The 144,179-nt window shown below is 42.3% G+C and overlaps 1 protein-coding gene across 1 annotated transcript; it reads right to left on the bottom strand.

Annotated features, from left to right (window-relative positions):
- Positions 1 to 39,728: 39,728 nt before the first annotated feature.
- Positions 39,729 to 143,725, bottom strand: ZAP70 (zeta chain of T cell receptor associated protein kinase 70). The gene is made up of 13 exons (XM_082243473.1): positions 143,579 to 143,725; positions 98,747 to 99,183; positions 92,886 to 93,046; positions 81,340 to 81,478; positions 74,537 to 74,618; positions 72,723 to 72,757; positions 69,982 to 70,030; positions 65,807 to 65,987; positions 64,052 to 64,264; positions 54,303 to 54,495; positions 43,507 to 43,647; positions 43,279 to 43,391; positions 39,729 to 40,024 (listed from the first exon to the last, which is right to left on the bottom strand). The coding sequence occupies exons 2-13, from the start codon at positions 99,146 to 99,148 to the stop codon at positions 39,907 to 39,909; spliced, it is 1,827 nt and encodes a 608-aa protein (XP_082099599.1). The 5' UTR covers positions 99,149 to 99,183; positions 143,579 to 143,725; the 3' UTR covers positions 39,729 to 39,906.
- Positions 143,726 to 144,179: the final 454 nt, after the last annotated feature.

Here is a 144,179-nt window from a genome sequence, read left to right as displayed (position 1 = left end):
AAATAAAAAAAAGTAAAAAAAAAAACAATAATGATATTATAATCATGCTGTCATCACTCAGTATCTTTGATCACCACCACACTAGTCACATGATGATGCTGTACTGCCCCTGTGACAGTATGTTAAAAAAACATAAAAAAAAGAAAAAAATTATAAAATGTTTTCATTTTCCCAAAAGTTGTAGCAAAAAATTGCAACTTAAAAAAAAACTTGCAATGCCTCTTACTAAATGCCTCAGACTGTCTACTTTCCAAAAAAAAAAAAGATCATGGGGGGGGGGGGGGTATTTGTGCTGTCCTGGCATTTTAAGGGCCTCAAAAAATTAGATAAGCCATCAGTACATTAGGATTGATACATTTTCAAATATTTATAGAATAGTTTGCAGACGCTATAACTTTAATGCGAACCAATTATTGTACACTTATTTGGATATTTGTTTTACCAAAGACATGTATCAAAATACATTTTGGCCTACATTTCTGAACCAAAATTAGATGTTATTGGATATGTTTTCCAACAGAAAATAATGTTTTTTTTCCATTACTTTCAGTCTTTTATTATTTATATAATAAAAATGTTTAAATCCAGTAGTGATCTAATATCCCCCCCCCCCCCAAAAAAAAAAGCTCTATCTGTGCAAAAAAAGTAAACATACATTTCTTTTGGGTATAGTTTTACATGACAAGGCCATTGCCAGTTAAAGCAGCGCTGAATAGTAACAATGCCCTGGTCATGAAGGGGTAAAATCTTCCAGAGCTGAGGTGGTTAAAGAACCCTCCTTAAAAAACATGTTTATTGATATTTTAAAATAAAACAGAATTTAAGCAAATCAAAATCAAAGTCAGGATCTCCATACCACATGTGAACTATGTCAAACATCCCTATATAAAGAAAGTAATACTAAATTGTTCAGAAGTAAGTCAAAACCAGATTACATGGAATAATAAATAAGATATCATAGAAAAAAAAGGCAAAAGGGATGTCGGGGAGACCTACATCTTTCGGGATACTAACCCCCATAGGGATCAGATCAAGCTTTTTTATTGATGCATTGATTATTTAATTTGTATTGCTGATCATTATTTTTATATTGAGAATTTTTGGGGATTTTTTTTTACCATGAGCACTCATCATTTAAAATGTACTGGTGAAGATCAGCTAGAGCTAATACATTATTTGGATTTAACTCTAGAAGGGAGCAACATAGATTACAAGTAATTAATAAAATGTAAGTTCCGGACTAGCCTAACTCTCCCTGGGCTGACAGCAGCTGTCACCCTTCACATGTGAGAAGGAGTTCACCTATGGACAGTCCCTATAGGTGAACTCCTTGTGCCTGGTGATTGATCCGGTGAGCGGCGGTGTCTCACCGGAGAGTCCTGGACCCGAACGCTGGTACATCACGTGTCCGGAGTCAGTGAGCACCCTGATCCCCACTCTTGATTATGATGTGCTTTGCATATTTATATCCCATGTACGTGCATATTAGTGGATTTTAAAAGGAATAAACTAGTTCATATGCTATTGCACTAGTTGGCTCTCCTCTTTCTTTTATGGTTTATGTGGAGCGGCATCTTGAGAATCACCAATGATCCATTATTCCATATATCCTGTGCAGTGGTGCATATTCCAAAGCGTTTTTAGCCCTATCCATGAGAGTGGAGGGCAAAAAGTGGGGTGAGTGTTCTAGCTGAGGGGAGTGGAGCACAAAGGGGGCGGACACTTTGTTGGTGTGTTTCTGTTCAGCTTACACTGGAATCTCACTGGATCATCACATATCACTATTCTCCTACTATTGGACTTTTAGTTTTCCTACTATTGGACTTTTAGTTATACATTGATTTATCCATGTGTTTTTCACTGGAATTTTTCCACTGATTTTTTTTCACTTGATTTATTGTCCACTAATTAATTTTGGGATTGGATTTTCAGCGATTATTTGAACACATGTATATATATCTATTTATTGATTGAATTGTTTGTTTATTTTGTTCACATATATTGTGTGCACTTTTCTGAGTTGAGCACTGCTAGGTGGGATTATTTTTATTTTTCACTTTTTTGGTATATTGTTTGTTTTTAAGCAGCAGCACAATCATTTAAATATTTTTTTCTGATGCAGGATCAGCTCATTAGCGAAGGAGCCTGCTAAATATAAATATAGTAAACATATTATACGGAGATGCTTCCTCATTATGCAAAGCATTTCGGACTTCCGCAAAGTTCTTATCAAAGAAGGATACTTTGTAGCTAAAAAAGCCCCTACTTTAGGGAAAGTTGTCCTCTAGTTTATTTCAATCAAGAACAAGTAAGAAACCTTGGCTGAGTAAAACAGGTTTATGCAAGTGTGGCGCTCTGTGCTGCTTTAGGTTGCATCTTCTTGGGAGATTCACACATTGCCACACTATGGGGTTGATTTACTAAAACTGAAAAGTGCAAAATCTGATGCAGCTGTGCATGGTATCTAATCAGCTTCGAACTTCAACTTGTTCAATTAAGCTTTGACAATAAAACCTGAAAGCTGATTGGCTTCAATGCATACCTGCACCAGATTTTGCACTCTCCAGTTTTGGTAAATCAACCCCTATGTTCGACAGGAGATACTTTTTTTAACCACTTAACGCTCACGCTTTAGCCGAAAGATGGCTACAGTGCGGGCCTAAAATGCCGGGAGGACGCACCTGGATGTCCTCCCATTCTTGCGCTTCCCGCGTGCCTCAGGGGATTCGGCTGATCACAAATCAGAGTAAAGGGCTGATCAGGGCCCTTTACCATGTGATCAGCTGTCAGCCAATGACAGCTGATCACATGATGTAAACAGAAGCTGGTCATTGTTTTTTTTTTTACTGACATAGTTACATAGTTTGTGAGGTTGAAAAAAGACACCAGTTCATCCAGTTCAACCTGTGATGTGTGTATACCCCTTTATGTTGTGGTCTTTAAGGTGCCCATCTTATAGTTTTTTGAAACTATCGATGCTCCCTGCTGATAACACTGCTTGTGGAAGAGAATTCCACATCCTTACTGCTCTGACAGTAAAGAACTCCTTACGTATTTTAAGGTTAAACCGTTTTTCCTCTAGTTTTAGTGAGTGGCCACGCGTCTTATTGTATTCCCTTTCTCTGAAAAGTTTGTTCCTTATGCTAGGGTAATCACCAGTACAGTATTTGTACATTGATATCATATCCCCTCTCAAGCGTCTTTTCTCCACAGAGAATAAGTTCAGTTCTTGTAGTCTTTCCTCATAGCCGATGCCCTCCATTGACATAAATATTTTTGTTGCCCTTCTCTGGACTCTCTCCAGTTCCAGCATATCCTTTCTGAGGACCGGTGCCCAGAACTGGACGGAATACTCCAGATGTGGCCGGACCAGAGTCTTGTAGAGTGGGAGAATAATCTCTTTATTTCTGGAGTGAATCCCCTTTTTTTATACATGCCAGTATTTTGTTGGCTTTGCTTGCAGCAGCTTGGCATTGCATGCCACTGCCAAGCCTGTTGTCCACTAGGACCCCCAGGTCCTTTTCCATCTTAGATTCACCCAGAGGTCCCCCCCCCCCCCTAGTGAGTAGCTTGCTTTCGTGTTTCTGATGCCCAAGTGCATTACTTTACATTTTTCAACATTAAACCCCACCCCATGTAGTTGCCCAGCCCATTATTTTGTTCAGGTCTGCTTGTAAGGTTTCCACATCCTGCATAGAAGATATTGGCATGCTTAGTTTAGTATCATCCACAAATACCGAGATTGTGCTGGATATCCCCTCCTCTAGATAGTTTATGAAAAAATTAAACAGGATTGGCCCCAGGACCGAACCTTGGGGGACCCCACTTTCCACACCCACCCAATCCGAGTACTCCCCATTTATCACCACCCTCTGGACTCTCCCCTGGAGCCAGTTCTCTATCCAGGTACTCACCCTATGGTCCATACCTACGTACCTTAGTTTGTACAGTAAGCGTTTGTGGGGGACTGTGTCAAATGCCTTTGCAAAGTCCAGATACACCACATCCACAGGCCTTCCTTTGTCTAGATGGCAACTCACTTCATCGTAGAAGGTTAATAGATTGGTCTGGCAAGAACAATTTTTCATGAAACCATGCTGATTAGTATTAATAATACAGTTTTTTTTATTACTAAAGTCTTGTATATAGTCCCTTAACATTCCCTCCAAAATCTTGCAGACTACTGATGTTAGGCTGACCGCCCTATAGTTACCCGGAATATATCTCAGCCCTTTTTTAAATATTGGTACCACATCGGCTTTTTTCCAATCAGATGGCACCATACCCGCCTGTAGACTATCCTTAGAGATCAAGAATAATGGTCTGGCTATCACCTGGCTGAGTTCCTTAAGTACCCTCGGGTGCAAGCCATCCGGTCCTGGTGATTTATGTATGTTAAGTTTCTCTAGTTTAGTTCTAAGTATATCTTCTGTTAGCCATGGGGGTACTTCCTGAGGTGTATTATTTAATTTATAATTACAAGCTGGGTTAGTGTAGCCCCCCAATTCTTTTGTGAAGACTGAAGAGAAGAAATTATTTAACACTTTCGCCTTCTCTCTGTCCTCTATGGCCAGCTTCCCTTCGTCATCTTTTATGGGGCCAATGTGTTCTGGCCTCGCTTTCTTACTGTTTATATACTTAAAGAATTTCTTGGGGTTTTTTTTTATTCTCTTCCGCTATATGTCTCTCATGTTCTATTTTAGCCTCCTTCATTTCGCCTTTACATTTCTTATTGCACTCTTTGTACTGCTGGAATGCTGCCAATGACCCCTCAGCCCTGTATTTTTTGAAGGCTTTTTCTTTTGTATTAATATGTCTTTTTATGTTGGAGTTTAGCCACCCAGGGTTTAGTTGTGCTCTTTTAAATGTATTCCCCTTTGGAATGCACTGGCCAATCCCTTTAGTATGCTTTTGAAGCACTCCCATTTTTCCTTTGTGTTCTTTGTTCCCAGAATTCTACCCCATTTGATATTGTTTAGCAAAGAGCGCAGTTTAGGGAAGTTGGCTCTTTTGAAATTCAGTGTCCTTATATTACCCTTGTGTTTCCTATTACTATGATTTATACTGAAACTAATTGACCTATGGTCACTGTTTCCAAAGTTGCCCCGTATTTCTATATCCGCGATCAGGTCCGAATTGTTGGTAATCAGTAGGTCTAGTACCGCATTGTTTCTTGTCGGTGCATTCACCATCTGACCCATGAAATTGTCCTGCAAAACATTTAGGAACTGCCGAGCCTTGGATGAATGCCCAGTCTATATCTGGATAATTAAAGTCCCCCACCATAATTACATTTCCCATTCTTGCTGCCATTCCAATCTGTGATAGGAGGTCCACCTCCCCCTCCTCCCTCTGGTTGGGGGGCCTATAGCATACGCCCAATATTATTTTTCCCATAGTGCCTTCCCTTTGAAGTTCTACCCACAGGGATTCTATCTCATCCTTAGCTCCACTATTAATATCGTCCCTCATATTTACCTGTACACTGTTCTTAATATACAGACATACCCCTCCCCCTTTTTTAACTTCTCTATCTCTGTGATAAAGGAAATACCCCTGAATGGTCACCAGCCAATCATGAGAGCTGTCAAACCAAGTCTCTGAAATCCCCACAAAATCGAAGTCCTCCTCATACATCCACAGCTCCAGCTCTCCCATCTTGTTGACCAGGCTTCTAGCATTGGTATACAAACCTTGTAATTGTGTCCGGATGCATACTATATCCTCGTTTGATGTTGTTTTTAGGCTGCTCTTGCAATTTTTCCCCATACCCACCTTGGGTTTAGGAACTCTGAACACCTTACCGCTAATGTCCCCAAATATGCCCGGTGAACCTTGCTCCCCGCTGGCTAATTCTACGTTTGTAGCCTCCCCCCCCCCCCCCATCGCCTAGTTTAAAAGCCTCTCTAACTTGTTGGCCATCTTCTCACCCAGTACGGCTGCACCCTCCCCATTTAGGTGCAAATCGTGCCTACTAAAGAGCCGGCAGCCGACTGAGAAGTCGGCCCAGTTCTCCAGCAAACCAAAAGCTTCCTTACTACACCAGCTCCTCAGCTACTTGTTTACTTCCCTAATCTCCCACTGCCTCTCTGCCGTGGCTCGAGGTACAGGTAGTATTTCTGAAAATACTACCTTGGAGGTCCTACTCCTTAACTTAGCTCCCAAGTCCCTGAAATCGTTTTTAAGGACTCTCCATCTCCCTCTGACTTTGTCATTCATCAGTGCCCCCTTATCAGTGCCTATCAGTGGCCATCAGTGCAGCCTATCAGTGGCCATCAGCACACATCAATGATGGAGATAAATTACCTGTTTGGAAAATTTTATAACAAACTATAAAAGCTGTTTTTTTCCAAAATTTTCCATAATTTGTGTTTGTCTAGCAAAAAATAAAAAAATACAGTGGTGATTAAAGGTCAATTTGTGTGAAAAAAATGTTTCTTTCAAAAGTGTGACAGTGCTGAAAGCTTAAAATTGGTCTGGGTCAGAAGGGGGTATATGTGCCCAGTAAGCAAGTGGTCAATCAAACAAATAAATAATTGTCAAACTAAGTTTGTGATATATGTTTATCCTGCTTAATCTGCAGAAAACAGTATGTTGGGAGGGCTACTAGAAGGTTATGTGACCACATGATCGTCTATCTAACATAAAAATACATAAGAATACCAAGGTAGCAAAGCATTTTTCAGATCACCATGGATCAAATATAGAATTCTTTAGGGTGCAAATTATTGAAAAAATAGATAGATCAATCCTAGGGGCTGACAGCTTCTCCCTGTTGAGCAGGAGAGAAGTGTATTGGATATTTAAGCTTGACATTGGTATACACAAAGGGATAAATATTGAATGGGACTAAACAAACTATTATGTTATTATACTATTAAACTAAGAATGTTTTAGTTTAGCTGTTTTTGGGGGGTTTTGGAACTGATTCTTCCTTATTTATTTATTTATTTGTTCCATTTTTTTCCTTTTGTACGTTTTTATTTTTTATTATGGATTAAGGATTAACTAATTTTTTTTATGTTTCTTGGTAAAAAAAAAATTTCCCGTAGCGATTTGGGTATTTTCCGTGTATAAGAGTAGATTTATTTTTTCTTTTTCCAAACTATTTTTTTTTTTTATTCTTCTTTATTTTGTTTGTTTTTATACACGATCTTCTGTTTTATTTATTTTATCTGATTTTGTCTTGCTTTATTCCATTTATTGTTCATCTTTGATATATCATTTATATTCTATGTGATCTGATGTTTACTCACTCCTGAACGATTTAGTACTCCTTTCTTACTATATTGGGATCCTGACTTTTATTCAGTTCAGCTTCATTCCAAAATATCAATAAACATGTTTTTAGGGAGGGTTGCATTGAGTAAATAGATACCAAACAAGTTAAATCTTTAAATTGCGCAGCAGCTCTTTTAAAGCCTTTTATAGCCAGTTTAGAGTTAACTGTGAATTATAGCCTTAAAGCTGAGTTCCAGCCTAACCGCACACCCACCTGTCCCACGGTCCAGCGATGTGCTGTCTTCTCCCTCTCTGCTCTGCGGCGCCGACATCACTGATGTGGGCACCCGGCTGTGACAGTTTGCGGCTTCACAGCCGGGTACGCACTGCGCATGCGCGAGTTGCGCTATGCGTCGATTGGCCGGCAATCTTCTGGGACCTCTGACATGTCCCAGAAGATTGCAGGGAGGGAGAGAGAGAGGAGAAGTTCCGCTCAGGGCGCCGCGGCACTCCGAGCAGAAGTGGGAACGGGTACCTGGCAAAACTAGGTACCCCCTCCCCCCCCAAAAAAAAATGACATGCCAAATGTGGCATGTCAGGAGGTTAGGACTATTTAAAGCGGAAGTTCCACTTTTGACTGCTAACGCTGACATTCCTGACAATACTTCACATGGTTGGCACAATTACACTGCACTTCCTACATAGGTGTATGTGGGGTTGACAGGGGTGCTTTAAAAACAAGTTATTTATTCTATGTATTTTTTTCTACACTTTTTTTAAACTTTTATTTTTTTACTTTATTTCTATCACAGGGGGCTAACAAGACCCTATTGTGATAGCATAAGCAGGTAACAGGTGCCCTTTTTGGTACCTAACAGAGGTTTTATTTTTCCCATTTGTAAAAAAAAAAAAAAAAGTCTTAGCTGGTGTTTCACTTTAGGTGTGAGCATCCTGGGGTACTCTTATAACAAGAAATTAAAAACTATGTAGGTCATTACCAACAAGGGAAACGCTTCAGTTTCAAGGTGATCTTAAGTTCCATACACATCCAAGCAATTAACAGTTCTGGCCCCTTACTTCCAGCCCCTTGCTCACTAGATGTTTCAAAATGTAAACAAGCTGGTAGGTGTCCTGGGTGTTGTAATTGACTGAATATGGTCCTGTCCATATTTGGTCAATGACATTAGCCAGGATCAACAGCCGGTTTGATAGGGAGCTGTAAATTAGCAATAGGAGTGTGGTTGGAGAGGATCATAGTGGCAGGGGCCATCATGTTAGCAGGTCATGAGCATTGTTTATATAAACTGACATTGGGTTTACAATGCTGAACAGTGTGATTAGTTCCAAAGAAGGTTTCCAGATTCTGATAATTATACCCCAGTAGATCGTCATATCCACTGGGTCAGGGATGTGGGAATGAGGCCCTTGTCCTCATCAAGGTCTGACAAGATACATGTTGAGAACATGTGGCCTGGTATAGTTCAGAATGAAGGGGGTGTACACTGGCATGCCTGGAAGACAGTCTAGTGTGGATTTTGGGTGAACCTCACACCACCGTTTTTTTTTTTTTTTTTTTTTCTTTTTTGTGTGGGTTTCTCTATATAGATCTATACCTGACCTTATGTAGGATAGGATTTTGAGGGAGCATGCTCTTTTTTGTTGTTTTTAGCATGGTGCCCCGTTTAAAAATCCATACCAGACTTCTGTCTGGGATAGGAGTTTGATCTGGACTATAAGTTAGGAGGGGATTTTCTGTATTAAGATTTCCCAGGAGGCAGTGGTGAGGCTCAGTGTTGTCTCTGCTAATTTTCTTTTCATTCTGTTGTTATTTCGCTTTCAATTTGTTTTTGTTTTTGTTTTTTTAGGTTATTAAATTTAAAAGGAAAGTGCAAAATGACACAAATAAAAAGGCCTTTTGAATGATCAAAGTAATTTATGGGTTTAGGAAGTTAAAGAATTCAATGTTAACTGGTCATGCTGTGTTATTTTTTGGAATGGTTGCAAAAACAAATACACAGTTTATGTGAAAGTTTTGGTAAGGCCCCTTTCACACTTATGCGATGCAATTTTACCGCGATTTTGCAATGCGATTTTGACGCAACGTTGCCGCGATTTTGACGCAATTTTGAAAGCAATGGCTATGGCTATATACCTCAAAACGCATTAAAATCGTGCCAAAGTAGTGCAGGAACTACTTTGAAGTCAGTGCGACTTCAAAACACACAGATATGAATGGGGATCATTGAAAATAATGGAAAACTACTTGTCATGCGATTTTGTGGTCCAAAATCGCGGGACAAGTCGCACTAGTGTGAAAGGGGCCTAAATTAAATCCTGTAAGATATAGTTGCTAGTACTTTCTATAAGCGTTAGTGCTCTAATACTAACACATTATTACAGTAACTATTCTATGCATCTCTGAAATATTGATTATGCATATAAACAGTGAACTGTATTTATGCTGCACCTAGATTTTTATAATAGAACACAGTAATAATTATTTTTTTTTCACAACAGTAATAATTCTATATCGTAGGAATGATATACATAATTAATAGCAATAATACTGCTAAGGGATTAAAATTATAAACCTAACAGCTCTTTTGAAGTGGGAATGCTGTTCTAAGGATTTAAAGAGAAACTTCAGACTACCTAGCTAAAATTATATTTCTAATCTCTGATAATTGTCCCTGCATGTAAATAAACACAAACTTACTTACTAGTAGTGATGTCGCGAACCTAAAATTCGCGGTTCGCGAACGGCGAACGCGAACATCGGCAAATGTTCGCGAACCGGCGAACCGGGCGAACCGCCATAGACTTCAATAGGCAGGCGAATTTTAAAACACACAGGGACTCTTTCTGGCCACAATAGTGATGGAAAAGTTGTTTCAAGGGGACTAACACCTGGACTGTGGCATGCCGGAGAGGGATCACGCAAAAAAAAGTTCTTAAAAATTATAATTTTTTGATAGAGAGCCAATTATTGGAAAAATTAAAAAAAAATAAAAATAAAAAATTTCTTTGGATTTAGCATCTGGGGGGTCTAAAAAGTGTACCTGTGAAGTTTCAGCTCTGTAGCATGTCCAGAACCCCTAAAAAACAGCATTTTTCTTATATTTTCAGGAATATGGCTTCTCTGCGGCTGGCTTTTTCTCTTGCAGGCATTTATCGGGCATTTTTTTAGGCAGGCATGTCATTTTTTGTATTTAGTGTCTGGGGGGTCACAAAAGTGTACCTGTCAAGTTTCAGCTCTGTAGCATGTCCAGAACCCCTAAAAAACAGCATTTTTCTTATATTTTCAGGAATACGGCTTCTCTGCGGCTGGCTTTTTCTCTTGCAGGCATTTATCGGGCATTTTTTTAGGCAGGCATGTCATTTTTTGTATTTAGTGTCTGGGGGGTCACAAAAGTGTACCTGTCAAGTTTCAGCTCTGTAGCATGTCCAGAACCCCTAAAAAACAGCATTTTTCTTATATTTTCAGGAATACGGCTTCTCTGCGGCTGGCTTTTTCTCTTGCAGGCATTTATCGGGCATTTTTTTAGGCAGGCATGTCATTTTTTGTATTTAGTGTCTGGGGGGTCACAAAAGTGTACCTGTCAAGTTTCAGATCTGTAGCATGTCCAGAACCCCTAAAAAACAGCATTTTTCTTATATTTTCAGGAATACGGCTTCTCTGCGGCTGTCTTTTTCTCTTGCAGGCATTTATCGGGCATTTTTTTAGGCAGGCATGTCATTTTTTGTATTTAGTGTCTGGGGGGTCACAAAAGTGTACCTGTCAAGTTTCAGCTCTGTAGCATGTCCAGAACCCCTAAAAAACAGCATTTTTCTTATATTTTCAGGAATACGGCTTCTCTGCGGCTGGCTTTTTCTCTTGCAGGCATTTATCGGGCATTTTTTTAGGCAGGCATGTCATTTTTTGTATTTAGTGTCTGGGGGGTCACAAAAGTGTACCTGTCAAGTTTCAGATCTGTAGCATGTCCAGAACCCCTAAAAAACAGCATTTTTCTTATATTTTCAGGAATACGGCTTCTCTGCGGCTGTCTTTTTCTCTTGCAGGCATTTATCGGGCATTTTTTTAGGCAGGCATGTCATTTTTTGTATTTAGTGTCTGGGGGGTCACAAAAGTGTACCTGTCAAGTTTCAGATCTGTAGCATGTCCAGAACCCCTAAAAAACAGCATTTTTCTTATATTTTCAGGAATACGGCTTCTCTGCGGCTGTCTTTTTCTCTTGCAGGCATTTATCGGGCATTTTTTTAGGCAGGCATGTCATTTTTTGTATTTAGTGTCTGGGGGGTCTAAAAAGTGTACCTGTCAAGTTTCAGCTCTGTAGTATGTCCACAACCCAAAAAAAACAGCATTTTTCTTATGATTTTTAGTAGAAAACTAATGCAGTGTCTTTCCAGCTGTCTTTTTTTCTTTCTGGCAAGCTGAAATATGATATGCCAAGGCAAACATGCCTATCAGTTGAGCTATGACACAGACAACACTGCACACATGGGGAAATATGTAAAACAAAAAACAGGAAAAGGAAATTAGGTGACGGTAACAAAACATGATATTGTGATTGGCGAAATAAAAAGTCACCTCGCGATGAGGTCGCGCCAAAGTCGCGCTAAGTCGCGCCAAAGTCGCACTGGAAGCGACGCTACTTTAGTGGTAGCGGCAGTGTAAACCAGCACTAAAACATCCAGTGTGTGAATACGATCAGGTATGATGTTTTATCGGTCAAGTAGTGTAAGGGTTACGCCCGTCGCCCGCTTCACAGTGACAGACCAAACTCTGACAGACCAAACTCCCCGTTTAACAGTCAGTCAGTCCATTTGCACAACCGCAAACTCCCAATTTGCACAAGGTTGGATACCAAGCTAGCCATGTCCCGTTCCTTGTCCTCACTGACATCATTGAAGGTCTCTTCCTCCACCCAGCCACATACAACACCAAGGGTCCCCGAAAGGTGAGAACAAGCCCCCTGGGACGCCTGCTGTGGCTGGTATTCCACCTCCTCAAAGCCACCTTCCTCCTCTGACTTCTCTTCTTCAGACTCCTCTCTCTGCGTTGCCACAGGTCCAGCAATTGACAACGACAAGGCTGCTTCTGGTGGTGATGAGGACCACAACTCTTCCTCTTCATGCTCATCTACAGCCTGATCCAGTACTCTTCGCAGGGCACGCTCCAGAAAAAACGCATATGGGATGAGGTCGATGATGTTGCCTTGGGTTCGACTGACCACCAGGGTTGTCATCTCCGCAAAAGGACGCATGAGCCTACAGCCATTGTTCATGAGCATTCAGTAACGCGGCCAAAAAATACCCAGCTCCGCAGAAAGAATGAAAGAAAATGAATGTTTTTTTTTATGAAAAATTATCCTGCGGATCGCTTTTGGTCTGTACACAATGAAGCAACGACCTTATCATCTGGGGTGTGCCAACACAATCCTAGAGGTGATCGCTTCATTGTGATACGCAAGCCCCTTCACCACGACAAGGTAACGATCACGAAGGGGAATTGACACATGTATGTGCCTTTTTTTTTGTTTTTTGTTTTTTTGCAGCCACAGTGTAGCACCAGAGGCCAGAAAAATTAGGCATGTACACATGCATGAAAAAGTAGGTATTGTTGCAGCCGCTGCTGTAGCAGCGGCCTGAAAAATTGAGGTTTTAAGGCAGAAAGTGCACTAAAACATTGCTGCTTGAACCGTAGTTGGTGGCGGAGACGTCACGTAAGTCATCCGGCATGCAGAGAATGATTATATACAGCAGCGTGTGGACCATTTTTAGGCCAAGGCATCTCAGTCATCACCAGGCCTTTTTTAGTCAAATGCATCCCCCACTGTCAGTCCCTTCGGGATCCATGCCTCATTCATCTTAATAAACGTGAGGTAATCAAGACTTTTTTGACCTAGGCGACTTCTCTTCTCAGTGACAATACCTCCTGCTGCGCTGAAGGTCCTTTCTGACAGCACACTTGAAGCGGGGCAGGCCAGAAGTTCAATGGCAAACTGGGATAGCTCAGGCCACAGGTCAAGCCTGCACACCCAGTAGTCAAGGGGTTCATCGCTCCTCAGAGTGTCGATATCTGCAGTTAAGGCAAGGTAGTCTGCTACCTGTCGGTCGAGTCGTTCTCTGAGGGTGGACCCCGAAGGGCTGTGGCGATGCATAGGACTAAAAAAGCTCCGCATGTCCTCCATCAACAAGACGTCTGTAAAGCGTCCTGTCCTTGCCGGCGTGGTTGTGGTGGTAGGAGGAGGATTACTTTCACCTCTTCCCCTGTTGGATTCCCGTTGTGCTGTGACATCACCCTTATACGCTGTGTAGAGCATAGTTTTTAACTTATTTTGTAGCTGCTGCATCCTTTGCGACTGCCGGTAATTGGGTAACATGTCACAGACTTTCTGCTTATACCGGGGGTCTAGTAGCGTGGCCACCCAGTACAGGTCGTTCTCCTTCAGCCTTTTTATACGAGGGTCTCTCAACAGGCATGACAGCATGAAAGACCCCATTTGGACAAGGTTGGATGCCGAGCTACTCATGTCCAATTCCTCGTCCTCACTGATGTCATTGAAGGTGTGTTCTTCCCCCCAGCCACGTACAACACCACGGGTACCAGATAGGTGACAACGAGCACCCTGGGATGCCTGCTGTGGTTGGTGTTCCTCCTCCTCAAAGCCACATTCCTCCTCTGACTCCTCTTCCTCACACTCCTCTTCCAGTGTTGCCGCAGGTCCAGCAATCGATGGTAAGGCTGTTTCTGGTGGTGGTGATGGTGACCACAACTCTTCCTCTTCCTCTTCACGCTCATCTACGGCCTGATCCAGCACTCTTCGCAGGGCACGCTCCAGGAAAAAAACATATGGGATGATGTCGCTGATGGTGCCTTCAGTGCGACTCACTAGGTTTGTCACCTCCTCAAAAGGACGCATGAGCCTACAGGCATTGCGCATGAGCGTCCAGTAGCGTGGCAAAAAAATACCCAGCTCCGCAGAGGCTGTCCTAGCACCCCGGTCATACAAATACTCGTTGACCGCTTTTTCTTGTTGGAGCAGGCGGTCGAACATTAGCAGTGTTGAATTCCAACGTGTCGGGCTGTCGCAAATCAAGCGCCTCACTGGCATGTTGTTTCGCCGCTGAATATCTGCAAAGTGCGCCATGGCCGTGTAGGAACGCCTGAAATGGCCACACACCTTCCTGGCCTGCTTGAGGACGTCCTGTAAGCCTGGGTACTTCTGCACAAAACGTTGCACAATCAGATTCAACACATGTGCCATGCACGGCACATGTGTCAACTTGCCCAAATTCAATGCCGCCAACAAATTGCTCCCGTTGTCACACACCACTTTGCCGATCTCCAGTTGGTGCGGGGTCAGCCACTGATCCACCTGTGCATTCAGGGCGGACAGTAGTGCTGGTCCGGTGTGACTCTCTGCTTTCAGGCAAGTCAACCCCAAGACAGCGTGACACTGTCGTATCCGGCATGTGGAATAGCCCCTGGGGAGCTGGGGGGGTGCAGTTGGTGTGGAGCAAGACGCAACAGCAGAAGAGGACTCAGCCGAGGAGGTTAGCAAAGAGGATGGAGTAGGAGGAGTAGAGGAGGTGGCAGCAGGCCTGCCTGCAAGTCGTGGCGGTGTCACCAACTCCTCTGCAGCAGAGCCACGCATTCCATGCTTGGCAGCCGCCAGCAGGTTTACCCAATGCGCAGTGTACGTTATATACCTGCCCTGACCGTGCTTTGCAGACCAGCTATCAGTGGTCAGATGGACCCTTGCCCCAACACTGTGTGCCAGACGTGACATGATTTCTTTTTCCACAATAGAGTACAGGTTGGGGATTGCCTTTTGGGAAAAATAATTTCGGCCGGGTACCTTCCACTGCGGTGTCCCAATAGTGACAAATTTTTTGAAGGCCTCAGACTCCACCAGCTTGTATGGTAAAAGCTGGCGGGCTAAGAGTTCCGACAAGCCAGCTGTCAGACGCCGGGCAAGGGGGTGACTCTGCGAGATTGGCTTTTTGCGCTCAAACATTTCCTTCACAGACACCTGACTGTGGGCAGGTGACGAGCAGGAACTGCTGAAGGTGAGAGGCGGAGGGGCGGGTTGTTGATAGGGGGCATGGAGGACAGCAGTGGTTGACGTGGCTGAAGATGCTGGACCAGGAGGAGGATGGTGGCTTTCAGTTTGTGTGCTGCTTTTACTCATGTGTTGATCCCATAGGCGTTTGTGATGTGAGATCATGTGCCTTCGCAAAGCAGTTGTACCTAGGTGGGTGTTGGACTTCCCACGACTCAGTTTCTTTTGGCACAGGTTACAAATGGCATCGCTGATATCAGAGGCAGACACACAAAAAAAATGCCACACTGCTGAGCTTTGCAAGGACGGCATTCTGGTGGTGGCAACAGCTTGCGTTGATTGGCGTGCTGTCTGGCTGACCCCGGGTGCCGAATCTACATGCTGTCTGACTGCGCCACTAGCTCCTTGCGATGACCTCCTCCCCCTGCTTCCAACTCGTCTCCTCCTCCTCTCTGTCTCCCCATCTGAACTTTCCCCCTCTTCTTCTGCTCTTCGAGCAGGCACCCAGGTGACATCCACAGACACATCGTCATCATCAGCCGCTTCACTTGACAACTCAGCAAAGGCAGCAGCAGCAGGTACAACATCATCATCATCACAATGTACGTCCATGTGTATAATGCTGCCTGACTGAGACATATCCCCGTTATCTACATCCTCTGGCACTAATAGTTGCGCATCACTTATTTCTTCAAACTGATGTGAAAATAACTCCTCTGACGGATCAAGTGAAGCGGCTGTGGTGCTAGTGTTGGTGGTGGTGCCGGCGGGCTGGCGAGTGGTAAATTGAGAGGTGCCCGAAGCTGAGCTGGAGGAGGATGGTGCATTAGGGTTCCGAGCGGAAGCTGTAGACGATTGGGTGTCCTGTGTAAGCCAGTCAACTATGGCCTCAGAATTTTTTGAGTTCAGGGGCTGTGGTGGCCTCTGAACACTGGGCATTATTCTAGAGCCTAAGGAAATCACAGCACCACGACCACGACGGCCCTTGCGGGGTGGCCTGCCTCTGCCTGTCATTTTTTTTTTAATGTGTTGTTACTGTTGTACTATGAGTGCAAGCTGCTGTGCCACCTTATATATCAGTGGTGGGTGGGCAGTGGCACAGTACACTCTCTGTGGACCTGACAGCAGTCACTGGCACCCAGGCAACTGCAATTTAAAAAATATATATATTTTTTTTTACTTTGCAAGCTGCTGTGCCACCTTATATATCAGTGGTGGGTGGGCAGTGGCACAGTACACTCTCTGTGGACCTGACAGCAGTCACTGGCACCCAGACAACTGCAATTTAAAAAATATATATATATTTTTTTACTTTGCAAGCTGCTGTGCCACCTTATATATCAGTGGTGGGTGGGCAGTGGCACAGTACACTCTCTGTGGACCTGACAGCAGTCACTGGCACCCAGGCAACTGCAATTTAAAAAAATATATATATATTTTTTACTTTGCAAGCTGCTGTGCCACCTTATATATCAGTGGTGGGTGGGTGGGCAGTGGCACAGTACACTCTCTGTGGACCTGACAGCAGTCACTGGCACCCAGGCAACTGCAATTTAAAAAAATATATATATTTTTTTTACTTTGCAAGCTGCTGTGCCACCTTATATATCAGTGGTGGGTGGGCAGTGGCACAGTACACTCTCTGTGGACCTGACAGCAGTCACTGGCACCCAGGCAACTGCATTTTAAAAAAATATATATATTTTTTTTACTTTGCAAGCTGCTGTGCCACCTTATATATCAGTGGTGGGTGGGCACACAGTGGCACTGCAGTGGGCACAGTACACTCTGTGGACCTGACAGTCACTGGCAGCCCAGGCAACTGCAATAATAAAAAATATTTTTTTTTTCAATTTATTGCAACAAGATGCTGTGCCAACGTATATATATCAGTGGTGGGCAGTGCACTGCAGTGGGTACAGTGCACTCTGTGGACCTGACACAGCACTCACTGCAATTATGACAGAGAAAAAAAAATATTTTTTAAAATGCCAGGTACTGTGCCTGTGCCACCCGAAATGAGTGTGGTGTGCACACAGTACAGTCTGTGGTAGGTCTGTGGCCTCTCACACACAGCGGGCAGGCAACTGCAGTGTACAATAGATATATATATATATAAAGAAAAAAATCTATTACCTTACCAGCCCTTGAAAGGGCTTTTGGGGACACTATATATATATATATATGTATATATATAAAAATAAAAAAATCCTCAATTACCAGCCCTTAAAAGGGCTTTTGGGGACACTAGATAGATATAGATATATATATATATGAAGAAACAACTCAATTACCAGCCCTTAAAAGGGCTTTTGGGGACGCTAGGTATATATATATATATATATATATATAAAAAAAAAAAAAACCACAAATACCAGCCCTTAGAAGGGCTTTTTGGGGTGCTGATATTACAGCAGTAGTGGACCAAGAACACTGCAAGACCAGGAACACTGACTAACTGTCCCTAGCTTAACAGCAGCAGCAGCAGCTCTCTCCCTATTCTCACTACACACACTGCTTCAGAATGATCTAAGATGGATGCTGCCCTTGCTTATTTATAGGAGGTGGGAGGGTGTGGGAGGGAGGTACGCTGATTGGCTGGAAATGTGTCTGCTGACTGTAAAGTTCAGGGTCAAAGTTTGCCTCAATGATGTCTTATGGGGGGCGGACCGAACATCGCATATGTTCGCCGGCAGCGGCGAACGCGAACATGCTAAGTTCGCCGGGAACTGTTCGCCGGCGAACAGTTCTATACATCTCTACTTACTAGTCCATGGAGTCCAGCATTGTCTTCCTTCCAGCCCATAGTTCAACTTATTCACCCTCATCTTGGAACAAAATCCCGTGCATGCACAGACATGTGGGTCAGAACCACTACATGCCTGCACGGGACTTTGTTTCAAGATGGGACTATTGGTCCATGGAGTCCAGTGTTGTCTTCCTTCCAGCCCAAAGTTCACCATAGACTGAGCAAAGAACTGCAGCAGTCTGCACATGCACTGGGATCTTGTGCTTAAACACTGAAATACTTCCTTTTGGGATGTGGTGTAGACATCCCAGAAGGCAATGGATGATCACGTCATCCTAGAATAAGCTAGGATTCAGGGAGTTAATTCATGAAAAAAAAAAAAAAGGTATTTCATGATTTAAAAAAATATTATATTAAAAAAAAAAAAAAAATCATGCTGTAAAGAAAAGTATGGAAGCATTTGGCCATAACAAAAAATAATATTGGACATATTTCTGAATTGTTTTCATCTGTGCCTTGTTGGATGATATCTGATTCTACACAAATTTTATGGCTTGTCAAGAAAGCATACAACTTTCCTAGACAATGAAGTGAAACAATGTTCTTTCATGTATATTCAATTATATTTGCAATAAGCATATGGATAGATAAAAGCTAGTGTGGAATCATTAGCATGTTGTCATACTGTAAGTCACACATAATTCGCAGTCTCTTAAGTTTAAAGCGTAATATTTATGCAATTTCTACTCACCCAGTCCTTTCCCCAAGCTACTTCCAGCTTACTTAATAAGCGTTCAGAGATGCTTTAACTCAAGTTACTATTTCAGTACTGCAGAAAAGGGAAGGAAGGCCTGGGATTATTTGAAGAAGGTGTGCAGAATGACACACTATTTATTTAACCACTGCATTGCTGGAGTGTGTCCTATACCAAAATGATTTGTTGTTCAAATCAAACCTGAATAAATGGCGAAAATAAATAAATAAATTAATAATAATTGCTGCCGCTTGTCTCATAGGATTTAGTCTAGGCCAGTGATGGCAAACCTTGTCACCCCAGATGTTTTGGCACGACAATTCCCATGATGCTCAACTACACTGCAGAGTGCATGAGCATCATGGGAAACGTAGTTCCAAAACATCTGGGGTGCCAAGGTTTGCCATCACTGGTCTAGGCTATCAAATACTTACATATGCGAGTATGGGAACGTGGGTATACCAAAAGGAACCCGCAGTCAATACGCTCTGCCCTTTAGCAGGCGCGCACATGTGCTATTAATTATAATATTATTTGAATAATAATAATATTTGAAAACGCAGCAGGTTTTTGGGTGTGCGAAACTGCATGCCGCCGCAGCAACATGAGGTTGCTCTGCAGGTGAGTTTTAAAAATAGGGTCGGAGACTTTTTCGCCATATTTCCCATAGGTACAGCAGCTTATTCAAATGAATGGCCTGCTCTGCCAGCGTAAACACACCCACACGGAGGCGCAAATATGTGAACATTAAAAATCCTTAAAACCCTTTTAAAAAAAAAAATAATAAAAAAATAAAATCATTTAATGTGGTAATAAACCCAAAACCAAAAATGCATTATGTTGTAGCTTACCAATAATTAGATGTGATGACTGCATCCGTTTTCTTTCCTTTGGCTTTTCCCCTCTGTTTTACCTGGTGATCTGGCCAAAAACACCTCCTGTATTACTGAGATACACATCTGGATGACTGAGCACATAAGGCACAGCAGACAGCAGCAGTGTCAGTCTTGGGGGAGGGTAGTGTTACATGTATTAGCAGATTTAAATACACTAAACAAACTGAGGCCAAACTCCAGCTTACACTTTATAATCAGTCAGCAAACTGTTTTTTTCCCCTTTTGGCATAAAGGTTGCACATAAATAAATAAATACTGGTCATTTTAATCACCCCTGCCAGTGTTAAGTGATTTGTCTCATCCATATTAAGCTGGAGATACTCCTGCATGCAGTTTGAAACATGTTGTGCTATTTTTCTAAAGGGGACTAAGAGTTCCTAGTCCTCAAGGGACTTTTGCCACTGATCTATAAGGACTGAGGGTGTCTAGGAAGAAGAACGATTCAGGTCCCTTACTTTGTACAGAGGAAGGAAGTTGTCCTCATTCATTGTTTTCAGTCAAGCTGGGCATCCCACAACCCCTCTATCCCATTCAAGTCGTTATCCCTAATAAAAACAACAAAAACAAGCCCAGAGACTGATTTCTTATATACGGATGCAAGTTGAAAATATGTGTTGCCTGGCTGTACAGGAATAGGGGGAGCCAGTTACCAGCAGCCCTTGCTGGGGTAGTGCTACATATAAATACATCTGCACTGTATGTTCTGCCAGTATTTGTTTTTTTATTCCCAACTATGAATTTGAATGAAATGGTGACGGTATTTTAAAAGATTTTTTAAAGCCCATGAATAGAGTATCTTTAACCATTTTATTCTCAGTGCCTTCCTAACCCAGATATACAACATGAAATGTGTGAAAAATCCCCACAGGAACAGTTGTTTCAAGAACAAGAGTCTTAAATGTAGGAATTATTCTTACCTCCTATTTTGGTGACAGCTCTAGTAAAATGGTCACCAGCAGGCTCAGACTGACCTGCTGGAGTACCAGAGGACCATCCAGTGTGGCCCAAGTATATAGCTTAAAAATTACATTAAACAGTATTTAGTTGGTGCCAGTGCCGGGAAAGGTCATCTAGTGCCCAGGGTGCCCCCAACCCCAAAATATATTAGCATTTTCTGTCAGCAAAAATCCCCTCCTTCCTCCAAAAAGAAAGCACTAAACTGCACTCTTCACAAAATGAGGTTGAAGGATTGTAAGAGGTGCATGAAAGTCAGCCAGCCCCCAGTCTGATGTACTCACCCTCCAGTCTGTCACCAACCAAATAAGACCTGTCTCTTGGTACAAAGAACAGGGGTTTAGTTGACACACATTTGCAAACGCATGTGAAAGCTGCAGAGCCACCTTACGGCACCCTGTTTAAATCTGCAGAAGGACTGCAGATTTAAACAGGGTGCCGTGAAGTGGCTCTGCAACTTTCACATGCGTTTGCAAATGCGTGTCAACTAAACCCCTGTTCTTTGTACCAAGAGACAGGTTTTATTTGGTTGGTGACAGACTGGAGGGTGAGTACATCAGACTGGGGGCTGGCTGACTTTCATGCACCTCTTACAATCCTTCAACCTCATTTTGTGTTATGTTATAGGGATGGAGACGCCGGGCAACACCAGCTTGGGTCTCATATAAAGCCCCACCTAGTCCAATATGTCTTAACTGCACTCTTAGCCCCTAAGCATAAATTCCCTTTATAAGCCAAAATTCTCCCAAACCAGCCTTCCAAGCAACTGTGTTGGGCCCCTGGTATAAACAGGAACATAGAAGACTAGCTCAGGTCCTCCACTCAGACTTGTCATTAATGGTAGCCACTTCATACACGATGTCCCCCTGTAACATTACACAGTGGTTGCAGAGGCAACAAGCCTTGTCTTATGTACAGTCTATTTCATCGCTCCCAGATATCTCTGCCAAACCAACTACCTTTGGATCTTTGCCACTACAGGAGGATCCACCAACACACACGATCTCCCTACTGTATTCTATTCATCTGGCGTCGGCTCACCCAGACCTTCGTATATGCGGAAGAGGGAAAAAGACCTCCAACGGATTTTTACCCCTTCGGACTGCTTTATTCTCACCTACAAATTGTGTATCCACAAAAACCCAAGAAAAGAGGTTTAAATTGGTAACCAGATGGTATAGGTGTCCTTCCACCATCCAGCAATTTAACCATGATATAGCCAATATCTGCTTGCGATGCCATGCTTAAAAGGGAAAGAGGATTCACATATGGTGGGACTGCCCCCCTGTGCAGATGTTTTGGAAACACATTGTTGATTTATACTGTAAACTTATGGACACATCTATCCATTCATCACCCAGACTGGCCCTCCTGACCATGATTCCTGGATCTCTAAAGTCAAGAAAAAAGGAAGTGCACTTTCTCGCTGCAGCCAGAGCGGTCATTCCCTGCCATTGGAAATGAACGTCTGTACCCTCCCTCAGGGAGGGGGCAAATTAATTAGACTCCACTGGAGGCCTGGAATGGCTGTTGGTGCAGGAAATGGGAAAAGAAGAACAATTTTTTTTACACTTGGACTGCCTGGTCCTAGTTTCGACACGTATCTGATTTTCTGACTTGGGTTAAAGGAAGTCCTATCCCTGTCTACACTTAACTATGATAGAGTGTTTCTGATACCTTCTGCTTTCCCACCCTGGCCACTACTCCCCTCTCCCCCCTTTTGTTACCCCCCTTTTTTTTTTCTATATATACTCTCCACTTTTTCTTTTTCTTTAAGTTTAAGCAAGTGTAATGTGAACAACACACACATAGATGTGCTCCAAAATACAACTATTGAATAAATGATTATTTAGATTTTAACTACAATATTTAAATTCGACTAAACACTGATGTAGATAATGTAATTGTAAGAGACGCTCAGTGCGCGTGCCCAGGCACACGGGAAGCAATGTGCGAATGCGCATGCGCCAATGCGCGAACACGCCAATGCGCCAATGCGCGAACGCGCCAATGCGCGGACGCGCGAACGTGCGTACGCAACGTGCGCACGCAATTGGCGCCAAACGGCCTATTTATACCAGGCGGTGACAGGAGCACATTGCTGAGTGGTCTTTCAGCTTGTGTTCCTGTTTACCTGTGCCCTGACCTGCTTGTGGATTTCCCGTTACACCGACCCGGCTTGCCTTTTGACTCTCCTTGGATTCCTGCCTGCCTTGTGACCTCAGCCTGTCTTTGACCCTGCCTTGCCTTATGCCTTTGTACCTTGCTGCCAGACTGTGTACCGACTTCGGCTTGTATCCTGACTCCGCTTCTGCCTCACGTTCCTGTACCCGTGCTGTCCGGCTGTTGACAACCCCTTGGCTTGTGTTCCGATTACGCTCCTGCCTTCTCATCCAGCATCACCGAGTTCCAGTTTCAGGTGTTCATCCGGTGATCCACAGCCATCAGTCTTCTGCCAAGACATCACCTGCTATACCGGCCCTCGTGCCACTCTGTGTCTTACACCGCCTGTCATCTCTATCAGGTGTGTTGGACAGGAGGTGCAAGAGAAGCCCCCTCTACAGCTTGGTCTCCACCAGGTACGTGATAGTACCACTCAGCCAGATGTCGGAGACCGAGAGAGGGGCTTCACCTCTAGAGGCAGTATGCCAGCAACTTGCTTCGCTTACCCAAGCAGTCAAATCCTTGCAAGAGGGTTACTTCCAATTAGAGGGTCGCATCCAACCCATGGCTTCTACCCCGGCAACCCCGGCACCTGGGACCTCCATGCCCGAACGGGCTCTATCCACACCTTCAGTGGTTTTGCCACCACCGGAACCTCGGGTACCTGCTCCAGAACGATTTTCGGGTGACCGACACAAATTCCGGGCTTTCAGGAATTCTTGTGAGCTATACTTTGCCCTGCAGCCACGGACTTTCTCACTTGAATCCACCAAGGTGGGGTTCGTAATCTCTCTACTTCTCGGAGAGCCGCAATCCTGGGCCCACCGTCTCCTGGAACAAAATGATATAGCCTTGAACACCATCTCATCTTTTTTCGAAGCGATGGCGCAGCTTTATGACGACCCCCAGCGATCTGTTACAGCCGAAGCAACCCTACATACATTACAACAAGGCCGCCGCCCTGCTGAGGACTATGTCGCCGAATTCCGCAGATGGGCTTCCGATACAGGCTGGAATGATGCAGCCCTACGGCATCAATTCCGTCTCGGCCTATCAGAGGGCCTTAAGGATGAACTTGCCAGAGTGGGTACGCCTGATTCTCTTGATGACCTTATTAGTCTTACTATCCAGCTTGACCGCAGGCTCAGGGAGCGGAGAGTGGAAAGAGCTGGAAGTTCCAGACCTACCTGGATGTTGCCTCAAGTGCCGTCACCTCCGGCTTTTCGTCCACCTGTCGCTTTCCCCACAACCTCCAGTGTGGAGCCCATGCAACTCGGACTTTTACGTTCTCCACTAACCACTGAGGAGAGATTGCGAAGACGCCGAAACAACTTATGCCTCTATTGTGGGGAAGCCGGACATTACCTTCAGACCTGCCCGGTGCGGCCTAGTAAGTCTCAGTTTGCTTTTCCTTCTTACCTTGCAAACAGTTCTGGGAAGGATCTGTCCACTCACATTACTCTACCTCTCTCACTACAGATTCTCGGAAAGACCATCCAAGTCCCAGTCATTATTGACTCCGGCGCTTGCAGCTGCTTCATGGACAGTGACTTTGCTCAGCGTCATCAGATCCCTCTGCAAGCGAAAACCCGTCAGTTATCTATCCATCTAGCTGACGGATCCCATCTCAAGTCCGGGCCTATAACCCAAGAAACCTGCCCATTACTGGCTATCTCTAATAAAGGCCACCGAGAATACTTGTGCTTGGATATTATCCCATCTCCTCTGTTCCCTATCATTCTCGGTATCCCATGGCTACAAGCACACAATCCTCAGATAAACTGGAAGTCAGGAGAAGTGGCATTTCCATCCACCTATTGTCAACAAAACTGCTTCCAGCCCAGTCCAGGGAAACCTGCATCACTTTTGGGCCTGCAACCTGATCCCTCTGCATCCCAACTTGTGCCTGCAGCTTACCATGAGTTCTTGGAAGTCTTTGATAAACAGAAAGCAGACATCCTACCACCTCACCGGTCGTATGACTGCCCAATTGAACTTTTACCAGGTGCTGAGATACCGTTTGGGCGTATCTTCCCCCTCTCTGAACTAGAACTTGAGGCATTACGCCTTTACATCGACGAAAACCTGAAAAAAGGCTTCATCCGGCCCTCTACGTCCCCCGCAGGGGCTGGTATTTTCTTCGTTGAAAAGAAGGATCATTCTCTACGCCCCTGTGTTGATTATCGGGAGTTGAACAAGGTTACTGTCAAAAACAGATACCCCCTGCCCTTAGTTCCTGAACTTTTCCAACGTTTCAGGGCAGCCACGGTATTCACAAAACTTGACCTACGTGGAGCATACAACCTAGTACGGATCCATGAGGGCGACGAGTGGAAGACCGCCTTTCGCACAAGATTCGGCCACTTCGAGTACCTTGTCATGCCCTTTGGATTGTGCAATGCTCCAGCTACTTTTCAGCATTTCGTGAACAATATTTTCAGAGACTTCCTTGATTTGTTTATGATTGTCTACCTTGACGATATTCTTATCTTTTCAGGTTCCATTGAAATGCACCGTGAACATGTCTAGAAGGTTCTCGGCCGCCTAAGAGACCATGGATTATACGCAAAGGCTGAGAAATGCGAGTTCGAAAAGGAATCAATCCAATTCTTGGGACTCGTCATTTCCACTTCTGGGATCTCCATGGACCCCCAAAAGGTCAAATCGATCCTCGAATGGCCCACTCCCACAGACAGGAAGAGCACACAAAGGTTCATTGGCTTCGCTAATTTTTACCGCAAGTTTATCAAGAACTTCTCCGCCATTATGCTTCCAGTCACCCAGCTAACAAGGCAAGGCACCCGTTTCCAATGGACACCGGCAGCACAAGCTGCGTTTGACCAGTTGAAGATTCTATTCACTACTGCACCTATCTTACGACACCCAAATCCCGCTCTGCCCTATGTTCTCGAGGTGGATGCTTCAGAAAATGCCATAGGTGCCATCCTGTCACAGCGTTCAGGTACGAAATCTCTTCTTCATCCTGTTGCCTTCTTTTCCAGGAAACTCAGCCCAGCAGAAAGGAACTACGATGTTGGAGACCGGGAATTACTGGCCATCAAGGCGGCCTTGGAGGAATGGCGCTACCTATTAGAAGGAGCATCTCACCCTATCCTGATCTTTACTGACCACAAAAATCTGGAGTACCTCCGAACAGCTAAGAGACTGAAACCACGTCAAGCCAGGTGGGCACTGTTCTTTTCTCGTTTTACCTTCCATATCACCTACAGGCCAGGCTCCAAGAATGGCAAACCTGATGCACTTTCCCGCATGTACCCAGAGGACGAAGAGTGTCACCCAGTAGACACAATCCTGCCATCCCAAAGTTTTCTACTTTTGCAAGCGGATCTGTTAACGCAGCTGAAGCAGGCGTCCACAAGGGATGTTTTACCATCAGGTATGTGCCTTCAGGAAGAAGAAGGTCTGTTTTTCTATACCCAAAAGTGTTTGTACCTCCAGGTCTACGTGCCAAGATCCTCGGCCTGTGCCATGATCACCCCTTGGCAGGGCACTTTGGGATATCTAAAACGGTTGACCTGGTACAACGGTCCTTTTGGTGGCCTGGTCTGAGGTCCGACTGCCGTAATTATGTTAGCACCTGTACAATCTGCATCCGGAACAAGAATGACAAGGCCAAAGCCTGGGGTTTGCTAAGACCTTTGCCCATTCCCAAGAGGCCTTGGGAAATGATAAACATGGACTTTATCGTTGAGCTCCCTCCTTCTGAAGGATTCACGACCATCTTTGTGGTGGTCGACAGACTAACAAAGATGGCCCACTTTATCCCTATGTTGGGAACTCCCTCAGCAATGGAAACTGCCCAAACCTTCATCAAGGAAGTGGTTCGGCTCCACGGGGTTCCTAGTAATATCACTTCAGACCGAGGGGTGCAATTTACTTCGAGGTTCTGGAGAGGCCTTTGCAAAACATTAAAAATTGACACATACTTTTCCTCAGCTTATCACCCGCAAACAAACGGGCAAACGGAGCGTACAAACCAGACCCTGGAGCAGTACCTCCGGTGTTTTTCATCTTTCTCACAAGACGACTGGGCATCACTTTTACCCCTAGCAGAGTTTGCATATAATAACGCAGTGCATTCAGCCACGGGTCAAGCCCCGTTTTTTGCAAACTATGGGTACTTCCCGGCCTTTATGCCTGACGTAATACCTGATTCCTTGGTTCCCGCAGTCCAGGAAAAAGCTACATTTTTGCAAACCAACAACAAATTATTGCAAGATGCCATTGTCAGAGCACAGCAAGACAACAAAAAATTTTTTGATAGGAAGAGGAGGGGAGATCTAAACCTCAGACCGGGAGACAAGGTTTGGTTATCCTCTATCAATCTAAAACTGTCATGTCCGTCTAAGAAACTGGGGCCTAGATATATCGGTCCATTCTCTATTAAGAGACAAATCAATCCTGCTGCCTATGAACTTTCACTCCCGGAAACATACAGAATTCATCCTGTTTTCCATGTGTCCCTACTGAAGCCTACCAGACCCAATCCATTTCCTGACCGAGAGTCGGATCCACCTCCGCCTGAAACTATTGATGGCAACGAGGAATACGAGGTTGAAGCAATATTAGACTGTAGGAAAAGAGGAGGTACTGTCCAGTACCTGATTAAATGGAAGGGCTATGGCCCGGAAGAAAATTCTTGGGAACCAGAAGCCAACCTCCATGCTACGGATCTAATTCAAACCTTTTTTCAGCTTCATCCTGAGAAGATGTTGCAGATGGGCATCCGGAGGCCGCCCATTGGGGGGGGGGCAATGTAAGAGACGCTCAGTGCGCGTGCCCAGGCACACGGGAAGCAATGTGCGAATGCGCATGCGCCAATGCGCGAACACGCCAATGCGCGGACGCGCGAACGTGCGTACGCAACGTGCGCACGCAATTGGCGCCAAACGGCCTATTTATACCAGGCGGTGACAGGAGCACATTGCTGAGTGGTCTTTCAGCTTGTGTTCCTGTTTACCTGTGCCCTGACCTGCTTGTGGATTTCCCGTTACACCGACCCGGCTTGCCTTTTGACTCTCCTTGGATTCCTGCCTGCCTTGTGACCTCAGCCTGTCTTTGACCCTGCCTTGCCTTATGCCTTTGTACCTTGCTGCCAGACTGTGTACCGACTTCGGCTTGTATCCTGACTCCGCTTCTGCCTCACGTTCCTGTACCCGTGCTGTCCGGCTGTTGACAACCCCTTGGCTTGTGTTCCGATTACGCTCCTGCCTTCTCATCCAGCATCACCGAGTTCCAGTTTCAGGTGTTCATCCGGTGATCCACAGCCATCAGTCTTCTGCCAAGACATCACCTGCTATACCGGCCCTCGTGCCACTCTGTGTCTTACACCGCCTGTCATCTCTATCAGGGGTGTTGGACAGGAGGTGCAAGAGAAGCCCCCTCTACAGCTTGGTCTCCACCAGGTACGTGATAGTAATGTGTTTTTGAGAATGTATACCCTTGGACAATAGGTGTGTATTGAACTCCTATTACTCCTACTGTACTATACTGTAAATGTATATGCAGATGTTCTTTACACTTTTGCCTACTGTGAATTTAACTTGCGTTCCACATATTTAAAACGCTTTAATAAAATAAGATCAAAATGAAATTCTCCCAAAAACTAAAAATTACCCCTTTTTCAGTTCAGATCCACGAATCCCACCCCAAACCCCCTCCACCCACTAAAATCCCCAACCGAGCACAAATCTTTGCCCCTCCTCCCAGCTCAAATTCTCTGCCTCTCCAAATTCCCCTCCTAGCACAAGCCCTTTACCCCCCAATTTTACCATCTGAGCATGAATCCCCTCCCCCTCCAAATCCTTCTCTCCCAGCACAAAGGCTTCCTAGCACAAATCCCCCTCCTAGCATATCCCCACAAAATCACCCCCCAGGCCCTCAAATCATCCCCCCCCCCCATCATGTCCCCAGTGCAGCTCTCCCCTACCTCAAACACACAGACCTGAGATGCAGCATGACAGAGATGTCCTCCCCCTCCAAGCTCCTCTTCATCTTTACACATCAGAGTTGAAGAGGAGCCTAGGGGAAGCTGACTTAACAGTTTTGACAGGCAGCTGGTGGAGACAGATGTCAGCTGCTGCAAAGCTATGGGATCCCAGTGTCGGGCCCCGCACTAGAAATGTCACTGGCTGTCAGATCACCACTATGCAGTGTTTGCTTACCCGCTCCCTACCCACATTCTTTGCTGGGAGAAGATTGGGGTGGGTAAACAAACACTGCACAGTTTTGATCTGACAGTCCTGATCCAGGAAAGCTGCAGTGGCAGGAGAAAGGAGCTGGATGGGAGAGTGAGCACAATTTGCACGTCCTCCTGGCTCGCTCCTCCTTTCCAGATCTGGCTTGTCTCCTCCAACACTGCTACTGAAGCTGCCATCTCTTCTCCTGACAACTTGTAGGTAGGAACTCTCCACGCAGTGCCTCACAGGATACCACTGTATCCAGGGCAGCCACGCCTCCTGCCCACCCAATGTCCCAGCCCTTGGTCGGGCTTTTACTTCTACCTGTCTCCTTGCCATACTTCTCATCCACAGGGCCTCCAGTCATGTCATATCTGTCAGTAACAGCACAGGAAGAATGATATAATTTATTTGGGGGTCAAATACTAATTCCTGGGTTGCTTTTATTGGGATTTGTGGGATTTTTGTGGCCATCTTCTTTAGTATATGAACCAGAAAAACCTGAACTAACCTCAATTATTGATTGACTACAAATCAACAAACTATATCCTGGGGTAAAGTAAGAATGGTATCATTTATTTGGTAATTTAAGTCTAAGTTTACCTAAAAAAAAAAAAAGAAAAGAAAAATCAGCACAAAGGACATTGATTATCTTTAGCAAGATGTGTCTCTTGTGTTGATGTGTCCTCCTTTCACCGTAAAATTTTTCCTCCACTGCCCCCCACCCCATCACTGTCATCTTCTGGTGTCTGACTATGCTCACCCTTTTCACCCACCTACTTTATTCATAGAAGTCATACTACAGCTTCCATGAATAAAGCATGATCTATGAATGAAGGCGGACCTATCAATCATATGCCAGTCCTCCATTCATAGATCGTGTTTCATTGAAAGAAGCTATAGTACAGCTTCTATGAATGGAACAGCTGGGAGGAATTGGCAGGCATAGTCAGGCACTCTTGATGAGAGCCTGTCACAGCTTCATAGTTCTTTAAACCCCCGCCGCACCAGAGGAATATGGAGACAGGGGTGAAGAGATGGGGGCATAACGTTTTTGGCAACAGGAGGAGACAGCAGCACAAGGAACACATGTCACTGACGGTAAGTAATGTCCCTTGTGCTGATTTTTTTTTTTTGGTATTAGGTAAACTTAGGCTTTAACTCACTTCTGAACTGGTAATGTTGGGATTTTTAGAATTTGGATGGCCAACTTTTATAGTAAGTGAAAAAAGCCTAAACTAATCTCACTAATTTACTTACTAAAACTGAACAAATTATATTTATTAAGAATTGTCTAAATTTTTTGGGGGTCATGCATTTCTGGTAATGGTGGGATAAGGTCGCTAATTTGCTGATTGAATATTAACAAATCATATTGTGTGAGAATTGTAGCATTTATTTAGGGATCAATCACTGCTGGAAAAGGCTGTATTGGGGCATCCAGGAGGAGACACTTGGCACTGACAGTGTTCTTAATTTTTGGGAAGTGAGTAAGTCTCAATCAAATGGGGCTCAACCCCATACTATGTGAATAGAGCATTTATTCACACTTCTGGAGCTCTGTGCAGGCATCCTATGGTATTGAATGTGGATGCAGAGGCTGTGCAGACACAGATTGACATTGGCTGGTTGTGCAGTTCTTAACGCACACTCTCTTCCTTCAGGACAGCGCACTTGCATGCTGATGCATCCAAATTCCCTAACACACCTGCATCCAGGCAGCACTAGACATAAAAACAAATGTCTAATTCATGCTGTATAAGCCTCTGTATTTGTGTGAAAAAGGCCTAAGCCTTACCTAACTTATCTGATAATTGGCTCAATAATTTGGGGGCACTTATTTGCAGGGAAGTCTGTACAGCTTGTGACAATGAACAGAAAGTTCCACCCATTGGCTGTAGATGATTTAAACTACCATTTATGATGTTGCATGTTTAAATGACTAAAATCGAATTTTTGGAAATATTGTAGTGAGGCCAAAGTTTACCAGTGTACTATGCAATCCATGTAACAAGTCAGCTGCATAAAGAGATAAAGAGTTGTGGTAATTCCTTTCTGCACTGTTCTATAGCTACTGTTTCATCTTCATTATTTTACCTTATGCTTTTTTTGTCCTTCAGCCAGCCCAGCAGCACTACCTCATTCATGAAGCCATCCCCAAGTCAATGCTCCCCCAGCAAGATGTAACAGAGGGATTGCCACTAATAGCAGTGCCCTTTTCCTGAGGCCATCATTATGTTAATACAAATGAGCAGAAAACTGGTCACATACCGCAGTTGTAATCCAATAAAACATCCTTTATTTTTCAAGCATGGGACAATAGGGCAGGATAGGGCAGGATAGGTTACAGTTGACATGTTTCACACATAGGAGTGCTTAGTCATATCCACCGTGGTACAAGACTGCATGCTCAGATAAGGGTCTGGTATGGATTTTGGGGGGACCCCAAGCTGTTTTTTTTTTAATTTTGCGTAGAGTTCCCCTTAAAATCTATACCATACCCAAAGGGTCTAGTATGGCTCTTGGGAGGGACCCCACGCCATTTTTATTCTTAATTCTGTCATGGGGTTCCCCTTAAAAGCCATACCAGACCCAAAGGGTCCCCCTAAGCTGTTTTTAACAAAAAAATTTTAATTTAAATTTTTTTTACAATGATTTTTTTAATTCAGCTCCCAGCAGAGAAGCCTTAACAGCCTATTTACTGGGTGCTCGGCAGGGGAACATCCCGCTAAGTGCTGAGAAAATTCAGGTGTTAGGCGAGTACCTGAATGTGTGAATTTCAGGCCAAACTTATGGTCGTCCCTCGACGTTCGCCCATCCCTAGTGGTGCCTGAACCCTGTAATTCCTCACAGTTACTCTTGCTGGGCCCAGGAATGGGCCCTACTGTTAGAAAAATTAGGGAAAAATTTGAAATGACATGCACCTGTCAAGTAGGTGCAGAAAAATTGGGCCTTGGGTGTTGGTGGTGCCCTAAACCAAAAACATTGTTGGAAGCTAATGAAGATGGAAAATTCCGCGCTTATGGACAAGAAATTGGCTGCAGCCAACCTCAAAATATAGTCCAAAAGGGCTATATCAGTAAATCTGGGGTAAAGTGAGGTATATATAGGTGATGACGTCAATGGTGACGAAACGCGTCGTGCGTAGCTACGTCATTTCCACCCCACTGGAACGCAGATCTGGCAGCTGATACGCATAGCGTCCCGGAAGCAGCCGCTAACATGGGTTTTGCGGCCCCTACTGCTCTGAATGCCCATTTACCAGTCCTTTTAATGTGAGTACATTGATTTATTTTAATAATAAAGAGTATTTCAAACGGTACATCACTATATGAGGCCTTCTTCTTACATATCACCTCGGACATATACTTGCCATATGACGAATGGGAATATGAGGCTTTACCAACCATATTGAATACATATTGCCTATGCGATTGAGATGATCCAGGGATCCCCTTCTCCACGAGTCCAGTGTACCGGAACCGCCTGATAGAGGATACTTACCAATACCCTAAGGCTTATTACCCCTGTAGGGGTCCCTAATTCTGGTGAGTGCAGGGTACATTGGAGGGGTGCACCGTTCCTTCACCTGGCACCTAGCACTCGGACCACCCCGAATATCACCCATCAGAATTATTGAAGCACTGTCCTCAATTTTCCAGCACTTTATGGACTTTTTACCATATATATATTGCATCACTATTTATTTCATATCAGGTTCACTGTATCACCTATAGTTAACTACGAATATTTTTAATATTTGATTTTCATATTTGTCACTATTCAGTGATCACTTTAAATCATCACACTTTGGCACCTTTTATGTGTATACATTCACTGGAACACTGTTTATTGATATTTATAATATTTTAGTTTATTTTTATTTATTTATTGATTTTTTTATCTTGGCTTACTTAGCCTTATTCAATCCTGTTTTTTTTCCCATAAACCCGGGAATCACTTTCACTTCTGCACTTCATATTTATTCATATTTTTTTCTTCTATATCCCCTATATTGGTTTCCGTTGCATTTATACATTTTTTGTACTGTTATTTGACATTTGGATACGCACACCAGCACTTTAGGATTTTAAATCATACTTAGTTCAGTGCGAAGACACATTCCTTTCCATATATATTTATTTATCACCTATAGGCAGTGCCACCTACCTCACTTTACCCCAGATTGTTGGAAGCTAGCAGAATCAAGATTCAGGAATAGGATAGGCAGCATAGGCAGTCTTCCAGGGATCCCTAGCAAATTCAATCAGTTACATCAGCATCAGGGGCTTGATAGCTGCTATTGACCCAGGACTGATTCATTTTGATAAATGTCAGCCGGTAAACGGAGTATGTGGACAGATGCACTTTCTTATCCGTCACAAAACCTCCAGCAGCACTAAATGTCTGTTCGGTAAGCACGCTGGAAGCAGGACAGGCCAGTAGCTCGATTGCATATTAGGTAAGTTCTGATTAGTGGTCCATCCTCAACACCCAGTAATCCAGTGGATGCTCAGATGGAAAGGTCTCCAAGTCTGCTCTTGCCCCTAGATAATCCTGCACCATATGATGCAGACACTGCCAATGGTTGCTTAAACCTAACAGCCCTGGCATGCCTTAAGAATTGATTAAAGGCATCAGTCAGCCAGCTGCCTTCTCCACTGCTCTTCCTTTGACCAAATAAAGCCTCAGAAACACACAGTCCAGGAAATGGTAATCTCCCATTGTCTGGGAAGGTGTTCCACACATTTTTCTTCAAGGTGTCCTCAAGATGTTTCATCCTCCGCTCCCTCTGCGAAGGCAGGATGAGCTCTGCAACTTTCCCTTGTAACGTGGATCAAAAGGCTTGCCAACCAGTAATGATCCTTCCCCCTGGGTCCTTTCACAGGCTTTGGAGGATCAGGGAGCTCATGCAGTGTAAGTTTGAGGTGGCATGAAATTATGAGTCCTATGGGTCACTAAGGATGACATTGTCAGGAACTACCTCTCCCCAGCCACGTACAACTCCTGGGGTTTCTGGGAAATGAAAACCATCCCTTGAAGTCTGCTGAATGTTATCATCTACAACCATGCTGCCACAATCCTCCTCCTTCTCCTCTTCCTCCTGTGTGTTTCGCTGCCCCGCAGGAATGGTATCTGCATAAAGGGGGCCTTGAGAGGAACTCTTATAATCCAGACACTTCATCTGTTGCAGGAATTCACAGCCCACAGCCCAAAGATGTGGTCTTAGTCCAGAAACCATTGCAAAAGAATTTGGAAAAACAAATCTATCAGGTGCTAATCTGGGCCAGCACTCCAGTCAAGTTTGAAGGGAAGTCCACCTGGGTCCATGCTAGTCATAGCACAAAGCTTGTAAAATGATTATTGTGAATCCTATAGATGGGTCTTGGAATACATGGGGAAGTCTTTTGTTGTTCTCTGCTATAGTCTATCTAGTTGAATACATTATCAGTGTGTGTCTATGAGAGGTGCAGGTGCAGGACAGTGGTCAAGACATTAAAAATACCAACCTGACACAAAGGAACTTCATAGGTCAAAGCAGTACCAGTAAATATCACATCTTATCTTAATGGCATCCCATTTGTTAGTTTAAAATATGTGCCAGACAGTGCAGTAAATCAATTAGTTCCCTTTCCTTTAATGACTCAAGCCTATTTGCTAGACTGCTGTTTTAGGCTGGGAAATGACACATGCAAGAAGGGGATGGGTGTCAGAAAGCAAAGTTTAACATATCTTATGATAAAGAATTATGCTCTATGTTCTCTGTTTCTAAAAGTGCTTTAAAGGTCACAGTCGAGTCTATGATGAATGAAACACACTCACTATATAATTCCATTGGCAATGTTTTGGCAATGCTTACTTTATCTGGTGCTTTTAGTGAAACAAACACTGAGCTGAGTTTGCACCCCTTTCCCCTAAGTGACTGTCTTTGCCTTTGTTGCGATGAGACTTGTTATCCTTGGGTGCCTGGGTCAGAAACTGCCTGTTGGTTATTTAGCTACACTAGTTCCAGTATCGGATGTAATTGGAGAAGAAAGGAAACATCTCCTTCACGCCAGCCATTACCCTAAGTATCTTTTAAGACATATGCAAAAAAAGCGCTATTTAATAAAAATGATTTGGCATGGTCTTGGCTTCCCTTTTGAAAAGGATAGGGTTTGAAGTTAACAAATACTATCTAAATAACTATACTAAATAACTACTACACCATTAGGGATCAGGTTATCAATGACACCCAAGAGGATATAGGATTACTGAACAGTGAATTGAGAGCAATCAGGAAGCAGTTAAAGAATATGTAGACCCAAAATGTAATATTCCTGAAATGTGCCAGTCCCGCTGCTCTCCTATGAAAAACTGACCAAACTAACCAGGAGAACACATCGTGGTCAGTTCTACAGCCTGGTCTCCTTCATTGATCATTGTTCTGACACACCTCCCCCCTGCACAGCCATTCACTGTGAAGCTCAGTGTACTGCTGCTTCTCCTCCCCTAGCTTTTATTTAGCTGAAAACAGAGGGAATGTGATCACATTTAAAGAAGGGAAAAAAGGGTATTTGTAATGTTTTTCGATATCTATACACAAATGTTTTGCCTTTCATTTCTATTGTAAACAGAATGGATTGTTCTACAAGGTGATTGCTTACAATCACTTTAATGTTACATTAGTTAGCTATTGATTCTTTGGGAGCAGCGTCATTGGTCTTTGTGAAATTACAGAGAATTATTAGTGGTGCATTTGGATACACAATTCACAAGTCCAAAAACCCCTTATTATTATGAGTTAAATGAACAGCACAGTAAAGAGGTATCTGGTCTTCTAGCCAAGGCTGAAAGTATTGCTGATGATAGGTGTGTAGGGGTTGCAGATGACTTGGTTCCCCACTCTTACACAGCCAGGCATGTAGCGTTTCCAGCTTTCATCCAGACATAAGGAAGGTCTTTGAGCTTGGTTTTTATGTTTTAGGGGTAATAAATTGGAAGGGGAAAAGGAATTATGAGATGCCCAACTTGATAGCAACAAAACCAGGGACAACCTACTCCCTTTGTACAACTCTGATTGATTTCCCTCCTTTACTATGTACAACCCAGTTAAATTCCTCCTCCTCTCTTTGAGCAACTCTGATTTGTCTCTTCACTTCACATCTTTAAGTGAAAAGATGTAAAAGCCACTTAAGGACTAGGAACTCTCATTGCCAGAAAGTAGCAAAAAGCATTGTAAGCTGCATTATGGAGTACCTACAACTCCTTTGTAGACACTGATCCCAGTTCTACCTACTACAGGAAATGCCAGCCCACCTGGCTGCTTCTCCACCAGTCTACCCGACTGACTCTTCACCAGTCTACCCGTCTGACTCTGGAGATCTCCCAGGGCAAGGTTAAGGAAGATTTGGGCACACCAAAGAGAACTGCTATGTTTTTGCAGTCTCTCCCCTTGTAAGTCCTAGTATGTGCTGTAGTACTCACACTTTACTTTTAAGAAAACTTATGTTTCTGTAGATGGTGGGAACAAGACCAAAGTATTCTATGCAGGTCAAATCTGCACCATTTTCCATCAATTCGTATGCATATATTTTGTGATCAAGGCCAAGCTGGTCCAGTAGTCTGTTGCCTTATTTATGAATCACAATATTTGGGAGTTTTGTTCAAGTTTAGCAAGGCCTCGTTCACAGTCCATGTTCAAAAAAACTGATGGAAAATATGTGCAGATTTCACTTGCATAGAATGTTTTGGGCTTCTAACGTAGGTCTTTGCAAGGATATAAAGAAAACAATTGATTTCTATGTGCACTGTTCACACCGCAATGTTGGTGCTGGGTGAGTTTTATTATTTATTTACATTTTTAGTGCTATGTCTACAATAACTGTTATATCTACATTTTACTGATCAGATCCAATGTTCCGTGAGCCGTAGATCCGAACATTTTTTTTTTGGGGTACCCCGAAATTTCAAACTTTTTGCCAAGGGTTCCTCCAGGGTAAAAAGGTTGAGAAACACTGTTCTAAAGCATAGAACTGTATTATTTCAGCTTGCGGTGATGTGATCTAGTCTTGTGTGTTAGTTTCATGAAAATTCTTTGTTCTTAGAATAAACTGATAATCTTTCTGACACCGTTGAATGTGTACGTGTGTGACTCTACCTCTGTGTACACATCTTTTGGGCCTATTTTGTATATATATTTTCTGGTATACAAAAAATAACTTTAGCGTTAACATACGTGTAGTTCATCAATAACATCTTACATGCCCTAATCTGTCAGTGATTCCCCTTCTTTATTTCTCCTTGATCTCCTCATGCACTTAGTAACTCCCAAATTGTCCAATCACCTTTTCTGTTGGACCTCATATATCAAAAAGGCGTAGTCACACTTTTATCCACTTCAGGGGTTAAATTCCCAGTTCAGACTCTCTAGGATGTTATTACAAAGATCTCCAGGAATCATGCTTGAAATAAATCACACAGTAGTTCCATAGTGCTTTCCATATAAAAATATTTTAATTAAAAACAAACAATTAAAACACTTACATGATTCAGTGCACCCTAACTCGGGCACTTTAATGTATTCACATCTGTTGTTCCTGTCACTGGCTTTGAGTTCAGGTACAGCTGCTGCTGTGTAACTAAGCGCATGTCCTAATATCCTAACTCCTCCCAACAACATGATGAGTAAGGTGATGTCATATTGAATATTGAAGCCTTCTAGCTATTCGGGTCCCCTCCTTTCCTGCGCTACCCTCCTAGACACACCTTTCCTCCAAGTATCAGTGGGGGAAAGGAAAAAAGTATTGACAAATAGAATCACCCCTCATCCCCCTTTTCTTTTTCTTTCTTTAACCCCCCCCCCCTCATTCTTTTTTACTTTTGTCCTCTTCTGGGGGGGAGGTGAAACCCAGAACTGGCATGTCAACTCTTTTTCTATGAGTGGCTGGAACCACTTAGTCTAGCTACTTCAGACCATTGCACATCAATAATTGATTCACCATAAAACCTATTTTCTAGAAGAAAAAGTTCCTCATTCTATTGTTGAAGATACTATGCACTTATTTTTCACATTTACATTCTCTTTTGGAAACAAAACACCTGTAAAAAAACAATATAAAATCATTGAAAAAAATATATAACAGTGATTTCAGATTTTATTTTTGTTAAAAATCAAATAGCATTTCTTCAGCAAATTAAACGCAGGTTTACCTTAATAGTAAGTTCCAAATTGAGGTCAAATGCAGCCTTTTCAAAATCCAGTCAAATTTATTAAACAGAAACCATTCATATGTAGATGTAAAATTGACAGAAATTTTGAAGCCATTAAAAAAAATTGTTTTTTGGAAAATTAAACAAAAAAAATAGTGTGGAGTAGTTTTACAAATTAAAAGTCGTTTTGTTACACTGGAAATGTAAAATGCAGTGTATATAAAAGTATTATGCTTGAAATAAAAGCACAACTTATTCAGTAAATAAAGTAAACTTGCTTTTTAAATGTTATATGTTAAGAACATTTCAACTATACACGAGAACAGGTAACCACGCTCTTTGTCTCAGGATAATTTAAAAGCTTCTTGCCAATATGCATTTTCAGTCTTGGACAATACATATTGCTCTTGCAAGAGCTTCATTAATGTTCTCCTGATTTTCTCATCATTTAAAGCAGAACTCTGGGGAAAAAACCTTTCCCCATGCAGTGGGGCTATGTCTGCCCTGCATGGGTTGACTGCTCATTTTTGCCTATGAAACAGGAGAGCCCAGATACTGTATACTCACCTAATCTGCCAATCCTTCCAGCGCAAGATCGATCCCTGCCCCCCGCAGTCTAGCATTCTTGTGTGGTGAACTGTTCCTGACATCATCAAGCCCAAAGAACAGAGGATTGAAGGATAGGGCGGGCATAAGCTCTGTGTTTACCCATGAACAAAACGAGTAGTTAACTCATGGAGCGTGTCTCACTGCATGGGGATTACCCCCCGGAGTTCTGCTTTCATTCCAAAAAGTATATTTTAATGTCTTAAGGGCACCCCTGGTTTGCCAGGATGTGTTTTGTCATCCTTGTAGCATTTGGAAAAGAATATTTCTTCTCACAATATTTGCAAATTGCAGCTTTGCTCTCAGCACATTGCACTGTTTATAGGTTTCCAAACTCTAGATGTCTCGACATTTTACTGAGAGGAGGAAAATAAAAAAAAACATTTACTAGGATAAATTAATTTGTTAGACATTTTTACCCTCTTACCTGTCAATTAAGGTCTGAGAGGACAGAAACTATCATCTAATATATCCCAACAATCCCTCAATTATAGGAGGTACAGTTTGCCCAACTGTAGGAAAACTAAACTGGAACATTTCCCCTGCAGTCCCCCTACTGTCTGAAATGCATATTTCTTTTGTTTGAGAACTACGTTGAGAAGTACAGTTACTTGAATGGTATTCCAGGATTTGCTTGTCTTTAGCTGAGCCTGAGAGAACTTGCAATAATTTAGGACATTACATAAAGTCTCATTATGGTCTTCACTTTATATTGCTTGAATACCATGTCATAGATACATTATCATCATTGTAAAAGAACATATTCCACACTACTTTCTTTTTCAACTTTACCAGGAAAAAACAAAAAAAACGTCTTTGAAAAAAATGGGGGGGGGGGGGGGTTTTACAAATTTTTCAGTTTTTTTTCCCTAGGCTTTCCCATCTTTATTCATATGACCTTTTACACATATTCCTGAATCACATTGCTTGAGTGTAGAAAGTACAGCAAAAAATGAATTAACTGTATATCTTCACATATGGAAATTAGTATATTTACAGTATGATGTTTGAGTTGCTTGTCAATGAAGTGTCCACTAAAAGTATTTTTTATTTTGCTGTAAAGGGCTTTTTTTTCATTGCCCTCCAAACAGGTATTTGAGGAATTTCAGCCTGTCTTTTCTGTAGGTAATGGAGAAGTTGGATCTTCGGTCTTGTTAGCAACGCTGTAGTAATATTTTCTCATTTGGTTTTCCACAGTCACGAAATTTGGGCGATCCTCCATCCTATGTGGAAAAATTTATGGTTTATTAACCTGATTTAGGACCATGCAATTTTAGTAACCTTGTAGCCGAGGTTTGTAGCAGTTACCAATCTCTGCTTATTTTTTATGGCGATCTGCAACAATGCTATAGTTTTGTTTCTGTAGCTTACTAAAATACTTATCTAAGCAGTTACAAATCTTTGATGTGCCATGGTCATCATCAGCTGGGTTGGATCACAAGTTTAGCTGCTAAAGCTGCCGATTCAGTAACTAACTTTAAACACCACAAAAAAGTTAGTCACTTAGTTTTGCCAGGAGCTTGTGTGCCACAGTATTGTATTGCCTGCATTTTTTTCCTAGCAACACAAAAAGAGATTCTGTAGCTGCTAAAAATTATAAAATAATAAAAAAATAAATAAAAGAATGTCTTATATACGTACAATACATATCAGCTTTAAAGGAAAGCTGAGACTAAAAGCTCCCTTGAAATGTTATTGGCCATAAACCTAAAAAATTATATGGATCTTGGATGATTTAAACCCAAACTGATGTTTCATAGATACTGAAAATGTTGCTTATTGGTCATTTCGGTGGTGAGATTCTTAACTTGAAAAACTGATGATAAAGGATGAAAAACTGATGAAAAACTAATGACAAAGGATAAAAAACAGATGATAAAGGATAAAAAAAACTGATGACAAAGGATGAAAAACAAATACAAAACTGATGACAAAGGATGAAAAACAAATACAAAACTGATGACAAAGGATGAAAAACTGATGACAAAGGATGAAAAACAGATGAAAAACTGATGACAAAGGATGAAAAACTGATTCTGAATGAAAAAAAACTGATGACAAAAAAATGTGACTGAACAGATGAAATAAACGGTCTGTATGTGTGAAAGGGGCCTAAGGTCCCCGCTGTTCTCTATGGGGGAATCGGATGATAACGGACAGTCTGTCCGTTCTCATCTGATCCCATCTGATCTGATCCGCTGGACTGATGGAAAATAGGGTTTCCATCCGTCCAGATTTGACGGATCGGATGGGATCGGATGTCAGCGGACATGTCTCCGCTGACATCCGATGCCCCATAGAGTGCATGGGGCACCTGTTCAGATCCACCTGAAAAACTGACAGGCGGATCTGAACGGTCCACCTGTGTGAAAGGGGCCTAACTGTCAACTCATTTGGTAGCCTACAGACAATGACAGCCAATACTGTTTGTCTAAGACATAGCCTGAACACATTACTGCAGAATATTCCCTCTCCTCCTTCTCTTTTCTTCTCCCCTGTTTTTACATTTGAGGCTATTTTGAGCGAGACCCGATGGGGTTTAAACTTTCATATTAATCAATTCTACAGTTGCTCAATAGAGTTTGTAATATACTGTTTCTTGTTCCTGTGGCCTCCTATATGTAAGCCACACCATTCAGACAGTAAGGGCCCGATTCGGGGAACATAGGAGACTTATTAAAGAGGGATCAGATGAGCAAAGCATCCCCTAGGGACTTCCTTCATGTCCACAATGAATCCACTGAAGGACTAAAAGCTTGGGTGTTTGAGTCTGTCCCTCCTTGTGACTCCCGGTCTGAAAGATTCCAGAAGTTATGCCATAGGGAAACCTATTGGATTTTTACCTTGAATTCTCTGGCACCTGGGGGTTTGAACAAGGAGCTGGGGAGGTCAACACAATTCTTTGATACCGAGAATGATTCATTTGATGGTAACATTATTTCCCCTCTTTCTGTCCCTCCCCTCCCCCCTCCTCCCTGTCTTTTTCTTCCTTTTCTTCACATTTGTCACTATTTTCAGTTATTCAATTTATATTTGTTCCTAACTATAAATTTAGTCTGGGCATATATCATCACCCTTCATATATGCTGAGAGGAATTATCACCTGTGTATCTCGATAAATTTATAATCTTTGTATATGTATGTATATATATATATATATATATATATATACATACAGTATATACTGTTTATTTAGTGTCATTTCTTTTAATTTGTTGATTATTTTTGTAGTGATCATAATAGGTTATTTTACTTTTTATATAGTTAATAATTGAGAGTTTATCATTTATTACAAAATACTATTATATGTGTATTATGCAGCCGATCACCCGGATTAGATGTATTTTTAATCATTTTTATGGATCTTTTGTAATCATGCCCCTTTTCATTTATTTTTAAATATCTATTTTTACACATTTTTTTTTTACTTGGCTGCTGGTATATTTGTGCCAGGCTATGGTAGATTGGATCATAGCTCAATGACTAGTATTGCCTTGTTGTCCGTGCTGATTGGCTGCTTTGGGTTCCGTCCTGACAGTAGAAATGTTCCTCTCTAGAGAAGGTGAATTAGCCTGAAGAAGGAGACGGGGCCTCGGAAACACTTTGCGCCCTGTCCTGTTCTCGTCTCTTGCTAGCCTTGTCAGAGCTGGAGATGCCGCCGGTTATATACATCCATACGGCAGGTCCAAGCTTATCCCCACAGCGGTCTTCTTATTCCTTGTGACGGCTGGCTGCTTCATTGGTGATCCACATCCACCCTGTTCGCAGCTTTCAAGATACTTATATGTAAGTGTATCTGAATAAAGTGTTACTTGTTTTAACAATCACACTGACCCAGGCGCACTCTTTCTCCCGTTTTTGTTTGTGCCTGAGAGATATCCCGTTTCCTGCTGAGGAGCTTCCGGTGACTGTGTGTGCGATCCCCATCCACCTGGACTGTGTGGTTTAATTTTTTATTTTTGAGCACAATCTTGTGTTCTTTCCTCCCCCTTATGGTCCACCCCATAGCTGCCAGTGAGCACTGACTCACCCACTATCTGTCAGTTTTGTGTGATATATTGCTTGCCTTCTTCAGTTTACCCTACTGAACTTTGAATCATCTGCTGTAAATGTTTAGGTAGGGACTATCCACCTTTAATTTCTATGATTTTATTCGACTGCCATTGGGATTCTTCTATGTTAGTCTCACACTTATTTTTGTCCCCCTGAATCTTTTTATTGCAACCTTGTTCATACTACCATTGTGTTATTCACTTGTTTTCGGCCATTGTCTGTTTGTACCACTTATGCTCCTTGATAAAATTTTTGAACAAAAAGACGCCACTGGCTGACTCTACTACTAGACTCCACCTGTAACTAAAATATAACTCAGTACATCAATGAATCCTGAGAATACGAAATTTGCAGTTTAGGACATCAGAGATGATATAATGTTTAGGATCACAATAAATTTACTAGGTTATAAAAATTTTCTCACTTGTAGGTCCAGCATTCCAACATGACCTCATACATTTCTTTAGGACATTGCGCGGGGCTTGGAAGGCGCTCACCCTTATCAACAAAATTAATTACTTCATTGCCTTTTAATTTCTGCAATACAAACATAAGCAAAGTGAGTGTCTAGAAAGAGCTATTTCTGATTGTTCTTTCTGAAGGTTCACATATATTCAGACTGTGAAGTTAACGTGCATTGCAAAATCCATACCTTGTAAGGTTTCTGTCCATAGCTGAATGCTTCCCACATGGTTACACCAAAGCTCCATACATCACTACGACTGGAAAATTTATGGTAATGTATACACTCTGGAGCATACCATTTCAAAGGCCATTTGCCACCTGACTTAGCCTACAAATATAAAAAAAAAATAACAGTTATCGCATATGAGGATCCAATTGCTCTTTTCAAAATGTATAATTACATTGGAAAGGACGGCAAGTAGAAGCAATGTATTTAAAGTGAACCTGTGACAAAAAAAAGTTATCCTCTAACACCAAACACTATACATTAGCCCTCTCTAGCTCATCTGCTCTTTCTGGTCACTAATATGATACTAACAGATCTTACATGCAGACTTATATTTATCATACAGTTGTGGCTTACTTGTTTACATCTGTTTACATGCGATTTATACAGACATAGGTGGAACAACCATTCCCTGCTGAGTGACAGTCCTATCCAGGCTGTGGCCATGCCACTTAACAACTGGGTGCCCTCTCCTGGTTCTCCCACCACAGCAGGGCATGAGATGCTGTACATCTGACCAAAGTGGGTAATCACCCACTTGTTAACATAAAAGGAAGGACAGCTTAAGCCCTTTTCCCAGACCTGCCCCACCTCCTGCCCCTTGCCCTGCGGTGGTGATGATAGCAGATGCTGGGCAGGAGAACTGGGAAAGGATACCCACGCTGATAAGCTGATAAATGCTTCTACCCTGCTGTGTTACAGTAGGACTGTGCCTGGGAGGCTGCAATTGAAAGGGGGATTGTGATGTAAGGGAGGAAAGGGAGGCTAAAACATGCGTAAAAAACTTTTTTACTTGGGATGAACTCAGATACTTGGAACTCATCCCAAGTAAAAACGTTTTTTACGCATGTTCTTGCCTATGTTCTATGGTCAGTCTGAATTTGGTAATCATATCCATACATATGTTGCTATTACCCACATATAGACATGCTTGCGTTTTGTATGCAGCTGTTTTATTATGTTTTCTATTTTATTTCTCTAGAGTTGAAATCTATCTTTCCCTGATGAAGAACAGAACTGTTAGTTCTAAAAAAGTTTGAATCGCGTTGGATCAGGATTTATACTCTGCTAAAGGGTTTTTTACTCAATGTAACACTACTGATTCATGTGTGGTAGCATTTCTATAGTGTTCCACGACATGTATTTTTATGCTGTGATTTATATTGATTTTTTTTATACCTTTTTGTGTCTGTTTGCCCACAAAATCCCAAACTGAGGAGACCAATCCTTTTATTCTTACCCTTAGCAACTGATAGCAGACAAAAAGCATTTAAAGTCCTTGGCTCAGTCAATAATCAATCCAGGGGATGTTGTTTTTTTTTTTTTTATATTTTATTTAGAACTGGGATAGGAGAAGGGATGAGTGGGATACTCCAACTATGAACTATGCACAATTCTGAGGACAATTAGCTGCAGTGTGCGGCAAGGCCACTGCTTCACCTTGCCACTGAAGTGAAGATAGAAAGTATGATCCTGTTTAAGTTACTCTTCAGGGTCCTAGCTTGGCACCCCCTTTCTTACTTGCTGTGTGTGCTAACCCCTGTCCACTGACTCTCCACTGGAGCGGTCCCCTTCCTGGGTAGATCCCTGGCAAGATTCCCGGTACTCACAGACACTGTTTTTCCCAAGGTTGCTTCTGCCTCAAACTCCACTTGTCAGCTTCCTGGGCCTCCTGGCTCAGCACCACACTTTTGGCTCACTAGGCCGACCACCTGTGACCACCTTCCACATCAGACAGGAGGAGAGACAGCCGTCAACCTCCTCCTGGGACCTGGCTTCCCGCCCAAAGACACCCTGTCACATGTGCCCTTGGCTTTTTTAACACATCCCAGGAGGCACCACTGTTTGTGCCAACCCATTGAGATAGTTACAAAAGCCTGTGTGTCACTGGCTGGGTTTCCTCCACTGTCCAACAGGTTCCCCTATTGGAAACAGTGGGGACACTCCCTCAGCCTAGATGAATCACGCCCTGGACACATGTAACAGGCCTAACTACTAATCAGGCTCCCCTGATAAGCAGATGGAGCAGACTATGCTTTACCTGCTACTCCCCTGCCTAGCACCTATCTAGGAGGGTGCTACATGTCTAATCAGGAACAGTGTTCCCCAAGTTTTTCCCTGGTTCCCCCCTCAGGTGTTAAGTAGATGGTAATTTAGGAGGCTACCTCAGCCCAATATATATCATCTGGTGTTCAAGCTATTTTGAATAGGACTTATTTAACACATCCAAGTGCACAAGCACACACAGGGGCCAGTTTTGTGTAGTCCATGAACTCTACAAGTAGCAAGTACAGGTGGAGCTTAGATAGCATCTAAAACAGATTTCAACCCAAGCCCTATCTTCCCATGAATCTAAAAACCTAAAGCTGCCCATAGAACTCAGAGGGTGTTCAGCTGTGCAGCAGACATAAAGCAGTCCTCAGGACATACACTATATTGTCAAAAGTATTGGGACACCTGCCTTTAAATGCACATGAACTTTAATGCCATCCCAGTCTTAGTCTGTAGGGTTTAATATTGAGTTGGCCCACCCTTTGCAGCTATAACAGCCTCAAGTCTTCTGGGGAGGCTGTTCATAAGGTTTAGGGGTGTATCTATGGAAATTTTTGACCATTCTTCCAGGAAGATCAGGCCCAAAGATGTTTGTCCCAAAGATGTTCTATTGGGTTGAGGTCAGGACTCTGTGCATGCCAGTCAAGTTCCTCCACCCCAAACTCGCTCATCCACGTCTTTATGGTTAAAGCTGTTATAGCTGCAAAGGGTAGGCCATAGGTGGACCAACTCAATATTAAACCATACAGACTAGGACTGGGATGCCATTAAAGTTCATGTGCGTGTAAAGGCAGGCGTGCCAATACGTTTGATATTATAGGGTACTTTAGACAGCCTGCTACAGAGCACTCTATTTCCTTCTGATCTTGGCTGAGGACAAGTACATTCACCTGCTAATCTTCCAAGTAACACACTTCCTGTCCTAGGGTAATAACGCTAACTCATTGTACTGTATTTATGGAGGAGCAGCATTTTCATCCTAGGACAGGAAGTGTTTGGGGCTACAGAACATCTACCCCTCTCCACTGTCCATAACCTGGGGGAGGTTCTGTTCACAGAAAGAACTATGCGTACTTATAACAGTGCAACACTCTCATAAGGCAGAGTATATTAAAATGTATCAGCTCACAAGATTTTTGGCAGGATTTGCAGTTTTTTTTTTTTTGCTTATTAAAAACTTTCAATTGTATATTTAACAGACCAAAAAAAAGCAAATAGGAGAAGTTCCCCCCATTAGTAGCCAATTGGCAGACCCAGGGTCTTCCACATTCATGAGACAATAGCTGGTTTGAGTGATTGCCATCTCAAATGGAGATCCTTACATTGGGTCAGCGCTCAAGTCCCCAGAAGAAATTGTACTAATCACCATTTGTGATAACACTTTACCATGTGACATATTACAAAGATTGGTGCTTTCAGTCTTTATCAATTTGAAGCAAGAATGGTTAAAAGACAGTCTAGAAAAGTCAAAAACTGTATTTTGTTCTAATTAAGCACACTCTATACTTTCCCTTTAGCAAAGATGTAATACTTTTTTATTCTACTGTCGTGGTTAAGTTTTTCACCCTCCCACTCCTTCCGCCTCTCCAAAGCAATGTAATCTTTTTTTCCATCAATATTTTACATACACACGCCATTCAGCTCATCAGCATAGTCTAATTTACAGATGTGTGGTATCAACTTCCTCAAGAGAGCTTAGCTTTAAAGGCATGTTAAACCTTCAGATTTTTAACCACTTGCCGACCACTCTAAAGCCAAATGGCGGCTACAGTGCGGCCGGCTAGTTCTGGGACGCCGTCAAATGACAGCACCCCGTGATTGAACTCGCCACACACCTGTCCCAGATTGATTTAAAGAGCCAATCAGTGGCTCTTTATCACGTGATCAGCCATGTCCAATCACAGCTAATCACTAATGTGAACAAAAGCCAGTTATCTGCACTTTTTTCCTCATGCTGACAGCTGACTATGTGTGGGAAAAAAAAGGAAATCAATTTTATTTCGGTACAGCGTCGCACGACCGTGCAATTGTCAGTCAAAGTAAATTAGTGCCGTATTGCAAAATTGGCCTGGTCATTAAGGGGGTCAAACCTTCCTGCCCAGAAGTGTTTAAAGGCAACAATGCACATGTGTACACATTTTCAGGTTATGATGATCTTAGAGAAGTGTATGGGTAACCTCTGACTATAGCTGTCACATGCAGAAAACTAATCTAGGGGGAGGCAGAGCAGCTAATGACTTTGTTGCTAATGACTTAAGTTTCAGCATCATACTTTTTCCCAAAAAGCTGTGCTGAAGGGGTTTTTTTTCCTCATCATTTGTAAAGAAACGTATTTCATAAGGGCCCATCACATTTCATTTTATGTTTTCTGGAAAATTATGATTTCTCCAGTTTTTGTATAAATAATGAAACACTTAAAAGACATGGAACATATTTATTACACATTTACCATATACTGCCTGGCCAAAAAAAAGTCCCGACCTGGGATTAACTAAGCAACTAAGTAAACTTAGCATGCAGTAAATATCCTATTGGATAGTTACTGCATGTGCCCAAAGAATGAGGTCAGCTGACTACCTGAATATACTGAATGACCAGGTTATTCCATCAATGGATTTTTTCTTCCCTGATGGCACGGGCTTATTACAAGATAACAATGCCAAGATTTATCAGGCTCAAATTGTGAAAGAGAGGCCCGGAGTAAAGGAAAGAAGAAACATGGACGGAGGGCCGGCATGACAGGGGTTAAAGGGGTTTGGGACAAGGAGGAGTTTTCAGCCCAGTACGATAGAAAATATAAGTGGTGGGACTTTTAATTGGTGTTTTGGCGAGGAAGGGGTGGAGCTACAGGGAGAGGTCAAGCTAGGGGCCTCAGGAAGTCTTCAGTTGGAGGAAAGATGCATTGGAGAATATTTCCCACCCTCCCTCCCAATTTTTTGTATTTTCTTGTTTTTTCTGACTTTTGGTTGTGCGGTCCACCGCCCTTGTTTTTGGTTTTTGTTTTAATAGAGGCTTTCTTCTTTTGGGGTGGTTCTTTGTCATGGCAGCAAGCGGGGCACAAGGTCCTGGTAGGTTAGTATGGTGCAAACTTATACTTGGTAGGGACCCGTCTGAGGTATGGCTCCCAGATGGTGCAAACATATACTTGGTAGGGACCCGTCTGAGGTATGGCTCCCTGATGGTGCAAACTTATACTTGGTAGGGACCCGTCTGAGGTATGGCTCCCAGTAGTTGGTATGTTGGTACCTGCGACTGGTTGTCTCCGAGCCGGTGCTGAGGTGGCTGGAGGCCTAATTAAGTAGGACGCAGGTACCTCCTTCTTTGATGCCTACTGGGACCTTGAGGCTCCAGGAAAAAAACTAGGTTTAACGTGTTATTTACCTGTTATGTATACAGTTTGTTAATAAAAGGCTGCTATGGCCATTTAACTCCAACCTGTGGTCATGTGGTTATTTATAATGGAGGAGGAAAGTGATGGTCAGAGCAGAATGGAGACAAATCATCTTTAATCCCCTAGTCAAGAGTGGTTCAGGGAGCATGAGACATAATTTTCACACATGGATTGGCCACCACAGAGTCCAGAACTTAACCCCATTGAGAATCTTTGGGATGTGCTGCAGAAGGCTGTGCGCAGTGCTCCGACCGTCAATACAAGATCTTGGTGAAAAATTAATGCAACACTGGATGGAAATATATCTTGTGACATTTCAGAAGCTTATCAAAAACAATGCCACAGTGAATGCGTGCCGTAATCAAACCAACGTAATATTAGAGTGTGTAACCTTTTTTTTTGGTGGCAACTTTTTTTTTGGCCAGGCAGTGTATAACAAATGTGTCATGTTTAAATCATGCAGCATTCAGCAATCGTTCAAAGTCCAGTAGCTGCAAAAAAGCAGCTATACAGAGGACAGTACAATTCAAATGCCAACCTGGAGCTCTACACAAAATGAAACAATTGGAGGGTTAAATTTGTGCCCTGGGACATTAATAATATAAGATCATATTTGATATTAGATATTTGGTAGTTAGGTTGCACAATACTCAAGTACCATGCAAGTACATTTTCAAGGCAGTGCTTGGGAGGAGTCTACTTTTCATGGTAACCTTCCTCAAAGAACCCTTCTAATATCGAAGGTCATGGGACAAAAAAGGAGATAACTATCAGATCTTGTCCTTGGTCATGAACTATGAAAACTCTAAAATGATTTGCTTGCATTAAGTTATAGAAATCTGTGCATCAGTACTGGGATTTAAGAAAAGTAAACCAATAAGGATTTCCTATTAGGACTAATTAGATGACTAGCACTGCCTAATATGTTTTTCAAGATCCCATATCCTGGAGGTTCAAAGCAATGCTATGGCCAAAACAAGAAGCGTTCTGCTTGCTATCCACATATTCGTCTTTATGTTTTGCTGGCATATAGACTAATATAGGCTGCATTGACATGCGCATTAGGGTGTGCACCCCAGAGCACAAACACACATGCGTGTATATTAGAGTAGTGGCCAGTGTCAGTAGAGCAGAGATTTGTGTCAGTAGTTTTTTTTTTTAGTTTATTTTTTACAATTCTATTTTTAATTATTTTTTAAATAATTGAAATTAATTATTATTTAGTTAAAACATTTTTTTCTTATTTTTTTTAACAATTTTTTTAGGAGCCCCATAGAGGGGCTTCAGTGAAATATCAAAGGTCTTAACAGACCCCCAATGTCTTACTTTTGGTGACAAAGAAAGGAACTGAGAGCAGTGCACCCCTAAACACACTGATTGCCCCCCCCCCCAATAAAGAGGACCTGACACTAGCCCATCAAAGTACCTGTCACTAGCCCATCAAAGTACCTGTCACCAGCCCATCAAAGTACCCGAGTACCTGTGACCAGCCTATCAGAATAACCGAGTACCTGTCACCAGCCCAGCAGGTACTCTGATGACAGGTACTCGGGTACTCTGATGGGCTGGTGACAGGTACTCGGGTATCTCTGATGACAGGTACTCGGGTACTCTGATGGGCTGGTGACAGGTACTCGGGTACTCTGATGGGCTGGAGACAGGTACTCGGGTACTCTGATGACAGGTATTTGGGTACTCTGATGACAGGTATTCGGATGCTTTGAGTACCTGTCATCGGAGTACCCGAGTACCTGTCATCAGAGTACCCGAGTACCTGTCATCAGAGTACCCAAGTACCTGTCATCAGAGTACCAGAGTACCTGTCACCAGCCCATCAGGTACTCTGATGACAGGTACTCGGGTACTCTGATGGGCTGATGACAGGTACTCGGGTACTCTGATGACAGGTACTTGGGTACTCTGATGACAGGTACTTGGGTACTCTGATGACAGGTACTCGGGTACTCTGATGACAGGTACTCGGGTACTCTGATGGGCTGGTGACAGGTACTCGGGTACTCTGATGGGCTGGAGACAATTACTTCGGTACTCTGATGACAGGTATTCGGGTACTTTGAGTACCTGTCATCGGAGTACCCGAGTACCTGTCATCAGAGTACCCGAGTACCTGTCTCCAGCCCAGAGTGCCCGAGTACCTATCTGCACCCCGTCAGATTACCCGAGTACCTGTCTCTAGCCCATCAGAATACCCAAGTACATATCTGAAGCTCATCAGAGTACCCGAGTACCTTTATGAAGCCGATCAGTGTACCTGAGTACCTGTCTGCAGCCCATCAGAGTACCTGAGTACCTATCTGCAGCCTATGCCTCCTAGATTATGTGTTGGGGTGTTTGCTTTCCAAAATGGGGTAATTTTGTGGGGGTTTCCATTGTCCTGGGGTTCCAGGGCCTTTAAAAGTGTGTTTGTTTGTAATGAAATTATATGTGTAATTTATGCTCCTAGAACACCTGACGGTGCTCCTTGCATGTTGGGCCTCTGTATGTGGCTATGCTGGGACAAAGTCCCACATATGTGGTATCGCTATACTCAAGAGGAGTAGTAGAATGTATTTTGGGGTGTCATTTTTGCTTTGTACATGCTATGTGTTAGAAATATCCTATAAATTGACAACTTTGTGTAAAAAAAATGCCTTTTCATTTTCTTTCCACATTTTCCAAAAAATTGTGGAAAAAAATGACATGTTCAAAAGACTCATTATGCCTGATAGAATATACATTGGGGTGTTTGCTTTCCAAAATGGGGTCATTTTGTGGGTAATTCTATTGTCCTGGTGCTCCAGGGCCTTCAAAAGTGTGATAAGTCGTAGGAAATTATATGTGTAATTTATGCTCCTAGAACACCTGACGGTGCTCCTTTGAATATTGGGCCTCTGTATGTGGCCAGGCTGAGTAAAAGTCTCACACATGTGGTATAGCCATACTCAGGAGGAGTAGCAGAATGTATTTTGGGGTGTAATTGCAAGTATGCATATACTGTGTGTGAGAAATAACTTGTAATTATGACAATTTTGTGTAAAAAAAAATATATATTTTTTCATTTCCCAAGAATTGTGGGAAAAAATTACAACTTCAAAAAACTCACCATGCCTCTTACTACTGTAAATACCCTGGAATGTCTACTTTCCAAAAAGGGGTCATTTGGGGGGAATTTGTACTGTCCTGACATTTCAGGGCCTCAAGAAATGAGATAGGCCGTTACATCAGGTGTGTTCAATTTTCAATGATTGGCACCATAGCTTGTAGACTCTATAACTTTCACACAGACTAAATAATAACCACTAATTTGAGTTATTTTTACCAAAGATATGTAGAAGTATAAATTTTGGCCTAAATTTTTGAAAAAAAATTACTTATTTGTAACATTTTATAATAGAAACTAAAACAAAATGTGTTTTTTTTCAAAATCTTCGCTCTTTTTTCACCTATATCGCAAAGATTAAAAAACCCAGTGGTGATTAAATACCACCAAAAGAAAGCTCTATTTGTTTGAAAAAAATTATAAAAAATTTGATTGGGTACAGCGTTGCATGACTGAGTAATTATCATTCAAAGTGTGAGAGCACCGAAAGCTGAAAATTGGTCTGGGCAGGAAGGGGGTGTAACTGCTCTGTATGGAAGTGGTTAAATACATGTGCTAGTAGGTAGCTGAGGCCTACTAAATTATTCCCAGAATTCCCAGAAATTATTACTCAGAAATAATGAATATTTCCGTATCAACTAATAAATCCGAAATAACGAATGACCAAATAAATATATAAAATGGAAAAGTTCAAACTAACGAAGGTTATGAATTCAATCAACGTCTGAATACAAATGCACGCGAAGTTAGGAGTGACCTGAAGTAAGGAATGCCGATCATAACGAATGATCCGATAACCAAAAAAAAAACGAATGAAAAGAAACAAAACTATTTTTTTGGCAGTGCACATGTCTGCCAATATGTGATGTAATGCAATATAATGTAATCACCACAATGTAAATAATTGCTCCAGCAAAACTGCCAAATCAATAAAATAAATATCCTTGAAACAAGTCTGTTGAGAAAGGACCTTTTAAACAACGTCTATTGTATATATTTTAATAGGTGCTTGTATCCGTGATGACACACTTGCCAAATTTATGGCTCTTTGGATCACATATGAATTATATATCCTCCCTGGCGGTCTGATTATGTCAGTATTTTTGAATGTCAAAGTGGTTGTTTTATATTGTAGGCCTGTAACGCTTAGGAATAAAGCAATAAAAGTGAATAAAAAAATTAATAAATAAATTAATTTATTTATTAATAATGAAAAATAAATTAAAATAAATAAATAAAAGGAATAAAACAGTAAAAGTGCAGGCAAGGCACTGGACAAAGCACTATGGACAAAACTGAGGTGAAATGGTTTGATACAGTAATGCAATTCTAGCAGATTAAAATGTATCATGTTATGTTTTGTGTACTTTTTTTAAATTTCCTGCCCAGGTCCGCCTCCCTGCGTTGTGGTGCAGGGAAGGGAACCCAGAAGACGGATGAGGTGTTCTATTAGATTACCGCTACCTATCAGATTCTGCAACCAGAAGTGCTGTTCGTAAAGAAAAGCTTACTGCGCATGCACCATGCATTCCAACATGGCCGCAATACGTTACAATAGCTTTCCAATTGTGAGAGAGCACGAAGCAGCTGATGACATCTTCTTACTCCCACACAAGTCTTGAATTTTAGATTTATTTTACCAGTAAACTGACCTGTATAGACTGAATAACAGTATTACAATTCTATTATTATTATTGTAATATAGTAAATATAGCGAGAAACCTGCAGGTAGAAGGTGTTAACATCCATCTTGGTACACCCCGCATTGCTCAGTGACAAACTGATTATATAGTAAAATAGACTATTTCAGTATATAAGGTGAGTTTACTGCTAAAATCAGTTGGAAATTCAAGAGTTGCTTGGGTGTAAGAACATGTCTGCTTCTGCTTCATGTTCTGTCACATTAGGAAACCTATTGGAACGCATAGTGGCCATGTTGGAACACATGGTGCATGCGCAGTCAGTTCCGGTTGCAGAATCTCATAGGTAGCGGTATTCTGATAGAACACCAACATCAGCTGGAGGACATCGGGAGATCATAGGGACATGGTAAGTTTCACTACAGGGTAATCCCGAGTATGGCTAAGGGTTACTGCTTTTAGTACTGAAAATTAACCCTTAGCCACACTCGGGATTACCGCCAGGGAAGATGTACTGTGTATAAGAAAAATTACGAAAATAGTCTCTAATTTTAATTCTAATTAATAACATTACCGTGTAGTAGCTGTTATCCATTGCAAGTGCCTTAGAGAGACCAAAGTCACTTATTTTTGCATAATGTTGGTTTACAAGAAGAACGTTGCGAGCAGCCAAGTCACGATGCACAAAATGATGTTCCTCTAGATATTTCATCCCCAAAGACACCTGATGCATTAACTCTGCAATATTACTGATAGACACTTCGTCTCTGCAGAAAAGAAAAAGATATATAACTGGTATGATAGTAGCCCCCACATTTGCAGTTCCATGGTTAAAAGTTCACCTTTTTTTTCTAAAGTACAGTTTCCTTGTGTACCAATAAACCCTTAATGTACCCGTGTTGCAGAAAATATAAAGCTTTTCCTATGTTCTAGAGCAGGCCTCACCTTTTCTTATAGAAATCTCCTTCATGACTTCCTGGTATCTGTCCTGCAGGACGATAGAGCCATACTTCCCAACTGTCCCTCATTTCAAGGGACTGTCCTGGATATGGAACAAAGTCCCTCTGTCCCTCTTTCCTCCTCATTTGTCCCTCATTTTGGTCTGATCTAAATAGCTGTATATAAAAATGCACTTTCTATCTTTCAAAAAGTGTTTGCCAGTGTTAAATCTTTCATCCAATTTCTAAATTGCTACATTTGTAAAGTCCAAAAGCCAGTATAAAGGAATAGTAGTGGTAAAAAAAAAAGCGCTTGTGGGTAATTTATCTTTTGTGCAATTTGCCTTTAAAAAGATGTAGCTGGGGGCTGGGTCCTTACATACTTTTGCTAAAAGGTGTCCCTCCTTCGTTCTCAACTTAAATAGTATCCATTAGTAGAGTGAGGAACCACACCCTGCTCCTTCGCTCTTCTTATAGGAGATTGCTCCCTCCCAACTTTCCTCTAATTTAGATCCGACCAGTGCTGCAGTGCTATCTAAAACCTGCCCACAGCTCAAGTGCATTGATTCCCACCCACAGCTCTTATGGCACTTTTCCACTGCAAGTACCAGCTCGGCTCTACTCGGCCCTGTTTGGCCCTGTTTGCTTCTCCACTGTTGGTACCGCATGGTACGGTGTTGGAACGGTTCGGTACGGTACGGTATGGTTTGCTTTTCCACTAAAGTAGTACTAAAGTTAAGTGGGTGGGATAACAACGGGGTGGGTGGGATTCTCTGACCAATCAGGGGCTAGTAGTGACTGCATGCAAAGGATTATGGGATATGGTACCGGGTATGGTACCTCTTGGAGCCACAATCGAGGTGGTACTGTTTTTGAGAGCTGTACCGTTCGGTTCCATGCAGTGGAAAAGCGCCATTATACTGCACTACTCCCACCTCGGTGCCAACATTCTCTAATGAAGTCATTGTCAGTGGGCAATGTTCTTTCTCAATACATAGCCAGTGTCCTCCTCTGCTGATGTATTGTTTTTGAAGCTCTCCTTCCCCTGCATAGATAATTCATTTGGCAGAGTGTACACACTGGAGCAGGAGAGTGATCACATAACAGCCTATGTAGAGCAGAGCTGTAGTATTGAAATCAGGAGAAGTGTGTACACCAGAAATGAACTAGATTACATGTGCCTATGATGGGAAGGGATGGCAGAAGTCTGCAGCTGGGAGATGATGACCAGATATATGTAGCTACACAAAGAACCTAGGACCAGACCATATGTAGACAGTATATCCTTAGACCCTGTTCACACTGGGGCGACCTGTCAGGCGACCTGGTCGCCTGAAAGGTCGCCGTAGGTCGCCTGGCATAGAGAAGCTGTGGACCCGTTCTAATAGGAGCGACACAAGTCGCTCCGACTTAGAAAAAGGGTCCGGAGCTTCTTTGGGGCGACCTGCATTGACGTCAATGTTATGAAGTCCGCGCCGGCCGCTCCGAGGTCGCGGTGCGAGCAGCGCGCCGTGACCTGTGAGGTCGCCCCAGGAAGTCGGATCGCCCCAGTGTGAACGGGGCCTGAAAGTGAGATTTATTTACAGTGAACAAAAAGAACATCACACAACAACAAACAGTAAATTTGAACAAACCCCAGTGACAAAATACTTAATTAACCTAACAGAGATCTAACAACCAACTGTATACAATATATATGCAAGGAAGGGGGGAATTAAGACTGGGTACAGTAACAAGGAGCAGGAGTAAGCAGCAGGGTACAGGATGCAAGGCTAGGTCAGGAGCAGGATAATCAGGCATAAGGATCTGGCAGCAAGCATGGCAATAAAAACACTCACGCAAGTTGCAATAGCAGAGGTTGAGCTTAGGTACCCTTCCAGCCGCTGGGGCAGTGGCGGCCCATGCATAGCGGGCGCCAGGGCGCTGCCCCCCTACCCCTAAAAAAAAAAAAAAAAGAAAAAAAAAAAATGACAGCGAACAAATAAAGTTTAAAAAAAAAAAAATTGGGTTTGCCGGCCTCTGTAAGGGAAGTGGTGGCTAGGGGGGGGGGGGGTGGGGTTATGTCCCAGAAGAGGCGCCGATCGGCAGCCTTCTGGGGGCGTAACCCGATCGCAAGTCCTTGCGATTGGACACCCCCACTTTCGGATATCCTGGCTGTGATTGGTCCAGTCTCCAGCCTGGACCAATCATCATCCAGGACATCCAATCCCTGACGTCACAATGGGGGCGGTGCCGGTGCGTGAGTCAGTCTCTCACCGTCACCGCCGCTCAGAGGACGAGGGAGAAGCCGCTCTCCTTCCCGCCGCCGCCGCCGCAGAGAGGACGGACTGGATCGAGGAGGGAAGAACACGCCGCCGCCGCCAGGTAAGTGCATTAAATTGAAGGGAGCACGCACGCTGCACTCTGCATTGATTGGGGGACAATGCTGTGGGCACTCAGCATTTATTGGGGTACAATGCTGTGGCACTCTGCATTTATTGGGGTACATTGCTGTGGCACTCTGCATTTATTGGGGTACATTGCTGTGGCACTCTGCATTGATTGGGGGACAATGCTGTGGGCACTCTGCATTGATTGGGGGACAATGCTGTGGGCACTCTGCATTTATTGGGGGACAATGCTGTGGGCACTCTGCATTTATTGGGGTACAATGCTGTGGGCACTCTGCATTTATTGGGGTACAATGCTGTGGCGCTCTGCATTTATTGGGATACAATGCTGTGGCACTCTGCAATCATTGGGGTACAATGCTGTGGGCACTCTGCATTTATTGGGGTACAATGCTGTGGCGCTCTGCAATCATTGGGGTACAATGCTGTGGCACTCTGCAATCATTGGGGTACAATGCTGTGGCGCTCTGCAATCATTGGGGTACAATTCTGTGGCGCTCTGCAATCATTGGGGTACAATGCTGTGGCACTCTGCAATCATTGGGGTACAATTCTGTGGCACTCTGCAATCATTGGGGTACAATTCTGTGGCGCTCTGCATTTATTGGGGTACAATGCTGAGGCGCTCTGTATTTATTGGGGTACAATGCTGTGGCGCTCTGCATTTATTGGGGTACAATTCTGTTGGCACTCTGCAATCATTGGGGTACAATGCTGTGGCACTCTGCAATCATTGGGGTACAATGCTGTGGCACTCTGCAATCATTGGGGTACAATTCTGTGGCACTCTGTAATCATTGGGGTACAATTCTGTGGCACTCTGCAATCATTGGGGTACAATGCTGAGGGCACTCTGCAATCATTGGGGTACAATGCTGTGGCACTCTGCAATCATTGGGGTACAATGCTGTGGCACTCTGCAATCATTGGGGTACAATTCTGTGGCACTCTGTAATCATTGGGGTACAATTCTGTGGCACTCTGCAATTATTGGGGTACAATGCTGAGGGCACTCTGCAATCATTGGGGTACAATGCTGAGGGCACTCTGCAATCATTGGGGTACAATTCTGTGGCACTCTGTAATCATTGGGGTACAATTCTGTGGCACTCTGTAATCATTGGGGTACAATTCTGTGGCACTCTGCAATCATTGGGGTACAATGCTGTGGGCACTCTGCAATCATTGGGGTACAATGCTGTGGGCACTCTGCATTTATTGGGGTACAATGCTGTGGGCACTCTGCAATCATTGGGGTACAATTCTGTGGCACTCTGCAATCATTGGGGTACAATGCTGTGGCACTCTGCAATCATTGGGGGACAATGCTGTGGGCACTCTGCAATCATTGGGGTACAATGCTGTGGCGCTCTGCAGTGATTGGGGACAATGCTGTGGCACTCTGAATTGAAAGGGGCATGCATGCTGAACTCTGCATTGTGGGGGCACAGCACAGTGTTTATTGCATTGAAGGGGGCACAGCACAGTGTTCATTGCATTGAAGGGGGCACAGCACAGTGTTCATTGCATTGAAGGGGGCACAGCACAGTGTTCATTGCATTGAAGGGGGCACAGCTTCAAAGTCACGCAATTTTTTTACTGCGTTTTTTGGCGCAAATCAATACCTATTACATTTTTCTTTTTGCGCCCCCCCAAAAATTTTGAGCACCAGCCGCCACTGCGCTGGGGTCAGGTGGAACTGATTGCTGGAACCTGCTAGCTGCTGGGAGACACCCGCTGTACCACCAGCAGGTAAACCAGGGCCTGACAAGGGTTGGGAGATAGACAGCAAAGAGTACAGAGAGAGAGATTTTTGTTACAATTTCTGCTGCGATGAGGCCACTGGATCAGAGCAGGCAAAGTTACTAATATTTGCAGAAGAGGATCAGCAAAGGCAGTCTTTATATTTTTGTTTGTGAAAAATAAAATGTTTTATTTTTTTACACAAAAAAGTACAGGGCATTCGTGGAGGAAGGGTACATAGGTTACAGAACATACAGTATCTCACAAAAGTGAGTACACCCCTCATGTTTTTGTAAATATTTTATTATATCTTTTCATGTGACAACACTGAAGAAATGACACTTTGCTACAATGTAAAGTAGTGAGTGTACAGCCTGTATAACAGTGTAAATTTGCTGTCCCCTCAAAATAACTCAACACACAGCCATTAATGTCTAAACCGCTGGCAACAAAAGTGAGTACACCCCTAAGTTAAAATGTCCAAATTGGGCCCAAAGTGTCAATATTTTGTGTGGCCACCATTAGTTTTTAGCACTGCCTTAACCCTCATGGGCATGGAGTTCACCGGAGCTTCATAGGTTGCCACTGGAGTCCTCTTCTACTCCTCCATAATGACATCACGGAGCTGGTGGATGTTAGAGACCTTGCGCTCCTCCACCTTCCGTTTGAGGATGCCCCACAGATGCTCAATAGGGTTTATGTCTGGAGACATGCTTGGCCAGTCCATCACCTTTACCCTCAGCTTCTTTAGCAAAGCATTGGTCCTCTTGGAGGTGTGTTTGGGGTCGTTATCATGTTGGAATACTGCCCTGCAGCCCAGTCCCCAAAGGGAGAGGATCATGCTCTGCTTCAGTATGTCACAGTACATGTTGGCATTCATGGTTCCCTCAATGAGCTGTAGCTCCCCAGTGCTGGCAGCACTCATGCAGCCCCAAACCATGACACTCCCACCACCATGCTTGACTGTAGGCAACACACACTTGTCTTTGTACTCCTCACCTAGTTGCTGTCACACATGCTTGACACCATCTGAACCAAATAAGTTTATCTTGGTCTCATCAGACCACAGGACATGATTCCAGTAACCTAGGTCCTTATTCTGCTTGCCTTCAGCAAGAGGCTTCCTTCTGGGACGGCAGCCATGTAGACCAATTTGATGCAATGTGCGGCGTATGGTCTGAGCGCTGACAGGCTGACCCCCCCAACCTTTCAACCCCTGCAGCAATGCTGGTAGCACTTGTCTATTTCCCAAAGACAACCTCTGGATATGATGCCCAGCAAGTGCGTTCAACTTCTTTGGTCGACCATGGCGAGGCTTGCTCTGAGTGGAACCTGTCCTGTTAAACCCCTGTATGGTCTTGACCACCGTGCTCTAGCTTGGTTTCAGGGTCTTGGCAATCTTCCTATAGCCTAGGCCATCTTTATGTAAAGCAACAATTCTTTTTTTCAGATCCTCAGAGAGTTCTTTGCCATGAGGTGCCATGTTGAACTTCCACTGACCAGTATGAGAGAGTGAGAGCAATAACACTAAATTGAACACACCTGCTCCCCATTTACACCTGAGAACTTGTAACACTAACGAGTCACATGACACCAGGGAGGGAAAATGGCTGATTGGGCCCAATTTGGACATTTTCACTTAGGGGTGTACTCACTTTTGTTTCCAGCGTTTTAAAAATGAATGGCTGTGTGTTGAGTTATTTTGAGGGGACAGCAAATTTACACTGTTATACAAGCTGCACACTCACTACTTTACATTGTAGCGAAGTGTCATTTCTTCAGTGTTGTCACATGGAAAGATATAATAAAATATTTACAAAAATGTGAGGGGTGTACTCACTTATGTGAGATACTGGCTCAACGTAACATGGACTTCAGGTTAAGTTATTCAGAAGTGAATCACATAGACAGGCTTTAGCGATATGAAGTCACAAATCTAGCCTCCAGTAAGAGGGTGAGCAAGCAGTCTCAGAAGTTCAGTCCTAAGCACTCAGCTCCGATTAAGTAATCCCTGCACAAATGAGGGAGAAGTAAAGAGAAGTAAAGAAACACGAAAGAGGGGAAAGAAAGGGAAGTTAAAGTGCTTGTAAACTTACCTTTATAATCTGTACCTATAGGTATATTAAGGCTTACCTATAGGTACTGTAAATATCTCCTAAACATGCACCGTTTAGGAGATATTTACATTGCATGCAACCGATGACGTCATCGGCGCATGCTCTCTGAAGGAACGGCTGCCCGTGCCGTTTCTTCAGAGCCCTGTGCCGTGACCAGTGGCTCCTGTGCGCATGCTCGCAGCTCCAGCCAGTAGTACAGTCGAAGTCCGTGGAACCGGAAAGGAAGACGGGTGAAGATGGATGCGGCTTCATTTGCAGGTAAGTGTCACATGATGTGCTAGTATGCAATGCATACTTCAACATTATGCATTTGCTTTGCAGGTAAGAAAAAAAGAAGTGCAGACTTTACTTCCTCTTTAAGGAGGGGAGAGGTCCAGTTAAATATAAATTTGCCATGGATCCCAACCAAATCCAGAGGTGGACACTACCTCATACCCCACAGCAGGTGCTATTCTAATACTCCAAGTGCAGCACTAAGTGTATAGATGTATCATTATATAAAAATTCTTAGAAAATGTGAAAAACAAAAACAAACATGAATGAACAGTTAAAAATAGAAAATCCACTATGCAATGATGAATCAATGAAGTCCAAATATGATCAGCATGAATAATGTGCTAAGTGAATAATTATGAAGATGAGGCCCCTCCAGAGACAGCAAAGTCACATCAGCGTGAGCCAGTGCCAGAAAAGTCAGATAAATAAGGACACCACTTCAGCGCACCTTCACCATCCAATCCAAAATACGCTTAACAGATAAATATAACTTCTAAATAATACTGTAAGTCATCAAAGTGCGCCTTTGTCGAAGAAAAACATTCTGTTTCACAGATGGATGGAATCTTTACACAATAACTTCCCACAACTCTACCAATGTTACAATACAGGCATAGTAATAGAAAGAAAGCCGGGAGACCACATAGTGTAAATCCGTAAATAACAATGATTTAAAAAAAACTAATTGATAAAACTTACAAATATTATTGTCTTTTGTGCATATGTATACAGATTTTAAGCCCAGGGCTGGCGCAAACCACTTCCGGGATTCAAGTGCGTGATGACATCACATACTTCAGCTCTGCCCCTATGCGTTTCATCACAACTGACATTATCTGGAGCATGGAACCGACAGAAGGACACCAGAAATGAGGGAGGACCATGACTGAGCCAAGCTTCAATTTGAAATCTATAGGAATGCCAAATATTTTATTTGATGTAGAGGTGAAAAATATGAAAACCAGAAAGGAGGAAGTGCAGATCCAAGCCTCTCATTCACATTAGACCCAGAACCAAGCCTCTATCTAAATGCGAAATAAAAATTAAGAACAGGTTTCCACGTAGTTGTTACAAAATACACTCACCAGCCAATTTTGTTAGGTACACCTGTTCAATTGCTTGGTTACACAAATTGATAATCATCCAATCACATGGCAGCAACTCAATGCATTTAGCCATCTAGACGTGGTGAAGACGACTTGGTGAGGTTCAAACCGAGCATCAGAATGGGGAAGAAAGAGGATTTAAGTGACTTTGAACATGGCATGGTTGTTCTGAGTATTTAAAAAACTGCTGATCTACTGATCTACTGGGATTTTCACGCACGACCATCTCTAGGGTTTACAGAGAAAAAGAGAAAATAGCCAATGAGCGACAGTTGTGTGGACAAAAATGCCTTGTTGATGTCAGAGGTCAGAGGAAAATGGGCAGACTGGTTTGAAATGATAGAAAGACAATAAGTAACTCAAATAACCACTCATTACAATAAAGGTATGCAGAATACCATCTCTGAATGCACAATACATTGAACCTTGAAGAAGACCACACCGGGTGCCACTCCTGTCAGCTAAGAAGAGGAAACTGAGGCTACAATTCGCATTCTCAGCTATAGCAAGCGCTGTAGCTAGTCTTGACTCACAAGACTATTTTTGACACATTAACCCTACCCCTATAGCTGCTGCTCACATTCTTATCTACGTTCTGTTAATTTATTCCATTAGGCGCATTGGATACACCATAAGTGTTATCTTTTTCATAAAATTCGCATTGGGCTCACCAAAATTGGACAAACGAAGATTGGAAAAACATTGCCTGGCCTGATGAGTCTTGATTTCAGCTGCGACATTCAGATGGTAGAGTTAGAATTTGGCGTAAACAACATGAAAGCATGGATTCATCCTGACATGTATCAATGCTTCAAGCTGGTGGTGGTGGTGTAATGGTGTGGGAGATATTTTATTGGCCCACATTGGGCCCCATTGAACCAATGGAGCATAGTGTTAACGCCGCGGCCTACCTAAGTATTGTTGCTGACCATGTTCAACCCTTTATAACTATAGACCTATCTTCTGATGGCTACTTCCAGCAGGCAAATGCACCATGTCACAAAGCTCAAATCAACTCAAACTGGTTTCTTGAACATGACAATGAGTTCACTGTACTCCAATGGCCTCCACAGTCACCAGATCTCAATCCAATAGAGCACCTTTGAGATGTGGTGGAACAGGAGATTTGTATCATGGATGTGCATCCGACAAATCTTCAGCAACTGCGTGATGCTATTATGTCAATGTGGACCAAAATCTCTGAGGAATGTTTCCAACACCTTGTTGAATTTATGCCACACAGAATAAGGGCAGTTCTGAGGGCAAAAGAAGATCCAACCCTGTACTAGCAAGGTGTACCTAATAAAGTGGCCAGTATATAAGAACTAATTTCCAATGTAAAACCATTCAAAGTTAGAAAAATAGAAGCCTGGTGCACCTAAGGGTAGAAGGGATGATCCCTGATCATCACTATATATGTAAACATCATCACTATTTATATATACTGTATTAGTCTAAAAATAAGAATAACAATATGGAACCATCTGAAAATATAATGGAAACTCAACGTGATGTCTAAGAAACTCAACTTAAGTCCAAGGATATGCATAGCACAGAACAGAATATTGAATGTCCACCAAGAAATCAACCAGAATATTCTGCATGAATTATATACCCTTAGCATATGAACAAGGGGAAAACACTTCGCTAATAGTAGACAAGTCTGTGTTTTGCCAAACCACTACACTTATGTCACATCAACTTGAATTATGGTTTGAGCATTTTTTTAGCTAAATTTGAAATGTTTACTTACTTCTTAGCTGGCAGAAACTTGTTGAGGGGTCCAGCTGATGCAATTTCCATAACCAGCATAAGGCACTCTGCCTCGCACAAGCCTATCATTCTGACTATGTATGGATTGTCTAACTGGTGCATAATTTCTGCTTCCTTCATCATTTCTTCTCTTATTGCCTTCTCACTATCACTCTGTATCTTCAGCATCTTTATAGCCACATCAATTTGACGCCTGAAAAACAAACCATTACTTCTATTACAACAGTACACATTGCAAACATTTTTCTGTCAGTAAAGGGCAGCGTGTTTTTGTGTGTGTCAGGAAAGCATGATTTTCATTGTGTTCCTGACACTCAGTAATGTGAACCTAGCTTCAGTGAGACAAAATAATAGGCTGCAAATTAATAGATTTACACTGATATATGCTGTCTTCATGCTGTTTAACCACTTTAAGACCAGATGATTTTCCCCCTTAATGACCAGGCCCTATTTTGCGATTCGACACTGCGTTATTTTAACGGACAATTGCACGGTCATGCAACGCTGTACCCAAATGAAATTTACATATTTATTTCCCCACAAATAGAGCTTTCTTATGGTGGTATTTGATCACCTGTGCAATTTTTATTTTTTGCGCTATGAAAAAAAAAAATCAATATTACTCACATTCTGCTATATGACATTCTCAAAAAAAAAAACATTTAAAAATCAAAATTTTTTAACATTTTAGGCCAATTTGTTTTCTGCTACATATTTTTGGTAAAAAAAAATAAATCGCAATAACCGTATTTTGATTGGTTTGCACAAAAGTTATTGCGTCTACTAACTACAGGAAAGATTTATGTCATTGTTATTGTTTTTTTTTTTTACTAGTAATGGCGGCAATCTGCGATTTTTTTGCGGGACTGCAACACTTTTGGGGGGTACCAGTGACATTACTACAGTAATCAGTGCTAACAATATGCACTGTTACTGTAATATTGCCATTGGCAGGGAAGGGGTTAACCCTGTTGGTGATCAACGGGTTAAATGTAAGCCTAGGGGGGTGATTCTAACTGTGGGGGGGTTGGGCTTGTGAACTGATCACAGAGACATGCGATCCTATATAGCAGGATCACATGGTCTCTGTGATCATTGCAGGGAGAAGGGCGGTCGGCTGTGTTTGCAATCAGAGCCGCCTGACACACGCGCCAGCTTCCCCGCTGACAAGCAGGGGCGGGAGCGCACTGGCAGCGGCGCACACTTGCACCCTAGCTGCCTGCGTGCGACCAATGTAGAGCTACGTCAGTTTGCCCAGGAGCGGCTGCAGTAAATCTGCGGCGGGCGGTCGTAAAGTGGTTACATTTTTTATGCATTTAATTCAATATTTAGACTTTCAAAAAGGGCAAATTTAATGTGTTTTATTGTAAATTGTGTATAGTATTTTCTGATTTGAGACAGCCTCTCTCATCCATGTCATCTTATTGAATTAAAGCACTAGCATTTATTACACATAGTGACCCGTTCTTTCACACAGTGTTGCTCTGCATTGTAGCCAAGCAGCTTCCAACTTCAGCTATTTCAATTAGGCTTTGACAAAAAAAAAAAAAATCTGCAAGCTGATTGGTTTCCATGCAGAGCTGCACCAGATTTTGAACTCTCCAGTTTTAGTAAATCAACTTCCCTGCAAATATTGTGCTTTTCAGTTGCCATGCAGGTTGCACTACAATACCCCTGGAAGTCTGTAAAAATGTTGCAAACAGGGCGGTAACTGTTTCAAATTTAACTATTTTACCTTTTCATCTTGTAGACTCCTTTCTTAACACAGCCAAAATTTCCAGCACCCAGGTCAACTTCATCTATGAGAAGCATACTTCTCTTGAGGAAGACTTTACGGTCTTTTATTTCCTCTGGATCACTGTATGGACTGTCATAAACACTGGTGTCCATGGGCAAAAGTCGTGGCTTCTCTCCAGCTGCAAAGAAAAATTGAGCAAGAGATTATTTCTGACTTAAATTGATGATTGAAAATTTAACGACTATTTTTAGGCTTTTTATGGCACATTTCTACAGTTGTTACGTATGTAAGACTTGTGTCATTCATATTAGGAACTTCCAGAAACATGGAAACAAATTGTGACTTTAGGTGCATCTTCTCCTTCTATCCCCACTTCAACATGATGTGCTGGGAGCCCATTTATCCAAAGTTGGATGAACACAGCATATGACTGGATAGGGTAAATCCGTGACACCATTTAGGTAAACACAGCTGACACTATATACAGTATTTTTATAAGAAAGGCATGAAGAAAAGTCCTGCAGCCAGTAGCCATGACCCTGTTGTGGGCTGAGGGAGGAGCAATGGTTTACATTGTTATCTTCAGTGGAGCTAGTTTGCTAGGGGTGCAGCTGGTGTGTAGTGCTACACAAGGAACAAAGAAGAGATGGGGCGAACGACCCCCTGTTCAGTTTACGGCAGAACTTTCGAACACCGAAAAAGTTTGGAACCGAATAACCGAAGCTCAATTGCACACTGGGCAAGTTCTGGCCTGTGGTCTATTCTCATGAACCAGTAACCCAGTGTGTCGTCAATTGGATAGCTCTCCATGTCTGTTTTTGCCGCTAGATAATCTCCCACCCTATGATCCAGATGCTGCAAATGGGATGTGGAAGCTGACAGCCCTGGGCGCAGAGGATTAAAAACTTTTTGAATTGCATCACTGAGATGGCCCCCTTCTCCATTATCCTTTACTTGACCAACAGAAGCATCAAAACTGCGTTTTTCACCAGACTGTAACCTACCAAGTGTCGGAAATGCATTACATAAACTCCTCTTTAAGCTGTCCTCAAGAGATTTCATCCTCTACTTCCTCTGTGGGGATAGGAGTTCCGAGACTTTCCCCTTGTAACAGTGGTCAAGGAGGGGTGGCAACCAATAGTGATCCTTCTTCTTGATGCCACGTGTTCTCGGGTCCTTTCGCAAGCTTTGAATAATGAGGGAGCCCTTGCACCGCAAGTTTGCGGAGGCATGAGAAGCAGACTCCTCAGGGTCACTGAGGATTACAGTATCTGGAACTGCCTCCTCCCAGCTACGTACTACTCTCAAGGGTTCTGGGGATGGAAAACCATCTGTTAAGGGTTGACATATGTCTTCCTCTGCTCTGTGGACTGCACACTAGTCTCTGCTTGGGTGATGGAGGATGAGGAGGATGGTTTAGTAAGCCAGTCCAGCACCTCGGGCTGGATAGCATGGGCAACATCACTAAAAAGAAGAAATTATGCCCTGCCTGAGGATGGACCACATCCACCTTTTCCTGTGGACACTGCTGACCACCTCACAGTGCCATGGGAACATATGCCTCCCCCTGTTGGCTTCCCAGACTTGAAGGGGGGGGGGGGGCTTACTAACAAAATGTAATAAAGATGGGGAAATGTGTACTTGGATGTACTTTAATCAATGGAAAGTGGTGTTTGGTGCACTTTAACTTGAGTACTCACTACAAAGACATTCTCCACTGACACACTACAATATACTGCAGTAAAACTGCACTGACGCACTGCACGATACTGCAGTAAACATGCACTAACGCACTGAAATATACTGGGTTAAACGTGCACTAATGCACTGCAATATCTTGCATTAAATGTGCACCAACGCACTGAAATATATTGTGTTAAATGTGCACTAATGCACTGCAGTATACTGCGGTAAACGTGCACTGACGAACTGAAATATACTATGTTAAACCTGCACTAACACACTGCAATATACTGTGGTAAACATGCAATAATGCTCTGATATATACTACGTTAAACCCTCACTAACGCACTGCAATATACTGCGGTAAACGCGCACCAACGCACTGAAATATACCGCGTTAAACGTGCACCAATGCACTAAAATATACTGCTTTAAGTGTGCACTAGCCCACTGAAATATATTGCTTTAAATGTGCACTAACACACTGCAATATACTGCATTAAACGTGCACTGATGCACCGCAATTTACTGCGGTAAACGTGCACCAACGCACTGAAATATACTGTGTTAAACTTGCACTAAGGCACTAAAATATACTGCATTAAATCTGCACCAACGCACTGCAATATACTGCATTAAACGTGCAGTAACGCAATGAAATGTACTGCGTTAAACGTGCAGTAACGCACTGAAGTGTACTGCGTTAGACGTGCATTAACGCACTAAAACATACTGCATTAAACGTGCACTAACGCACTGCAATATGCTGCAATAAACGTGCAATAATGCACTGAAATATACTGTGTTAAACATGCACTAATGCACTGCAATATATTGCGTTAAATGTGCTATAACACATTGAAATATACTGTGTTAAAGTGCAATAACACATTGCAATATACTGCTGTAAATGAGGCACCGACCCCCAAAAAATACTGCATTAAACGTGCACCTTTACTGTATTATATTGCAGTGCGTTGTTGCATGTTTAACACAGTATATTGCAGTGCGTTGGTGCACATTTACCGCAGTATATTTCAGTCCTTTAGTGCACGTTTAATGCAGTATTTTTTAGTGTGTTTCTCCATGCCAATATCACACTGCAAATGGCCGCTATAGGGAGAATATTTTTATAGTGTGGGATGGGTAAGAGCAATGAGCCATAATTGGATAGAGTCATCATGACTCTGACAATGCACACTGCACTGATTTGCCCTGATTGGGCAAAGCTTGCATTGCTTCAGCCAAATGGGGCTTCCCAGTTGGCTGAATGGGCGAACAGCCAATCTTTGGCCCAAACTAATGCTCGGGCCGAACCGTTCGCCCAACTCTAGAGCAAAGTAATGAGTTGCAGGATCCCCAACTAGTGTGGCACAGGCTTGACCATTTGCAGGTGGTCCAAGCAGGCATTTGGCTACCATTCCATGTTGGTTATGATGGACCTTGCCTCTAAATATTCAGTAGTAGCCATCTAGTGGCTATCCGATCAGATTAAAAAAAACTGTAGCTAATGCCTAATGGTGCCATTGCTTTTATGTACTCTAAATGAATGTACTTTCTTTAAAAGCAAACATGTGCAAAAATATTGACAAGCGTATAACATACAGCATTCTCATCGCCCTTTACCTCTTGCATTGCAGTGGATTACATCAGCAGTGTACCAGAATATTTATACAGCTGCTGCGTAAGCTGGAAAGCTAAAAGTAGGTGAGATCAACGATATCTAAAAAAGAACTTGTCATTGTATACAACCTCGAAGTCTAGTCACGCTCCTTGTTACAGACTTTTTGACAGGTAACTGCTTAATAGACTTGACTTTTCTGTGTCTCTGTAATATGCCATATTTGTATACTGTAGTCCTGGAGATAGAAGCAGGGGTGATAATCAATGCTTAATTTAGTAAAGCAAAATTTGATTGCCCACAGCAAAAGTGACCCTTTACTTGCACCTAATGGAAGTTGGGGATCAGGTGCTTCTTTGGTTCAAGAGTACTCATTATCAAGGAGAGCTGAAGCCATTTAGGTTAATGAAACAGAAGTGATAGCAGATAATGGGTGGACAGGTATCTGACAAATGTGAATTTGTCTAAAAACAAAGACTCTTTGGCTATTGTAGTTGTGTGATTTTTGGAGTCACAGGCTTTAGAACAGATAAATACGTTTGTTTGTTTGTTTTTTTTGTTTTTATGGAATGCTTTTGATTCAGTTTTTTTCCTGTGTCACTCCTTAATATGTTCCAAATAAATTGTCATATTAATCTGATTGCTGAGGGGCTCAGTGGAAATATGCTACTTTTTCTTAATAATGAGCATCAAAATATTCAGCCGTTAAATCCATTTTGACATTTGAAGCAGTTTCATGCTTTATGCGTTGTATACCTATTATAATGTACATGTAATCAAATATTCTAGTTACCGTACTTAAATTTCTGATAGCTATAGAGTGAAAATACTGCAATATGACAGAGTTTTAATTTCACTGTGTTCTTACCAATAAAAGGTTCAGGAGTGTAGCCATCACAATTAGCTGCCGACTGTCTCTAGGAAAAACAAAACAAGGCAACATGTTAGAAGACCAAATCATTTTTAAAATTCTAACTTTAGTTCATAACTAAAACAATTGCTGTAGCTTTTATCTTTTTTTGTTTGCTCCAAGTAAACCTCTAGCCTAAATACTTTCAGTTACTGATGCAAATGGGTTGATTTACTTAAGGCAAATGGGATTTTCACTTTTGAAGGAAAATTTCACTTTGCAAGGAATTTTTCCCATAGCTTAGTGATCAAGGTGAAGCTCTGCTGATTTCCATCATCCAATGATGTGCCAGCAAAACCCAGCTTTTTTTTTAATTATTATTTTACTTGCATATGATTGGGTATTCTTTGCAAGGTGAATTTTCACCACATTCACAATACCTACAACAAACCAACAAACCAACAACCAAACCATGGTAGACAGTGCACACTACATATATATGAACTACCCAGGCGCATTCACACGGTAAAAATAGCATACATAATCCAGATGTGTTGGAAGCACTCACAGGTCCTGAAACAGCAGCTAGTGCAAATCAGCAATGTTTATTGTAATGATGTTTCTCAAGAGATCGATAGCCAGTACGCTGTTAAAGCATCAATGCAGTAAATATTGCCAATTTGCACTTGGCCCCTGTTTCAAGACCCGTGAGTATCTCCAACACATCTAAGAAAATGTGTTTGAGGGATGCAATAGGGGTTATTTACTGAAACTGGAGAGTGCAAAATCTGGTGCAGCTCTACATAGAAACCAAGCATCTTCCAGGATTATTTTGTCAAAGCTTAATTGAACAAGCTGAAGTTAGAAGCTGATTGGCTACCATGCACAGCTGCACCCGATTCTGACTGATCCAGTCCTAGTAATTCTTCCCCCACATGTCACCTTGTATGCTTTCATATGTGGGAAACTAAGGTGGAATCTGGTCCAGGTTTTCCGGGCCACCTTGGCAGTGTGGGATCGGAACCGGGTGTTGCTTCTCACTTGTAACCAGCAGCAGATTGGATAAATAAGTAAAGGCTGGAGCAAGGATCTGGACTAGGACACAAGAAGCTACCTGATGTTGTTGACCTGTCAACGTCACCGTGTGGCCCCACTTCCATGTGACTTCATCCAGTGACGTTGATGGGTGGCCCTGCCCCTTAGCTATTTAAGAACTGTCAGATGGCGGAGAGGGCAGATGGCAGGAGCCACCGATGAGTGGGGACCTTATTTTTTTCTTTCTCGGGTCGGCGGGGGCGACGTTCATCGTGATTGACACTGGATCTACACTGGGGGAAATTGTTTTTGCTTTTTTTTAATAAAGGTAATAAAGGAATTGTCAAAAACTGTCTCTGTGTTTTTATTTCTTTTTACACTTTTTTGGTGAATGAGTAAGGGTACAATGTACCCCATACTCATTTACATGGGGGGGGGGCAGGATCTGGGGGCCCCCTTGTTAAAGGGATCATCAAGATTCTGATAAGCCCCCTGCCGACAGACCCCCACAACCACCAGCCAGGAATGTGGGGAAGAGGCCCTTGTCCTCATCAACATGCTCGCCCGCCCATCCCTTTCGTGGCCTGTACAGCTGAATGCTCAGATAGGGGTCTTGTATGGAATTTGGGGGGAACCCATGTCTTTTTGTTTTTTAAGTTTTGGCATAGGTGTTCCCCTCAAAATCAATACCAGAACTAAGGGTCTGGTATGGATTTGGGGGAGACCACATGCCATTTTTTTTTTTTTTTTAATTTTGGTGGAGTTCTCCTTAAAATCTGTTCAAGATCCGAAAGTGCCTTGTATGGATTTGAGGAGGAACCCCCCACTCCATTCTTTTTTTCTCGTTAACTTGAATTATATTTGCAGCGAATTTGCACTGCCGCTGCACTGCTGCTGTTATATGTGATCCAGCTCCATAGAAAAGGCTGACGATTCCCATGTCATGCAAATTGGATGCTGTTCAAAATGCATCCAATTCGCATATATGTGAATGGAGCCTAACAGAAAGAACAGGTTTGCAAAACGTTTGTTTTTGGTGGTGACTGGGAGAAGCCATTCACCTGTCAGAGAGGAATCTGTACTGTTTAGTTGCTGCTTGCATGGCAAGTCCAAATTAAAAAAAAAAAGACCTGCTGTTTGGACTGCCTTTTTCCCCAGGGAGGGTGATCCCCACTTAAGCTACCTCCAACAATATATTATGCCAATATAAATACAGCATCAGCTTTGTAAGGCATCATTACTGTACCACTTAAAAACAAATATGTTTCGTAACTTCTGCCAAATGTTAAATCTCATTATTTATATATTTTTTATGGGCTTGTTCCTTGCTGGTAAGCAGATTTGGGATTTTGTGAAAATAGATAATCAGCAATGGAAGTTTCTTCTATGAAAGGTTTACTATAATATTATTTCCTAAAGATTTTTGCTGCATTATGCATTTTTGGGTGGCTTCAAATGTCTTAATAATGGAAACATAACAATAATATGATAATTTTCATTCACTAAATAAAACAAGAGAAGCAGAGCAATGGTTTGGTTTAACAATGCATATTATGATTCCATGAAACAGAATTTTCTTTGAACTTTATTTAGCAAGTTCATGCCATTTTTAACAGACTTTGGGATGTAAACAAAGCGTGTGCAATACATTGTACATTGAAAAGTCTGTACAATACATTGTACGATACAATGCAATTAAAAATGTTCTATTGCGTTGTACTTACAGCTTTTGGAAGTGAAGGTGGTGCAGCACAAAGGCCTAGAAAAATAAAATAAGAAAAACATTAATGACATACATGTCATGCAAAAACAATTCTTTTGAAATTACCATTTCCTTAAAGTAGAAGTCTGGCCAAAATCTAACTAAGCTTAAACCTACTCCCACCCCCATTCTAAGTCTAAAGGGCCATACACACTATAAGATTTTCTGCAGACTTTTTCCTTTAGACTTACCAAAACCATATAATATGAGGTCAATCCTAGACACTTTCAATTTGTATGCAATCTGGCAGGCCCTTCCACTACATAGAAAAGGTAAATCTGAAGGAAATCTAAACACAAAAGTTGGATAGTGTGTATCCAGCTTAAGCCTTTGCCTACTTACCTAATCTAAGGGTGCTCCTGCCCATTGGGTGATCTCCCCAGCGGCCAGCTTCAGGGGGGAGGAGAGAGCGTCATCAACAGCTACGGTGCCTGGGTGGTGAGGTCACCCATAGACCTACTATGGGACATCTGTTGTCCGCTGTCCCTCCTCTCCCCTGAAGCCAGCTCTGGGACCTCAACATGTGACCAGACTGGAGCACCCTTACTTTAGGTAAGTATACTCATCTTTCCTTTATAGGGTAGTTAGCATATGGCTTAGAATGGGGGCAGGAGTAGGTTTAAGCTGAGTTAGATTTTGACCAGACTTCTACTTGAACTTTAGGCTTCAGTAAATAAGATAATACTGATTTTTTTTTTTTTTTGTTGCCCCATGAATGATAGAACAAGCACGCCACTATAAAACAAGATGAACAACCTATTGGGAATGACATGGCTTTCTTAATGTTGAAAGCTTTTCTAAAATTGCCTTCTAGAAATGTCCAATGCTCATCCAAATGGTAATACATTTTGGCCACCCTCAGCTACCAAGAAATCTATCCTGTGCAAGCTCTAAAGGATATAGGTGGCTCATATTTGTGTTATACGCCAAATCCTATCCAAACTACATTGAAGAATGGATCTGTTACTTAAAGTGACCTTGTTACTTGAGTAAGAAAATAGAAAACAGCAGTCTTCACAAAGTACAGCTCATACTTATTTCTTGTGGTGTCCATGCCACTGATCTGCACTGTTTTGCAGAGATACAACTTGCTGAAGAAATTTCAGAATCCAACAGTTCTTTTGATTTTAGATTCCTTTCCCCCTCCCTCTGCACTCTTCATTCCTGCTACTGGACCCCACATCACTACAGGACACATCACAGAGCACAGCAGGGACCAGGAATATGACACACCCAGAAGTGTGCCAGATGTTGAAGACTCCTCAGGGAGCTGTATCATGGCAAAACCGTACAATTTGATGGACAGCAGGAGAAGCAAGAATTAACTTTTATTTGAAATCTGCACTTTGTTGCTTTAATAGATTGTAATTTAAAATAGCGGTGGCCCCAATTCTTACAGAATACCATTTTATCCCACAGATCTTCAAAAACTAGAGCATTTTTAATATTGCTTTTTTGTAGAATTTTGTATGTAAAGGTAATTCTACAAAGATGATCACACAGTTATTTTCACCTAAAAATATTACCAGCTTTTATGTATGTGTGTGTGTGTACTGAGTAAAAGAGAAGGCTCTGTTTAAGATACAGTAATACAATAATGGCCCATAAAATAACAATTTATGAGAAATTGAGGCTTCCAATCTAATATTCATCCCATACTAAAACAAATGAATATTTTGATGTAAAAACAAGCATGAGATTGAGTTACAATAATTTGTCTTTCTGAAAAAACTCTGATAAGCTTTTTACCAATGTGACATTTGTCCTATGACTTACCAATTGATGTGCTGCCATTGGAACAAACCTCTCTTAATACAGTTATGACTCCATCAGGCTTAAGTTTCAGGTATTCAACCAGCTTTATAATGACAACAGAAAACAGTAGAGGTGAATAAATGTAATAGCAAATAATAATAAAATAACATTGTAAGAATATACATTACACAGTCTATCACTTACAGTGGGGATCGAAAGTTTGAGCACCCCAGGTAAAAATTTGTATTAATGTGCATAATGAAGCCAAGGAAAGATGGAAAAATCTCCAAAAGGCATCAAATTACAGATTAGACATTCCTATAATATGTATAATAAAAGTTAGGTTTTATTTCCATCGTTGACACTTTCAAAATTACAGAAAACAGAAAAATGGCGTCTGCAAAACGTTTGGGCACCCTGCAGAATTTATAGCATGCACTGCCCCCTTTGCAAGGCTGAGACCTGCCAGTGTCATGGATTGTTCTCAATTATCATCTGGGAAGACCAGGTGATGTCAATCTCAAATGTTTTAAATGCCCAGACTCATCTAAACTTGCCCCAACTATCAGCACCATGGGATCTTCTAAGCAGTTGTCTAGAAAACTGAAACTGAAAATAGTTGACGCTCACAAAGCTGGAGAAGGCTATAAGAAGATAGCAAAGCGTTTTCAGATGTCAATATCCTCTGTTTGGAATGTAATTAAGAAATGGCAGTCATTAGGAACAGTGGAAGTTAAAGCAAAATATCAGACCTTAACATAATTGAAAATCTATGGATAGACCTTAAAAGAGCAGTGTGTGACAGACAGCCCAGAAATCTCAAAGAACTGGAAGATTTTTGTAAGGAAGAATGGGCAAAGATACCTCAAACAAGAATTGAAAGACTCTTGGCTGGCTACGAAAAGCATTTACAAGCTGTGATACTTGCCAAAGGGGGCAGTACAAGATATTAACTCTGCAGGGTGCCCAAACTTTTGCAGACACCATTTTTTTGTTTTCTGTTATTTTGAAAGTGTAAATGATGGAAATAAAATCTAACTTTTGTTGACATATTATAAGAATGTCTAATCTGCAATTTGATGCCTTTTGGATATTTTTCCATCTTTCCTTGGCTTCTTTATGCACATATAATACACATTTTTAACTGGGGTGCCCAAACTTTCGATCCCCACTGTACTTATTTGTTTAGTTAGTTTGTTGTAGTGAAAAGTTTCAGGTTTAATTTAGTACAATTAGACAGGCTTCATCTATTTGCATCATCTTGAATTCAAAAGTACTATTATATATAGTATATATTATATATAGCAGGCATGATTCATGCATAACGTGATACCAAACCTTAATTTGTATTAAAATAAAAAAGTTATACTCACCTGGTCTGTGCAAGGATTTTGCATAGGGGATATACTTACCTCCTCTTTTTCAGCCCCCTGCCAAAGTTGTCTCCTCATTTCAGCCATGTGCTGAGGGGTCACCTATGCAGATGCACTCCAAAACAGAGCTGTGTGCGTCTATAGACACACACAGCACAGCTCAGCCATGCCTCCTGCTCCCTCCTCACAGGATTTTACTGACAGCAGCAGAATCCTATGGCTCCAGCTGCTCTCACAGTCTCATGTGTCCTGTGTGACCAGGCAGAGGGATCAGCAGTGCTGGAGATGGGATGGTGCTGGATTATGAGTGGACTCAAGTAAGTGTTTAGGGAGGTGGGGTGGTACAACAAGTGCTAGGATGTTTTTTACTCTAATGCAGGGAATGCATTAAGGTTAAAAAACGTTTTAACTTTACAACCACTTTACTGGAAGACTGTGCTGCCATTCGCTGCAGCACAACCCGATCAACAGGTCCCAGCCAATGATTTATGGCTGGCACCTGTTGATCAGCTCAGGGAATGATAGAAGACAGCCCTGTGTCGGTAAACAACACAGGGCTCTCTCACTACATCAGCAATGTGCCGTATTTGTTCTCCCTGCAAAGCAGGGAATAAAAAAACAGAACATTGCTTAGTAAAACATCACACAGTAAAACACACATTATTAGGCACAAATTTAACCCCTTGAATGCCCTAGATATTAACCGCTTCCCAGCCAGTGTCATTAGTACAGTTACTGTATATTTTTAGCACTGGTCACTGTTTTAGTGTCACTCAAGATGTCAGTGGCAGTTAGTGTCAGATTTTCCACCGCAATATCGCAGTCCCACTATAAGTCGCAGATCAGCGCCATTAGTAGTGTAAAAAAAATAGTTAATAAAAATTCCAGTATCTATACCATAGTTCGTAGGTGCTATAGCTTTAACACATATCAGTCAATATACACTTAGCGGGATTTTTTTTTTTTTACCAAAGACATATAGCAAATAAGAAATTTGATTTTTAAAGATTTTTTGTTGTATCTGTTTTGTAGCAGACAGTAAAAAAATATTGAGGTCAGTGTTTGCAGAGCTGCTAATAAATATATATAATAAATAATAATGTCCTAAAACTCATCTGTGCTACTTAAATAAATCGATAGATCAATAAAGTGCCAGTAAAATGTGCATTCTGTGCAAATAAGCAATATAAATGTGCATTCTGTGCAAATACGCAATAAAACTGTGCAGATATTACAATGTAAAACTCATAAAGTGCAGCCTATGTGCATAATGAACAGTCCATAAACAGTCCTTTGGTAAACAACAGGAGCTTGATGCTTATTTCTTGCTTTGCCTTTGGGTATCTACTTACCACTAGGTGGTTAGGTTAAAGCAGGGTAAGCTGATGCTGGAATTTCTTTGGCTCCTGTGGGGCTGATTATGCTGTCAGTTGGAAGCGATCCTGGTTCAAGGTGCAGTAATCCCTGGTGCCCCCATGGAAATAAAATGCTCAACATAGTGAGGACCGTTTAAAATGTATTTATTCCATTAAAATGCAAAGGGATACTCACAAAAATATATCAATGTAAAGCCTGTATGATAATTCCTATGGGCAGTACGGTGGTAAGCTGTTCCCCAGCATTCACTTCACCGACCGGAAGTCACGTGGCTGTCTCTCGGCCAATGGCTAGACGCGTTTCGCTGTGGACACAGCGTCATCTGTCGCCCTACAGATGACGCTGTGTCCACAGCGAAACGCATCTAGCCATTGGCCGAGAGGCAGCCATGTGACTTCCGGTCGGTGAAGTGAATGCTTCCATGGGGGCACCAGGGATTACTGCACCTTGAACCAGGATCGCTTCCAACTGACAGCATAATCAGCCCCACAGGAGCCAAAGAAATTCCAGCATCAGCTTACCCTGCTTTAACATAACCACCTAGTGGTAAGTAGATACCCAAAGGGGGAAACCCCAAAGCAGCAAGAAATAAGCATCAAGCTCCTGTTGTTTACCAAAGGACTGTTTATGGACTGTTCATTATGCACATAGGCTGCACTTTATGAGTTTTACATTGTAATATCTGCACAGTTTTATTGCGTATTTGCACAGAATGCACATTTATATTGCTTATTTGCACAGAATGCACATTTTACTGGCACTTTATTGATCTATCGATTTATTTAAGTAGCACAGATGAGTTTTAGGACATTATTATTTATTATATATATTTATTAGCAGCGCTGCAAACACTGACCTCAATCCACAAAAGCACTAGCACTTTTTTCTGCAGCAGGCAGCTAATTATAAACATTAATTTTGATATTTACACACCCCATAAGTGCGAGGCCCACAGTCATTTTAGTAAAAAAATATTGTTTTTTTGTCAAAATGTTTGGTGTTTTTTCATTTATATTTCGAAAAATTAAAAAACCCAGTGATGATTAACCACTTCCCACCCGCCCTATAGGCAAATGACGGCGGGAATGTGGTTGCATTATCCTGACCGGACGTCATATGACGGCAGCAGGATAATGCGCTCTGCACGCCCCCTGCGTGCCTGTGTTAATATCTGAGTCATAAGCATAATAGTAACAAAAAAATCATGTGACTGTTTATGTGGCAAAGTTGCGCAAAGATTCTGTGCATTCAGTTCGAAGTTTGAATTTTGCAAGAAGGAAAAGTGTTTGGAAAATTATTTAGGACAGAATTATTGTGTGTATAAAACCAGGCACACATGCTATAAAAATTGCATTGGTAATGGTAAAATTGTCTTTAAAGGAAACCTGCACTGAGAGAAAAGTGGAGACTTCTCCATAAAAAGTTGGGTGTCTGTCTGCCATATTAATCTTATGGTTGCATCACTTCCTGAGTCACTTACCTAAAACAAGTATTGTAAGTAAGGGGTTTTAACTTCACTATGAGGTCTTTTAAAATGTTTTTATTGATAAAATAATAGAGAAAAATTAATAACATACAAAATGTACAAAAAATAAAAATAAAACTCAGCAGAGAATGAGAAAAACAAAACTGAAATGTGGGATGTTAGGTCCCTCCGCCTCACGAATAGAAGTAACATAACGTACACAATAGAAAGCAAATAGCATGTGTAATAAATCAGTTAACAACAGCTTATAAATGGGTCTAAAGCAGCATCAAGGTTGGAAAACCTATATTGCAGTAGGCAGAAGGCCGTGTGGTTTATAAAAGGTAGCAAATGCAGGATTCATCCCATCCAGTGGCGAACTGTTAGCCAAATGCAGAGTGAAACCTGATTGTGTGGAGATAGTTCATGATGAGGGCAAAGAGGGAGGCGTAACTGCAAAAAAAAAAAAAAAAAAAAAAGGGGGGAGGAGAAAAACAGATAGAAAAAAAGGAAGGAAGACAAAAGGGAGGAGGAGGGGGTTGGGAGATGGCAATCCCCAGGGGAACCGACTGTGTGGTCAATTAGTCGACGAGAATTACAGATCAAGAAAACCTGTGGGTAGCGGCATAGTCGAGAACTGGTCCAACCAAGGTTGGCAAGTCTTCAGAAACGTATGCATATCGACAAGAATCGCCATGTATTTTTCATTCACTAGTTGCTGCGAATGTGCCGCTTCACTTCGTCGAAAGAGAGGACTGGTGTTTTCCATGCCTTTGCGACTGTCTGTTTTGTGGCCATAAAAATGTGGATAGGTAGAATGCATCCTTTCTTTTTGACCCTCTATCTGCTTATGCAGTCAGGCCTCCCAGGGGTTGTAGGTTTTACGTAGGTTTAGGTTTGAGTGAAAAATAGTAATGACCATGTTATAGACTATAATCCATAAGCATTTAACTTTGGGGCACATTCACCATATGTGTTTCATGTCCCCCAGGTCTGGGCGCCCCCAAAAGCAAGAAGCATAATAAGTAGGTAGATAATCTGCAATTCTCGCTAGGGTGGAGTACCACCTGGACATTATCTTAAACAAAAACCACTTTGCGAGTGAAAAGGGTCTCCAACATTTTATTCCAGTCTTCAGAGGATTTCACTGCGCCAAGATCTAATTCCCATTGTGCACAGTAAGAAGAGGCCTGAGTATTTTAGGAACACAAGAACAATATAATAGGGATACTAGGCCTTGAGTAGTTGGGAGAGTGTGACATTTAGTCTGGGAAGCCATGGTGGGCGTTCATCTGTCATAGTTCCTGGTGAGGGATTCCAGCAGGTGGTGTATTTGAAGATAATGAAAATGCTCAGAATTAGGTATATCATAGGTATCCTTTAGTTTTTTGAAGGAGCATATGCCCCATTAGTCAACAATGATCGGACAATCGACAGACCCGCTATGCGCCATCAAGAATAGCTATGGGGGTTTTCCAAGCCCTAGTTAAAAGCCTCCAACAGGGAGTGGTGTGGGTAAACAAGACCGGCAGAGAATTTAGCTGAGTCCCAGACTGCCAAAATGTGAGCTAAAATTGGGTTGAGAGACTTGGGGCACAGTCGGGGAGGAAGCATACGTAAGAATAGAAGCAGGGGATAGGGTCCGTATCCACTAAATCTATGCATGTCCACAGAGGCAGTGTCTTGCCAGCAAAAAATTGCCAGCAATTTGTGCTGCCTTGTAATTGCAAATTATATTGGGTACCCCCTGATCCCCCCCAGATTGTTTTCATAAAGCACTTGCCTGACCAGCCTCAGCTTAGAACTTCACTATGAGTTCTATGGCTGTCATGTAGATTAGCAATTCCATATTTCTCTTGGCACAGGTTTTCTGTAGAGGCACGTGCATATATCTAGGAATGCTGTAATTAACTTTCGACCAACTGCTGTTTAAAGGTGTAGTAAACACTTACATATTCCCACTGATGTGACTGGAGTCAGGTTATACACAGACATGAAACAAATCCTCCTACATAAGTTGTACCCCTGTAACTTCAGTCTTCTCTTCTCTACAGCCACTCCAGAATTTATACAGCTTTTCTGAGCTTCCAGAAGCAGGGGGTGGGGAACTGATTTCACACACTGCACAGCTCAAAGAGGAGAACTGAGTGTAATCTGGAACCTGAGTGGAGGAAAGGGACACTCCCCCTCTACAAAATTTCACAGAGAAACATGCACAACTGAGGCTGTCCAATACAGGCTATGTGTTGGAGACGCCTTCTCCATCCTCCTTGATCCCTTGAAGTTAGCACAGCCTGTCAGAAATGAGTCATGCAGAGGCATGAGACTGCAGACATAAATCATTCTCAGTGCTTTGGATTGAGGCAAGTAGACACTATAAAAGGATATGCTTAATTTTTCATGTCAGAGGTTTACAACCACTTTGTGTAACTCACTTCCCACTGAATGTTTTCTGCCCTTCCAGAGACAAAAATACTTGGTTTACCAGCACTGCATGAAAAATGATTTAAAAACCTATCCATGTGGCCCATTGTAGAATATCAGCAAGGTTTATCATGATTTTTCATTATCTTGCCTAATACGCTAAATGTTGGCAAAATTAGACTTGCCTGCCATAAAGTGTCAAACTTGGTCCCTTCGGGGATTCCATATCTCCCAGATTTGTCATGCTCAATCTTATAATGGTAGACTGTTTTTCCGTAGACTACTGAAAGGGCAAAGTTGTCTGCTTCCGGTCTCTTCCTTATCCTTAAATAGAGAGGAGATCATGAAAAAATGATTAGTCATTAAAACAATCTCCCTTTGGGTAAAGCAAGCATGAGCACACTTACAGTAGTGAAGGTGATGAAATTGTGGTAGACAAGTGAAGAGAGAACCTGGAGGTACTGGAGGTACTGGAAGCAGTGCAAGTAGAGTGTATGGAGAACATAGGAAGCACAGAAGGGGAAAGAACACTGAAAATCTAACAAAGATGCTGAGTCTATAGTCTCTCTGGGACCCACAAAACATAATTTTAGGCAGGATCAGGAATAGACGACCTATTATTCTCACTAACAAAACCAATGATTTCTATACCGAACCTCTTACGTGAATTCGATATCTACAGAAGGTTATCTAATTTGAAAATAAACTACAATAAATCGGAAGCCATGGGGATTGGCATAACGTCAAGTGTACTCTCCCATCTTAAATCTACGATATCGTTCCGATAGACTGATACAGCTCTTCAGTACCTGGGTGTAAACATCCCCTCGGACTTATCCGCAATTTATAAGGTCAACTTTCCTGCTCAACTAACCAGGATATCTGCACTCTTGGAAGGTTGGCAACAGGGTTTACATTCGTGGTTTGGGAGATGCAATCTTTTAAAGATGCGCATACTCCCCAAGTTGCTCTATTTATTTCAGACATTACCTATTATCATTCCCCCCTCTTTTTTTTAAAAGAGTTCATTCGCTATTCACTCGCTTCATCTGGGCCAATAAAAAACCTTGCATCGCCCGTGCTCAACTTTCTTGGCCTAAGTCAAAAGGTGGTTTAGCCCTCCCAGACGTTTATAAATATTATCAGGCAACGCACTTGGGAAGAATTATTGACTGGAGACGACACTCCAGTTTTAAACAATGGGCACAGATTGAACAACTACAATCAGAGGCAGATCTAGGAGGGGCTATATGGTGTTATAAACATTTACCCCAAGATATTGTGCAGCACCCTACCATTGGTTCAACCTTGAAGGTCTCTAGATCATTAATAAAACGATCAGTGCTAATCTCGGTCGATTCACCCTTGATTCCAGTACTGGGTAATCCAGCCTTTGCTCCGGGGATTACAGTTCAATCTCTACGAGACTTGAAGAAAAAGGTTTTTTTACAGGCCTCAAACTTTATTCAGGACAATAATTGGCCCACTATTGCAGGCCTTACTGACTCATCCGGCCCCTACCGTATACCATTTTGGAACGCCATCTAGCTGCATCATTTCTTACAATCTCTTCCTGCTCCTAAGTCATTAACTAGGGACTTAACGTCGTTCGAAAAATACTGCGACGTACTACCGAATTTACTATCTAAAGTTTACCATCTATTGGCTTTACCTCCAGAGGGCAAAAGATTGCCCTGTCTGGAAAAATGGGAAAGAGACCTTAACTGTAGGTTTACGGCGAAACAGGAAAGTGATATAATTACATTGGCACTGGAAACCCCCGTTTGTACTAAGGTGAAGGAAACAAACTATAAATTACTTACGAAATGGTATTGGGTGCCTTTTTTACTGCATAAGTTTTCTGCAAATGTCTCAGATCAGTGCTGGCGATGTCAGGAGGAACCGGGAACCATCTTACATATTTTTTGGGAATGCCCTCGGCTAGCTTACTTTTGGGAAGAGGTGTATGCCTTAGCCCAAGAATTTTCTGAGAGGGAGATCCCGAATAATGCGGCTTTTTTTCTACTACATGTTTTCACCCTGCCCCTTGAGGGTTACAAGAAATCGATCCTGTTTCATATCTTGAACGCAGCTAAATCATGTATACCCCTATGCTGGAAGACACTTCTTCCTCCAACGATTAGTGACTGTGTCCGTAAAATTGAAGATATTTTTTTTTTTTTTTTAAAGGTATTTTATTGGTATTTGCATAAAATAAAAAAAAACACACAAACAGTAATTCCAGACCAATGACAACGAATAACAGGTACATCAAATAATAAATGATAGCAGATACAAACCAGGAGTACATACCATCCAAACAGCCATCACAATAAAACAGCAAGGAATGGAATCAACAGAAAAATAACCAACCCAAACCCGCCCCCCCCCTCCCTCCCTACCCAACCATCCGACCATATAGAACCAGAATCTAACAGAAGTACCAGCATACTAGCACATCGCACAGGACTAGGCCAATGTCTGACCAACCCCCGTAACATAGGCTCTCCATGGGGACCGCCCAACTACACCTCCAAGGAGCCTGAGACCGAGTTCACCCATACCAACCAAAGCTTGTTAAATTTTTTGGGGCAACCCCTAGCTAGATAGGTAAGTTTATAAAGAGGTAGAGCGCCATTGACAATAAAGACCCAAGCCTCCACAGAGGGAGGGTCAGGACTCTTCCACCGTAGCGCAATCAATTTTTTGGCATAAAAGAACAAAATTCTAGTCAGTACCCTCTGAGACTGGCCAAGGCTCTCCTCTGACAAGTTGCCCAGGAGGCACCTATCCGGAGAACAAATATTCGGAAGAGCCAATTTCTCCTCCATTAGACGACAGACCCCTTTCCAAAAGACCTGAATCATAGGGCAGGTCCACACCATATGAAAAAAGTCCCCCCTAGGGGCCTGACATCTGGAACAAGCAGCAGAAGGGAGCCTACCCATACAGTGTAGTCTATGCGGAGTGTAATAAATCCTGTGCAAATAATTAAGCTGAATCACCCTATCACCTGCCGCAATAATCCCTTCAAACTGGGATTCTAGTAGTTCATCCCACGCCTCCTCCTCCAACTGTGGCAAGTCCCCGCCCCACCTTTCCCTAATTTTGGCCATCCTACCGTCTCTATCCAGACTGATCAGAGCATAATATCTGGAAATAAGCTTACAGTGATCGTCAGCCAAGAGCTCCTTCTCCAGGCGGGCCACGGCCAGGTGCACCCCTCTAAGACCAAATTGCACCGCCACTGCATGCCTAAGTTGCTGGTACAGGAACCAGCAAGAAGAGGGAACCCCCAGCTCCAGCCTCAAGATTGGGAACGACTTGAACTCATGGCCTTCGAACAGTTGATGAGCATACTTCAGATCAAAGGACGCCCACCTTCGGGGAGCAGATAGCTTGTACAATTCAGGGAGACCAGGGTTATACCACAGCGGAGCATTAGGCGAATTATTAAAGGAGGAACCCCCAATACGCCTGTTGCAGATCATTGTAATTTTATATGAAAGCTTCAGAATCTCCGCACCCCCCGACGGATAGGGACCCCTCCGGTATAAGGAGTTGAGAAGGGCCTCATAGGAACCCATCACCGCTGCCGCGGTCGTAACCGCAGCATTGGGGAGGTCCGGGAAGAACCAGGCATGTACATGGGTCAATTGGGCCGCCAGATAGTACGCCTGAAGGTCAGGGACCGCCAGCCCGCCAGCAGTAGCAGGGAGCTGCAGAGTCCGGAGTGATATCCTCGCCGGCTTCCCCCCCCAAATAAACGTTAGTAATAGAGACTCAATAACCCTAAAAAGAGACTTGGGTAGGTACACCGGAGCCTGCCAAAATAGATACAGAAAGCGGGGTAAGTATACCATTTTAAAAATATTGACCCTCCCCATCAAATTCAGGGGCAACTTGGCCCACGTGGACAGCGTCAACTTAAGTCTTTGAATCAGTGGAGTAATATTATGGTCCACGTAGGAGCTGACCGGCTGTTGAACCGTCACCCCCAGATATTTAAATGAGGAGACTACCGTAAGCGGATGCGGAGTGTGGATCGTAGGGACAATGGTAGGATCAAATGGAAAAATCACTGATTTGGTCCAGTTGACCCTGAACCCGGAGTATCGGCCAAAATCATTTATCACCTGTAACGCAGCTGTCAGTGAATCAGTACAATCTGCCAGATAGAGCAGCATATCATCAGCATAAAGGGAAGTTTTTTCAACCAGATCCCCTATCCTACAACCCTTTATCCTCCCATCCCCCCTCAGTAGGGCCGCCAAAGGTTCAATGGCCATGGCAAACAGCAGGGGAGACAAAGGGCACCCCTGCCTAGTGCCACGGCCCACGGAAAACGAGTCAGAAACAACATTATTAACCCGAATCCGCGCCACTGGTGAGCCATATAATATCTTAACCCATCCTATAAATGTAGGGCCAAAGCCCATCCGAGCAAGGACCGCAAACAGGTAAGGCCATTCCACTGAATCAAACGCCTTATGAGTATCCAAGGACACCACCACCCTAGTGTCCACGGCCTCCGAAGGCATCTGAAGATTCGTGAAGAGTCTGCGCAAATTTATCGCCGTAGAGCGCCCGGGAATGAAGCCGGTTTGGTCCGGGTGGATAAGTTTAGAAATAACCGAGTTCACTCTACGGGACAGCACCTTGGCTAGGATCTTAACATCCACATTAATCAATGAAATAGGACGATATGACTCACAGTGTGTGGGATCCTTGCCCGGCTTTGGAATCAAGACAATAAGGGCCTCCCGGAGAGAGGGAGGGAGCTCACCCGCCTCGAAAGCCTCCCTATACATGTTCAACAGACGCGGAGTGAGGAGTTCCGAATAAGCGCGGTACCACTCAACCGGAAATCCATCAAGGCCCGGAGTTTTATTGGCAGCAAAAGAGGCAACCGCGGCCCCAATCTCTTCAGCAGAAATCGGAGCATCCAGTGCCACCCTGTCCTCCGCTTCCAATTCAGGCAGTTGTACCTGCAGCAAGTATTCGTCCAGCTCCGCCGTGGTATAGGAAACCTGAGAGGTATACAAGGACTCGAAGAAGGCCACAAAAGCCGTCTTGATATCCTCCCTAGATGTGCACAAGTGAGACTCCGCATCATACACAGCAGATATGGCCGTAACAGGGTGTTCAGAGCGGGAAAGATAAGCCAAAATTTTACTATTTTTATCCCCATATTCAAATACACGTTGTTTTTGATAGAGAAGTTTTTTCTGAGTTTTTTCAAGGAGTACCAGGTCTAGTTGTCTCGCACTGTCTCGCCAGAGGGAGTAATTAGAGGAGGAAGGGTTCCGAACATATTCTAGTTCCGCAGCCGTCACTTCCCCCTGCAGAGACTCCACCCGCCAGGCCCTATCCTCTCTCAACTGATGGATAATCCCTGCAACCGTACCCCTCATAGAAGCCTTGAAGGCATCCCAGACAATGTCCCCAGCAGCCGTCCCCGGATTAACCCGCCAGAAGTGGGCAATCTCCTTAGCCGTAGCATTAAAAAAGACCTCCTCCGTTAGCCACAAGGGGCTGAGCCGCCATGTGTGGAGGCCACGTGTCACAGAAAGACCAAGTCGCAGCAACACAGGAGAATGGTCCGAAATGGCCCTAGGCAGATAGGAGACAGCCACGAGTCTGGGGAGCAAATCCGGAGACAGCAAACACATATCAATCCTAGACAGAGTTTTATGGGTGGCAGAGTAACAGGAGTATGCTTTCCCAAGTGGATTCTTCCAACGCCAGCAGTCCACCAGGTTATACCTGGCTAGAGAAGCTGCTAACGATGAAGGAGGACCATCCTCTCCAGGACACCTGTCTAACCCAGGAGACAGTACAGAGTTGAGGTCCCCAGCCACTATCACTGGCCCCTCCGCCACCTGGAGGAGCTGGGACATCAAGGCGTCCCAGAAACCCATGGTAAACGGAGGGGGGACATAGACAGATACAAAGGTATACACCACCCCATTAATGAGTAACAGCAAAATTACATATCGACCATAAACATCAGTGACCACATGTTTAACCGAGCAACCCAAGGAGCGAGCAACCAAGACAGACACTCCCCTAGCATGAGTAGAAAACGTAGCATGAAAGGTGTACGCCACAAAGGCCCGTTTAAGAGCCATAGTCTTGGAGCCAGTCAAATGAGTCTCTTGCAAAAAAATTATATGCGGTTTGTATTTCTGAATATAAGTAAATACCAAAGCCCTCTTAACACGGTCATTCAGTCCCCTGACGAAAATTGAAGATATTAATAAAATGGAAGACCTACGTCTTTCTGCACAATTTAAAAAGCAATTTCATAATAAAACGTGGGGCGCATGGAACAGGTTCGTTCTAACAGAACGGGGGAGGAATTTACTGTGCTCCATGAGATCAACAGCCATTACTGAGTCGGAAGGTCAGGGAATTAGTCCCTTAGTTTAAATAGTGTTATTATAGGTGAATCCAAGGCGGCCTCCCCTTTTTTCCACCCCCCTTTTTTTTTTTCCTTCTTTTTTCCTACCCCTTCCCCCCCATTTCGTTTTTTTTTTTTTTTTTATTAGTTTTTGTTTGTTTTGGTTTTGTTGATATATCTCATTAAAGTGATGGATAAGCAAGGAAAGTGATGTATTGATTTGGTAATAATCTGTATGTGCGATTTTGTATAAATAAAATGTTTTGAAAAAAAAAAAGGAATAGACGACTGTACATTAAGGCTGGGTTCACACTTACTGAGGCGCCGGGGGGTTCGGGGAGTCCCTGTTCACTGATTCAGGTGCGAATCAGGCCTTAGATTCTGCTTGAATTCACACTTGATTCGGAGCCAAAGACGCACAGGACCCTTTTCCAATGCAGACTGCGGCCGCTCAGGAGCTGTGTCACACTCTCCTGTCATGCAATTTGCATCAATGTGAACCCAGCCTAAAATTGGAAATGAATAGTATTCCTAGGACATAAAAAAGCAATCTCAGCTCCCATCAACCTATTGTTCAGTATGATAAACAAAAAAGTACAAACAAATGTATTATAAATGTAGAACTCTTTATATCAAATCAAAGTATTTTTATTTTTACAAGCATCTGTGTGTCTATACGTTTGAGAATACAAGTTGGACTTTAAAAATGCATAGCATATGTCTTATTACTGCATACTAGGTAGGGATGAACTCCAGGGTAGACCATAAGTTCTACCCAAACCCAAGCCATTTGCAGTTCAAAGAGAAAGTGAACTTTTGCGATCTATCACTGTCATAGCGTCCATTACCAATAATGCACTTTTTAGCTTCTAGACTGTCATGGGAGTTTGTGCCAGCCTGCTGCCTATAAAATTTAGGGATTCCAAGAGACTTTGTTCATTGTGCATTGAAACAGATATAGAGTAGTTTGCAAAAGCTCACAGTAAGCAGGGAATATTAGGTTTTTGTGCTGCTGCTCAATGCTTATTGCGGAAAAAACATCTCTCTGTTTTTAAATGCTGTCACAGACACACAAACAATAGGATTCATTTTCATTTTCCCTGGAGAAGAGACGTCTGAGGGGGGACATGATAGCAATTTATAAATATCTTAATGGGGATCCCAGCTTAGAAAAAAAGCTGTTTATTCGAAGGGATTGCATGAGGACTCGAGGGCATACAATGCGATTAGAGGAGAAGCGTTTTAACCACAGGCAACGTGGGGGGTTCTTTACTGTTAGGGCTACAAGATTGTGGAATTCTCTACCACAAGAGGTGGTTTCTGCGGGTAGTATGGTGGCTTTCAAAAGACTCTTAGACTTACATCTCAAGGATCAGAACATTCAGGGGTATGTGAGATGAGTACAGCCACACACACCTACACAGGTTGAACTGGATGGACTATTGTCTTTATTCAACCTCACCTACTATGTAACTATGTAACTATATAAGACTGTTCAATTTGTTAGCCAATTTTCACTTTGCAAGCTTGCCTTTCCATATAAAGCCTTCAGGACAGTGGCGGATGGTGCATTGGGGGAGCAGTGTCCGGCCTTCTAATCTACATGTGGGGCGCCGGACGCATGAACTTCAATGGGGCTTTTTTTTAGCCATGTGATTAGAGCCAGAGGCTCTGAAAGGGTAAAAAAAAAGGGTGGGCTTGGGGCGCAGAGCACTACGCCCCAAGCCCACCCAGTTGCGTGACAATAGCAAATGAAAATCCGCTATTGTCACACGGATCCTCCTCCTGGCCAATCAGGAAGCGGGACTTGAGACCCGTTTCCCGACTGGCCGAAAGGAGAAGCCATGCCATTGGGCATGGAGGAGGAGGGAGGAGACACAGAAGACAGGAGAAAGAAGCCAAAGCCGCCGCCTGCTGCTGCAGATATCCAGGCAGGGCGAGTGAGCGGGGGGGGGTCCTGTCCCCTGTGTCCTGTCCCTTTGTCCTGCTGTGGTCCTGGGGGGGGGTATGGTGTGCAGCCTGGTGTGGTCCGAGGTGGGTTTGTTGCGGTCCATCTGTCGCCCCCCTCGGCCCATGGAGCACCAGCCACCACTGCTTCAGGGTATATGTCCCAGTATAGCTTACATCCCCTAGGCATACCAGCTGCAAATAGGCTTTGCAGCATTTTGCCTGGGACATTGCATAGGCTCTGGTGAGCCACTGACTGTGACCATTGAGCAGAAAGAAATTATGTATACTACCCACTACAGATTTGCAAAGTTGAAAAGAATTAAATGATGAAATTGCAATACAGATCAAGTCATTGAGACTGAGGTCTTGACTCTTAAAGAGGTTGTAAACCATCAGATGGAAAAAAAAAAGAAAAAAAAAAACCTGTAAGACAAAGGCATAATGAGCTAGTATGCATCGCACATAATACCTTAGAGTGAAGCCCTTCCAGCGGCATCCACTCACTGCTGAGATAGCTGACATCTTCCCTTGTGTTTCTTTTGGGTTTGCGGGCTCCGGCACTGTGAGTGGCCAGAGCCGCGATGACGTCACTCCTGCGCATGTGCGCAGGAGCTGCCTGTTTGCAGTACGAGCTCTGAAGATCCGGGCCGGTAAGCCTGACCTTCAGAGCGCATGAGCCGATGACATGCTTGGTGCACTATAAACCATTTTATTATTGTTTTTTATTTTTTGGCGGGGGATTTTGATAATTTTTTTATAGAGTGTGGGAAGGGAATTTGGTGCTTGGGTGCAATACTTTTGTACTTGGTGTATTATAAACCATTTTATTATATATATTTTTTTTTAATAAAGTAAAACTTATTAAAGCTGAAAAAATAAAACCCCTGCTGATGGAGATGGAATAGCACCTATTACGCTAAAGGGGGGACAGCAATTATGCCCTAAATAAAATTACTGCTGCTGCGTCACAAAAAAACTAAATCACTGCTGACGCACAAGTAATAGCACCTGCGACACAAAAGGGGAGATAACAATTATGCCCTAAATAAAATTATTGATGCTGCACCACAAAAAAACGAAATCACTGCTGACGCACAAGTAATAGCACCTGCGACACAAAAGGGGGGACAGCAATTAAGCCCTAAATAAAATTCCTGCTGCGCCACAAAAAAAATAATCACTGCTGAAGCACAAGTAATAGCACCTGTGACACAAAAGGGGGACAGAAAATATGTAAATATAAAATTACTGATGCTGCGCCACAAAAACAAATCACTGCAGACGCACAAGTAATAGCACATGCGACACAAAAGAGGGGGCAGCAATTATGCCCTAAATAAAATTACTAATGCTGCACCACAAACAAATAAAAAAAAATCACTGCTGACACACAAGTATTAGCACCTGCGACACAAAAGATGGACAGCAATTATGCCCTAAATAAAATTAATGCTGCTGCGCCACAAAAAAACCCCACTGCTGACGCAGACCTAATAGCACCTGCGACACAGAAGGGGGAGTACCAATTTTGCAGCAACAGAACCTGATGCTGCATAAAAAAAGAAAAAAAAATATCAATGAAAAAAAAAATGGGATCAGTTGGGTGACACAGACCTGTTGTATACACCAACACTACACTGTGTAATACAAGAATCATAGCACTACACTGACTGCACTACACTGTGTTATACAAAAATCAGCCCTACACTACACTGCACTGCAGTACAATGTGTATACAAAAATCAGCTCAGCACTACACTACACTGACTACCCTACACACAAGAATCAGCACAGTACTACACTAAACCGACTGCAGTATACTTTGTTATACAAGAAGCAGCCCTACACTACACTCCATTGTGCGATGTGCTGGGTGTTCAGCGTGACCCTGTGCCTTTAAGGAGGGGTGGGCTCCCTCTAGTCACCTGTCCTCCATCTATCCCATTAAATACATGTGCTCTCACTGTAGAGACTCTTTAAATTGTAGAGTTAGGGACTGCAGATCACAGGGTGCCTTGTCGGGGCCTGCAGCTTACGTATGTATTTGCAAATGTGTGCAACCAAACCCCTGTTTTTAACGCATACTGTTAGACAGGTCAATTCGGTTGGTCGCTGACTGGTTGGTAAGTTGTGACTGGAAATCTCTTCGTTTTTGATATGCATCCGCCCTTCCAGTGCTTCTTACCATTAAGACCAGTTATAGATGGAGGCGGTGACCACTTTATGCACTTTATGCCCTACACTACACTATACTGACTGAATTAAATATAAAAGCACAATCCACAAACTACCTGCCTAATCTCCATTCCTAATCTCCACTAACACACTACACACGGCTGCTGTGTAAGCAGCCTTATATAGTGCCGGGCGTGGACTTAGCCCCTGAGCCATGATTGGCTCAAGGCACCTTGCTTTTGGTCAATTATGGCTCTGACAGGACATTGTGCTGTGATTGGCTGAAGCATACAGGTCAAGTGCATGCTTTGGCCAATCACAAGCACTTAATGCACTGCAATTGTGCAGTGCATTATGGGGCGCTCATTGGCGGGCGAACACACAAACACCCAATGTTCAAATTGAACTTATGTTCGACTCGAACATTCAGCCCATCCCAACCTTCTATTATTCTCAGCCTCCCACAAATCTGCAAATTTCTTTTTTTGCTGCTGGAATCCAATTTTTACTTGTTACAGGGTGGGTACAGTCATTCTCCATGGTGCCACTGTATGTAGGAACGTAGCAGCTCTGCCTTGCTCCCTCTCAAGATGGACTTTGGACTGTAGACCAAGGGATTTGTATTGTGCATAGCATAGTGTACATGAGCACAATGAATGTATTTTGCTCCTTTTAAACAAATGGACGTGATGGAGAAAGGAGAGGGAGAGGTTTGGGAGCTCAAAGAGGACGTTACAAGAAAAGCAGGAATACACAGTAAGAAACAATTTCATGAAAAATGAATTACAATTAGTGGATATGTATGGACAATAATTGGAGACTAAGGATATTTCTTAGGGCCCTTTTACACTTGGAGTCCGTCAGGCAGACTTTTTTGTCAGGTCCCCTTGCATCTCTATGGGGGAATCGGATGGGAACGGACCGTCTGTCCGTTCTCATCCAATCCCATTCAATCCAATCCGCTGGACGGATGGAAAATAGGGTTTCCATCTGTCCAGATTTGACGGATTGGATGTCAGCGGACATGTCTCCGCTGACATCCGATACCCCATAGAGATGCATGGGGTGACGGTTCAGATCCGCCAAATAAAGGACAGGCGGATCTGAACGGTCCCCCTGTGTGAAAGGAGCCGGGTGTCATTTTTAAAAGTAAGTAGTAGAATGTTCTAATAATTCATTATTATTTACTGGCAAGATACCTACAGAAATTTACCATCTGGTTGTGCTCCTGAGTACAACTTTCTCTCTGCTTCGTTTCTGTTTAGGTTTCCATGGTACCATGACATCTGTTCATGGGCAGTGGTAGCAATGAGCTTCTCCACTTGCGGAGCCTGGCTTATAATTGCTTGTTCCAGTGCCTCTCCCTGTATGAACAAAAAATCCACAATTAAAATCTGCTTTTTTTTAGTTACCTGTCATTTTACTGATACTGTAAAAATTGGACTTGACACAAATGCTGGAGATGGAACTTTTTTTTGCAGGGCTGTATTTCAGACATCATGCTGCCCTAGGCAAACATAAATAATGACATACAGTATTTTTACATAGATCCTTACACATTGCCAAGGAGCTTGTGACTTCTCTAAACAGCTTCTTCAGCTTTCAGCAATTTAAAATTGGCTGCAGGGCCTTTTTGTTAAACTGGAATGAGAGCTTCTGCCAGACTTTGATGTTCCCATTCAGTGCTCCTTTGGCTTCTAAGTTTAAATTACAATACTGTATAACTAAATGCCATTGTTTTAGTATTTGGATAGGGTGATGAGGGCTTAGAACAATTGATAGGTGTTTATTGCCGTCTGTTATGGAAGTTCACTCTCTCTAGTTGTCCTGATCACAAATGTGACTGGAAATTAAAGTATTGGGTTAAACCAAAATTTTGAGTTGTCACCAGAACAGGATCAGAGGTGAAATTTTCCAGTGGGAACACTTGTTCCCATGACATTTTTCAAAATGAGATTTCCCCCACATTTAGAAGACATACCCTCACTTCATGTTGTGTCTACAGTGGTTTTTGTCCTAACACACTCTATCCAAAATTTTTAAAAAAATAGGATTTTTGTATTTATTGTAAAATACTTATCTTGGAGTCTTTTGAGGGACTTGGGAAGTCTTTAACTTTTGAGTTATAATGCTACCTACAGGAGGTTTGCACACTGGCAAATAAACAAGGCCAGCACAGGATGACACCTCCAACTACCAGCATGTATCGAATGCAGCTGCAATCAAACCTAGGACTCTCATGCAAAAGTGTAGAGTTGGGTGGCTCCTGAACTAGTGTACAAATTTGAAACTGGATTGTTAAAACTTTCTCCTCTGGAACACTTTGCCCAGAGATATACTCAGAATCCTCCAAATGATCAGTAAGTTTCAGCAACAATTTTTGACGGCTGAAGATTTGAATTTAAATTGTAATGTCTGGAGATCAACATCACATAGCCAGACAGAGCCTATGCTAACTGTTCCCTAAACAGGAGATTGTCTAAGTATCCCACAATGAGTATGCCCCCACAATGCAGTGGGGCTAGTACTGGGGCCTGAATCTTGGTGGATTACTGAGGTGCAGATGAGAGGCCAAAGCAAAGCTTAGAAACCGCTGATCAGCTGGAAAGATAGGTACATGTACGTAAATCATCTTTGATATCCACAGACACCATAAATGTCCCTGGTGAAGGGAGGTGATGACAGAGTTGGATGGTCCCATTCTATTCTATTCTGGGCAATTTGAACTCGGAATAAAGACGTTTAAGCTTTGAGAGCCAAAATGAGGTGAATGCTTCTTTTGGGCTTATAAACAATAAAAAGGTTGGAGTAAAACGACTGGAACCCTTCACCCTTGGCAATGGGGCAATGACACCTCAATCAAAAAGTACTGAGAGGGCTTAATAGAGATCTGCTAATCTATGCAGTGACAAAGGAAGATTGAAGGTGAAAAAAGGAGGAGAGGGCAGTCCCAGTCCTGGGATACTGCCCCCACATTCAAGCATCTAAGCTGTCCGAGCATCTAAAAAAAGTTGACAGACACCCAGAAATCCCCGTTTAGGAAAGTGGGGGTGCCTCGTTATGCAAAAGAAGACTTGTCTGAGGATTTGGTAGACTTTGAGCGGAAGGACTTGTGTATAGATAGGGAGCAAAGCTTTTCCCCGAGCCTGCAGGACTTGGACAGTCAACACTTGTGGTGGAACTTTTTTCCCGGCTTTCAGAAATGATAGGAGCAATAAGTCTGCAAAGCGTAAGGTTCTTCCACATGAGGCTTAGCTTTCTTTTGCAGTGGCAAAATGGTGCTCTTTTTCCCCATGATTAAAGGAATCCAGCGATGGTCTGAGAAGCTTTCTACAGTGCTTTTAACATTTGATTTTGGAATGAATGTAATTCCCTGAACAAAAACCACATACACTGTTAGATACTTGCTCTTTCGAGAAAAAAAATGTCATCCTTTCCCCTTGGTAGTCAAAAGCAAATGTCAATTTGACCCCACCAACATATAGAAACAATTAAAAAATAATTAAAAATTAAAAACAAAAATTGATTAAACGTTCAGAAACATTTTTAATAACATTCTACTAGTACATAGCCAGCTTTAGTTGAATAAGGGCCACCCAGCCTATCTTTGTACAACTAACCTAGAAAAAGTACAAGCATATTTTGTACTGTATACTTCAACAAAAAGGAATATTCTCACACTGCAGTGTAAATATAAAGTTAGACCTGTATGCATTATGACTCAAAAGTAAAAGTTTCTTAAAAATGATCCCCAGGCAAGCATTTAAATAAACACAATATACAGTATATTGCTTATTGCATAATGAAAGAGCAGCAGTACCCTGTTAAAAGCCATTCTTGTTTCCTCCTTTAACCACTTAAGCCCCGGAGGATTTGGCTGCTAAAGGACCAGGGGTTTTTTTGCGATTTTTTACTGCGTGACTTTAACGGACAATTGCGCGGTCGTGCGACGCTGTACCTAAACGAATTTGACGTCCTTTTTTTCCCACAAACAGAGCTTTCTTTTGGTGGTATTTGATCACCTGTGCGATTTTTTGATCACGCGCTATAAACAAAAAAAGAGCGTAAATTTTGCAAAAATAACAGTATTTTTCACATTTTTTTATATGAAATTCCCCCAAAAAAAAAGTAAAAATCAAAATTTTTTAACATTTTTCGGCCAATTTGTTTTATGCTACCTATGTTTGGTAAAAAAAATCGCAAAAAGCGTATTTTGATTGGTTTGCGCAAAAGTTATCGCGTTTACTAACAAAGAGAAAGATTTTTGTCATTTTTGGTGTTTTTTTTTTTAACGCGTAATGGCGGCGATCTGCGATTTTTTTTTCGGTACTGCGACATTGCGGCGGACAGATCGGACCCTTGACTGACATTTTTGACACTTTTGGGGTTACCAGTGACATTACTGCAGTAATCAGTGCTATACATATGCACTGTTACTGCAAAAATGACACTGGCAGGGAAGGGGTTAACTTTATTGGGAAGGGAGGGGTTAAGTGTGTCCTAGGGGCGTGCTTTCTACTGTGTAGGGACATTGCTATTGGTGTAAAAGCAAAGATCAACCGTTCTACATAGTAGAACGGTCAGATCTTTACTTTTACACAGGGAGAACTGACAGGCAGCTTGTTTACACAAGCTGCTCTGTCTTTCTCCCTTCACAGGAGCGATCGTAGTGTGGCCGGCGGACATCGAGTCCGCCGGTCACACGCACTGACTTGCCTGTGAACGAGCCGCGGCGGGCGCGCGCCTCGGCGGGCGCGCGCCCGCTCGCTATAGGCTCGCAAGTCAGTGACAGGCGAGTGACGTACCGATACGTCACTCTGCCTGGCCGGGGCTGACCGCCGCAGTATATAGTCGTGCGGCGGTCGGCAACCGGTTAAGAACATTCAGGAAGGGAAGTTGACAGCACTGAGCAATACATTGGAGCCAGGGCCGGGACAAGGGGTGGGCAGGAGGATCGGTTGCCCTCGGCGTAATGGTTTATTGCAGGAATGGTGGGGGGGGGGTCGCCTTGAACCTAAGGAAAGGGGGGGCACCGTTTTGCATCCTTGCCCTGGGCACTGGATGACCTTGTAGTCGAGCGCCCCCTACAGCAAGCAGCTTGCTATGGGGGCACCCAAGCCAAACTGCAGCTTCATGTGTCCATTCAGACACAGAGCTGCCATTCGGCCCTGCCCCTCTCTCTCCTGATTGGCTAACTGACTTTGATTGACAGCAGCAGGAGCCAATGGCCTCGCTGCTGTGTCACAGTCAGGAGGGAGAGTCCGGGATGGCCGAGGAACTTGTGGACATCGCAGGATAGAGAGGGAGCTCAGGTAAGTATTAGGGGTGCTGGGGCAGCTGCTACACACAGAAGGCTTTTTATCTTAATGCAATTACAACTCCTTTAACACTCCTTTCCCTGGGATGACAGAGCTGCTCAGTACAGTTGTCCCCCTACGACAGTGAATGTTAAAGACTAAGTTCCTCTTTAAAAAAATAATAAATGCACATCATTTTGCATGTAAAAATTACATACGTATTCATTTTTTTTCTTAGGAACCAGTAAAGCTTTGTACCTGCATTGCACTTATGATCAGCAGATTGCCGGTGCACTGTCAGGCCCCTTGCAGACTGTCAGTATAGCTGTCTGTTCATACCTTCTATACGGGCAGGCAGTTACTGAAGTCCGGGAAAATCAATGAACTACAGCAACGCTCAGCAGCACCTTCGTGGTTCATTGAGAACTACAAGCTGTCAGTCGCAATGGCTAATAGTAGTTGTATTTCATTCTTCACAGAACTCTGTGATTGAATGATGAAGCCATGTGGGAGGAGCCCCACTTGGTTGCGCTGTTTTTTAAATTATTCCGGGGGGTGGGATGGTAGATGCTGAATATGTGGTGTATAATAAATAAGTATATTTACCAATACTATCAGCCATTACTATTACAATAGTTGTTTAGGGTAGGTGTTTGCCAATGTAACCTACCCTCCAGCTTTATTTAAGGTGGTGTGTTTCGCTCTCCTATCTTATCTATATATTCCATCTTAACAGGGTATTCTTTATGGTTCTTTTTGCTATCATGTGTGTCCCTACATTTGCCCTTGGCTTGCATGCATGCTGGCTTCAAAATTTTGGACCTTGAGCACAGTCCTATTATTTCTAGTCCCTATATATTCTAAAGAATGTTTGTTAAATGTATTGCAACATTTACTTTTTGGTGTTCTTTTATTTATCTAGGAAAATTAAGTAAGCTCCTGAAGAAGAAAAGTATCATGAAACATGTCGAGCTCTAATCATTTATGCTGACTAATTCCAATTTTGCCAGGGATCAATATGGGGTTCTGGCTCACCAGCTGGCCCTGGTCCAATGTCAAGATTTGGTTTGGTCAGACCTTTAAGCAGTCTGATTTTTATGTATTTTTATGCTATATATGTAAATTTTGTTATGAATAAACTTTATTGATTTTTTCAAATGGTGCCTCAAAAGTCCATGTTTTTCCGATATGTGCACAGACACTAAATATGGGTGTAACATCTTCAGAAAGGTGAATTTATCCTTTAATGGCAGGATTACCATGGTAAAAAAAAGGAAAAAAGTGTGAAAAAAATGAATGCAGCCACCATATCTCAGGACCTGTAAGCTACAATACTATCATTTTTTTTCTCTTGGGTTTAGGTATGCTTTATTAAGTGGTAGCAACCAACCTTGACCTTTCCCCTATATTTTTTACTATTTCAGAGGTATAGGATCTCTGGCCAGAAAGTATGCAGAGTTAAGCTAAGTTTACATCTGTGCGGGTGGTAGTCAAGCAGTCTTCAAGTTGTACAGTTTCTGTTCCGGGGTATCCCATGCTCCCCATCCCTATCCAAGTTCATGGTTCCTTAATAAAACCACAAAAAAGAATCAACTACACAGATCTTTGAATCATTGCAAAAAATGTGGAAAAAGCTGTGTGCCTGGCCTTGTGTGTTCTGAGGTGGGGAATAGGACCAAATCTACCAGAGGTTCTTTCAGCGGTGCACTGCATAACCAATAAAGTAACCAATAAAGTACAGGTGACCCAATATCTTTTCTTACTCACCTCTAGATTCCAAGTTTGTCTCACATATTCTCTCAACATGTTATCTCGAATGTTATCAAAAACTCCAGGCTTGCATTCTACCCCACTTGGCCGATTGCAAGGTCGCCGGAGGACACAGCACAACCCATCTGCATCTTTAGAGTAGTACTCACAAAGTTCAGCTGGCCCACAATGAGGCTTTCCTCCAAATATAACATAAGTGCCATTTAGCTGTCGTTCCACAGGATAATGGTAAAACTGTAGATTGAAGACCATAGAGATAACATAACCACCAAGAGTTCGCAGGCACTGCCTTAGCAAGAAAAGACCATCAATCATTCCGGCCAGCTTAAGAAACTCTTCTGCATCAGCACGGGAAATGCTACCATAGTAGAAGGGTAAATGGCCAGCTTCATCTGGCATGTTTATAAAGTGACCAGGCTTTTATGAACTAAAATCTGCAACAAAAAAAAAGAAGAAATAATAATACTTTATTTCAAATAAATTAGCAAATATGTTTCTTTAAACAAATTACACTGCAAACAAAATATCTAATTAAAATGAAAGCCAAATTATAGATTTTGCAGTGTCTTTGAGGTCTACATTTAAAAAGAGAATTACTTGTCCATTAGCTTTTGGTATTTTAACCACTTAAGGACCAGGCCTATTTCTGACATGTTTTTTACAAGTTAAAATCAGTATTTTTTGCTAGAAAATACTTAGAACCCCCAAACTACTTAGAACCCCCAAACATCATATATATTTTTTTAATGTAAACATCCCTTGTGATGGTAATAGGCAGTGACAGGTACCTAAAAGACCCTCAGACCCCTCCGCTGCACTTCAATGTATTCAAAATGTCGAAATTGGCATTTTTGAATACTGAAACTTTTTTTAAATCGGAGCCATTGGCAGCTGAGTAAACCGGAAGTGACATTGTGATGTCGCTTCCGGGTTACATGATCGGAGACCCGATCGAAGCCGAATCCAGCTTTGTTTGGGACTCCAACCAGCCAGCGGACATGTAGGCTGCAGAAGGCAGTGGGAGGGGGGGGGGGAACGTCCACTCCTGCTTGCTGGGATAACGGTCGAGCGGCTGCTGTTGTTATCTCCTGAAAGCCGACCTGCTGGCTCTAAAAAAAACAGTACCGGGATGATGCCTGCAGTTGTAGGCATCATCCTGGTACAACCACTTCTTCAAGCCGACGTACAGGTACATCGGTTTGCGGGAAGTGGTTAAGATTCTAAGGGGAATATTGTATGTTGCATTAAAATAATGATAAATGGACTAATGTTAATATATATTATAAATCATACATCATATAGGATATATATATATATATATATATATATATATATATATATATATATATATATATATATATATATATGAATTACAAATGAGCAGCTGCTTAAGCAATCTGTAACACTAGATGCAAGAATTGTTATAAATACTGTATATGAAGCAGTGCTCAATATTGTGAAAACCCAAAAATAAATCAATATAATGACATCAAACTTATTAGGTGAAAAGGGTGTATAAAGAAATCACACCAAATATGTAAATAGTTTCCAGAAGAGCCCATACACAAGGGCTAAAGAGGAAAAATATAAGTCCAAAGGAAACAAATCATCCACGATTCACTTGCTCCACCAGTGTCCCCACAATCACAATTCGTAGTGCTTCCACCACCAGGTGACACCAATTATTAAAGCCTCTTACCGGATCCTGTGGACCATCATATAGTATGGTCAAATGCACGTGTTACATCTCCTTATGAAGGGAAACTCCAAAGCTCCAAACGTGATCCAGTTTTTTAAACCTATTGCCCAAGGATTCACTTAGTGTGATTCCCTTTGCAAGTTTCACTTGTTTTTTCTGGAATAAATGTTTTTTATGGGTTACACTATGGGCGTATATGCTTTTTATTTTTCCTCCTGCTGATGAACCAACCTTTACTGGATCATGTTTGGCGCTTGGCTGGTACACCGTTACATTCTAAGGAAGGCTATGAACAAGCAGGGTAAATTTGACTTATTGCAGAAGAGACTCTTCTGCAATAAAGGGCTGCCTGCATGCAATTTTATTTTAAACTTTAAATGCCAAGAGATTGTGGCATTGTTAAAATTACTTACCGTATATGCCAGTGTATAAAACGACTTTTTAACCTTAAAAACACCCCCCAAAAATAGGGGGGTCATCTTATACGCTGAGTATAAAATGTGAACCTTAGGAAAACTCCAGGTTTAAGACTACTTTACATAGTTTGTTTGGGCCAAACAGGCCCAAAACTAACATCCCTAATTAGTGGGTGTACACAAAACAGCTGCTAGACAAGACCTCATCATGGCTCCGCCAGCAAGAAGAAGTAAATATGAAGCAAGTTAGCAAGTAAGAAGTATATATGAAGCAAGAGTAGTCTTATACGGCGAGTATAGCCCAAAACCTATGTTTTAACTTGAAAATTAGGGGGACGCCCAGTCGCCTTGTACGCCGGTATATACGGTATTTAAAATGGCCAACTGCAGCACAAAAACATTCAAGTAAATAAGAGGTATATTTGATAATCTACTCATACTCCATTTAAATTATAAGAGTTGTTTTACCTAAATTGTTGAATTAACATTTCAACATTTGTAAAATATAGATATGAGGTGGGAAGGCCATCAGATTAAGTGTGAAATTTTTGTCTAGAATTTAGACACTGGAATTGTACATTCATACTCACTTTGGTGTTATACTCTAGGTATGATGAACAGCGAAACTTTGAGAACTTGATTTTGCTGCATAATCAGCAGTTTTAATGCTCATCCAAATTTTGTCGAAAAGGTTTCCAATTTTTTTCATGTGGACTGCGTGAGTGAAATTAGATAGGTGAAAACAGGCAAATGACCTTTAGGCAAACTTGACCATGTTGTTTTGAATGCCCTGTGACCTTCCTCAGGCCATTACCAGCAACCATTATTTGAATAACCATCCCTACCTGTGACGGTGTTCACCGTCACTGGGAGTGAGGGACATATACTTGGGGGTTGCTGAGAGAATGGTTTGGATGGCTTCAGATGGGAGAGTGATATTTGTCAACAGTGTCTCTCAAGAAATGTGGAGATTTGATCCCACTTTGCACTGTGAGACCTATGGCCTGTTGCCATGGAGTCTGTGACACCTAGATGTGTATTCCATGTGTTTCAATATAGTAGACGGACAGACTGTCCTATTGTTTATCTATTGAGCTGGGGTGTGGATTGTGTTAAGCCTGCCTGTCCCATTGTTAAATGTTAAATGTTAATGACCTCAAATTGTTCTGTCCAGGTGGCCAGATAATTTGTTCAGGTTAATTCTGTTTCTGTATACAATTTCATCTGCATAGGATAATGTAATCAGGCAACCCCTGACCTGTGTGTTGTGATTTGATCAGGAGGGGGATATGCTCATGTGTGTATAAATTGAATGTGAAACTGTTCAATAAAGGAGAAGGTTCCAAAACTTGTACGAGCTAAGTTGTTGGCTAGCTTTGTATGAGAAAGGCTGGGAAAATCTGGGGTATATGTTCATGACTGCTAGGTAGCCGTATACTGATGGAAGACCACAAGTACAGTGTGGGTCGGCGGTTCAGTTACACTACCTTTATGACCCTTATTTTCTGATAAACACGGTCTTGCACGGACATATGCTGCAGTACGCCCCTTGTGAACAAACCCTGAGGGCTCACTCACACAGGCACTCTGTCCCATAGAGATGCATGCAGAAAGCCACTTTTAGTCTATGGGGATGTGGCAGCTATATGAACACAGCCACAGATCGTAATTTGATAGGGGTGCAGGTGAGCACTCCTGGATGCACCGTCTGCATTCGGGGCCACACACCTACTCGTCAAATAAACATCTGTATGAATTCTGGTATGAACACACTCCTGCTACGTTCATGAAGCTGCTGCATTCCTTTAGTGTAACATAGGCTGCCTGCATGCAGCAACACACTGAGGCCCCCAGCGGGTATGTGTTATGGTGCAGTGCTTGATTTTTTATTTTTTTTATTTTACTCAACTATATGTGTGTCAGGTCATTGCCACACATTGTAGCACACTGCATTGCACATCCATTGCACTGTGATTGGGCGATAGAAAAATACATAGCCAATCTCCAGCTTGCTTATTTACAGTTTTTCATACCTTACATTTTCACCATTTTCAAAAAGAGCACAATATCAAATTTAGAAATATTTTTTAAGTATTAACTTAATACAGTTTTAACTTTAAATATTTAAAAATAATGTTTTGACTAACATGTGTGCAACTATCATGGGCCTAAAAAATAATAATAATAAAATATATGGTTTGGGGTCCTAAAAAAACTCTGAAAGCTGTATGTGAAAAATGATAACCTTCATATTTTTTTGAGTAAGTTTCTTATTTACAGTTTTAGTTTTGCGTACCTTCAGTTTTCACCATTTTTAAAATAGGTGCCATTTAAAATTCTTGTTATGAATTAACCTAGCACTAGAATTAACTTAATACAGTTTTAGTTTTTATATTTAGTAGGAATTTTTAAAGTAATGTTGTGCTCGTGTCCGCTAAAAATTATTTTAGTGTATTTTTTATTTTTTTTGTTTGCGAAAACATCACTTTGATAAACATTTGTGCAAATTTCACAGGACCTAAAAATCTGTAGCACTTTCTTTTTATTCTTACTGGACTATGCTTCCAGAAAATGTATGTTTGTTGGTTCTTTTACAAGCTATGAAAACTGTAAATGAAAAATGATAACCTTCAGATTATTAAAGTATGTTTCTTATTTACAGTTTTAGTTAAGATTACTCTTGATTTTCAACATTTTGCAAAAAGGCACAATGTAAAATGTACAATAATTGTTATTTATTAACTCAATCCAGTTTTATCTTTTAGATTTAGTAAGAATTTAGCTGGAATTTTTTATCACTCCAGTTTTAACTTTTAGATTTAGTAGGAATTTAGCAGGAAAGTTATGTTGTGTTTGTGTCAGCTTATAATGATTATAATGCTTTCAGAAAATGTATGGTTTAGGGGGTCTTTAACAAACTTTGAAAGATATAAGCGAAAAATATAAAAAATGGAAAAATGGAATGGTCTGGCAACCGCAGTAAGTAAAGCTCAGTGCCTGGCAGCAAAAGAGCTAATGGAAGATAATCCTAGAAATGGAGAATAGTCCTATTTCTGCAAAAAAACAAACATAAAAAAAAAAGCAAAAGAAAAAAAACTGTATTTCTTTAAGGCCCCTTTCACACAGGCAGACCGTTCAGACCTGCCTGTCCATTTTTTGGGCAGATCTGAATGGTCCCCCCATGCATCCCTATGGGGCATCGGATGTCAGCGGAGACATGTCCGCTGACATCCCATCTGTCAAATCTGGATGGATGGAAACTCTATTTTCCATCCGTCCAGCGATGGCCCGTTCCCATCTGATTCCCCCATAGAGATGCATGGGGAACTGACAGCTGTGTCTCCTCACACAGCGCGAAGACACATCTGTCATCCTCCTGCTCAGCGGGGGATTGGCGGGGGATTGGCGGATCGATCACCCGCTGATATAAACGGAGTCCGTCCGACGGACGGACAGTGTGAAAGGGGCCTAAGACACTATATGTAAAATGTGCAGATTTTCTTACCAGAACCTTATTCTTTTCCTTGGTAGACAACATGGAGGGGGGCGGGGGGGTAGCTAGTTGCCATATTTCAACCATAAAAATGAAATAAATGCATTGTTTGCAATAGCATTTTATAAATTCATCTGAATTGCTTTAATGAATTGAATTGTATTCTTTAGTATGTGTTTGGGTTTTGGAGGAAGAGAATACGCATAGCAAAGTGTTACTTAAAGGGTAACTCCATTTTAATTAGTAAAAATAGCAAAATAAAAAAATATAAAAAAATGGCATATGCAATTGAGACATATGGGTCATATACAACGTGTCATATACATTTTGTCCTATTGTAGTTGAATTTAAAAAAAGGACCTTTCCTTTTCAATCTGCAGCGCTGTAATGTGGAATGCAATATGACAACCAGGGGGGTTTTTGTACACTGATGGTGTACAGAACTTCCCCCAGAAATGTAATTTCCTGCTTGTGTGATTGGCTGACAGATTTTCCCAGAAGTCTGCAGTAAAATATGAATCCGATTTTGAGGATCCCCTGCAGCAAAAATTTAATTTTTGGTGAGATACTCCCAATGGGAACACGTCTAAAGGGATGCAGACCCTGCAACTTTCCTTATTGGAACCCTGCGAGTACAACAGCTGATTTATAATTATAAAACCACTCCCATTCACATTCACTTCACACATGGACACAGATAAACCAACAGCTTTTTCTCCAGAATAACATATGGTAGGTATCTCTACAACAAAGTTTGACAAAAACCTTGAAATGTACATAGATCACCTAGAGGGGGAATGTTTTTCTCTCAACAAAAGTGGAGTTACTCTTTAGTTTTTTCTAAAGACACTGTATAAAACATTGTACACATTTGAGGCACATAAACTCTTGTTTAATAGGATGCACTGTGGGAGGCAGGGAGTAGGCATTTATAAGGCAGAAATATGAAATTAATATTTAGCTCCTTAAAAATTATATAGAAACTGAACAAATTTGATGCATGGAATCCCAGTTTTTAATCCAAGGACATTTCTGAAGCAGTGAGAATTTCAGTTATATGGTGCCTTGAAAAGGTGTTCATAGCCCTTGAAATTTTCCACATTTTGTCATGTTATAACCAAAAACATAAATGTTTTTACTTGTCATTACAAGTCATTACTTTGTAGTTTTTTTACATTTGTAGCAATTACAGCTGCAAGTCTTTTTGGGGATGTCTCTACCAGCTTTGCACATCTAGAGAGTGACATGTTTGCCCATTCTTCTTACAAAATAGTTCAAGCTCTGTCAGATTGGATCGAGAGCATCTGTGACCAGCAATTTTCAAGTGTTGCCACAGATTCTCAATTGGATTTAGGTCTGGACTTTGACTGGGCCATTCTTACACATGAATTTGCTTTGATCTAAACCATTCTATTGTAGCTCTGGCTGTATGTTTAGGGTCGTTGTCCTGCTGGAAGGTGAACCTCACCCCAACCTCAAATCTTTTGCAGACTCTAACAGGTTTTCTTCTAAGATTGCCCTGTATTTGGCTCCATCCATCTGACCAGTTTCCCTGTCTCTGCTGAAGAAAAGCTTTCCCACAACATGATGCTGCCACCACCATGATTCATGGTGGGGATGGTGTGTTCAGGGTGATGTGCAGTGTTAGCTTTTCCCCACACATAGCATTTTGCTTTTAGGCCAAAAAGTTACATTTTGGTCTCATCTGACCAGAGCACCTTCTTCCACATGTTTGCGGTGTCCCCCATTTGGCTTCTCGCAAACAATTGCTTTCTTCTTGCCACTCTTTCATAAAGGCCAGAGTTGTGGAGCGCACAACTAATGGTGGTCCTGTAGACAAATTCTCCCACCTGAGCTGTGGATCTTTGCAGTTCCTCCAGAGTTACCATGGGCCTCTTGGTTGCTTCTCTGATTAATGCTCTCCTTGCCCGGCCTGTCAGTTTAGGTGGACAGCCATGTCTTGATAGGTTTGCAATTGTGCCATATACTATCCATTTTTGGATGATGGATTAAACAGTGCTCAGTGAGATGTTCAAACCTTGGGATATTTGTTTATAACCTAACCCTGCTTTAAACTTCTCCACAACCTTATCCCTGACCTGTCTGGTATGTTGCTTCACTTTAGAGATGCTGTTTGTTCACTAAGGTTCTCTAACAAACCTCTGAGGGCTTCACTGAACAACTTTATTTATACTGAGATTAAATTACACACAGGTGGACTCTATTTACTAATTAGGTGACTTCTGAAGGCGATTGGTTCCCCTTAGATTTTAGTTAGGGGTATCAGTAAAGGGGGGTGACTACAAATGCACACCACACTTTTCAGATATTTATTTATAAAAAAAATTTGAAAACCATTTATCATTTTCCTTCCACTTCACAATCATGTGCCACTTTGTGTTGGTCTATCACATAAAATCCCCCCCAGAAAAAAACATTTATGTCTTTGGTTGTACATGACAAAATGTGGACAATATCAAGGGGTATAAATACGTTTTCAAGGCACTGTAAATAAGCATAGAGGCTGTTATTTTTGGAAGCCACTATATTATAATGGCACTGATGTGCTGTACTGAATCTCTTCTTTTTTTTAATGGGATATAGTATTCTTAATACAGCCACAACAATAAAATTACACTTGAAAATATTTTTAGCGACAGGTTAAAAAAAAACATGCACAGAATATCATCCTTTAATTTGTATATTCATTTAGATATAGGTAGTATATCCTTTTATACCTCTTATGGCAAAGGGAGAAAAAACATGTACAAATTAGCTGCCAAAAAGTATAATTCTTTTGGCCACAAAATTCAGATTTAGGGAATGAGTCCAGGTAGAATCTATCACAGTTGAGCAACACTACACTACTTGAGCATGTATCCGATATAATTCTGAATCATGGCAGCTTACTTAAGTAAGATAAAATGCACAATACAAACAGCATAATATAGCCTGCATGAAAGCCCAAAAAATTTCCATATAATGAGAATCATGTGGAAACAAAGTTTGGTCCATTTATAATGACAATGCACTGTAAGGAGTTGCAAACAATAATGGCCAAGTCGTTACCCAGGCAAAAAAATGTCTATATTTTTTTTGGGGGGAAATTAGCTTTTGAGTTTTAATGGTGCTTTCAAAATGTAAAGCAACACAAATATTCTTGCAGAGCACAGGATGTTACCTGGCCAATAATGTCAATTCTTCGCTAAACGTGAAACAACAGTGGAAAAATTGGGTTTGGGGTGTTAGTGGTGCTAAAACGTGTTAACTCTAAAGAAATATTTGTGTGAAGCACAGAATATTAACCGGCCAAAAAAATGTAAATTCTTTGTAGCTTGAAACAGCTGTAAAAAAATGTGGGTGGTCAAAATATTAGTGCCATTGCAATGAACAACAGCAATGGGCCCTGTATGACATGGTGGTGAGGAGAAGGAAAGGGTGCACTAAAAGAAAGTGTGTACCTTTTGCTGCTCCCACTTATGATCCCAGGGGCAGTCACGTGTTTTCTCATGCATGTGATACCCAAATGGCTGGCACATTTATCCTGGCTGATACGCTACAAGCAGAGGCTGCAGACCAAATTGGTGCAGTTGAAAGGCAGATATAGTATGTTAAAAAAAAAAAGGTCTACACTGCGGAGCTCTGTCTATTCGCTGTCCATTTAACCACTTAAGCCCCGGAGGATTTTCCTGCTCAAAGACCAGGGCCTATTTTGCGATTCGGCACTGCGTGACTTTAACGGACAATTGCGCAGTTGTGCGACGCTGTACCTAAACAAAATTGACGTCCTTTTTTTTCTCACAAACAGAGCTTTCTTTTGGTGGTATTTGATCACATGTGCAATTTTTATTTTTTGCGCTATAAACAAAAAAAGAGCGACAATTTTGAAAAAATAACAATATTTTTCACATTTTTTTATATGAAATTCTCAAAAAAAAAAAAAAAAGGTAAAAATCTAAATTTTTTAACATTTTAGGCCAATTTGTTCTCTGCTACATATTTTTGGTAAAAAAAAATTGCAATAAGCCTATTTTGATTGGTTTGCGCAAAAGTTATTGCGTTTAATAACTACGGGAAAGATTTATGTAATTTTTATTGTTTTTTTTTTAACGAGTAATGGCGGCGATCTGCGATTTTTTTTGCGGGACTGTGACATTGCGGTGCACAGATCGGACCCCTGACTGACATTTTTGACACTTTTGGGAGTACCAGTGACATTACTACAGTAATCAGTGCTATACATATGACACTGGCAGGGAAGGGGTTAACTTTATTAGAGATCCAGGGGTTAAGTGTGTCCCTAGGGGCGTGCTTCTAACTGTCAAGGGGCGTGGCTTTTGATGTAACCACAGAGACATACGATCCTACATAGCAGGATCGTATGATCTCTGCAGTTACACCAGGGAGAATGACAGGCGGCTTTGTTTACATTAGCCGCCTGCCCTTCTCCCTCTCCAGCGGGAGATCGGGAGTGACCGGCGGACATCGGAGCCGCCGGTCACTCGCGCGGGGGTGTCTGTGAACGAGCCGGTGTGTGAGCGCGCCTCTGGCGGCGCGCTCGCCCCCTGCAGGCTCCTGGGCGAGCGACGTAGTACTACGTCACTAAATACTGGCATATTGTTCTGATAGTGGCCGATTTCTACCATCACATTCCTATCTATATTTTAAATATTTTGGAAATAATTGGGGATACAGGGACAGGAGGGGGCTTGGAGAATGTGTGGTTTTGATTTTGATGTATTTTGTACATTATGTTTTGGTATTGCTAAAAATCATCTCACAAACTTTACCAAGAAACAGGGATGAATTGAGTGTTTAGTACAAACATAAGTTTGAACCGAACAATCACTGGTTGACCATTTCGTCAAATCTTTTATCAGCTTCTGAAGACGTCATGTAATGACGAAACGTGCCAAGTTGGAATACACTGAGCGTAACTTTTAGTGTAGGTGGAACGCATGCTGATGCTTAGCGGCTCCCTGCTTTTAATGCCTAGGGATGCCTGTGTTTGGAATTTTTAATGTGCGTAAGCATATAACGGATGCTTTTACAATAAACTTTAGACATTTTTACGCTATGGGAAATATATAAGGTGATAAACCCGAAAACCTGCGCAAATGAAAAAATTGTGAGGAACAAATAGATTTTCAAGTGAAATATAAAAAAAGTGTGAATGGTGACAAAGCAAAAAAGCAAAAAAAACTGTGGGGGAGTGATCCCAAATTAGAAGCAGCAATCAACACAAAAACGTAAAAATTGATAAAACATATGTATATTTATTGCTAAATATAAGATTGCGCTAAACCAAAACCACTGTGTTAATCGATAAAGTGTAAAATCAACAAAATTCTGTGCAAAAAAAGTATTATGTGCAAAAAGTATCTAGTAGTAGTAAAAATAGCACAATCAATCAAATAAAGTGTCCATAAAACAGTCCATGAAATAGCAGCAGATATCCGGATGTTGAATACCAATGGATAAGCTTGTTGTATGGCACTATACACCTCCACCAGAACACCCAAAATATGTATGCGCTTACCAGAAGCTGTGGACCCCTTATTATAGGGGGTCAAACACGCGGATAAGGTCATAAACACCAGGCATAAGAAGGAGGCACTTTTTCCCCGTAACCTTTGTAGATCCCAATCTGTTAACCTGGGAGATGGGCTTCTGAACAATGTAACCAGGGAAAAACAAGAAGGGCTCAATGGTGAAGTACGTTAAACCACAGAAGTTTATTAAGAAAAGGATCCACTTACAGTTATGTGGATAAAACAGAGCTTAAATTCACAGCATGCAGTCTCCGGTGTGCGGACGCCTTCCGCGTTCCACAAGCGTACCACCGAGAAGCCAGAAATGAGGATGGCGTAGTCACAGGTCCTAGCGTTTCGTAAGCACGCCGGCTTACGTCATCAGGGGCATGTGACCGTGACTACGTCTACGCCTTAAATACAGCCAAACCTCGCTTTGGTATCCAATCCAACTCCGCCATCACAATAATCCCTCCCCCCAAAGTATAGATGAAAGACAGAAGCCCCAACATATCATCTTTGGGAATGGCAAATAATCACTGAATCGCCAAACGGAGGAGATCGTGTGACACACACAGGAAATACCCATATATTATATACTAATAAATAACGGCGGAGGGATAGATAACAAGCAGGAATATGCCATATGACAATTGGTCCCAATACCGCTAAACAAAATATCTCATAATCAACAATAACTTATATTTGAATTGTTCATATAGAATTATTAAACTGGGTAACTTATTAAAATTATTCATATTCATAATTAAAAGTTAAATTAAATGATTATTTTGGGTAAATTTAGTAAATATTGCAGATTATAAATTATTGTTAAAATTAATTCTGAATGACTATGATAAATATTAATTAATAATAATAAAATTAGAGGTAAGAGGTTAAAAATTACTGATTAGGGACAATTGGAATGAGTTGAAATCTAAAACTTCCCCAGATGGAAACCCATGGGTCCCTCACTAGAAAATTGTAGGATCACTGATAAATGATATCAGTACGAGGGTGAAAAGGTATCCATTGGGGACAATAAAATGAGTTGGAGTCTAAAAACATATCACAAATAAAAACTCAAGGGTCCCTCACTAAATGGAATAAAATCAATAATTAGATATAAAACAATTTAGGTCTATATCAATGTTTAAACCAGCAGGATGTAAAGTCTGTAGACGATAGATCCATTTGGTTTCATTCATTGATATTTTTGGAGTTAGATTGCCTCCTCTCCAGTTTGGTTCCACCTTATCAATGCCACAAACCAACAGACCTATTGTGGCATTGATAACCGAAAATAGTTAGAAAGGCTATGCTTTGGGTAGCCCTTATAGATATTAGTAATATGTTCATTTATTCTAGTACTCAATGTACGGGTAGTGATGAATTTTTTAATGTTATAGGAAAAACCAGTGGAATTAGATTTAAAAGAATTTATTGTTTTAAAAATTTTTGTAACGGTGCAAGTTTTGCACCTTTTGCAGGGATAAACGCCTTTCCGGTCTAAAAACGTAAACAATTTTCTTGGGGGGTCCGGTATATTCGGAGCCAGGTTGTGCCTGAGGTTTGGAGCCCTTCTTTAGATAAACCGGCCTATCAGGAAGAATAGAACCCAGAGAACGGTCTTTCTTCAAAATAGGCCAGTGCTTCCGCACGATGGCCTCTACTTTCTTATAATCACAGTTAAAAATCAGATCACCTCTACTCACATTACTATTCCTATTCTTATCAGCAAGCAAATCCTTCCTAGGAATCAGTTTAACCTTGTCTCTATTTTTTGAAATCTCTTGTCTACTATATCCTTTTTCCACAAATCTTTCAATGAGTAGATTCGACTGAATATCGTAATCCTCGTTTCTTTTGCAATTACGGCGGATACGAATGAACTGTCCCTTTGGAATGGCTCCCAACCATTATAGTATTATTGAATTTTTCCAGGGTGAGATCCAAGAAGTGTACTTGTTCCCTATTCCAGGTGGCGGTGAAAAGTGAGGAAATCCTTAAGTGAGTCTTCAGACCCTCTCCATAGCACCAAGAGGTCATCAATGTATCTTTTATATAGACTTAGAGAGGGATTCGGATTAGAGAAAATAGCTTCTTTCTCCCATTCCCCTAAAAAAATGTTCGCCATGCTGGGTGCGTATTTCGCGCCCATCGCCACTCCTTTTATTTGGTTATAGCATCTCCCTTGATGCCAGAAATAGTTGTTCTCCTTTGCTAATTTCAATGCATCATACAAAAATTGTTTCTGAGCAACTTTAAGATTAGTTTTAGAGTTCAATGCTAGAGTAGTGGTGTGGAGTACATCCGATTGCTTAAGACTAGTGTAGAGTGATTCGACGTCAATAATTACCATGAACGTCTCATCCTCTACAACTATGTCTTCCAAGAGTTTGATAAGGTGCTTGCTGTCTTTCAAATAGGAGGGGTATGTAGATACTAGAGGCTGTAGGAAATGATCTACATTTTCTCCTATTCTAGAGAAAATTGAGCCAATCCCACTAATTATGGGACTCCCAGGAGGATTGGCTCTATCCTTATGGATTTTCGGCAATTGGTAAATTGTTGGGAGTCTGGGGGCTTCTGGTACCAAGTACCAAGCCTCTTTCTTAGATAAGATCCCCTGCTCTCTTGCATTTTTCACCAATTTCTCTAGTTTCGTTTTGAGTTTAGGGGTGGGATTTTTTTTCAATCTTTTGTAGGTGACCATGTCACCTACCAGCCTATCCAACTCTTTAAAATAATCAGTTTTATTTAAAATAACGATCCCCCCCCCTTTATCAGCCGGTCTAATCACAATGTTAGTCCTCAAGGCCAGTTCTTCCATACCTTTGTCAAATTCTTTTTTTGGTATACAGTAAACCCCCCTCCATTGCGGGGGTTACGTTCCGGACCCAGCCGCGAAAAGTGAAAATCCGCGAAATAGAAAAACCCTATTAAAATGCATTGTAGGCATGTTTTTTTACTGTCACTGTACGTGTAAAAGCATTTTAAGGTCTTTAAACACACTTTTAAAACAATAGAAACTCATTTAAACACATAAAAGATACTGAGAGACATAGCAAGAGCTATGGAAAACACAAAAATATTTCATTTTTAATGATTTATATAGTAAAATAACATTACAAAAAAAACTGCAATATACCGGGACCGCAAAAACTGAACCGCGATGGTGCGGGGGTTTACTGTATTCGTATTTTGGTTTAATTTTTCGTATATATCATCCTCCACCAAATTCCTGAATACCTAAAGGAAATGGTTAGAGGAGATAGGGGGATTGAAAGTGGAAACATTTCTTAATCCACTGCCCTCAAACATTCTCTCTGCAGAATTAGATGTAGATGGTTTTTCCACAAAAAAAATTCTTTATTTAAAATTTTCTAATGTATTTTTCAACATCAATAAAAGTGTGAAACTTATTCACACTTTTCTCGGGGGCAAATTTAAGACCTAATTCTAAAACCTTTAATTCATTAGGGGTAAAAATCACGTCACTCAGATTAAAAATACCGCACCCTAATTTTCTCTTTTTCTTTTGGACCTTTCTTCCACCCCTGCATCCTCTCCTCGTTCTCCTTGGTGTCTTTGGGGTGGTCCCCTCACCGGGGGTGTATCCCAATGGGGTGGATGGGGTTCTTTATAGTAATGGTCGGGTCTCCACCAATTTTGAGAACCTCGACCTCGATGGTTCGGTCTGCCTCTCTTCCCTCCTCTGTGTCCTCTCGGGGCTCCATATGGATGGCCGGAGCCCCTCCCTCTCGGACCTGGGGGACCACCCCTCCCCCTCCTCTGAAAACCCTCATAATTGGGGTAATTGGAGGGGGGAGGTGCCAATGGGGAATATCTATTATACGTAGGAACCTCAAATTGAACCTCAGAATTGTATCTACTCCGAGAAGGGGTTCTATGATCAATATGTCTAGAGGAATCTAGACCGGACTCATCAAGGTCAAACGCTATGAGAAGCCCGTTCTTCTCTTTCTTTTTCTACTACTAAATTTTGCCACTGGAGTTTTTAGCAAAACCACTATGAGGAGAGGATACCGGAGAGTATCCCTGGGTGATCACCAGTGGTGGAACTACCAGGGTCACAGCAGTCGCACTTGTAGACTGGGCCCTAGCGTTCCGCCACTCTGGAGGGGGGTGGTTGGGCCTGCCTGCCCGACCATCTACAGCCGCTGCTACTTGGCACTGATTAGGACGTTATGTCCAGGATATACACTGTGGAGGGTCTGGGAGGGGGGGCACCTCCACTAATTACAGGCGCCATTACAGGCAGCACTCACTGCCACTGTCATAGCGCTCCGCCCATTCCTCCAAGCAAATCCATGTCGAGAGGAGGAAACTGGAGTGGAGCAGAAAGTCAGATGATCAGCTGATGGGCCAGTAGAGTGGAGGGGGGAGCTCTCCTCTACGTGAGGAGATGTGAAGACAGAGTTCGCATGTCGGAAGAGCTGCTACTGGAGGCCCCGAGTCCAGACTAAGAGAGTACTGAGCATGGAGGGGGATTGACTGACACTGAGAACAGGTGAGTGCCAGTGTCACCATCCCATCCCTACCACCATCCCTCTGCCACTGATCCCATTCCTCCCACCATCCCCCTGCCACTGATCCCATTCCTCCCACCATCCCTCTGCCACTGATCCCATCCCTCTGTCACTGATCCCATCCCTCTGCCACTGATCCCATCCATCCCTCCATCCCTCTGCCACTGATCCTATCCCTCCCACCATCCCACTGCCACTGATACAATCCCTATGCCACTGATCCCATCGCTCCCACTATCCCTCTGCCACTGATCCCATCCCTCCCACCATCCCTCTGCCACTGATCCTAAGGCTTATTACTACACAAAAAATGAAGTTTTTACAATTTTTTTTAAAGTTGAAATTAATCATATAGCTTTGCCACTGCTGTATGTAAGCTAAGCAATTATGAAAAAAGTACATGATAGACATGCAATTTATGGGATTGCAGAATATGGTGTTGCTGATGCTGTCCTTGAGAGTCATAAAATTCTGTATTTCTACATACAGCTGTAAGGCATCCCCAAGCATCAACAATCTATCTCACAAAATAAATAATAAAGATGTTGTACGCTGCCACCTATTCCTATATATATAACGTGAGGCTGCTGCTATAACTAAATGTGTTCCCACATACAGTGCAATCATTAAAATAAAAAAAGGAGGAAGTGAGCAGAGGACCCACTATCTGATGTACAGGATTGTTTGCCATTAGGCTGTCTTGGCCCTTTTGAGGGTCTTGTCCTGAGGTGAACAAGTATTTCACCTGGTGACGCAGCACTTTTGTTATATGGTGGAGCACATATTAAAATATGAAGATGCACTGAAGCACTTTATGTTTGGACTGTTGGGACTTTATTTAATTACCTAATATGTGTTTATGTATTATGTAAATCAATGTATATAAGTAATCTATCTCACAGCACACCAGCATTCACACATTATAGGGTGAAAACACGTGTGGGCTGGTGTGAACGAGCCCTCGGTTTACGGATTAATACTCTGATGTTTAGAAGCAAAAACTGCTGGTATAATGCAGGATTCGCAGTTCCATCAATGATAGCATGCCTATCTTGGGCATCGTCTGTACTCATGCCCATACGAACTTCTAGTTTGGCTAGTTTGGCTCCCTGCCCCATAACACACCTAAACAAGGGAGTGGATGCTGATAACATCAGTGCCCTTTTTCTGAAAACATGCCCTTATTTACTCGATGACTGGTGACCTCGGGGCCCTTTTATGGACACACATATATATATATTTATATTATGGACGGCTGGACAAGCAATAACAAAGTTGGGTCCCATGACATATGTGAAAGCTTAAAATGTTTCTTCTCTAATGCATTCTCTGCATTAAGGTAAAAAAAAAAAAACTACTGCACGCAGCCCCCCTTATACTTACCTGAGCCTGACCTCGATCCAGTGATGCACACAAGAGCATCAGAATACACTGATCAGTGCAGTCAATCCTGTGTAAAAGGACACTGACAGTCTGCAAGTGTCAACACAAATGTATTTTTTTTATTGTATTTATTTACTGTTTTTGGGCTCTTTCACACGGGCGTTCCGTATATCCGTTTTTCATCCCATCCGTTTGCGGATGAAAAACGAACATTATGTATCTCTATGTAAATACGGATGTCATCGGATGATCATCCTCTGACATCCGTTTTTTGTCAGTTCAGTTCAGTTCAGTTTTTTTGAACGGAGGAGAACCCTATTTTTTCTTCCTTTCAAAAAACGGAACTGAAGCAAAAACGGATGTCAGTGGTGTCATCCGCAGACATCCGTATTTACATAGACATGCATTATGTCAGTTTTTCATCCGCAAACGGATGGGATGAAAAACGGACATACGGACCGGATGACACAAGTGTCATCCGTGTCCGTTACAAAAAAAAAAAAAAAAGGACCTGATCGGGCAAAAAAAAAGGAACGTCCGTGTGAAAGAGCCCTTATTCATATGTAGAACAAAAGTGTGACCTGTCATGTGGTAATGGTAGCAGTTACCACGTCCCGCTCTGCCTATAGTAAAATGACAGGCAGGCGGTGGTTTAATTGTTCTGACTGGAAGTCATATGACATCCTTCAGAACAAGCCACTAGTGCACGACCCTGAGGACACGCAGCACAGTAAGCGGTGGTGTGGTGTAGAGCTTGGATCACATTGCATCTCTGATCACGGTACAGAGCCTATGACATAGGTTCTTTACCATGTGATCAGCTGTGTCCAATCACAGCTGATCACAGTGTGAATAGGAAGTGCTGGTTATCATCATGCCTCTACTCACGCTGACAGCATGTGAGTAGAGGTGACCTGATAAGCAGCTTTCCTCACAGGGGGGATCTACACTGATAATCAGCGCAATGATTATCAGTGCAGCCCCATCAGTGAAGCCTGCCAGTGCTCACCAGTGATGCCCGCCAATGCCCACCAGTGATGCCTACCAGTGATGTCAATCATTACCCATCAGTGATGCCAGTTAGTGCCCTCTTATCAGTGCCATCTATCAGTGCCCATAAAGGCTGCCCATCGGTACCCATCAGTGCCACCTATCAGTGCCCATTAGTGCCTCATCATTGCCCGTCAGCAGCTTCATCATTAACCATCGGTGCAGCCTCCTCAGCCCCCATCAATCAAGGGGAAAATTTAATTATTTACAAAATTTTATAACGGAAATAAAGAAAAACTTTTTTTCCAAATTTTTTTTGTCTTTTTCATTTGTTTAGCAGAAAATAAAAAAACTCAGTGATGATTAAATGCCATCAAAAGAAAGCTCCATCTGTCTCAAAAAAATGATACGATTTTTGCTTGGGTACAGTGTTGCATCACCGCGTAATTGTCATTCAAAGTGTGACAATGCTAAAAAGCTGAAAATTTGCGTGGGCAGGAAGGGGGTGAACATGCCCTGTATGGAAGTGGTTAGAGAAGTAAATTAAATCAAGAAAATGTATATTATATTTAACTTATTACCCTTTTTAAGCCTAGGGCAGCTAAAATAAACTCGTCCCTTTATTCCTTTACTTACTTACTATTTTTTTCTTTTATAACTAACATAGCCATGCTTTATACCAGAAAAATAGTTTTAGTGTGATTTTAATCAAGACAAAATATAGAATAACACTTTATTTAGAGTAAAACTACATTTTTAAAAAATGATCACTGTTCGAAAAATGTTTTCACATTTTTATGGATTTCATAAATAGGTTAAATAGGAAAAAAATATCTTTTCTTGCAAGGCAATGTTACCAAAAGCCTAGTTTGTCCTCAAAAATGTATGTATAACGTTGCTATCTTAAGCCTCCATTCACACTACCGCGACTTGTCAGGTGACTTGTCAGCCTGACAAGTCGCGGTCCGTCGCGGTCCATGCAGTGCTACAGGACCCGTTCTAATAGGAGCGACACAAGTCGCTCCGACTTAGAAAAAGGGTCCTGTACTACTTCGGGGCGACCTGGAGCGACTTGCATAGACATTCATTGTATGAAGTCCGTGCAAGTCGCGCCGAAGTCGCGGTGCACGCGACTTCACAGGTCGCCCCCGAAGTCGTGCCGCTTCAGTGTGAATGCGGTCTAAGTATAACAAAGTTATCACAGAAAAAACTCATAATGGAAATGTAAAAATTTCCCCGGTCCACAAGAGGTATAATGGTAGGTGAGCTGAATTAGTTATATAGCTTATTCTTCTTTTAGTGTTATGCAAAGCAAAATACAGAACACAGACAAACTTGCAAAATAAACATGCAGTCTTAAACAGCCTGAACTGCACAGTGCATGCCAGCATCTCCTTTGAATTTACAGAAAGGGGCATACTTAAAAACAGTGAATTTGACATTCACTACAGGTGAATCTTCCTGGTGCATGTGTTTTATCTGCTTCAGGTCTGCCCTATAGCAGTTTCACAGCTACTGGGCAACACCTGTGCCCTGGATCACACACACACATATATACTGTATATATATATATATATATATATATATACACACACACATGATCCAACATTCGCGGGTAGGGGGCACGCATGTGTATGATTACACACAGTGGAAGCCGATCGGCGGGGGCACAGTACCCAATGTCCTCCGGCACCTGCCGATCGTTAGTCAGGGAGCCAGAACTGCGATCTGCCTATGTAAACAAGGTAGATTACCATTCTGACAGGAGGGAAGGGATGAACTTTGTGTCCCTGCAGATACATTCCATCTCTTCCCCTAGTAAAAGCAGCACACACAGTGAAGTAAAACACTGGCTAGGCACACAGTTAGCCCTTTGATCGCCCCTGATGTTAACCCCTTCCCAGCCAGTATTATTAATACAGTAACAGTGCATAATTTTTGGCACTGATCGCTTTATTAGTGTCACTGGTCCCCAAAAAGTGTCAAAGTGTCAGTTAGTGTGAGAATATCCACTGCAATATCGCAATCCCACTATAAGTCGCTGATCGCCGCCATTACTAGTAAGAAAAATAAATAAATAAAAAATATCTCATAGTTTGTAGATGCTATAACTTTTGCGCAAACTGATCAATATACACCTTTTAGGATTTTTTTTTTTACCAAAAATATGTAACAGAATACATATTGGCCTAAATTAATGAAGAAATTTGATTTTTAAAAATTTTTTATTGGATAGGTTTTTTTAGCAGAAACAAAAAAAATAAAGTTTTTTTTTTAATTGTCGTTCTTTTTTTGTTTATAGTGCAAAAAGTAAAAAAAGCAGAGGTGATCAAATACCACCAAAAGAAAGCTCTATTTGTGGGGAAAACAAGGACATACAGTAAAACATTGGATTGTGAGCATAATTCATTGCGGAAACATGGCTGTAATCCAAAGCACTCTTATATCAAAGCGAATTTCCCCATAAGGAATAATGGAAACTCAGATGATTCATTCCACAACCATTTATTCATAAGTCTTTCAGTTTATAGTCCATATAAAAAGATTATAGCAATGTGATAGGTTGTGTAACCATAAAATGTCCATCCACAAATGGCGCCTCCACAAGGGGATTAGAAGCAAAATCCAGCAGGAGCTACAGAGTATAAAAGACAAGAGAGGCGCCTCTAATGCTGGCCATACACTAGCCGAAAAATCGTTCGAAAATCTGTCATTTGGTCCGTTCATTCGTTTTTCGTTCAGTTAATGGGCACAAGTAGGAAATCGGGTTTAACTTTTCAGAGCTGAAAAATCGAAGGAACAGTTTGGAAAATTCTGCTGACAAATGATAAATTGTAAGGTTAATGTGTTTCTCGCCCAAACTGTTTGCACTGTATATGTGACAAACTGAGCAAAAAACTGATTCATTTATGTCCATTGAATGATTTATCGATCAAAATTCAGTCATTACATGATGCATGATCATTTGCTCTCAAGGCCGAGTGTTTGTTTTTCAAAAATGAGTTCAAACGATTTTTGATATTGTATATGGCCAGCATAAGTGTAGCAATATGGTTACATTTAATAAAGGTTCAACATTTAGCAACTCACATGGTTGATGAATAAAAGAGGCACATCTAAGTATGCAGGCATCGGGGGTAAAGTTGTCCACATAGATCATCCTCCTCACCACCGTCATTCTGCAGTCGTGATGGGGAAGTCTACCCTGCAGTACAGCGATCTGAAAGCGAGGCTTGAAGCGCTCGTGGAAGGGATGACGTCGATGGCGGTGAGGAGGACGGTCTATGTGGACAGCTTTACCCCAGATGCCTGCATACTTAGATGTCCCTATTTTAATTATCAACCATGTGAGTTACTAAATGTTGTACCTTCATTAAATGTAACCATATTGCTACACTTATGGCACTTTTCCACTGCAAGTACCGGCTCGGCTCCACTCGGCACTGCTTGGCCCAGCTCGGCTCAGTTTGCTTTTCCACTGCGTGGTATGAGTCGGCACATTTCAGCACTGTATAGGCTCTACTTGGCTCGGTTTGCTTTTCCACTAAAGTAGTAAGTGGGTGGGATTACAACGATTCTCTGACCAATCAGTGGCTAGTAGTGACAAACAATCAAGGCTACATGCAAAGGATTGTGGGATATGGTATAAGTGCAGCCCGCTTGGAACCCCAACCGAGGTGGTACTGTTTAAGCGAGCCTTACCATGTAGTGGAAAAGTGCCGCTGTACCAATCCGTACCGAACCGTTCTAACATGTACCATGTGGTGCCATGCAGTGGAAAAGCGCCAAACCGAGCCAACTGAGTCATACCATGCAGTGGAAAAGCGCCATTAGAGGCTCCTCTCTTCTTTTTTATACTCAGTTGTGACGTGATGCTACTTGTAGATCAAGACATCGCTTGTTTATCAAGTCACAATTTATAAAACAATTTTTCTTGTCTTGCAAAACGCTCTCAAACCAAGTTACTCTCAATTCAAGGTTTTACTTAAGTACAGCGTTGCACGACTGCTTAATTTTTAGTTTAAGTAACACAGTGCTGTATCACAAAAAATGGCTTGGTCATGAGGGGGGGTATATCTTTCAGAGGTCAAGTAGCAAAATGACATTGATTGATTCAACACCATTAAATGTTTGTTAAAAGTCACATTGACTGCTTTTGAAAATTACCCCTCAGATTTTTTTCTCTTTCTTGACCTTATTTTAAAACATCTCCCTCCTTCCTGTAAGATAAGTTGCATATGTCCCACTATCTCCATACTCTATCCATGCACCTCCTACTAGTACTGGTGTTTTGAGAGGGAGGTCCAATTTCATTTGCCAAATTTTAAACCACTAGGATTGCTGATTGGTGTAGGCTTGTATCGATATAGTTGGGTGATCCCAAAGTCAAAGCTCTTGCTAAATGGATGCAAGCCATATACCTGATGTGATAGGCAGATATCTATAAAGGATCTTTGTATTTTTTTTTTTATTTAAAACTTTTTAAAAGAAGACAAACTGTAAAACAAAAAATTGAAATCAGTCCAGTAAATCAGCTAAACATAGCTGATTTCGATGCTAATCTAACATTAGCTAAAATTTGTGGATCTCCCTGTTCTGGGTCAATACTCAAAATTGAGTCAAAGCGTATTTGCTTAACTTATCTTTAATAAATAGGTTAAAAAAAAAACAAACATTATTTCCTAGCAAAAAATGACAGATCTAGCGGTGAGCAGTTATAGAAAATCTTTGAATCACACAGGAAACCAGTTCAGGAAACGCGCTCTGTTTAAGAGTGGAAAAAACAATGTTTTTTCACTTCTCGAGTGTGTTATGAAATGAATCATGAGCACTAATAACTTGTATAGTAAAGATCAAGTAAAATTGATCTCCTATTTCAGAGTGTGTATAAGGGGGGAAAAAGTGACTGTTTGCCCCCTAGGAATTAGGTTTGAGCTCACACGTTCTTAGCTGTTCTTGATGAATAACACTTACATCTAAATAGTTGTTGCAACAAGTGTTTTTTTTTTTTTGTTCTTCCGGTTTTTATAAATTAACATAATTATCACTGCCTAAAATATGATAGCGTTCATTTTCCTGAATATGGTATTAGTAGCATGTACTGTACATTAGAGAAAGCGGCTTTAACCACTTCTGGAACTCCTCTCCTACATGTTTAAATCATCCTTCTTTTTGCTGAAAAATTACTCAGAACCCCCAAACATTATATGGGCTCTTTCACACGGTCCGCCTGCGTAGGCGGATCCCTGCTGCTCAGCGGCGATCGATCCGCGATCCCCGCGGAGCCGGCGGATGACAGCTCCGTCTCCGCTTGCAGTGCGGAGAGGGAGGTGTCACAGCCCCCGCTGCTCTCTATGGGGAATCGGATGAGAGCGGACCGCCTGTCCGCTCTCATCCGATCCCATCCGATCTGATCCCCAGGACGGATGGAAAATAGGGTTTCTATCCGTCCGGATTTCACAGACAGGATCGGATGCGTATGGCAGCGGGTGTCAGCGGACATGTCACCGCTGACATCCGCTGCTCCATAGTGCTGAATGGGGCATCCAATCAGATCCGCCTAAAAAACTGACAGGTGGATCTGATCGGACCGCCCGTGTGAAAGAGCCCTATAGGTTTTTTTTTTTTAGCAGAGACCCTAAGGAATAAAATAGCAGTTGCTGCAACTTTTTATGTCACACGGTATTTGCGCAGCAATTTTTTGGGGGGAAAAAAACCGTTTCATGAATTAAAAAAAAAATACAAAGCACTAAAGTTAGCCCAATTTTTCATATAATGTGAAAGATGATGTTCCCCCGAGTAAATAGATACCTAACATGTCACACTTTAAAATTGCGCACACTCGTGGAATTGCGCCAAACAGCGGTACTTAAAAATCTCGATATATGACGTTATAAAAATTTTACAGGTTACCAGAGGAGGTCTAGGGCTACAATTGTTGCTCTCTAATGTTTATGGCAATACCTCACATGTGTGGTTTGAAGGGGCCGTTTACATGTGTGCGTGACCTATGTATGTGTTAGAGAAAAAAATGGACTGGATGGCAGCACTGGGAAAAAAACACGATTATTGCAAAAAGTCAATGAAAGATAAACCTACCACAGCGGGGATGATGACAAAACAGCTAAAGCGTTTCATCATATGATGATTCATCGTCATATGATGAAGCACCAGTTTTGGTGCGAAACGCGTTAGCTGTTTTTATCATCATCCCCGCTGTGGTATGTTTATCTTTCATTGACTTATTGCAATAAATGTGGTTGTTTCCCAGTGCCACCATCCAGTCCATTTTTTCCTCATGCTTCTGTTGCAACCAGGGCATGCACCCGAGCTATCCTTCTGAGGTTTAACTTTAAAGGAGGTTGTCTTGTCCTGGAGCAGCACATTACTTTGCCTACGTATGTGTTCGCTTCTGCGTGCGAGCATGCGAGGACGGGGGAACTTTACAGTTATTATTTTTTTGTGTATTTTATTTTTATTTTGATATTTTTATACTTTGCCTTTAACATTTTTTTTTGATCAGTTTTATTCTTATTTTAAGGAATGTAAACATCCCCTGTAATAGGAATAGGGCATGACAGGTCCTCTTTATGGAGAGATGTGCTGTCTTTAAGACCCCACATCTCTCCTTTAGGCAAGAAAGACTCAGATCAGAAAAAAAAAAAACTATTTTGGCCTTTATAGCCAAGTCCGCGGCAGTGTTTACAACTGCTGGGCTGGACGTGACATCATAAAATCACGCCCGGGCCTCAGAAGGTCATAGAGACTGTAGGGGACCATCTGGTCTTCGGTATTCTCTATGGTGAACTTCCGCCGCCGTTGGATTCTTTCTCCGGCTCGCCGATCGCACGGGCGAGGAGGTGGGGGGGAGCTGAACAGCCGCTATGATTGTTCTTACGGTGAAGGGATTCACTGGCTGAAAAAGATAATATCTGAATGATGCCTGCAGCTGCGCCCATTATTCACTCAAAGCCCAGGACGTCATATGACCTTTCTCTATTCAGCAAACATTTACAAGGTATTAAATGGATTTTAACCTCTTGCCAACCACCCACCGCAGATATACTGGGGCAAGGTGTCTTGACTGCATGAATCGCTGTACCCATACGTCGCTCCTCGGGAGCTATCGTAAACTAGCGCTGTGATTCGCGAGAGAGGAAGCTGATCTGTGGGGCCGGCGGGCGTGATTGCCACCGGGCACCCGTGATTACTCCACGGGAAGACAGAACGGTGGTCTGCCATTATAAACATGCCAGACCGTTGTTCTGTCAGTAGTTAACACAGGGCTCCTGTGTTCCTCCTGTTATGTGTTGATTCCATAAGCCCATCCCCTCACAGTTAGAAAACACCCCCTAGGCATACAATTAACCCTTTGATAGCCCCTGGTGTTAACCCCTTCCCTGTCAGAGTCATTTGTACAATAACACTAACAGTGCATAATTTTAGCACTGATTACAGTAGTAATGTCACTGGTCCTCCCAAAAATGGCAGTTAGGTGTCCGATCTGTCTGCCGCAATGTCACAGTCCCGCTAATCGCAGATCGCTGCCATTACTAGTAAAAAAAAAATGTAATAAAAATGACATAAATCTTTCCCCCAGTTTGTAGACGCGATAACTTTTGCGCAAACAAATCAATATACAGAATTTGCAGAATACTAATTGGCCTAAAATGATGAAAAATTTTGATTTTTCCTTTTTTTTTTTTTTATTGGGAATGTTATATAGCAGAATGTGAAAAATATAGTTTTTTTTTTTTTATTTTTTTAAATTGTCGCTCTTTTTTTTGTATAGCGCAAAAAAATTAAAATCGTAGAGGTGATCAAATACCACCAAAAGAAAGCTCTATTTATGGGCAAAAAGGACATCCATTTTATTTGGGTACAGCGTCGCACAACCACGCAATTGTCAGTTAAAGTAATGCAGTGTCGAATCGCAAAAAATGGCCTGGTCATTAAGGGGGAAAACCATCCGGTCCTTAAGTGGTTAAGTAGACCACTATCACTTTGTAATATGGCTTCATGCACGCGCATAGCAGGTCTTCCGAATGCACGCTCCTGCTATGGCTATTGAATCTTGGTTTACAATATCAGCATTTTCTAAGCTTCAGAGACAGTTGTTTTGTCTTGTCAGATTCCCTTTAATCAGAAAAAAATGACGCCTCCATTCACAAGGAATCCGAATTTGAAATTGTGCGACTTCACTTGAAACTGCACGATTTCAAAGCTGCACACCAGTGCGACTTGGCTGACATCTGTGCCACGTCATGCACAGATGTCTATGCAAGTCGCACCCGAAATTGCAAAAAAATAGTGCAGGAACTTTTTTTATCAAATCGATGCTGTACCGCAAAGTCGGCATTGCACCGATTTGAACAGTTCCATTGCTGACTATAAGGTATTTGGACCTGTTAAATCGCATGATAGGTCACACTGGTGTGAACAGGGGGTTAAATTGTACAGTTTGCTTCTATGCTGAAAATAATGAGGCTAATTTATTAAAGTGGAGAATATTCACTAAAAATGTTAAAGTGGAAGTAAACCCTCCTATCGTTTTCAGCCAAGGAAGCTGCCATCTTGGCCTTTGTTTAACCACTTCTAGACCAGAAGGATTTGCCCCCTTAAGGATTTTTTTGTGATTCGGCACTGCGTTACTTTAACCTTTTCTGGCCCGGAAGGTTTTACCCCCTTAATGACCAGGCCATTTTTTTGTGAGAATTGCGCGGTCGTGCGACGCTGTACCCAAATAAAATTGATGTCCTTTTTTTCCCACAAATAGAGCTTTCTTTTTGGTGGTATTTGATCACCTGTGCAGTTTTTATTTTTAGCGCTATAAACAAAAAAAAGAGCGACAATTTTGAAAAACTATATTTTTTACTTTCTGCTATAAAACAAAGACAATAAAAATGTTTTAAAAATCTAATTTTTTTTAAGCAATTTAAGCCAATTTGTATTCTGCTACATATTTTTGGTAAAAAAAAATCCCAATATGTGTATATTGATTGGTTTTCGCAAAAGTTATTGCGTCTAGAAACAATACGATATTTTTTTACTAGTAATGGCGGCGATCAGCGATTTTTAGCAGGGCTGCGACATTGTGGCGGACAAATTGGACATCTAACTGACACTTTTGACACTTTTCAGGGGCCAGTGACATTATTACAGCGATCAGTGCTAAAAAAAAATGCACTGCCACTGTACTAATGACACTGGTAGGGAAGGGGTTAACACCAGGGGCGATCAAAGGGTTAAATTTGTACCTAGAGGGTGCTTACTAACTATTGGGGGGTTGCACTGATTGGGGAAATACAGGGATTCATGTTCCTGCTTATCTTGTCCCCTTGCAGAATGGCAATCTGCCTTGTTTACATAGACAGACCGCCGTTCTGCCTCTCCCGGGGATGATTGCAGGTGGCCGGCAGACATTGGGTCCTCCAGACCCGCTGATTGACATCCCCACTAGCCAATCATGGTGCAATCGCGCCTCCGGCAGCTTGATCGCGCCATCTAGTGGCTATTGAACGAAACGACGTACAGGTATGTAGTTTAGCGCAATGGAGCTACACTGCCGCAGTAAATACACAACGGGCGGTCAGCAAGTGGTTAATCTTCAACTGCCATGATGCTGTACATGTGTTCAGTTATGACACCAGCCATTGGATGGTTTGACAGTTTGGTTGAGAGCACAATGCCAGGCATGCAGGGAATGTAACTGTTTTTTTAAACTATTCAGTGGATGGTTTTACTTCTGCTTTAGGTCCCCTTTCACACTGTCCGTGCATCAGACGGACTCAGTTTATCTCAGCGGGGGTGATCGATCCGCCGATCCCCCGCTGAGCAGGAAGATGACAGCTGTTCTCCGCACTGTGTGCAGAGACACAGCTCTCAGGTCCCCATGCATCTCTATGGGGGAATCGGATGGGAACGGACCATCTGTCCGTTCTCATCCAATCCCATCGGCTGGACGGATGGAAAATAGGGTTTCCATCCGTCCAGATTTGACGGATCGGTTGTCAGAGGACATGTCTCCGCTGACATCTGATGCCCCATAGGGATGCATGGGGTGACCGTTCAGATCCGCCAAAAAAACTGGTAGGTGGATCTAAACTGTCCGCCTGTGTGAAAGGGGCCTTAAGAATGAGTTCTAATTAAATGTATGACTCCCAAAGTCTACTATACCCTTTACCTATCATTGTGGGCTGTACTTGCAATTTGTATAGCAGTTTCGGTAATTTATACTGTGTGATACCCTGCTGGGTTTCAATTTATTATCTTATTATTGTTCCTATGCTGATCTTATGAGACATTATAGTACTCCTTTTCCTATGTGATATGTGCAGACATAGGTGTGTGCAGTCCATTGCACTAGGATGTGCACCCCAAATCTCAAACACGCATACCTTTCTCTGCAGCCTCAGCTGCACGGGGCAGTGAATAAATGGGAAGTGCTCTGTGCTGAACAGCTTCCTGTTCATTCACGAACGGAAGCATAGTAAACACAGTTTACTATGCTTCAGTTATGAATGAACACAGTGAGTGTCTTTGTTCACTGTGTTCATTTAGAAAAGGAAGGGGACAGTAAATTACATATTAACTAGCCCCTTTATCCGTTCTCCATATTGAAACTTCCCCTCTGCAGCAGCCATGGGTAGAGGAGAGGAGGGAAGCCAGCAGCACTGCGGGGGGAGGTGCAACACAGTGGGAAGCCTAGCCAGGAGGGGGGATCAGCACCACACGTAGTGATTAGGGTGTGCCCAGGCACACCTGGCACACCCCCTGTGCAGGCCTAGGTGTGCAGAACATGTACTCCGTATCTATTATTGAAAATGTTTATTAAAAATATGAATATTCAATTATCCAATCATGTAAAAAGCACATTTCTACTCACTTTGGTTACCAAATCGTGCAGATGTTTTTGAAATGACTGGATAATTGAAATGGATATTCACAGATTTGTTTTAGTAAAGACTCCTAACTTGTTAGTAAATCATTTGAGCTTTTAGAGGCAGTATATCTTGAGAGAAGCGTGGAGCCTGTGAGTTGCGTACCTCCTTCTGAAAATGCCAGTTTGCCTGACTCTCTAGGGCTTCGGTTCTTTAAAAGCCACTTGTCCGGAACATGCGCAGAACAGGTAAAATGAAGTCAGAACGCCTGTCTGGATATTTGTTCCAGGTTAGCTTTTAAAAAAAACAGAGGATCAGCATGACAATTGACGACATGGAATCTGGCATTTTTCAAAGGACATCAAAAACAAAAGCCCCCTTTTTTTCTCTCATATAAAAGGTGTTTAGTATTCATTTTGATGTTTAATCTAAAGTACACAGCTGTCGCTGTTATTTTTTTAGAACACCATAAGTCAGAAAGCATTTGTAAAGCTTGTACATGCAAGAAATAGGTTACAAAAGTTAGGTTCTTTTCTGCAGACAGGAAAGAAAATATGACAAAAGATATATGCTTTTTTTTGCGGAGAGGAAAGCAAATATGGAAACAAAGTGTGGGTATTTGTTGTGAAATGTGGTTGCTGGTAGGAAACTAACCTTATTTGAATTTAACTGTGGTTGTCCTTTAGTCAGTATTAGCGATCTTCATATAATTTTAAAGGCTTAGATAATTAAGCATACCAATTTTCAAGAACCACAGCACTTCCTACAAGGCCCCTTTTCACAATTATAAAGATATAATACTGCGCTAAATAAACAAACCCTATAGCAACAGAAAAAAGCAGCTTGCACCAACCCTGAAATGTGGATATAAATAAGCTTAAAATAACATGCAGCGCTTTTGATATTAAAATCCACAAAAGATCAACTGGGGAGTAAAAGTTCATAAGAAGTCCACACACATGTAAATGAATGGGGAATCCCAGGAACAGACAGAGTAAAAGTTGTAAGTTGTGAATCCAGAAGCCACCACCAGCAAACACCAGGTGTCCAAGCCTCTTACCGGATCTGACAGACCCCCCATTACAGAGATCAGTCAAGCGTGCCCAATAAACAATCACTCATGTAGAGCCGATCCCAGATCCAGAAATCTTCCAAGTCAGGCAGCCCAGTCTCAGTGAATGACAGACTCTTAGGTAAGTAAAGGCCAGTACTGTAGGTGAATGGGATCATCCATCTTCTTGTCCTGGATACCGTTGCAGAAAGGAGGGGTGCATGGTGCCGGTGGTGCATGGAGGCTGTTTTCTGGCAGCCTGTCTGATGGTGCTCCGCCTCACAGGAAGTGATGTCAGGCTGACAGGAAGTAGGAATCGGAGCCCCACTGAGAGTCCTCCACCACCACAGCACCATCAGACAGGCTGCCAGAAAATCCTTTCAAACTTACCTGCAAAAAAATAAATAAATATATATATATATATATATATATGTATATATAAACACACACACACACACACACACACAGTATCTCACAAAAGTGAATACACCCTTCACATTTTTGTAAATATTTTATTATATCTTTCCATGTGACAACACTGAAGAAATTACACTTTCCTACAATGTAAAGTAGTGAGTGTAGAGCTTGTATACGAGTGTAAATTTGCTGTCCCCTCAAAATAACTCAACACACAGCCATTATTGTCTAAACCGCTGGCAACAAAAGTAAGTACACTCCTAAGTGAAATTGTCAAAATTGGGCCAATTAGCCATTTTCCCTCCCTGGGGTCATGTGACTTGTTAGTGTTACAAGGTCTCAGGTGGGCATCAGGAGCAGGTGTGTTAAATTTGGTGTTATCGCTCTCACTCTCTCATACTGGTCATTGGAAGTTCAACACGGCACCTCAAAGCAAAGAACTCTCTGAGGATCTGAAAAAAAGAATTGCTGCTCTACATAAAGATGGCCTAGGCTATAAGAAGATTGCCAAGACCCTGAAACTGAGCTGCGGCATGGTGGCCAAGACCGTACAGCAGTTTAAGAGGACAGGTTACACTCAGAACAGGCCTCACCATGGTCGACCAAAGAAGTTGAGTGCACATGCTCAGCGTCATATCCAGAGATTGTCTTTCGGAAATAGACATATGAGTGCTGCCAGCGTTGTTTCAGAGGTTGAAGGGTGGGGGGGTCAGCCTGTCAGTGCTCAGACCATATGCTGCGCACTGCATCAAATTGGTCTGCATGGCTGTTGTCCCAGATGGAAGCCTTCTAAAGATGATGCACAAGAAAGCCTGCAAACAGTTTGCTGATGAGATAAAGACAAACTTACTTGGCTCAGATGGTGTCAAGCGTGTGTGGCGGCAACCAGGTGAGGAGTATAAAGGCGAGTGTGTCTTGTCTACAGTCAAGCATGGTGGTTGGAGTGTCATGGTCTGGGGCTGCATGAGTGCTGTCGGCACTGGGGAGCTACAGTTCATTGAGGGAACCATGAATGCCAACATGTACTGTGACCTACTGAAGCAGAGCATGATCCCCTCCCTTCATGGACTTGGCCGCAGGGCAGTAATAAAAATGATAACAACCCCAAACACCTCCAAGATGACCACTGCCTTGCTAAAGAAGCTGAGGGTAAAGGTGATGGACTGGCCAAGCATGTCTCCAGACCTAAACCTTATTAAGCATCTGTGGGGCAACGGAAGATGGAGGAGCGCAAGATCTCTAACATCCACCAGCTCCGTGATGTCATCATGGAGGAGTAGAAAAGGACTCCAGTGGCAACCTGTGAAGCTCTGGTGAACTCCATGCCAAAGAGGGTTAAGGTAGTGCTAGAAAATAATGGTGGCCACACAAAATTTTGACACTTTGGGCCCAATTTGGACATTTTGACCTAGGGGTGCACTCACTTTTGTTGCCAGTGGTTTAGACATTATTGGCTGTGTGTTAAGTTATTTTGAGGGGACAGCAAATTTACACTGTTATATAAGCTGTACACTCACTACTCTACATTGTAGCACATTAAAAGATATAATAAAATATTTACAAAAATGTGAGGGGTATACTCACTTTTGTGAGATACTGTGTATATATGTGTAAAGTAAAAAGTGCGCTTATTCTGTGTGGGTGGAAATCACATAAAGGTGATATTTGTATTGAAATCAATGTGATTAGGACCACATACAAATTATCTCAGATTCATAGCTCCAAGAGCAAAACAGAGTAACTGGTGGTACAAAAACAAAGGTACATAAAATAATTAAATCATATAACAGTTCATAAAAGAAGAAAAGCTCCTCTTGCTGAGGTATAGGTGAGAAAATCAACCAAAACCCGTGATGTGGATAAGTCCAAAAATGTTTGCAAGAAAAGTACGGTGAAGATAATTCAGGTGTCCCTCCACCAGGTGAAATTCCTCCTTACCTGGCGGAAGAAGGTAAGTGCTATAAAGATGATCAGACTGTTCACAACGTTATGATCTTAACCTTCAAATGTGAGCAAACCTCCAGTGCAACACAGGCAAACCTGGCCTCTTACCAAAAATCAACAGCAAACAGGCTCAGAAGTCACTGCATTATAGCTGAAAGCGATGTTCCTTCCTCCCTCAGAACAGGCAGGTGGCTTTTCAGTTTCCACAGTTTGGCTCCAATATGCATTAAAGATATATAGGAGGCTGATAGTGTATTACCCTTGATATAGTTTATTCATATATACAGATTGCACTTACATGAATGTGGTATAAATGAGCGGTACAGATGGTATAGCTGAGAAATTTAGTGTAGAGCTCACGTCCGGCTGCAGCACGGACCGCAAGTGACTTAATGACGGCACGCCTCCCCTGTTGACGCGTTTCCTCCAATAGGACTTCAACTGAGAATGGGAATGTTCTTAATTTATATATATATATATATATATATATATATATATGAAAAAAATGCAATTTGTTGATTATACACTATGCTTTAGCAAGCCAATAATTTCCAGTTTAATTAGAATCTACTACTCTACATTTACACTGGCTTAAATATTTAAAACTTCACCTTCAACACTAAACCCAATACCTAAGATTGGTCTTAACACATGGACTTCCCCAGAAATGTACCTTAAGTTTACTTTTGACATAAACTGGCCAATGCAGAAAAGAGTGAGGGTCAGTGATTGCAGCGCTGCTATATAAAATAAAATAATTTTATATAGCAGCGCTGCAATCACTGACCCTCACTCACTAAAGCACTAGCACTTTCCTTGCAGCAGGCAGCTAATTTACAAGCACTTAATTGATTATCACCCTACACCCCATAAGCGCGAGGTCCACAGTCCTGATAATGCAGAAAAGAGGCCCAAGTATTTTAAAATACACTAGGGGTTATTTACTAAAACTGGAGCACACAGAATCGGGAGCAGTTCTGCATTAAAACCATTCAGCTTCCAGGTTTTATTGTTAAAGCTTAAAGTGATTGGTAAGGTTCATTTTTTTTTTAAATAGCAAACATGTTATACTTACCTGCTCTGTGCAAGAGCTTGGCACAGAGCAGCCCCGATCCTCCTTTTCTGGGGTGTCCTGGCGGCGCTCCTTGCTCCTCTTCTTCATCGGGTGCCCTCACAGAAAGCCGCTTTCCATTGGGGCACCCGTGCGGGCGCGCTCATGAGTCCAGCTGCTGCGTCTATTGACACAGACAGCAGGACTCGGCCCGGCCCCTGGCTTCCGCCTTCTGTATCATTGGATTTGACTGACAGCAGCAGGAGCCAATGGCTCATGCTCATCGCTGGAACAATCGGGTTCGGGTAAGAAAAAGGGGACAGCTGAAGCACAGAAGCTATTTCACCCTAATGCGTGGGAGTGACATCATCGCAGCTTCAGGCAGTCACAGAGCCGGAGCCCTCCAACCCAGAAGAAAGACGTGTGAAGTTAGGAGGCCCTGCAGCGCTGACATCACGGAGCTGGAACAGCTTACTTTTAGGGAAAGTTTCACATAATGTGCTACTATGTGATGCACATTATGACTTTACCTTGCAGGGAAAAAAAACATCCAGCGGTATACAACCGCTTTAATTGAACAAGCTGAAGTTGGTTACTATGCAGAGCTGCATCATATTCTGTGTGCTCCAGTTTTAGTAAATCTCCCCCACTGTGCCAAGTAAAGTGATAGCACAGCGGGTACTGGAAGGTGAAAGTGTCTGGTAGAATGCCAGGCCTTGTCACCCAACAGGAGATTAGGGCCCCTACAATGTTAACACAACACTTTTGTATCTCAAAGCTGCCAGATGTAGATTTTTGGAAACCTCTGCCTAGATGGAGTCAAAGAGTTTTTGGGTTTTAGTTGAAGCTGTCACAAGAGGAGACACAGAAAGGGGAAATGGTACAGAAGGATGTCAGTGGAAGACTGTGAGAAAAAGGATTTTCCTAGTACTGGCATTGGTGTGGTTAGGAATAGGAATCCTGTTGGGAAGAGATGAAGGAGCTGAGATACTGTTTGATATTTTGATTAACCCTTTTCATTCACTGTAGACTATGAATGGAAGACAGAGGAAAAGGCAGGCAGAGGAAAAGTCCAGTGGGGTTTTGAAAGGACTGATACAGTGAGAGGGCATGCCATGAAGGTGGAAGTCTTCATTGATGAAGATTGACTACAGGGTGTGAACAGATGTCAGGTCTGGAAAGGGGGGTCAGGTGACACATTTTGTAAAATCTGTCCACCACTAACCATATCGTATTGAAGCCTGCTGCGGGAGATTCATGATAACAATCTGTGAAAATACAGAGCAGAGATCATCAGGGACAGGCAGGGTAAAGATTAATACTACCAGGGCAGGAGTGGGTGACTTTGATTGTGCACACATGGCACATGCTAAAATGTAAACCTTGACATCCTTAAAGAGATAGCCACCACTAGTAGTGTTGAGGGAAATTATCGTATAAGTACTGTATGTTGTAACCCAGGATGTCCAGAAAATTTAGAATAATTTGCCCACATGAAGGGTTTTGGGCAAAGATTGGGTGCCAGAAACATTTTTCCTGGAGAAATTTGTGAGTGCTGCAGATGGGTAGTGGCCAGAATCCAGTTGGGGGAATAGGTTCCAGGCTGGGATGACTCTCCAAGTCAGTAACATCAAAGGACCAGAAAAGAACAACATCATGTGTGTTTTTGGAACCTGGCCGAATAGTATTTTCAAACTTAAAGCTTGTGAAGAAGATTGCTCATCAAGAATGTTGGGGATTCCATCAATAAGATGATTGCAGTTATTAAAGTTTTTTGTGATCTGTAAATACAATGATGCAATGTGGAGAACCCTCCAATAGATGTCACCATTCATACAGGGAAAGTTTAATAGCCAGCTAAAAACTTATTGTAGAAAAATGCACAAGGTTGAGACTAGTCCTTTAGTGTTTGAGGTAGAATGGATCCTACCTCAATGAACAAAGCATCATCCTCCAAGGAAATGTGTTGGGTGATATCAAGATGGTGGAGAAAGAAGGAAGGAAGAGAAACAGACATCCCTGAGTATGTGAAAGGTGTCAACAGCTTCAAAGGGCCACATTTTTGCATTATTACCCTTTCAGGAAGTGAACAAGGTAAATAGTGATGACTTTCAAGTTCATGTTGATCATGATTTTGACCTATTATGTTTGCTACCATATAACCATTACCGATAATGCACTTTTTGGCCTCAGGTCAGGTGGCTTACAAGGGTCAATCATGTGGTAGTGCCAGCCCATGCCCTCTAAAAGTCAGTGTTCCCAAGAGTATTTTTTCATTGCATGTTGCAACAAATATGGAGTAGTTAGGGGAAGCTCCCAAAAAGCAGCGAAAGTTAGGTGTTCATGCTGTTGCTCGGTGCTCATTGCTCCAAAAAATGTTTAATGCATGGTGATAGGTAACATGTGCAGTGCAGTCTATGTGTGCATTTATATTCATATGCGCATGTATGTGGCTGGGATGCCTAACATTCTTTTACAGTCCTCTATGTGATACTGTTTTCTTTTGACAGATTCTCTTTAATGAGACTTCAGGGGTTCCTTAGATCCTTGATGCCTCTCCTGCCCTCCTTTAAAGCCAATAGAGTACCCTCTCCTCCCTTGACCCTCAGCAATTTATTTCCTTCTCTCCTGACTTTCCTTCACTGTTCCCCCCTTCCACAGCTTTCCTTTCGCTCTTTCTTCTCTGTTTCCTCTCTATTCCCTCCCTAGGTTTTAAACTGCATTACCTGTGGATGTCATTGCGCTCATCTGTTTTAAACCTGGTGTACCCACGATCTGTACTGCAATATTCTTTTCTATTTACTATCATGATAACCCTACCTCGAGTGTTATTTATAATGTACCTTTGTTCTACAGTGGGGATTGCCCCCCCCCCCGTTTTTATATTGTATACTGTTTGATGTTCACTATTAGAGTTGAGCCAACACCTGAATGTTCAGGTTCGGCAGGTTCGGCCTAACTTGAAAAAAAAATCCGGGTTCGTGAGCCGGACTTAACCCGAACTTTGTCCCGATCCCGAACCCCATTGAAGTCAATGGAGACCCGAACTTTTGAGCACTAAAATGCCTCTAAAACACACATGGAAAGGGCTAGGTGGCAGCAAAATCATATTAAGAGCATGGCAAGTGCTCTGCAAACAAATGTGGATAGGGAAATAACTTAAAAGAACATAAAAAACAGAAAAATAAAAAATAATCATCTTGAATGATGTAGGAGGAGGACGAGGCACATATGGAGTAGGAGGTTGAGGTGGCGGAGGATATGGCGGTGGATATGGCGGTGTAGGTGGAAGCACTGGCAGTGGAGGAGGAGGACGAGGTAGGTTTTGGTTTTTAATTAAAAAAAAAAAAATTAAATTCGGGTACACCCCAAAAGAGTAAGAAAGATCAAAGCCAGCAATGGCTGGGTAAGGCCGGTATACATGACTATTCTGCACAAGGTACGGACAAGTCCTGTGGGATCCATGCCTGGTTCATTTTAATGAACGTGAGCTTGTCCACATTGGCCCTGGACAGGCGGCTGAGCTTGTCTGTGATAACGCCCCCAGCCGTGCTAAATACATGTTCAGATAATACACTTGCTGCAGGGTAGGCCAGCACCTCCAAGGCGTAAAGGGAAAGCTCAGGCCATGTGCCCAACTTGGAGACCCAGAAGTTGAAAGGGGCAGAGCCGTCATTCAGTACGTCTAGGCGTGTGCACACATACTGCTCCACCATGTTAGTGAAATGCTGCCTCCTGCTAAGACGTTCCATATCAGCTGCTGGTGCTGCTTGTTGTGGCGTGCTGACAAAGCTTTTCCACATGTCGGCCATGCTAACCCTGCCTTCTGTGGTGCTGGCAGGGTCTTGGCAGCGTTGCCGACCTCTTCCTCCTCCTCCCCTGCCTTGGCCTTGTGCTTCCACTGTGCCCCCGCTGTCAGGTGGGAATGCCACCAGCAGAGCGTCTACCAGCGTGCGCTTGTACTCGCGCATCTTGTGATCACGCTCCAGAGAGGGAATTAAGGACGGTAAGTTGTCCTTGTAACGGGGATCCAGCAGGGTGGCCACCCAGTAATCAGCACAAGTTACTATGTGGGAAACTCGGCGGTCATTGCGGAGACACTGCAGCATGTAATCGCTCATGTGTGCCAGGCTGCCCAGAGGCAACGAAAAGCTGTCCTCTGTGGGAGGTGTATCCTCTGTGTCCTCCGTATCCCCCCAGCCACGCACCAGTGATGGCCATGAGCTGGCCTGGGTGCCACCTTGCTGTGAACATGGTTCCATATCCTCCTCCACCTCCTCCTCCTCATCATCCTCGTCATCCTCCAGAACTGTGCCCCTGCTGGACAATTGTGTCCCTGGCGTTTGTGTGTGCAGGAACCCACCCTCGGAGCCACTTGCGAATGGCTGCCCTGAAAGCCTTGGAAATGTTACCTCTTCATCCTCCTCCTCCTACTCCTCATACTGTGCCACATCCTCTTCCATCATCGCCAGAAGTGTTTTTTCAAGAAGGCATAGAAGGGGGATAGTTAAGCTGAGAACGGCGTCATCGGCACTGACCATGTTGGTGGAGTACTCGAAACAGCGCAACAAGGCACACAGGTCTCGCATGGTGGCCCAGTTATTGGTGGTGAAGTGGTGCTGTTCCAAAGAGCGACTCACGCGTGCATGCTGCAGATGAAACTCCACTATGGCCTGCTGCTGCTCGCACAGTCTGGCCAGCATGTGCAAGGTGGAGTTCAACCTTGTGGGCACGTCACATATGAGGTGGTGAGCGGGAAGGCCGAAGTTACGCTGCAGTGCTGACAGGCGAGCAGCAGCAGCAGGGTGAGAATGCCGAAAGTGCGCACAGACGGCCCGCACTTTCTGCAGCAGCTCTGACATATCAGGGTTATTTCTAAGGAACCTCTGCACCACCAAATTAAGCACATGCGCCAGGCAAGGGATGTGTGTCAAACCGGCTAGGCCCAGAGCTGCTACGAGATTTCGCCCGTTATCGCACACCACCAGGCCATGCTTGAGGCTCACTGGCACCAACCACTCATCGGTCTGCTGTTCAATGCCCCTCCACAACTCCTGCGCGGTGTGTGGTTTTTCATCCAAACAGGCAAGTTTTAAAACTGCCTGCTGTCATTTACCCCTGGCTGTGCTGAAGTTGGTGGTGAAGGTGTTACGCTGACCCAAAGAGGAGGCGGTAGAGGATGAGGAAGCGGAGTAGGAGGAGTTAGGAACAGGAGGCAAACTGAAGCGCCCTGCAGTCCTCGGTGGTGGAGGGACATGCACCAAACTGCAATCCGCCTCAGGCCCAGCCGCCACTGCATTTACCCAGTGTGCTGTTAGGGAGATATAATGTCCCTGACCGTGCTTAGTGGTCCACGTATCCTTAGTTAGGTGGACCTTGCCACAGATGGCGTTGTGCTGTGCACACCTGATTTTGTCACCCACTTGGTTGTGCAGGGAAGGGATGGCTTGCCTGGAAAAGTAGTGGTGGCTGGGCACGACGTACTGTGGGACAGCCACCGCCATAAGGCTTTTAAAACTCTGCGTCTCCACCAGCCAGAATGACAGCATTTCAAAGGCCAGGAATTTTGAAATGCTGGCATTCAGGGCCAGGGATCGCGGGTGGGTAGGGGGTACTTACTCTTCCGCTACAGTGTTTGGGAGATAGAAAGCTGAACGCTTCCACGGGACATTGTGGAGATGGTTGTTGGTGACCCAGGTGGTGGTGTTGCTGGTGGATCCTCTGTTTGCGGGGTGGCAGGTGCCACTGTCACTACAGAGGTGGATGAAGAGGCAGAGACTGCAGCAGCAGAAGAGGAAGCAGGAGGAGACAGAGACCTTTCTTGGTTTTTGAGGTGTGCACTCCACTCCATCTCGTGCTTTGCACTTAGATGCCTGGTCATGCAGGTTGTGCTCAGGTTGAGAAGGTTTATGCCTCGCTTCAGGCTCTCATTGCCCAGCGTGCAAACCACTCGTGTCCTGTCATCATCACATTGTCTGAAGAACTGCCATGTTAGGGAACTCCTGTGAGCTGGCTTTTGTGTGCTCGGTCCCTTGCTGTTGGGCAGTAGCAGGCATAGTGTCTAGGGCACGGCCGCTCTGCTTTTTCACCCTGCTCCCTCTTCTGCGGTGCTGGTGGCTCTGTGCGACCACAGTCTCTTCCTCCAAACTACTCAGATCACCTGCATGACGTTCATTCCATGTGGGGTCGAGGACCTCATCGTCCTCCACATCGTCTTCCACCCAGTCTTCACCCCTGCAACCCTTGTCGGTCTCCACAATTCGGAATTCCGCAGCAGTTGGCACCTGTGTTTCGTCATCATCCGAGACGTGCTGCGATGGTCCTCCCATGTACTCATCTGGAAACATAAGTGGTTGGGCATCGGTGCACTCAATCTCTTCCACTTCTGGGGCAGGGCTAGGTGGATGGCCCTGGGAAACCATGCTAACAGAGTCATCAAAAAGAAGAAGAGATTGCTGCATGAATTGGGACTCAGACTGCCTGGCTGATTTGCAAGGGGGTACGGTGACAGTTTGATGGACATCGGCTGCAGGTGCCAACTCTGACCTTTCAGCAGAAGACTGGGTGGGAGACGATGTGAAGGAATTGGAGGCACCGTCAGCAACCCAATCTACTATCGCATGTACTTCTTCTGGCCTCAATCTTTGTAGAGGCACATTAGGCCCTGCCAAATACTGCTGCAGGTTCTGTCGCCTACTCGCAGCTGAGGAAAGTGTTTCACCTGTGCTTGTAGCTGGCACAGATCGACCACGTCCTCTCCTTGCAACAGGAGCTCCACCAGCAACACCACGACCCAGGCCATGTCCCTTATTTGACCTTCTCCTCATGTTTATGGAATTTTGGATCTTCCCCGAAATGGGTTTTTATTGCAAGGCGCAATACAACAGTATACAACGGGTGTACCTAACACGTACAGATACAGACTAGGCCGCAATTTAATATTTTTTCCATAAATGGGTGTTTATTGAATAGCGGACTAGAACAACAGTATAAAACGGGTGTATCTCACACGTACAGATACAGACTAGGCCACAATTTAATATTTTTTCCCTAAATGGGTGTTTATTGAATAGCGGACTAGAACAACAGTACACAATGGGTGTATCTCACACGTAAAGATACAGACTAGGCCGCAATTTAATATTTTTTCCCTAAATGGGTGTTTATTGAATCGCGGACTAGAACAGTATACAACGAGTGTATCTCACAGTAAAATATGCAGACTAAGCTGCAATGTAATATTTTTTCCCTAAATGGATGTTTATTGAATAGCGGACTAGAACAACAGTATCCAACGAGTGTATCTCACACGTACAGATACAGACTAAGCCGCAATTTAATAACTTTCTGTCCCCTAAATATTTTTTTTTATTGCACGGCGGAATAGAACAGTATGTAATGGGTGTATGTCACTGTAACATATGCGGACAGGGCAGCAATAAACTCTTTTGTGCCCTAAATAGTTTTTTTTATTGCAAGGCGCAATTCTACAGTACGCAATGGGTGTATCTCACTGTAACATATGTGGACAGGGCCACAATCAACTTTTTTGGTCCCCTAAATAGTTTTTTTTATTGCAAGGCGCAATTCAACAGTACGCAATGGGTGTATGTCACTGTAACATATGCGGACAGGGCCGCAATCAACTTTTTTGCCCCTAAATGTTTTTTTTATTGCACGGCGCAATAGAACAGTATGCAATGGGTGTATGTCACTGTAACATATGCGGACAGGGCAGCAATAAACTCTTTTGTCCCCTAAATTGTTTTTTTTATTGCAAGGCGCAATTCTACAGTACGCAATGGGTGTATGTCACTGTAACATATGCGGACAGGGCAGCAATAAACTTTTTTGTCCCCTAAATAGTTTTTTTTATTGCACGGCGCAATAGAACAGTATGCAATGGGTGTATGTCACTGTAACATATGCGAACCGGGCAGCAATAAACTCTTTTGTCCCCTAAATAGTTTTTTTTATTGCACGGCGCAATAGAACAGTATGCAATGGGTGTATGTCACTGTAACATATGCGAACAGGGCCACAATAAACTTTTTTGCCCCTAAATGTTTTTTTTATTGCACGGCGCAATAGAACAGTATGCAATGGGTGTATGTCACTGTAACATATGCGGACAGGGCAGCAATAAACTCTTTTGTCCCCTAAATCATTTTTTTTATTGCACGGCGCAATACAACAGTATGCAATGGGTGTATCTCACTGACTGTAATGTATGAATGAAAAACTGAAAAACATTTTTTTTACCCTAAATACTGTAAAATAATTATTTTCCCCTTTTTGAAGAGCAGGGTAGAAAAGCAATGTCTGTCTGACATACAGTCTTTAAAGTTAAATATGAAGGAAAAGATGTTTTTTCTTTTTCAAATGCAGATTAAGCACACACATATGCACTGAGGTTGCATGAAATGTGCAGCACCCCGTGCCTAACAGCCAGGTTGAATACTGTTGTTCTATTCCGCTATTAAATAAAAAAAAAACATTTGAATGAAAAACTGAAAAGTAATTTTTTTACCCTAAATACTGTAAAATAATTATTTTCCCCTCACGTTGATGCTTTTTGAAGAGCAGGTTAGAAAAGCAATGTCTGTCTGACATACAGTCTTTAAAGTTTTTTAAATGCAGATTAAGCACACACATATGCACTAAGGTTGCATGAAATGTGCAGCACCGCACGCCTAACAGACTGATAAAAAAATTTGTTTCTCCCTTCTCCTCCTCACTTGGCTCAGGTCTGGGCATAAAGATCGTTCTACTGCACCCCCACACAATACAATCAATCTAGATCGCTGTCTGATTAAAGCAGATTGTTCCTATCTATGCTTTTCCTACAAGCAATCTCTCCAGCCTGGCCCTACAGTAAACTCCTATTTCTCCCACCTGGCAAAAACATCGTTCACTGCACCCCACAAAATCAAATCAATGTAGATCGCTGTATGATAAAGCAGATTGTTCCTCCTATGCTTTCCCTACAAGCAATCTCTCCAGCCTCGCCCTATAGTAAAGTCCTATCTGTCCCTCAGCAGCAGCAGTCAGGAACCTCTCCCTACAGTAGTATTAGCAGAGTGATGCGCGGTGCTGTGTGACTCCAGCTTATATAGAGTCTGGGTCACATGCTGCACTGGCCTTTCACAGCCATGCCATTACTAGACATGGCTGTGATGGCTTCTAGGGCACACTAGTTAAACGCTTGCTGATTGGCTGTTGAAAGCGCGCCATTAAACCGCGCCAAAACATTAAATAACATTACAGAACAACGGACAGTATCTGAACATACAGTAAAATGTCAGGGTTCGGGTCCGGGTACCGAATTCCCAAAAGTCCGGTACGAACACGAACAATACAGTCCGGGTTCGCTCAACCCTATTCACTATTCTTTTGCCTTTTTGCAATTTCAAATAAACATATATTTATCTCTAAAGCCAATAGAGTGTAGATTGTGCTTCAGTATTCTACACTGGCCATAGAGTTTAGAGAAAGAGACAGCCCAACCTTGAAGTTATGTAATGCACATTGCTTCCAGGTTCTTAGTAGGTAGGGGAAATCAGTGAACAGATACAGTATTTACTGGTCTCCAACTCCTCTACTGCTGGAACCTGCCATGGGGTTTCCATGCCAGCAGGTGGGAGCTTGGAGCCCAGAAAATAGTGGGGGCACACTAGGGGTGTGAATGTAATGGGGATATGTGGAACATCTAGCAATGTAATAAGTACAATACAGTAAATGGAGTATTCTTCTCTGACAAAATGATACTGGTTGCTGAGGGTTCTGTTACAATTGTGGCTTGTGCCCTTAATAAATGAATACTGGAAATGTACTGGCCACTTTATCTGAGGTGTTTTGTCTGAAAATAAATTGAACTGTAATTTTTTTGGAAATAAATGATGCTGTAATGTTGATTTCTAAAGTTAAAAATGGCTGCTGGAGGTCCTATTCAAATTGTGGCTTAAGTGCAAATAAGTTAAATCTGGGAGTGTACTTACTACAATATTCGGGGTGTTTTGTCCAGGAATAAATGCTATTTTAATGTTGAATTCTAGATTTAAAGGGCTTTTAGTGGTCCTATTCAAATTTGGGAGGGATCACAAAGAAAATAACATCTGTACTCATTAGTATTTTTGAGGTGTTTTTTTCTGGGAATAAATGATACTCTAACTTGATTTCCATTCCATCTTGAGCGTAAATTAGTTAAATCAGGGAACTTACTTAACAGTATTTGTTTTCTCAGGGAATATATTATATTGGGATGTCAATTTCTAAATATACAAATAGCTGTTAAAATAGGGGTTCAAGTGCAAATAAAATACTGGGAACCTACACATTATAATAATTGGATCACAAAGAAATTACATCTGTACTTATTACAATATTTGGGGTGTTTTTTTCTGGGAATAAATCATACTCTAATTTGATTTCCACAGATCCTATATAATTTCCATCTTGAGCGTAAATGAGTTAAATCATGGAACATACTTACCACAATATTTATTTTTTCTGGGAATAAAAAAGGCTGAAAACAAAATTATTACTGAGAATGTGCTCACTATAATACATGTGGTGGGTTTTTAGAAAATAAATTATACCGTGTTGTTGATCCCCATAGGTTCAAATGGCTGTTGGGGGCCTATTCAAACTGTGGATTGAACGCAAATGAGTTAAATCTGAAACATACACACTACAATATTTTGGGTGTTTTTACTGGGAATACTTTAGTATTGATTACCATACTTATAAATGTCTGTTTGGTGGTCCTATTCAAAGTGAGACTTCAGTGCAAATAAATGAATGCTAGAAACCTGCTCTCTACAATATTCAGGGTGTTTAGTCTGGGAATAAATTAAACTGTAAAGCTGGTTTCTAGATTTTAAAATTGCCGTTGGCGATTCTATATACATTGGGGTCAGAGTGAAAATAAAATACGTCTGAGAACGTACACTCTATTATATATATTTTTTTTTTTCCCTGGGAATAAATGGTACTGTAATGTTGCTTTGTAGATTAAATGACTGTTGATGGACCTGTTAAAAAATTACCATTGCGAATCTAGGCAATATAAACTTGAGCTTCTTTCTTGTCTCTTTAAATGCCACTCTGATATTGTTTTCTAAAATTTTCAATGGTTTTTGGGAATCCTTTTGATTTGAAAAGGGGCCTACTACATGTGATTAAGTACTGTGTGCGTATTGTACACGCAATAGAGATTATGCACATGCAGGCAGTAGGAGTCATAATTGTTCTGCATTGGCAAATTATTGTATTACTTTTACCATGGCTGATATGCATTTACTACAATGGGATTTGGATTAAAAGTTGCCATTTCTGAAATTTTTAATTAATTTGACAAATGGCCCACAAATCAGACATAAGCACATTTGCTCATGTGAATTCCAAAAAGCATTAAGTCACCTTTAATCCTGAAGTCTGGGGCCAGGCAGATATGGTTTGGCTGAATCCATAAGAAAACCTTGATCCATGACAATGTAGCCAAGGACTGGTAACTGAGTTTTTTTGAAAAGGTATTTCTCCAAACTGACATAGAGATTGTTGTCTCAAAGTTGCTGTAGAACATTCTCATATGAAGGTGATGGTTGCCCAAGTTTGTTGAAATTACAAGAATATTGTCAGGATATACTATAACACCAGTATACAAGAGGTCATGGAAGATCTCATTGCGGAAACCTTTGAAGTCTGCCAGTCCCTGGTGTTGAAGGCCTTCTTCTACTTGTGATCCAGATTAGATTGTATACCCCTCTAAGATCAAGCTTGAAAAATATTTCAGCACCCTGGAGTCTGTCCAAGAGTTCCAAAATGAGAGGGAGGGGATGAAGATTATTCACCATGCATCAAGTCCTCTGTAATCAATGCAAGACCAGAATGAATCTGGTCTTTCCTTAAAGAGAAAAACCTGGCTCCAGCAGGAGAATTATATTTTCTCATGAACCCTGGGATTTTCTTGGATATACTCTAAGATGGTCTGCATTTTGGGGATGGACAAAGGATAGATTGA

The sequence above is a fragment of the Pelophylax lessonae genome (genome assembly GCF_965119305.1).
Source record: "Pelophylax lessonae genome assembly, chromosome: 1".
Taxonomy (NCBI): domain Eukaryota; kingdom Metazoa; phylum Chordata; class Amphibia; order Anura; family Ranidae; genus Pelophylax; species Pelophylax lessonae.
This window is presented reverse-complemented; position numbering and strand designations above follow the sequence as displayed.

What these genes read in the sequence shown, in the direction of transcription:
- ZAP70 (XM_082243473.1), bottom strand. Translation starts at nt 99,148, where the DNA reads ATGCCAGATGAAGCTGGCCATTTACCCTTCTACTATGGTAGCATTTCC. An exon ending in GGAGTCTACAAGATGAAAAG is followed by an intron (nt 64,265 to 65,806) that starts GTAAAATAGTTA and finishes TTTGTTTTTCAG; the next exon opens with GCGTCAAATTGATGTGGCTA. An exon ending in TGGATAACAGCTACTACACG is followed by an intron (nt 43,648 to 54,302) that starts GTAATGTTATTA and finishes TTATATTTGTAG; the next exon opens with GCTAAGTCAGGTGGCAAATG.